General features: G+C 32.6%; 13 protein-coding genes, 1 long non-coding RNA gene and 1 other non-coding gene across 28 annotated transcripts; 8 read left to right on the top strand and 7 right to left on the bottom strand.

The window, feature by feature from the left end:
- Nucleotides 1-15,483: 15,483 nt before the first annotated feature.
- On the bottom strand, nt 15,484-19,386 carry LOC109813679 (serine/threonine-protein kinase SRK2A). The gene is made up of 9 exons (XM_020377911.3): nt 18,750-19,386; nt 18,124-18,198; nt 17,922-18,023; nt 17,777-17,830; nt 17,592-17,684; nt 17,410-17,502; nt 17,101-17,205; nt 16,915-17,013; nt 15,484-16,046 (listed from the first exon to the last, which is right to left on the bottom strand). Exons 1-9 carry the CDS (start codon nt 18,867-18,869, stop codon nt 15,732-15,734), a joined length of 1,056 nt encoding a protein of 351 aa, XP_020233500.1. The 5' UTR covers nt 18,870-19,386; the 3' UTR covers nt 15,484-15,731.
- Nucleotides 19,387-26,704: 7,318 nt separating this feature from the next.
- On the top strand, nt 26,705-30,228 carry LOC109813685 (patellin-3). The gene is made up of 4 exons (XM_020377918.3): nt 26,705-28,186; nt 28,507-28,631; nt 28,719-28,854; nt 29,712-30,228. The coding sequence occupies exons 1-4, from the start codon at nt 26,975-26,977 to the stop codon at nt 29,961-29,963; spliced, it is 1,725 nt and encodes a 574-aa protein (XP_020233507.1). The 5' UTR covers nt 26,705-26,974; the 3' UTR covers nt 29,964-30,228.
- Nucleotides 30,229-37,694: 7,466 nt separating this feature from the next.
- LOC109813694 (uncharacterized) lies at nt 37,695-39,746 on the top strand. Its single transcript, XR_014431826.1, has 2 exons — nt 37,695-39,453; nt 39,532-39,746. It is a non-coding gene; the product is annotated as an uncharacterized LOC109813694 (transcript).
- A 9,715-nt stretch (nt 39,747-49,461) lies between these two features.
- LOC109813711 (myb-related protein 308) lies at nt 49,462-51,383 on the top strand. The gene is made up of 3 exons (XM_020377954.3): nt 49,462-49,840; nt 50,274-50,403; nt 50,707-51,383. Exons 1-3 carry the CDS (start codon nt 49,708-49,710, stop codon nt 51,215-51,217), a joined length of 774 nt encoding a protein of 257 aa, XP_020233543.1. The 5' UTR covers nt 49,462-49,707; the 3' UTR covers nt 51,218-51,383.
- A 3,800-nt stretch (nt 51,384-55,183) lies between these two features.
- LOC145954583 (uncharacterized) lies at nt 55,184-59,293 on the top strand. Of its 2 annotated transcripts, none has more exons than XR_014431825.1 (4): nt 55,184-55,653; nt 55,815-56,658; nt 56,733-56,820; nt 56,916-58,111. It is a non-coding gene; the product is annotated as an uncharacterized LOC145954583 (long non-coding RNA). The 2 variants fall into 2 exon arrangements; XR_014431824.1 differs by lacking the exon at nt 56,916-58,111 and adding an exon at nt 59,164-59,293 and having other exon boundaries at nt 55,186-55,653.
- Nucleotides 58,332-71,307, bottom strand: LOC109813675 (RING/U-box superfamily protein). Of its 2 annotated transcripts, XM_020377904.3 has the most exons (16): nt 71,012-71,307; nt 70,232-70,382; nt 69,914-70,011; nt 69,184-69,245; nt 68,997-69,088; nt 68,783-68,906; nt 67,603-67,689; nt 64,083-64,238; nt 62,095-62,185; nt 61,217-61,324; nt 60,859-60,959; nt 60,549-60,614; nt 60,362-60,449; nt 59,176-59,236; nt 58,980-59,043; nt 58,332-58,590 (listed from the first exon to the last, which is right to left on the bottom strand). In XM_020377904.3, exons 1-16 carry the CDS (start codon nt 71,073-71,075, stop codon nt 58,459-58,461), a joined length of 1,545 nt encoding a protein of 514 aa, XP_020233493.1. In that variant the 5' UTR covers nt 71,076-71,307; the 3' UTR covers nt 58,332-58,458. The 2 variants fall into 2 exon arrangements, with proteins under 2 accessions (XP_020233493.1, XP_020233494.1); XM_020377905.3 differs by lacking the exon at nt 64,083-64,238 and having other exon boundaries at nt 71,012-71,305.
- A 2,841-nt stretch (nt 71,308-74,148) lies between these two features.
- On the top strand, nt 74,149-78,210 carry LOC109813690 (uncharacterized). Of its 6 annotated transcripts, none has more exons than XM_020377928.3 (8): nt 74,149-74,302; nt 75,592-75,937; nt 76,014-76,397; nt 76,485-76,542; nt 76,621-76,704; nt 77,047-77,345; nt 77,445-77,595; nt 77,688-78,210. In XM_020377928.3, the coding sequence occupies exons 2-8, from the start codon at nt 75,669-75,671 to the stop codon at nt 77,781-77,783; spliced, it is 1,341 nt and encodes a 446-aa protein (XP_020233517.2). In that variant the 5' UTR covers nt 74,149-74,302; nt 75,592-75,668; the 3' UTR covers nt 77,784-78,210. The 6 variants fall into 6 exon arrangements, with proteins under 6 accessions (XP_020233517.2, XP_020233520.2, XP_020233518.2 ...); XM_020377931.3 differs by having other exon boundaries at nt 74,168-74,302; nt 75,668-75,937; XM_020377929.3 differs by having other exon boundaries at nt 74,174-74,302; nt 75,600-75,937.
- A 2,938-nt stretch (nt 78,211-81,148) lies between these two features.
- On the top strand, nt 81,149-86,437 carry LOC109813689 (calcium-dependent protein kinase SK5). 2 transcript variants are annotated; one of them, XM_083069161.1, is made up of 7 exons: nt 81,149-81,897; nt 83,154-83,297; nt 83,407-83,559; nt 83,668-83,783; nt 84,845-85,012; nt 85,283-85,507; nt 86,135-86,437. In XM_083069161.1, exons 1-7 carry the CDS (start codon nt 81,351-81,353, stop codon nt 86,315-86,317), a joined length of 1,536 nt encoding a protein of 511 aa, XP_082925287.1. In that variant the 5' UTR covers nt 81,149-81,350; the 3' UTR covers nt 86,318-86,437. The 2 variants fall into 2 exon arrangements, with proteins under 2 accessions (XP_082925287.1, XP_020233513.1); XM_020377924.3 differs by having other exon boundaries at nt 81,183-81,897; nt 86,162-86,437.
- Nucleotides 86,438-88,338: 1,901 nt separating this feature from the next.
- LOC109813692 (VQ motif-containing protein) lies at nt 88,339-90,961 on the bottom strand. Of its 3 annotated transcripts, XM_083069162.1 has the most exons (3): nt 90,662-90,961; nt 90,039-90,145; nt 88,339-89,113 (listed from the first exon to the last, which is right to left on the bottom strand). In XM_083069162.1, exon 3 carries the CDS (start codon nt 89,103-89,105, stop codon nt 88,518-88,520), a length of 588 nt encoding a protein of 195 aa, XP_082925288.1. In that variant the 5' UTR covers nt 89,106-89,113; nt 90,039-90,145; nt 90,662-90,961; the 3' UTR covers nt 88,339-88,517. The 3 variants fall into 3 exon arrangements, with proteins under 3 accessions (XP_082925288.1, XP_029130268.1, XP_020233521.1); XM_029274435.2 differs by lacking the exons at nt 90,039-90,145; nt 90,662-90,961 and adding an exon at nt 89,409-89,972; XM_020377932.3 differs by lacking the exon at nt 90,039-90,145 and having other exon boundaries at nt 88,407-89,113; nt 90,662-90,956.
- Nucleotides 90,962-93,446: 2,485 nt separating this feature from the next.
- Nucleotides 93,447-98,271, bottom strand: LOC109813705 (protein SUPPRESSOR OF GENE SILENCING 3). The gene is made up of 6 exons (XM_020377947.3): nt 98,114-98,271; nt 96,005-97,009; nt 95,374-95,671; nt 95,021-95,265; nt 94,350-94,492; nt 93,447-94,154 (listed from the first exon to the last, which is right to left on the bottom strand). Exons 2-6 carry the CDS (start codon nt 97,004-97,006, stop codon nt 93,926-93,928), a joined length of 1,917 nt encoding a protein of 638 aa, XP_020233536.2. The 5' UTR covers nt 97,007-97,009; nt 98,114-98,271; the 3' UTR covers nt 93,447-93,925.
- A 2,738-nt stretch (nt 98,272-101,009) lies between these two features.
- On the top strand, nt 101,010-102,800 carry LOC145954580 (uncharacterized). Its single transcript, XM_083069159.1, has 2 exons — nt 101,010-101,813; nt 101,888-102,800. Exons 1-2 carry the CDS (start codon nt 101,045-101,047, stop codon nt 102,727-102,729), a joined length of 1,611 nt encoding a protein of 536 aa, XP_082925285.1. The 5' UTR covers nt 101,010-101,044; the 3' UTR covers nt 102,730-102,800.
- Nucleotides 102,801-102,907: 107 nt separating this feature from the next.
- On the bottom strand, nt 102,908-104,864 carry LOC145954581 (serine/threonine-protein phosphatase 7 long form homolog). The gene is made up of 2 exons (XM_083069160.1): nt 103,919-104,864; nt 102,908-103,832 (listed from the first exon to the last, which is right to left on the bottom strand). Exons 1-2 carry the CDS (start codon nt 104,687-104,689, stop codon nt 103,041-103,043), a joined length of 1,563 nt encoding a protein of 520 aa, XP_082925286.1. The 5' UTR covers nt 104,690-104,864; the 3' UTR covers nt 102,908-103,040.
- A 1,051-nt stretch (nt 104,865-105,915) lies between these two features.
- On the bottom strand, nt 105,916-115,058 carry LOC109813665 (forkhead-associated domain-containing protein / FHA domain-containing protein). Its single transcript, XM_020377893.3, has 12 exons — nt 113,852-115,058; nt 113,531-113,665; nt 113,251-113,395; nt 111,773-112,075; nt 111,213-111,438; nt 110,850-111,016; nt 110,671-110,781; nt 110,050-110,101; nt 109,833-109,942; nt 109,580-109,708; nt 108,742-108,831; nt 105,916-107,698 (listed from the first exon to the last, which is right to left on the bottom strand). The coding sequence occupies exons 1-12, from the start codon at nt 114,952-114,954 to the stop codon at nt 107,162-107,164; spliced, it is 3,108 nt and encodes a 1,035-aa protein (XP_020233482.2). The 5' UTR covers nt 114,955-115,058; the 3' UTR covers nt 105,916-107,161.
- A 5,538-nt stretch (nt 115,059-120,596) lies between these two features.
- On the top strand, nt 120,597-126,223 carry RBOHA (respiratory burst oxidase homolog A). Its single transcript, XM_020377898.3, has 12 exons — nt 120,597-121,160; nt 121,250-121,412; nt 121,506-121,554; nt 121,686-121,799; nt 121,906-122,328; nt 122,470-122,853; nt 122,953-123,048; nt 123,174-123,289; nt 123,436-123,538; nt 123,621-123,694; nt 124,939-125,498; nt 125,808-126,223. The coding sequence occupies exons 1-12, from the start codon at nt 120,701-120,703 to the stop codon at nt 125,915-125,917; spliced, it is 2,652 nt and encodes an 883-aa protein (XP_020233487.2). The 5' UTR covers nt 120,597-120,700; the 3' UTR covers nt 125,918-126,223.
- Nucleotides 126,224-131,735: 5,512 nt separating this feature from the next.
- LOC109813707 (uncharacterized) lies at nt 131,736-139,590 on the bottom strand. 4 transcript variants are annotated; one of them, XR_014431823.1, is made up of 12 exons: nt 139,073-139,347; nt 138,830-138,938; nt 138,614-138,747; nt 138,355-138,499; nt 137,935-138,173; nt 136,799-137,036; nt 136,357-136,455; nt 136,073-136,218; nt 135,816-135,920; nt 135,475-135,563; nt 134,559-135,117; nt 131,736-131,870 (listed from the first exon to the last, which is right to left on the bottom strand). XR_014431823.1 is itself a non-coding variant. In XM_083069158.1 (12 exons), exons 1-12 carry the CDS (start codon nt 139,426-139,428, stop codon nt 134,610-134,612), a joined length of 2,010 nt encoding a protein of 669 aa, XP_082925284.1. In that variant the 5' UTR covers nt 139,429-139,590; the 3' UTR covers nt 133,959-134,609. The 4 variants fall into 4 exon arrangements, 3 of the variants coding, with proteins under 3 accessions (XP_082925284.1, XP_082925283.1, XP_020233537.2); XM_083069158.1 differs by lacking the exon at nt 131,736-131,870 and adding an exon at nt 139,360-139,590 and having other exon boundaries at nt 133,959-135,117; nt 139,073-139,201; XM_083069157.1 differs by lacking the exon at nt 131,736-131,870 and having other exon boundaries at nt 133,959-135,117.
- Between the last annotated feature and the right edge of the window lie 3,593 nt (nt 139,591-143,183).

Below are 143,183 nucleotides of genomic sequence, written 5' to 3'. Positions count from 1 at the left end.
GGTTAAGGCGAGTGCCCATTTGCCGACTCGAGAATGTAACACAGGTTTACACAACATATATTTTATCACATTACTTCGACAAAGTATTACAACATCACGAGTCCTAATATAGTACTTCAACTTAGTACACGCAACATAAAGACTTAAACATAATTTCTCTAAAGGGGTATATCTAAGTTCTGCTCCTACTAACATTCGACTTAAATAATAAATGACTCTTTCGATGCCATTTTCATCATCTTGCGCCAGCATGCCCGCAATAGTTGAATCATTAGCTGAAATGTACAACTTCAGTTGCTTCCCTTCAGAGACTGGTGCAAGCACTGGAGGATGAGCCAAGTAAGCTTTAATTTATTCGAATGCTCTCTGGTGCTCTTCATTCCATCGAAATTCTTGCTCCTTTCTTAAACGCAACAAAGGAGAGAATGCTTTAGTTTTACCAGACAAATTCGAAATAAATCTCCTCAAAATTTACCTTACCTAAGAGAGATTGAAGCTCTTTCTTGTTCGATGGAGGTTTGGTTTCCATGATAGCCTTGGTTTTGTTCTTATCTACCTCGATCCCCTTCTGGTGTATAATAAATCCCAGAAATTCGCCTGCTATGACGCCAAAAGCACATTTCAGTGGATTCATTTTCAAACCATATTTCCTCATTCTCTCGAAGGCTAGTTTCAAATGATATAAATGGTCTTTCTTTTGTTTTGAGCCAACAATTATGTCATCAATATAAACTTGCACGAACTTACCAATCAAATCATGAAAGATTAAATTCATCGCCCTTTGATAAGTCGCACCAGCGTTTTTAAGACCAAATGGCATCATCACCCATTCGTAGACGCCTAAGGCACCTGGGCATCGAAAAGCAGTTTTCGACACGTCATTAGCTGCAATATAAATTTGATTATATCCAGAATAACCATCTAACAAACTCATAATCTCGTTACCTGCAGCGACATCTATCATATTTTCAGCAATGGGCATAGGGTACTCATCCTTGGGAGTTGCCATGTTGAGATCTCGAAAGTCAATGCAAACTCTGAGTTTCCCATTTTTCTTTATAACCGGCACTATATTCGAGATCCAGTCAGGATATCTCGAAGTTCTGATGAACTTTGCCTTCAGCAATCTCTCAATTTCTCCCTTGATTTTCTCGATCACTTCAGGAGCAAATCTTCGAGGACTTTGTTTCACGGGCTTCCTTCCTGGGATCATTGGTAGCCTATGTTCCACCAATTCTCGATCCAGACCTGGCATTTCATCATAATCCCATGCGAAGCAATCTTTGTATTCATGCAACACTTGAATTATCTCCCCTTTCAGCTCCCCTTGCAAGAACTTGCTAATGTAAGTGATCCGCTTATTTTCGATAGTTCCCAGATTAACCTCTTCGAGCGGATCTTGGGATTCTAACTTATGCTCTTCATTAGCGGCCCTCTCGAAACCCAAAGGTGAATCATCAAAAATGCAGTCCAATTTGAGTTCTAGCTCTGCTTTTTCTTTTTGCTTTTCATTTTTATCTGAGACTCCTTCGTCCCTTTGATTTTCTGTTTTTTGCTTTTCTTCCCTCTTTTTCCCGATTTCGAAATCCTTTTCTTTTTGTTGTTTTTCTTTTTTCTCTATTGATTCGAAATCCATCTCTTCTTTTTTTTTTTTTGTTTTTCTTCGGCCAACATGGCTGTGCTAACCTCATTGTCAAATTGATCTTTATCGGCCAAGTTGGCCATTTGATTGGCCACGTAGGCCGATATTCGAGCTAAGAAGCTCGAGTAAGGATCTTCGTCCTTCATGCATCCAATGGAGCCGAATTCTTTTCGGCTCGAATCACGAATCCTCTCTTTACATCCCAACAAAAGGTTTTCTTGACACCTTTCTCTTCATCCATCACCCCAGAGTTGTAAGCGTCGAAAGGTTTGGTCTTGGCAAATGCTGTCAGTTGTTGATCAGCAAAATACATGCCAACTTCATAAGTCTTCTGATCAGCTTCGAGAACCTCTAAACCTTCATCATCATTCCAGAAGAAAACCTTCTGGTGTACGGTCGAAGGAACAGCACCTACACCATGGATCCACTCCCGACCTAGCAACACGTTGAAGTTTGCCTTGGAAGGTGTCACTATAAACATGATAGTCCTCTTCACACTTCCGATCTGTACATCGAGCAGAATCATACCTTCAGGATGTGAAGACTTGCCTGCATAGTCGGAGATCATGATGTTATGGGGTTTCAGATCAGCCAAGGATTTCCCAAACCTTTTCAGCATTGTCTTAGGCAAGATATTCACAGCTGCGCCTCCATCGACCAAGACCTTGTTTACCTCTTGCCCCTCAATCATCAGTGTCAATAGGGGTTTGAGATGTCCTTTCATTTCCTATGTGGGAGAGTCGAAGACAGCAGAGTTGAACTTAGGGATAACCCTTGAGATTTGATTGACCCATATGATTTTGGACTCATAATTGGGGTCCTCGAAAACGTCTTCCCTGTGGATATCCTCTTGTTCATTCACGGATTCCATAGCACCAGCATACTCCGAAGGTAAAATGGAAACTACCCCGCAAATATCTTCCAAAGAATCCTCGAAACCGCTCTCGAAGCAGTCTGTTATCATGTCTTCATCGTCTTCGATGAACTTTCCAGAAGACTCCCCTTTTTGAGGAACTGGGATCGAAAAATGATTTCCTCCCATACCTTCAAAGGTTGCTTTGCGCATCCTTTGCTGCCTCCTCCATTGGGTTTTGGTTAAGTTGTTAAATGGCTGTCGAAAGCCACGTCCATATCCCCCAGCTGGAATTCCAACATTCCCTGTAGTCAAATTCGAAAATTTTCCTGCATTTCTCTGTACCGGGTTTCCCATGCTAGTCATTACTTGTTTACCTCAACCCATCATAGGCCTAGGTGGTGCGTTCCATCTCCCGACAGGTACATTCGCGTTCAGCACAAAAGTATTGTCGAACCTAGACGAGTTATACATCTCCATCTTCCCAACCGGGGCATTATATTGAGGCATATGAACTTGCCTCATGGTCAAACCAGCATTCGACCTAGCATTGGGCTTCATTTTTTCACGCAGCTTCTCAGCTTTGTAATTCTTCATTATTTCAGACTCCTCGAAAGCCTTAGCCGCTGCTCTGTCGAAGACAGCACTGCATCGAGGACACAACATGACCTCTTTATCAGTTTCTTTTTTCTTCGATAGAAACTCCACCAGACTATCCCCTTCCTTTGGGTATATGGGTTCTTGCTCTTTAGCAAAATCCTCCATTAACTCTTCGAGCTTCTCGTCAGAAATGGGCTCAATGCTATCATCGTCCTCAGCAGCAACTTCCACCATGTTGATGGACATCGAAACTGGTTCGACATAGCCAGTATGGGCAGCAAATGGATCAACATCTACTTTCATTTCCTTCTCTTCAAAAGCCAGGCGACCATCAGTAATCGCCTTCTCGATGAAATCCCTGAAACGCACACAACTGTTAGTCCAATGTCCATACATATTATGATATTTGCAGAATTTCTTTCCTTTTCTTTGCTCGAAAGGTGGAATTTTATGATTCTCTGGGAGTATAATCTGTTTATCTTTTAACAAGGTATCGAATATCTTTTCTGTCTTACTAACGTCAAAACTATATTTCTTAGTCGAATTCCCTTCTATATTACCTCCTGGTTTTAGCATTTGACATTGGTACGTAGGTCCAGGGCGTAATTCTGCCAAATTAATCTCGAAATCTTCACTTACAACTTCATAGTTAGAATCCTCATTTAACTCAGAACTTTCTAAATACGCTATCTTTTCTTTTCGAACGAACTTGTCGAATTTCATCAACTTTTCCTTTTCTAATTTAATTTGTTCAATCCTCCTCACTTTCTCAGCGAGTTGAGCCATGTCCCTCAATTGTTCGTTTACTAATTTTTTGCGTATTGAGAAGTCTAAACCTGTTGCGGCGATTCTAACCAATTCATGTTCTGGAATATTAGTATAGCATCGAGATTTTAATTGCCTAAACCTATTTAAATAGTCATCTAATGTTTCATTACTTTGCCTTTTGATATTCATTAGATCGACTATACTAACCTTTGTTTCCTCTCGAAAGAAATGCTCATGAAAGCTACCCTCTAGCTGTACCCAAGTATGTATCGAATTAGGAGGCAAGGTAGTAAACTAGGTAAAAGCATGTTTAGTCAACGAACTTGGGAAATATTTCATTTTCAAGTATTCATTATTAGCCAAATCCCCACATTCGACCCCATACCTAGCTATGTGTTCAACTGTTGACTCAGTTAATTCTCCTGCAAATTTCGAGAATTTTGGGACTTTCACTCCACGGGGTAATTCTACTTGTGTAATATAATCTGGAAAGGCTGACACAAAGTATGGGCGTTCATTTCGACCTACATCGAATCCATGTCTATTCAATATCCTTTCTACCATTTGATCTAAATTATCATTAGGGTTCCTGTTAGGTCGAACTATGTTTTGCAAATTTCCATGCCCCCCAGGGTTTTCTGTATCGTTCAAATTCACACTCATTGCTCTCGAAGGAGGCCCATTACCCAACTTATCTCCTATTTTGTTTATTAGCTCGTAAAGGGGTGTCATGATGTTGTGCATCTGAGTAGACAACAAATTGACCATGTCATGATTACTATGGTCCATTTGTTGTCGAAGGGCCATCATTGCTTGATTACTAATACCCGTGGGCATGTAACTACCTTGTCGAATTAATGAACCCTCCTGACTTGTTCCTACATGTTGATACGGGTCTTGCATAACAAAACCCAGTCCACTTGGCCCAGGATTATATCCCTGTGGGGATATATTCATTTGTGAATTTGGCCCTATAAAAGGCATTGACATTTCGACATACGCAGGCTGGGTATTTCGCCAATTAGGTGGCATACCCCAAGGGTACTCTCTAGTAACATTTACTAACTCTTGAGTGGTATTATTATGCCTAGCATGGTTTTCAAGCAACACAGGAGGAGATCTTGCCCCCCTGGTCACATTGGTGGCATTATCAAGATTGGAGTTAGGTTGTTCTACATCTACATTATTATGGTTTACGTTCATGTTATCAGACGTAGACATAGTTCTTCCACTCCTTAATCTCATGCAATTCACACACCTAAAACTAGTCCAATTATGTTCTAAATTAAACGGGTCCCACCGGGCGTGCCAATTTGTTTATGGTGGAATTAACCATCAAATCCTGAGTTCTTTTTATTTAGACTAGCATACAAACGTATTTCAATTTAGGTGCTTTACTGTGTTATCGTGTTACCGCGAATGGAGAGTAGGATGAAAAAGTCTTAGCAACTACTTGTTTCAAAATGTTCTTCGATTAAAACAAACAAGCAATGTTCCCGCATGCAAATAACAATATGAATAGAATGAACAATGTATACATTCGCAATACAAATCATGTTCAAATTACATAATGTTCAAGCATTACAAGATTAAAGTCTATAACTACGTAATTAAAAGGAGAGAAGAGAAAAGAAAGACTACACTAATCCTACTCCTAAAAAGAGAAAAGACAAGTGGCCGAGAAGTAATCATACCCAAAGATGATTCCTCGCATGGAAGCCATATGTGCAGGCAGAGAATGCTTCAGAATTTGGTTAGAGTATGAGTTTTCCGACCTCCGTAAAGGTCCGTACTCCTTGTATTTATAGAGCAATCAATGGCGGTTAATTCTGTACATGTACGCTTTTGACTCATAACCGCTATCCACTATATTTGCTACGTGGTCTTGACTCACAACTTCCTTTAACCGCTCTTCCCACGTTCCTTGTTTCCTCGATTGATTTTTTAGTAACCGTTTTGGCTTAACCTCCATGTTCTGAGAGTCTCAACTTTTCAACTATTCTCGAGCAACACTTGTTTTTTCGAGTCCCATAATTTCGAGTGCTCTCACGCCCCACATGAGATTAGTCACAAGTATTCAGCATGTGTTGATTTTACTTCTCGGGCAGCGCTATCAATCTTTTCGAGTCACATGATTTTCGAGTATGCCTAACACATGTATAATGAAAAAATAGTTTATGTATTTACTGTGTAAATAATTTTTATACTTATGTTTATTATATATTATTTTGTATTTTTAATCATACGCTCACGATATTTCATCAGTTTTTATTAATAATTAATTTTTTTAAAAAAAACTTGACTTAGTGATGTCTCTCTTATCAAATATATATTTTCGTCATTTACAATATTTGAACTTACTTTATTTAAAAAGATTTAGTTCAATATTATTTAAAATTCAATAACTTACTCACATATATTATCTTGTATGATGAGTATTAGAGTAATGTTGCCGATATTCTTTCAATAACAATTCTATCCAATGATCATTTTATAACATTATCTTATTTTATATTTGATCTTTTAAGTAATGTAATCATGCGTTTTTTGTTTTTAAAGTTTTAATTTATCAATTTTAGTCCATTAAATATTATAATTATATGATTTTAATTTTTTTTATTAATAATTTTAGAATTATATAATATGTGTATATATATATATAATGCTTTAAAAATATATAATTACTGAACTATTTAAATTACATATATTATAGTTTTCATTTATGTCTCAGATAATATATATTTATTATTATTAAATAAATAAAATTTATACATATTATTAGCTTATTTATAGATATATTAATAATTTTATAAATATAAATTATTATATATTAATGTATTTTTATAAAAAAAATATAAATATATTAAATAAGATAAATATATTAAAAGAAAGTTATTTAGAAATATCAATGCATCATGTCATTTATTAATACTGCCTCAAAAAAATATTAGATTCTTAAGAATAAACATCAATCTCACAATTATGATACTTAAAAAATTAAAATTATTTAATTAAAAATTAAGAGATTAAAGATACATACTTGAGAAATGAAATTAAATTAAAATTTAATAAACTAAAATTATACAACTATGATATTTAATAATTTAAAAAAATATTTAAATCTATAATATTATTTAGAAGAGAGCATTAAAAATAATATTATTAACATTCCTATAACTTTCTTTATAATTATTTTTCACTGGCATACTTACAATAATATTTTAATAAATTAACGATGTAAAAGTTACTTATAAGCATATAAATCAAATAATATTTCTACCAAAAAAATATAAATCAAATATTTAATATATTTATATTACAATTCATTCTTCCCTATTTTAATTATATATGATGGTACATTTTACACATTAAATTTGTAATTAACAGACAGAGTTTTTTTTTTCAATTATCTCAAACTACTTTATTTTAATTTTATCTTTGATATATAAGTTAAGATTTATTGACATCAAGTATCAAAGTTATAAAAATCATATCTTCAACAATTTTATATAATGATTAACTTGACTAAGTTTAAATTGTTATAATTTTGTCATCGTTTTTATTTTGGCAACTATTATAACCTAATTTAGAAAGTTTTTCGAGGACTACTTCTTTAGTAACTTCACTTGCTCAAAGTGAGAAGATAATAATTGATTTATTTTTAAGGAATCATGGATTGGAAATCAGTCAATATTATTGTGTAATAAATGTATTTGTGATTTTATGTATATTTTTTCTCCTAATGTTGTGTAGTAAATGTAATAGTTAGGTCTTTAAATGGAGAATTCAAATTCTCCTAATTTGTGTATGAACAATTATTATTTTTTCTATAAAATATGAATTTTACCATATATTTAATTCTATGTATATTCTTTTCCTAATGTTTATAGTCAGGACTTTAAAAGGAGAATTGAAATTCCTTTAAACTGTATGTAGATTTTTTTTTTGTGGAATTTGAGTATATATATATATATATATATATATATATATATATATAGTTATATATAGTTATATCGTTTCTTATATTAGGTTAAAATAGGTCGTAGAATTTTTTAAAAAAATAATAACAAAATAGTGTTGGCCAAATCAAAAATCGATGCTACCAAAATATATATATATAAAATAATGAAACGAATAGGTAGTGTCGGACTAGATAACAACAAACTTAATTATAAAAGATTAAAATTATTTTACACAAGATTAGTGTCAGCCTAGTTGACAATAAACTAGATATTAAAAAACAATAAACAAAGAGTCGGCCAAAATAAAAAATAAAAAATATATATTTCATGTAAAGTTAGTATTGGCCTAGATGCCAATAAACTAAAATTTAAAAATTTAAAAATATTTCAAAGTTAGTATTGACTTAGCCGATAGTAAAATCAAAATAACAAATAAATAAATAAAAATTAAAAGATATCTTAGAGAAAGTTAAAGTCGACTTTAATGATAAGAAAACAAAATTTTAAAAAGATGATGGCAAATTTATTCAACTTTAATAAATTCAGATAAGTTATTTTTATGCAAATAAAAGAGTTTACTAAAATGACAATAAAAATATTAAAACATTGAAAAATATTAATTTAGCATCACAAAAAACTGACATTAACAACAATAAAATGATTTGTAAAATTTTTCTAAAACATGAGGTGGGTCAAATTAGAAGTAATCTACAGTATAAGCTAACTTTATTGAGTGTTACCTAAAAAATGGAACTAGTATCAAAATAATTAGTAACGATTTTTAAATCGACAAATAACTAATAATATCTAAATTTAAAAGTAGACTTTTTTTTTCTTTTTGGGTCGGCTTGGAGCTTTCTTGTACGCCTCGTTTAGAACAACAGAAACATAAAAATAAATAAAAATAAAATGGTGTAGAGTGGTGAGAAATTGATAAAATAAAAAAATAAAAATTGCAAGTCATTAGCACAAATGAAATTTGTCAGAAAAAAAAATTAAAAAAAATGTGATACAAATCTGCGTGAAAATAAATAATACATGTTTAAAATCTCTTCTTATTCGAATAAAATATTTCTCACACTCAAATAACATTTAAATCTTATTTGTATTTGGAGAAACGGTAACTCACATTCGAATAACTAATTACTAATACTCACGTAAAAATTTAGTTAATCGAATATATAAATACTTTTTTTTGGTAAAGGTATAAATATTTTTATACCGTATGGGACCGAAGCCAACCCGACCGATCCCACCGAACACCCGAACCCAATGTCACTACCCGAACACACCGACCGCTTACCAAGCAAAAGGGGTCGGTCTAGTCGGCCGATCCCCAGGACTCCACCAGTATAATTACGAAAGGATTAATTAAAGGAATAAGCCGGATTAGCCCCCTAATTTTCCGGGGCTCAGCTCCTAATCACGGCCCAATAAGAAACACTATAAATAGACCACCTTCGAGGTACGTAACCAACTTTCAACTACCGCATTTATTACGCCGAGCACTTACTTGAGCGTTGGAGTGTCTTTGCAGGCACACCCCCCTCACATCGGACTACCCGGATAGGAACGAGAAGACCGAGACCCAAGATCTGACCCGCTACAACAGATAATTGAAGTGTGTTTCCTAACACAGGAACAATTTTATTTGAAGCTAGAATACCTATCAGGCGAACCTATTCCTAGGACATGGAATTCGACGCACTTAAAGATGTATTACAGTTGATGTAATGGTGCACTCTTTTCCTTGACCGACTCTTTTTTCCCTAAGGAGGGTTTTTGGGTCGGCAAGATTTTTAACGAGGCACTTCATTAATAAAAAGTTCAAAATTTCATCATAGCGTTTACGTTTTTATTCTATGTTTAGGCCGAGAACTATACCCAAGTACGACGGAGCCGAGCAACACTCGGCCGACAACGACAAAGTGAACTCGTGCCCAACAGGTTTCCCTCCCGAGTACCCTCCTCGGTTAAGGATGTACCTAGGCCGAGCACTATCCCCAACCATGACGAGGCTGAGCAATACTCGGCCGACAACGGCGAAGTGAACTCGTGCCCAACAGGTTTCCCTCCCGACTACCCTCCTCGGCTAAGGATGTACCTAGGCCGAGCACTATCCCAACCACGACGAGGCCGAGCAATACTCGGCCGACAACGACAAAGTGAACTCGTGCCCAACAGGTTTCCCTCCCGAGTACCCTCCTCGGCTAAGGATGTACCTAGGCCGAGCAGTATCCCAACCACGACGAGGCCGAGCAATACTCGGCCGACAGCGACAAAGTGAACTCGTGCCCAACAGGTTTCCCTCCCGAGTACCCTCCTCGGCTAAAGATGTACCTTGGTCGAGCACTATCCCAACCACGACGAGGCCGAGCAATACTCGGCCGACAGCGACAAAGTGAACTCGTGCCCAACAGGTTTCCCCCCTCGAGCACCTGCTAACCTATAACGCCCGCTCCTGTACCATGATTTCAAGGCCGAACGGGTTCAAACCGAACACTTGCTAACCGAAAACTCACACCTAACTCGTTCAATGCAGAATTAAGGCACTTTTAAACCAAGCAAAATCTAACCAAGAACTCAAACGTCATACAATTTCGCGGCCGATCACTTTCAAACCAAAGCCCTTTATAATCAAAGCATATTTCATTAAGTTTGGCCGATTAAAACGGCTACTTACAAAAAAAATCCTAACACTACCAGTTAAATCCTAGCAATATATACCGGCACCAATGGCCAAAGTTGCAAAAGGCGCTAACGGCCCGGTTACAAAAAATTGACTACCATGGCCGATCCCTATACGGCTGCCGAATCAGTAGGGTTCCCGTCGCCAACAACATCAATAATCGGATCCTCCTCCTCGGTTGTCTGGATGGGGGCTTGGGTTGCGCTCCCCTGACAAGGGGCCTCGACGTCGGGCTGAGCCCCTTGGGGAACTCAGCGTAGCTCATAAACCGGGCTCCCAGGAAGTCACGGCTCACATCGAATTGAAAGCCAACAGGGACATCACAAAACTGATAAGCCTGCCTGACGGCCTGCTGGAAACCGGCATCGTGTTGCGATAGAATTTACTCGGTTGCGTCGGCCTCAAACTTGGCAGCAGCTTCTTTCAATCGAGCAATCTCATTGGCGGAGGCGGCGGCGTCGGCCTTCATTCTTTGCATGGCCAACTTCAGATCGTCAGCCTCCCTTCGATGAGCATCGGCAACCTTCTTCAGTTCGTCGACCGATTCAGTTAACTTGGCGTTCGCAGCCAACGCCTCCTTCACCGTACCCTCGGCTTCCCTGAGCCGACCGTAGATCCTCTCTTCCGAAACAGCATGTCGGTTCATGACATGCTTCGCAACAAGAGAAGTCCGAGTGTCGAGCTCACAGAAGAGCTTATACGCGGCCTCGGCAGACATGCCCTCCAAGTACTGCAGCCCGCCCCCGGTAACAAGATCCAGCACGACCAAGTTCTCGGTTTGGACATTAGGAGTAAGGAAGTTCGATCCGGCAACGACGGCGGGGATGGCGAAGGTGCCGTAGCCCGATTGCTCCAGGGATAATTGCTTAGGGCGCTTACTGGAAGAGCTCGGTTCAATGTTTTGCTCGGCAGCCCTAACCCGAGAGGTACTTCCCTTCTTCCTGGCATCGGCCACAGGAATGATCACGTTGGTCGGCTTTTCTCTCGGATTCTTCAAAGCCGCCCTAGCCGGCGGGACCTTCCCGCTAGCTTTTGCTTCCTTTGCCCTCTGAGCGAGAATGGCACTGACATCTAGCTTCCCTCCGGCCATTAAACCTGCAACAAAACAAATTTTAACATCAATTTAAAACTGATTAAACAACCGAGCCCTAACACACATACCTAGCAAGGCCGTTTCAAAGTGAGACGTTTCGAAAAGGTCCAACAACCCTCGGACAGGCAGACCCTTCGGTAATTTATCGAGCAATTCCACAATCTCTAAGTCCTCGGCAAGGAGCTTCGATGCTGGAATCGCTTCGAAACGCATCGGGCGCCTCGTCCAATAAAAAGGGAACAAGGGGAAGCCTTCTCGGTCGTAGAAGCAATCCTTCAGTTTCGACCCCTAGCGAACCTTGAAAAATCCGTCCTTAAACCCCTTGTAAGAAGAAGTGAAAGCCCAAAGTAACCCGCGCTTCGGCACACGAGCCAACGAAACCCACCTCACTGGCTTGCTTGGGCGGCAAGTGTAATAGAATAGAAAAGCGAGTGGTCGGGGCGTTAGGCCGAGACTTAGGCACAAATTTCGAAATGCTTGCATGGCCGCCCAAGCGTTAGGATGCAGTTGGGTCGGCGCTACGTTCAAGGCTTGGAGGACTCCCATCTGAAAATCGTCAAAAGGCAGCTGCATACCGAGATCCTCGAACCAGCACATGTAGGCGTAGAAATAATCGTCTTCTTCGGGGCCCGGGTCCAAAAACAAGAAATCAGTGTTCGGCCCGTTGTCTTCGCACGCCTCGGCCAGTAGCGGAAACTCGTCATCCCCACTCCCAAAACACTTCTCCAGAGACACGAAAGTGTCCAACAGTCCCTAGTCGGATAACTTAGAAAAATATATCCCGACTTCGCCATCCACCCACTCATACCCGGACACCTCCACCGTGCCGTAGTCAATCCTGGCTTTACCCCGAACACTCGGACCGGCCACGCCTTTACCCCAGTTGTCACCAACCACTTCCAGCTCATCCCCACTAGATTCAGCGTGATGGGTTTCGGCATGTGGCCTCGGCTGGTCATCCCGGCCGATACCTCTATCGTCGACTTCGGTGGCCCGCGCCAAGGTCGTAGCCAAGGTCATCGGGGGTGACACCTCTACCACCTCATCCCCGCTGTCCTCTTGCTCGGGATAATCAGAAGGGAACACCACCTCACATTGCAGAGGTGGCAACCTTGAGATCTCGCTCGAACCCGACCCCTCTCTATCCGACGCTGCGCCCAACGCCTCCGACGACGTCCAACTCCTAGCCGAGGAATAGCCCCTATCCATTTATTATCACAAAAAAAAAAAATACAAAATTGTACCTTGATCGGTGTGTTCGGACAAATTCCTAAACTTAGAGACCTCGGAGGATTTACAGCAAGTAAATTCTCCAAATGCCCCCCCTATTTATAGGCAGGGTGAAAGTGGGAGGTGAAAAGACGCCCCTCAAGCTCGACCGTTCGATCTGGACCATCCAACGGTCTAGATTTAGTAATTCGTTGGACCCGTAACCGCTATGGCCAACGTGGCAGGCCACGCCCATGAAGCTCTCGGCACTAGCTCTCGACAACTGAGGACTCGGCTAAGACCCGCCCCGATTTTGCCCATGGCTCTTAGCTTCCAAGGTCTCGGCGAAGACCTCTACAATCTCGAGTCCTCGGCGCCAGCTCTCAGCTTTCAAGGCCCCGGCATAGAACTACCTCGACTTTGCCCAACCATCAGCTTTCAAGATCTCGGTATAGACCTCTACAATCCCGAGCCCTTGGCGCCGGATCTCAGCTTTCAATATCCCGGCGTAGACCCCCACAGTCACGAGTTCTCGGCGATGGCTCAACATTCAAGATTTCGGCAACCCCGACAATCACCAAGTCCCCATCACTTAAGGCCTCGGCATGGACCCTCTAAACGCCCCAGCTTGAAAATCGGCCTAGTAGCCAGACGAACCTGATCCTCCGAGGTCTCGGCAAAGACCTCACCAGGCGGGTACCTCGATATACTAGTCGTCATCCACCCTTCTGAACCGACGTAAAAAACCTAATACTTTTAGACCGTCTTCGTCCCTCTTATCCTCAACGCTGCGGGGGTTGTATACCGTATGGGACCGAAGCCAACCCGACCGATCCCACCGAACACCCGAACCCAATGCCACTACCCGAACACACCGACCGCTTACCAAGCAAAAGGGGTCGGTCTAGTCGGCTGATCCCCAGGACTCCACCAGTATAATTACGAAAGGATTAATTAAAGGAATAAGTCGGATTAGCCCCCTAATTTTCCAGGGCCCAGCTCTTAATCAGGCCCAATAAGAAACACTATAAATAGACCACCTTCGAGGTACGTAACCAACTTTCAACTACCGCATTTATTACGCCGAGCACTTACTTGAGCATTGGAGTGTCTTTGCAGGCACACCCCCCTCACATCGGACTACCCGGATAGGAACGAGAAGACCGAGACCCAAGATCCGACCCGCTACAACAGATAATTGAAGTGTGTTTCCTAACACAGGAACAATTTTATTTGAATACGGTTTAAAACAAAGTGTAAAAGTTTATTTAATAGAATAAATGTTCTTTATTCGAATACGTTTTCAAAAGAAAACGTAAAGTTTCATTCGAATAAGATTTTGTTTATTCGAATGAAAATTTAGAAGTTTATTTATTTATTTTATATTTATTAATTTAATTTTAATTAATTTTTTTTATATCTTAAAGGTATTATTTTAAAAATATTTATTACTTTTAATTAATTAATTATTTATTTTAAAATATTATTTTTTTAGTTATGTAATGTTTAATATAAAAATTAATTAAAAAATAATAATTTTTTTATTTTATTACTTATTTGTTTATTTCTCTTTTCTCTTTTTTATATATTTTATTTTTCACTTTTTTCTATCTTACTAAACATAGATAATATTATTTCTCACATATTTATTTTCAACCAAACAATTAAATTTTTATTCACCTATTTCTTTTCGTTCTATTTTTCACTTATTTCTTCCCTTTCTAACAAACACACAGGTAGTGATTAGTTGCTACCATTTCTTTTGAAAACTGCATTATATCAACAATAAAAACATGTGGGAACAAAAAATGAGCGAGAAATTCTACATGGATGTGGAATGGTCATGATTTGTGCTATTGCTGCTAAAAGGTGAGTCAGATGGAGATACTTTAAGACACAAATTCCTAAGCTACCATGTAATGTATATAGGACTACAGGTACACCATTGTCTGTCCTTTATTTTTTATGATCGCAAGGTGCACAATAATATGTTGATTGATGACCGAATACAACACAATATGAATTCCATTTTTCCTTTTCTGTCCCACGTGCCTCGCGCCAATATCCACTACCAGCTTGGATGTAATGAACATAGAATTCAGATTCACAATAGAAAACTCCTTTTACTAAAGGCTTCTCGATAGTAATTATTTCGACTCAACACACATTAAGTCCAACTCAGCATGAACCCCAGAAATGATCCAAGTTGACAATTATTGTTCATGGGGATGAGGACTCATGTAGTCACATGACATTCTCGATATCGGACACAAAGTTATATCACTAAAAAATGCTAGCGACTCTCTAAAATCTTACTAATATTTTTTTTTGATCGAGTTAAAATTGTCATTTAAAAAAGACATGATCTCTTATAAAGTCAAAAAAAAACATCAACTTTAGCAAAAATTTATGATAGAATTTGCATATTGTCTACCAACAAAAACAAAATTGAAAATCAAACCTAAATCACAATGTGTGAGCAAAAGACTCGACCAGATATGTTAATCGCTATCAGGGATCATCTGCTATGATTATATGGTCATACAGTTAACATTAATTTCTCACTTGAGCAAGTTCATCCGATTCCTATGATAATATAGGACTCTCAAAGTAAGGCAGTAAGCCAGAACCAAGTACAAATTTAGGCGCAATACATGGTTGAGGACATTTTAAGCTTAACTAAACTGATTATATAACATGCATGGATAATTTAAAAGTTATCACAACACTACTGTTCTCATACACGGCCTCCATGGTGATACAGGTACTACTAATACATTACATAGACAGTGCCATAAGTTAGACTGCCTCAATGGTTTATAATAGTAGTTAATATAAATTATAGTACACATAAATAGGTGACTCCTAGCATTAAAAAAATAATACTTTAACCAAGTACACAAGAATTATATTGCTTAATTTATTTGAAACTCTCCACTTGCATGAACCTCTTTGACCCTCTTGTCATACTCGTCTTCTTCGTCCTCCTCTTCCTCCACCTCCTCTTCCCCTTCATCTTCTTCACCTTCCCAGCCGAAACCTTTGACAGGCCGAGATACTGGAGGAGGGTCCCTTGCCTCGCCCACAATTTTCATTATCTCCTCCACACTTTGAATAGAGAAGCTTGGATTGCCTCTTTGGTAATAGGCAGCTTGAGCTGATTCAGTTAGCTCTCTTGGGAGATTCTTTAAAAACCATGGATGGTTCTTAATTTCCTTAAGACTGATTCTCTGTAAACAATAAGGACAACCAGTTCTGGCAGTTAGCTTGATGTAAGCAAGATCTTGATTCCTAATATCAAATGTAGTCAAGTGTTTTTCAAAAGCACCATGTTTAAATATAAAGTTTTGTCTATTGCTTAGAGTATGCATGATGCATCAAAGAAACTGGAGAATGAATTGATGGCAACATTAGCTACATTAAAATAGGGAGCCATGTATAGATGTCAAAAGTAAAAACCATAAAAATATTTTGATTAATAACGATTGAAAGGAATATAAGTAAAAATCTAAAAATTCTGTCAAGTTTTTATATAAAAAATATACAACCAATAACCAGCCAAGTCATTCTTCAGAGTCAGTACATGGCATCAAAATTTCAAAAGACAACCACCATAAGTTCTAAATAAAATATGGTAAGATTTCTCTTCAAATTTTATATGCCTCAATTTCTCAATGTCCTGGCTCTCCTACATAAATCTAAGAAAGGTAATATAGAAAACAGTGCAAAAGAGAGGGGAAAAAAAACCAAATTCAAGTTCTGGTTTAAACTCACAAGAGGTGTAAACGGAAACATCAAACCCTTACCAACCAACTAAACTGGAGGGTACCGGATTACAAATTTAGAATAGGAGCTGGGCATAGAATTTCTCACTAGGGATAGCTTTCAGTCAATAGGGTTTATTTCACCAGCAAAATTTCATTTGATTGGTTTTCATTGACATAATGATCTACAAGGGTTTTCAAGTGAACACAATAACAAGAGTGGGCTTCTGGAATATAAGACAGACAATACATACATGATTTAAACATACATAACAGTCTACCCAAATTGTAATAATAGCAGGGGGAGAAAAGTTACTTAAACACTGTAACATACCCTTAATGGATTTGCTACAAATATACGAGAAAGGAGGTGTTTGCAATCTTGAGATATATGAACATAATCAGGGATCTTGTATTGAACAGCCATTATACGCTGCAGAAAGACAGGAAATGGAGCTAAGATGATGCAATTATAACATGAAACAAAATGAAAATCAGTATTAAAAGGATGATATTATACCTGAATTGTTTTCCTAAAATTCCTAGGGTCATCCTGATCCTCAAAGGGATATGCTCCAACCAGCATGACATAAAGAGTCACTCCACATGACCATACATCAGCCAACTAAAACAATTTTCACAATGGAACATTAACAGAATCATTGATATATTGGCTACAATAGATGCATATAAAAGACTTTTCCAGGTAGCATGATCAAAGGAACAAAGCTACAAGCAGCAGGCAGAAAGATGAGGTTGACGTCCAACACACACACACACAATATGAAGTAGGGAAGTATAAAGAACCGATTCTATTTAGAGTACAAACCTTGCCATCATACTCCCTCCTGGAAAGAACCTCTGGTGCTATATAAGCTGGAGTTCCAACAGTTGATTTGGGTCGAGAATGAAGCAAAGATGACTAAACCAAAAATAAGAAACATTCAGAAATACAAATGATAAAGTACATATCATTAGAACTTTAAAACAAGATGGTATTCATTCCAGTACCTTGGAATAACCAAAGTCACAAATTTTCAAGCGGGGTGCAGGGCTTCCATCTAAAAGAGTATTTTCTAGCTTCAAATCTCTGTGGCATATTTGCTGCAAAAAGAATAAAAGAATAGGCTCTTCCTCTGTATATTTCTGAGTACAGGGAGTCCAATAATTTTTCAAGAACTTAAGCATGATTATACCATAGCGTGACAGTAGTGGACACCAGAAATCAGCTGCTGAAAGAAATATCTAGCCTGAACAATAAAAGAGGAAAATAAATGAGATATGGCTACAATAGTAATGACACTAAAAGCAAGATTGTGAAGAAAATCCTAAATTATCAACCTCATCTTCACTGAACCTGCCAGCATTGCATATTCTCTCAAAGAGTTCTCCTCCAGCTGCATACTCCATCACTATGGCTAAATGAGTGGGGGTCAAAACCACCTGAAAAATCAAAGCCCCATTGAAATAAAAGAACATAATTAATTAAAAATAGAGTACTCAATACCAATTGATCCAACAGGTTAACAAATAAAGTCCTTGCCTCCTTAAAGCGAATTATATTGGGGTGCCGAAGGGATCTGTGGTTGATAATCTCTCTTGCCACATTCTCATCAATCTGGAATTTGAGGAAGCAAAAACATTTATAATCACAGAAGCCACAACAATAGCTTTTCAATTTAATATATAAAAATATAAACAAGAAACAAATAGGAAGATCCCGCCTTTCCATCTAGCTTCCTTGGCCTTAAAGAAGAATACAAGCAACACGGAGGAAATGAACCAGTCGTAAATTAAATGATTGGATTCGCTAACTCAAATATTAAGTGATAAAATTTTAAGTTCTTAATTCTAACCAGTAATCACATCAACTATCTCAGGAAAAGAGCTGATCCACGTCTGAAAACTAAATAGTATATATAATTGTATTTTCCATCCCCTCCTACATTTCTTCTAATCACGTGTGACGAAATTGTGACAAATGAACATGTTAACAACTTTCCTAGAATTTTCACTTTTCACAAATCAGAGCTCCAACCTCACAAACCCTCCGTCGATCATGTCAAAAGGAAAACAGGAGAGTAATGATAACAAATCTGAAGATTGAATAAAGGAAACCAAACAGGTAAAAAAAAATATTCTTTTAAAAGAAAAAAGAAAGAAAGAAACCTTGTGGCCACGCTCGATGTATTTCATGGCAACAAGCTCCTTGGTCTCCTTGTTCCTCATGAGCCTAGCCACCCCAAAATTCCCAGCCCCCAAATCCTTAACAGCCTCGTACTTTTCCATAATCAAATCCTCAACGATGCCACCAGTTACGGTTACGGATGGAAGAAAGGGCTTAAACTTAAAACTCAAAGGGGCATGCAAGACCCTTGTAGAATCACAACACCATTTTACACTATGATCAAAGGGGCAATATAAAGGTGGTCGCTTTCACTTAAAAAACGGTTCTTTTTTCCACACACAGGCATATAATAATGAATTGAGAGAGAGATGAAGAATTATTTAGAGCGGGGAAGAGGAAAGAGCACGTGGGTGAGTGAGAGAGAAAGCATTAGAAAATTGGGAAGGGATGGGATCCAATCAATGAACATGAAGAAGAGGAAGATAAGCAACTTGAATCACTGTGTTTTGTGTTTTGATTCGAGTTTTGAAAATCAGAGTTTTAGAATTGAGATTGGAATTGGAATTGGTATTAGGAATGGGATCTCTTGCAACGCCGATGCTGTAGGGGACAGGACAGGACACCTTTCTCTTCATTCCTCAATCTTCTTTGTCGTTTTCATAAGCTACCTTCTCTTCTTTTTTGTTTTATTTTTTTCTCTCTTTAATTTTAATTTAACAGCATCTTTCTTTTTCACTAACCCAAGAACCACTCCACCGTTTAATTTGTTTATTAATCCTAATAGGTAGTGTAACCCCACGTAATTAACTTAGGTTATATGAAATTTTTTGTCCACCTTTCTTTTTATTATTTTTTTTTTTTGCAAGGTTGTGTTTGTAAAAAAAAAAAAAGTACTTATTTAGTTTTTATTAAGAGAAAAATAGGTACGATACTTTCAGATTTGTTAGGATACGTAAAATCCTAAATTCTAATTTTATTGTTTCCATTTAATTGTGTAAAAAAAGAAAAGGATTTTTCCCCTATACAAAGGTAAAGCTATCTCAGATACTTTTCTCATCTTTGTTTTTTTCCCATTGATTTGGAAGAAATTTTTCATTCTTGTTTATTTAGAATTTTAAATATTTAAAATAGTATTAATTTTTATTTATTAGTTATATATAATATCAAATTTAAAATTTTAGGTTGTCTTTATTTTAAAATATCAAAAATTATCTGTGAGAATATTATATTCAAGTGTATTAATATATCCAAAAATAAAACCGATTCCTTTTACTCACTTTCAAGATATCATACTCAAATATAAATCAATTTTTCAAAATTGACATCATTGATAGACAATGAGAGAGATAAAAGTTTTTAATAAATAAAATAGTTAAGGAACCAATTTTTTATATATTTTTAATAAAATAATTTTTTATTAATTTTAGTTAATTACTTTAATGAATATTTAAGTATATTACTAAAATAATTAATTTATTATTAATATTTTTATTACTTAAAATAGATACTAAATGAAAATATAAAAGTTATGAATAAAGTGAGAGAGAAAAAATAAGAAATAAAATAAAAATATGAAAAATTTTAGTATTTTTTTATTTCTAAACTAATATTTTTAAATGCCAATTAACTACCAATATTTGTATTAGACAAAAATGATAACAACTTATATCTCTTAATCAAGTTGTCTAGAGTTTAAACTATTTCTTAAAATGGTATAGACTATATTAATACACGAATTTGTATTTTTAATTCTTCTAAAAAAAATTTGAAATTTGATATTAATTATTCAAAAATATTTTATACTATTTTAACTTTTTTAATTTAAAAATGCATCATCTTTTATTTTCAAAATGGTTAAAGTAATATTTGAAAATAAGTGTTATTTAATTAATTTAAAAATAAAAATGATACATTTTCATATTAAAGAAACTAAAATTGTACAACAAAATCAAAAGACTAAATTTATACTTAAGATTTTTCAGGGGAGCCATTTTTTTTTTATCACAAACATCCTCCTTCAAATTCGAAACACAATTGAGCTAATATTTCCTAAACTTTTACTACGTAGTTATTATTATTTTTTTACTTATACTTCCTCCATTCTCAAATAGTAAAAAAATAAATTGATTAAAAAATAAAAAAATAAAAAAAAAATAGTGTGAATTAAATGAAAAGGCGTTGACCAGATTTTGATCCCGTGGGGCATAGCCGACAATCGACATGGAGCACCACCGTCGCTCGATAGTGATTGGCTTTCCTTTTTTTCTTCAATCAGTTACTACTCAGTACTCACCAATCCCATAAATAACTTTGGATTTTTGTCTCCATTAACTTACTACTAGTACTACTATCATTTTCCCATATCAAAAACTACATTTTTCAATCACACTCCCAACAAAATAAACATTTTAATTATATATTATTTTTTTTATCCAAAGAATTCGTTTAAATATTTTTTTAAGATTAAAATATATTTTTTATTTTTTTAATTTTACTTATTTTATCTTTTAATCTTTATAATTTAAAAATATGCATTTTAATTTCTATATTCATTTTTATTAATTATTTTTAGTCTTTATTAATTTTTTTAAGGTTTTATTTTTTATGTTGATGTAGTAAATGTCTTTAATTTTGTTAAAATAAAAAAGTATAAGTATCTCAACAATAAATATCATATATGAGATAAAAAAAATAAATATGAAATATGAAAAATACAAATTTGAGATATCAAAATAAAAGACACATAAAAAATTAATAATAAAATTATAAAGATTAAAAATTATAACTATAAGAATTAAAAAATTTATTTTAAACTATAAAAATTAAAAATAATTAAAAAAATAATCTAAAAATTTAAAAAATATTTTAAATTATAAAAACTAAAAAATAGAATAAGTTAAAGTATATATATATAGTGTTTTTTTTTAATAATGCAGTACCTTAGACAATTAAGTTCAAAATTTATGGCAACATCGTCACACGTTTTCACCACATGCGATTGTCAGTTATCATGTGTCATCTCCCAAATTTTCATGTTCTTCCTACTCATTATACAATCATTTGCTTCCATTTATTATCTCTGCCATATTGTTCTTTTTTCTTTTCTCTCTCTCTCTCTTACTTCATTCTTCTCTTTTTGGTCTCTTCTCTTCAAAATTTCATGTGGAAAAGTTTAATGATATTATCAACCAATAAACAAAATTGAATGAAACTTTGGGCTATATCAGAAACCTACAATTATTAAATACGGCGAGACCAATATTTGCTAGAGCATTTGTAATTTGATTAACTTCTTTAAGGATATAATTATATTTTTTTTAGAAATCAAAGACGTGTTAAACTCTTAAGAATATATTGATGATAACGGAAATTACTAAAAAAACTATGAATCAATTAATATTGAGTTACACGTGTAGTTACAATAAAATATATACAAATTTGCATCCTAATTTTGAATTTAAAACGCTTGTTGACTCATTATTACACCTCCTCATGAAGAAGTTATCCAATATATTTAACTTTCAACGCGAATCTAATTTCTTTAAATCTAGTAGTTATAAGGGGTTTGATAATTATGTATGCTTGTAATTTGATCCATTTGGTACATGAGAAACCAGTAATTTTTTTCGTGTGAACTTGTTCTTTTACAAAATAAGAAACTTAGAAACCAAAGAAATATGTTTCAGGAGTTATAAAGTTTCTTATTTCGTATACGTATAGTTAGAATAAGTTTAACACCCAGAAAATAATGTGGTCTTCCCATATTCTAGAGAGAGAAATCTTGAAATGGGATCAATATATTGTAGTCAAGGAAAAACTTACCATATAAAGGTTTGTGAAAAATAAGTTTTCGTTGATTTTCATTAAAGATACAACATGGACATATATAGAAAGATTTGTTCCTACTGTTATGAGATTGATATAGAGAAACAAAGAATGATTACAAAGATGTGATACAAAGCTACATTTCAATTTCGAATTTCAATCGACTTCGTCGACTAGCCTTAAGCCTATAAGAGTTCATTATATTTCCAAACGTTATTATCGAATTAAAAAAATCTTCATAAAAAAAGTACAAAGGATAATAAATTAAAAATACTTTTTAAAATTTGAATTTTATTATGTTTGAGTGTTGGAAAAAATTTATTCTTAAAACTAATGAATAATTGTCATTTAAGGTAAATAAATAGTTTTCTTCAAAAAAGAAAGGGTAAAAAAAATAGTTGGAATTTCTTTTCTATAATTTAATTAATTTCAATTTAAGAGAAAGGATTTTTTAAAAAAGGTAAAATTTAAAAATACTTAATCAGGTTTAAGATACTTATTTTAAAAAGTTATAATTTAATTAAAGTTTAGAGTTTTTTTTTATAAATAAAAATTTAATGATCTATTAAAACGAAACTGAGTTTAAAACATTAGAAGTTTAAGAGAACTGAATATGTATTTCTTAAACAAGCATATTATTTAGTTTAAAAGTTTTTACACAGATAATTAATGAAAATAATTATTAATTAGACTTGAAAGTAATTATATAAAATTAATAAATTTATTGTATATAATGATTTGTAATTGCAAGATGGTATAAAATAATTTTACACATATGTATATTTATTTTTATTTTCTATATAATAATTATCTTTTTTTCATTATTTTTTCAATTTCTATGTTAACTTTTTAAGAATTTTATTGTAATATATTATGTTGTTTTCCAACAAATTAATTTGTCCCGTACATTACACAACTTTTAAAGAATTTTATTGTAATATATTGAATGTCAACTTTTATGCTTTGGGAAGAAGAAAGAAGAGAATTGAAGGAATAGAAAGAGATAGGTGATAATTGATTTGATATAAAATAAATAAAATTATAGAGAAATTTGTAGTTATTTAATATAATAAAATTATTTAAGAAATAAAAGAAAGTTGATATTTTAAAATTATATTTTATATAACTAAAATTTTATGTAAAAATATATTATTTAGACAATTATATTTTTATCCTCTATTAACTTTTTTAAAATATTCATTTAAACAACAATATAGAGTATATTTTTTTTTGAAAAATTTCATATTAATTTACCCATAAAAGAACAAAGTTAAATTCACATTGTTTTCATTATAATATCATTATAATATCTTTTCAAATCCACTTAAATCTTCATTTTTAAACACATTTTTAATAAAAAAAATTCCTAATAATCATTCATTTTCTTTTTTATTCTCTACTAAATTACCTCCCGAAACGCAATGTTAAATAAATCTTTCTTGATAATATATATTTTTCCTTATACGACACTTGAACTGAGTATCTTTTAACTTATTTCTATCCGCACTATATATGATGTGACCATATGAGTATATTTTTGTTGTTCTTCATAACTTTTATTAACTCGTCCGGTTTTTATTCATTCATGGATGAAGGAAAAAAAGAAGAAGAAGATAATGTTTCTGAACATTACATGATTGTTTTCGAGGTAAAAGAAAAAGAAAAAGGATGATTAGTTGATTAGTTTAACTGCATGACAGACAGGGAACAGAGAAGAATTGAACAATGTTTACACATACGTAGCCCACACTACATAAATAATTGTCATCACATTCATTATATTTTCTACAACGAAAACATTACATGCCAACCAACCATTGGCTATCGCGTTAAAACTACCTTATCTAATTAAGTTGTCAAAATTAAAAGAAAACAAGTATCCATCGTTCTCCACTGCTACTGCCACTATGCCAAATTAATGTTGTTTTTGACACTAGCGTACCCAATCCTTGTCTCTTTTACCCAGTATTCCTTCTTTTGCTTTATATCATTGGCCCACGACTAAAGTTCAGTGAAATGAAGTTCAATTACGCATATAATATTAAGTTTTATTTTAAATTATATTAACATATTTTTAGTTATTTAAATATAATAAAAAAATTATCCCTTAAATTTAAAATTATTTGTTTGGTCTTGTAATTTAACAAATAATTATTTCAATTTTTATACTAAAGTGTTATTAATAAATTTGTTAAACAAAACTCATTTGTTACCCGATCTCTCTCACAAGACTCAAATATCAAATAATGATATTATTATGCGAGGAATTTGATTTCGATTATACTCGAACACACATCAAGATATATTAGTATCAAGAAGCAACTACGATAACGACTTAATGAAGAACAGAAGAAAGTGCTTGAATTCTATTTGAGCAAGGAACGGTTAAAATGGATAATCTCAGAGAGACGGGTCGAAAGTGAAATTAAACAATAATTCGAAAGGAACGGTTACAAGAGGTTATTAGCGGTTGAGAGAAGTTAATCCATGATGTCTAATGTGTAAAGCAGTTATACATCACGTCAAGATCATGTGAAGTAACCACCATTTCCCGTGTTTCTATAAATAAACAAATCCTGTTCATGCAGGAGGTCATAAATTCAATACTCACGCGCTCCTATACATTTCTTGCCTATTATGATGGTTCTTGTGCACGAGATTGTTGAGTATGGTTTATTTGTCACCCTTTTTTTTTTTTTCTTAGAATAGTTCTATCTTAGTGAGTATAGTGTAGTATTGTAGTTTTGTTACTTCTCATAATTCCTGTGCATTGCAATTTAGAACTTATTGGAAGCAAATAATTATGATTTTTGTCATTAATATATACGTTGTTCATTGGATTCATTTAAATGTTTATCTGCATGAATCTCGTTTCATGATAATCATCGAAGAACATATAGAGATCATTGCATTCTAAATCTGATAAAATTGGAACTTAACTAGTCTAACTTGCTTAGTTATTCATAATTGATATGTAGAAGGTTCATTTTGAAAAATTTATCATACGTAAATAACAGACAGAAGAGACGTAAGGAAAATTGCATGATATACATATCTAAATTGAAAATTGTGCTAGTTCAAATAAAAAGAATCCATAGACGAATTTCACCGCAAACAGATACACAATAGATTCATGATATCAAATAAAAATCGATGAGATTCAAAGTGAGGTATTAACAATAAAAATTACACTTAAGTTCTTTAAGTTAGTTTTTTCAACAAAAAAAAAAACTTATTTTTTTCATCATTTTTTCGCAAATTATGAACTACTTTTTTTTTTTTTTTAAAGTATACAAATATATTTGATCCAAATTTTATTCATAAATAAAAATTAAACTATAAATAAGTTGAGGCAAATGCATAGTCCATCCAACCATTATTGACGGACTGAGCGAGTTAACCAAAACACCAAACCCGTTTTGTTATAACTTGTCGAGACTCAAGGTGATAAGGAGTAAAGTACTCCAAAGTCCAAAGTTAATCTTTTATTCCTTGAAAGTTGGGCCCCAAAGAAAGTACGCAATTTCATGTTTGGGCTCGGTTCTCATAATGCTTCGGCAATCATCATCTGGGCTGACTTTTGTTAAGATTGGGCCAGCAGATTGTGCTCCTTAGTTGAGCCCACTAGACAATCTTAAGAAGAATCCATAATTGATGTTAACATTTTTTCCCCAAAAATTTAAAAAGGGGCCAAGTTTTAGTAGTAAACAAGAGGGCAATTGTTAATGAAACCAAAAAAAAGAAAACAGGGGTCAACATGTCAGGTTTTCTGTGGTTTGGGCATATATTGATTTTATATATCTTTTATGATCTGGGCATTGATTCGTGATTTAGTCTTCTTTCACATTTGTCCATAAAAAAAGAAAAGAGCATTTAATTAGAACATGAATTATTTTTTCTTTATTGGCAAAAGAAATCCAATGTGGGCCTAGCTAGAACGCTTTAATGGCCTGGACGGAATCATAGGTACAGCTAGACAATAACAAATGACAACAAAAGAGAAGCATGCAAAGTGCAACGCATCCTTTGCTTTTAGGTAACAGCAATACTACTACCGTATAAGTTACCATCTCTTGTGGCTTTGTTGTATTTATCTGGTTAATCACAGCACCATGTTTTCGAAACAAAAGCATGAACATGAAGAATGAATTTGGGTTGGAAAGTGGGGGTGAGTAGGACCATGATCCGTTGGATAATTGAGGCGGCAAAACCGCCGATGATTTGCCTAATTACAACGTTACATTACAAACTGCCAACAAAACTGGTCCCACTTTCCAAGCTGGCACAACACGATCTTCTCTTACACCCTCTCCACTACACCCACGACTCATCACTCATCACTCATCACTCTTTATAACTCCCAAACACAACACCCCCTAACTCCTCAGACACTACCACTATACCTCTTTTCTCTTCACTTCATTACTATTCACCGTCAAACATGGCCGAGGAGGCTTCCAACCAAACCAACACGCCACCTCCCCCAACAGCACAAGAGTCAGTGGTGCAAGTGGAAGAAGTTGTGCTAACTGATGTTCCAAAAACCACTGTTCCAGTGGAAAGAGATTCACAGCCGCAACCTGAACCCGAGCCAGAGAAGAAGCCCGTTGAAGAAAACGTCACTCTCGAGACTCACCTCTCCAAACCCAACACCGATGACAGCACCGATGATAAGATCCCTGAGTTCAAGGAAGAAAGCACCAAACTTTCTGAACTGCCGGAGAACGAGAACAAGGCCCTTCAAGAGCTTAAGAAGCTCGTTCAAGAGGCACTCAACAACCACGAGTTTTTTTCCAAGGAAGAAAAGAAACCACCACCGCCACCAACAACAACAACAACATCAACTTCTGAGAAGGAAGAACCACAGCCACAACAACAAGAAGAAGAAGTTGTAACTGAAGCTGATACTACCCCAGAAAAAACCGAGGAGAACCAAGTTGAAACAAAGAAAGAGGAACAAGGAGAGGAAGAAGAAAAGAAGGAGGAAGTGAAAGAAACAAAGGAAGAAGCTGCTGTGGATGACGATGGAGCAAAAACTGTGGAGGCCATTGAAGAGACCGTTGTTGCTGTCTCTTCTTCTGTTCAGCCTGAAGAGGAAGCTTCTAAACCAGAAGCCAAGGAAGAACCTTCATCACCACTTCCACCCGAAGAAGTTTCCATTTGGGGAATACCACTTCTTGCTGATGAGAGGAGCGATGTGATTCTGCTCAAGTTTCTGCGCGCGAGGGAGTTCAAGGTGAAGGAGGCGTTGGTGATGCTGAAGAACACGATCCGGTGGAGGAAAGAGTTTAAGATGGAGGAGCTGATGGAGGAGAAGCTGGGGGATGAGTTGGAGAAGGTGGTGTTCATGCATGGCTCTGACAAGGAGGGTCACCCTGTGTGTTACAACATCTATGGGGAGTTCCAGAACAAGGAGTTGTACAAGAAGACTTTTTCTGATGAGGAGAAGAGGGAGAAGTTCCTGAGGTGGAGAATTCAGTTCTTGGAGAAGAGTATAAGGAAGTTGGACTTCAACCCTGGTGGCATTTGCACCATTTTTCAGGTCAATGACCTCAAGAACTCTCCTGGACCTGCCAAGTGGGAACTTAGACAAGCCACCAAAAATGCACTTCAATTGCTTCAGGACAATTACCCTGAATTTGTTGCCAAACAGGTACTCTCTTCCACTTTTTTTCGTTCATTGTTTCTAATGATAAATTATTGGAAATTTAAAGTGAGTAGTTTCTCTTAGTAGTCTTGATTATTCTAATTTTGGGGTAACATGCACATGCACAAGGTACTAAGTTCAAACCTTGTTGTAATAATTGTAATTCTTAGTGGTGAAACAAGTAGTACTTATTGTTAGTCTGATAATTCTTTTGGGGTACTCCTTAACATTCTTAAGGATTTGAATGATAAAGTGCAAAGATTGAGATGCAACAACACATTGAATACATATACCAGTCAAATTTTTAACTTTGTTTGTTGGTTCAGGTGTTCATTAATGTGCCATGGTGGTACCTGGCAGTGAATAGGATGATAAGCCCTTTTCTCACTCAGAGGACCAAAAGCAAGTTTGTCTTTGCTGGGCCTTCCAAATCAACGGAAACCCTTTTGAGGTGAAGACATAAAGTTCCAAAATTTGTTTTTCTCTTTGTTGTTTGGTTAGTGGGTGGTTTTTGATTTTTGTCCCCTTGCACTTTCAGATACATAGCTCCGGAGCAGATTCCGGTGAAGTATGGAGGACTAAGCAAAGATGGGGAGTTCGGAAATAACGATGCTGTTACAGAAATCACAGTGAGGCCGGCAGCAAAACATACTGTGGAATTTCCAGTTACTGAGGTGGGTTTTCCTTTGGTTTTTTGTCGAAATTGTTTGGTTTAGGGAATCCAAAGAATGCAGCATCGGAATGCGGAATCTTTCATAGGATTCCTCTTTTCCCATTACTAGTATTACTCATTGTTTGCATTTTTCTCATATTTTATGCCACAAATTGTGCTGGCCTGAAGAAAATTTCAGGAACACAATATATTAGCAAATTGAGAATAAATTAAATCAACATAGAAAGAGTTTAGTCCAATTCGGTTAAAAGGAAAACAAACATAGAAAACAGTTTCTTTCTGTTGCTGTTGCTGGCACTGGGATGTCGGATTAGCCAATTTTTTTTTCATATAATTCTCATTTCTCAATATTGCTAAGAGCCAATAAAATGTGTGGACCACTTTGATGTTTGATTAGCTAGGTTGTACAAACGATAAAGCAACCTTGAATATTAAATTTGACAGATATTTTAATTTTACCTCATAATGATTGATGAGAGAAATTCATGTTCAATCAAGTGAATAAACTTTAGAGGAAAAAAGAGGCAGTGGGTTCAAGAGGACAAAATAAAATTCAACAGCCTATAAACCCTTTAAAGTCTAGATAACTTACCTAATGATGTTGATTATGACATTAATGTCGATTCATGTATAGGGTTGCATATTTATGCTCTACATCTTCAAGTTATTACTATTAGAAGCAGTTATAGGACTTAACTCTGCAAATTAAAACCACGTGTGCAGCAATTAAATCCTACACTAGTACCTTCTTATTGCAATTGATGAATAGATTGAGACTTGTTGTGAACATTTATCTTTATGGTATAACGGTTTTATTTATTAGTGCTATAATTATTTTGTGTGTTTGGTAACATGCAGAACTGCTTACTCTCTTGGGAGCTTAGAGTAATAGGGTGGGAAGTAAGCTATGGTGCAGAATTTGTGCCAAGTTCAGAAGGAAGCTATACAGTGATTGTTCAGAAGGCTAGAAAGGTTGCTTCATCAGAAGACCCAGTGCTTTGCAGCAGTTTCAAAGTTGGTGAACCAGGGAAAGTTGTTCTCACCATTGACAACACAAGTTCTAAGAAGAAGAAGCTCTTGTATCGCTTGAAGACCAAGTCCTCCGACTAAAATTTATCATTGTTATGAGTATGTGCAAGTGGGAAGGGATAGAACATTCCTGCATCAACTTTTACCAAGAGACCAGAGCTTCAAAGATTAAATTTTCCTGCTGTTCATATTGAATATAAAGTTTTTGTTTTATGATTATTATGTGTTCAACCATATTATATGATTATTATATATACCTCTTTCTGTGTTTTTGTTGGTATAATTATTTATTGGTGTTGTTATCATTGAAGATAAATATGAAGGTCCTATTCTGAATTTGGGGGTATCTTTTGAGTTGTTATTCATATTAATTAGGAGGGACTTGTTGCTCCATTTGTATGTTATAAATATCATGTAAATTTTGGTGGGACCTCTCTCTATCTCTGTCGCTCTGTCCGTACCTGAGCATGAAGTGTGTTTGAGAGCTGTCATGATCCGTGTTCCCACCAGGGAAAAAACAGTGATGTGAATGTCTATCATGGCTCTAGATTTCTGCAATATGTCACATTGTTACATTGTGGTTAAGACTTATATTATATCAGCTTTGTTTTTTTCCCTCAGCCAGAAAGGATAAACGAAGTTTTGGTTGTATGTCTAAAAATAACTTCAATCAGATGTGGCTAAAATAGTATTTTGAATCCTGTTAACAACTTTTTAATCAAGTTCTTTTTAATTATAAATTGCATACTAAATAAATTAGTTTATTGTACACCCAACTTAATTGTTAAATTTAAGTTTTATTTGACTGTCTTTTTTTTTTTTTTTTTTTTTTTTTTTTTTTTTTTTTCCTTTTGGTACAGAAAGCATGTATGTGTTTTAAAGAAAGAAAAAAAAAAAAACAAAAAAAAATAGTTAAATTTTTTTTTTGGGGAGTCGACCTAAACTAAACAGTTGAGCCAAACTGTCATCTCTTATCTGTCGAAAGAGTTAGAGTTGGAATATTTAAAGTTGGAGTTGGAATCATATCTAAAAATTGGATCTGAACATGTCCATTAGGTGCATATATTAAAATTGGAAATTTAAATGTAATTTCAATTCAACTAAATTAAAAATTAATTAATTCATAATATATTTAATTCTTAATTCTTAGTTAAAATCTTAAGAATTATAATTCTTAGTTCAGTCAGATCTTAAAGAATTATAATTCTTAGACATAAAAGTTTAAAATTGATGGTTTGGAATATTGTTTTTTTGTTTATTTTGTACCAGTGTGATGGATTGAAATATAATTCTTAACAAAGAAACAAAAGTTTAAATTTTTTATATGTTTTCGGATCTTTATTACGAGATAATTATAATAGAACTGCACGTGTTAATATAAATAGTTGTTTTTCTAATAATTTTTAAAATATAATATGATATATTTCTTACTTTTGTTATTTATTATTAGTGGGATCAAAGTATATCATGTCTCCAAATTTGTTTAGAGATATTTAACGATTATTAATGTTTGTTAAATTAACGATGTTATGTTTAGTCTTTGAATTTGAAGATTTTGAATTTATAAGAATAATTAATTATTAATATTATTTTATTATTTAAAAATTTAAGCGTAAAATAGTTTAAAAATTATGTACATGAAAATAGAAAATCATTTTCATATATTGGTATAGATTAAATTCTCATAAAAGAGATAAAATATTACTTATGTACCAATAATAATTTATAGATATTTTTTCGTTATTTAATAATAAACATAAATACTCATAATCTTTAATAAAATGTTTTATAAAGAGAACTACCCTTTTTTTTCTCTCTTCATAATGATAAATAACTATTCTTTTAAATTATGTCTTTAACGATATAGATAAAGATGTATTGTCTTCATCTCTCTACTTATAAGATCATTTTAACTAAATTATATTATTTAAGAAAGTTAATTAACAATATTAAATTTGTTAATAATTTAAACTACGTTTTTCGAAATTAACACTCTTTCTTTTTATAATTCTCACATAATTAACTGATGTTTAGAATGAGAATGAAGTCAACTTAGATGGAGTGTCTATTTATCTTCTTCGATATCAATAAAAGAGAATGTTTATTTGATTAATTTTAAACTTTTTTTTTTCTAAAAATTGTTAATTAAATAAAGGTATTTTACAAAAAATTAATTAATGCAACCAATAAGTAGAAGAGCTTTATAATAAGAATAAAATTAAAAAGATCTTCCATAAAAAAAAACACCATGTAGTAATTTTAAATAAGATAAAAATTAAAATTTAAGATAAGATATGAATTTATTGAAATTTATAAGTATAAAATATACTTAACATGAATATTTTTTTTAAAAAAAAATAATAAAAACTAGATCATACGATTCAATTAGTGACCCACCAATTCGACATTTGACTCACTAACCTAATATCTTAACTAATTTGATGACCAATCTGATTTTTAAAATTATATAATTAACATCAAATATAAGCTTAATATTATTTATAATACATATTTTTATTTTTAAAAAATTCTCAAATATGTATGGATACTTATAAATAGCAGCAAATATTCATAAAATTTGTAGATATTTAGTGATACGGATACCTAACAAATATAAGATGGATTTTTATTTAACAAAACGACTACATGTCCCACGATTTGTTCCTTAAATATTCTATTTTAGAAAGTATTATTACCATTGACAACTATTTTTGCTGGCAGTGGCACCAACCACATTGTCGCTGATGACTCTTGACTACCAAAACTACATGCAACCTCCAACCAACCATTAATATCGTTGACATTTTAATTAATCATTGCCTTTTAACCCATCTCCAGCATTCAAATTCTCATTCTATCTCCTCAATTCTTTCATTCTCGAAATACTAAATCATTTTTAACCAATTTTGATTCTATGATTAAAATAGACACTTCTTAATAAGAGTTATGCCCATAAGCCACTGCCAACCGCGTGAAACATCTTATACAAAGTTATTTTTATCTTAATAAATAGTTTTGAGTTCCAACCAATATCACAATGCAAGTACCATCAGCAAGACAGCCACATATTTTTAGCAATTGTACAACTATACACATGCTGTATTATTTTTCTTTTCTCCCTTTTTTCAGCCACCATATACTAATACTTTATATAATTGTACGGGTTAAACTTTAACAATAGTATCAACCCTTGAATCTTCGAGTTGCATTTACATGCCAGCCATGAAGAACAAGTGGCATGTGTCAATTGACAAATAAGAAGGCATCGAAAGGGCCCAAAGATATTCAATGTTGATGAGTACAGTGGCTACTTTATCTTTTGTGCACCGAATTTCATCATAAAGCCCACTGATTACTCTAAGCTAGCTAGCTTTTAACCTGTTTAAATATTCTTTAGGGTCCTGTTTGCCTTCTTTTTTTTCAAACAGCTTTTGATCCTTTTAAGGCATGAAGTGCAAGACGAGCATGATTTAGACCAGCCAGGCAGCAAAGTTATGGAAATGTTTTTGTTTCTTTAGTTAGGTAAAGGCATAAAACATCTTGGTACTTTTTCCTCCATGATCATGCCTGTCAGATCAACAATTCGTTACTTGTTTAAGTGGATACACTGCTCATTATGCCTTTCTTTGTTTAAGGAAAAGTGAGAGTAAAAAAGCAATGGATTAGTTTAGATAAATACTATCATGCGAAGAGATTTGATCATGAAAGCTTGTTTGTTATCATATAAATGTTCATTCATGCAAACTTATTTAAAATGTCAAATTCTTCATGCAGTAGATATATTAAAAATCAAATTCTTGATGCACTAAATATATTAATTTTTTTTTAATAATTAGTGATATGAATAAATTAAAAATATAAATTAAATTAATGACAAATTCTTAAAAGTCTTTTTTGTATTGGTGGAGGTTTGAATTTTCTCTAATAATACAAAATTATCATAATTATTATAACTTTATAAAAATATCAAGGATCACAATCAACTTATCCCCTTTAACTATATATATACTATAGATTTGTGTAAAGTATGAACAAGGAAAATATTGGTGTATCCTTGGGTGAAGTCAAGCAGGACTTTTTATGGGGGAAAACGAGATTAAAGGAAACGTAGAAAGAAATTAGAAAAGAGTAATGGGATGAGGAGGAATCCAATTCCGATGGAAATTAAAAGTTTAGGATGAGGAATATTTGAAGTGGAAAATGATATTTTTGAAATGATGGAATCTCTAAACGTTGGGAGTTGTCGATTTTGGCTGTTGAGAAGTGACAAAAAGTGATAATATGATAAGGGAAAAGCATGCATGGGTTCCAAAGATGTTATGACAAATAAGGAGGTTTGGGAGTTACAAGGTGAGCACTCAAACAAAACAAAGTATGAGACTATTGGTGCCACTTTCGTTGACTAATTGCCTTTGCTTGTGCTCTCATCGTATTTCTGTTTTCTGCTGTAATTCTCCACCACCTACGTTGTAAGCTGTGCCTGTAACGCTTCTCTTGTCCTCTCTGTAAACATTTTCAAATACAACATCAAATTTCAAGTTGCCTAATAAAAGGGAAATTATTATCGATAGTTTCTTCACTGGGTTCATGAGTTTTTCATGAATCTAATACAAAAGAATATAATTATAAAAAATTAGATAAAGATATATTGAAATCTTACTAGAAACAAAATTTCGGTACAAAACTAAAAAATTAAAAGAATAAAACTTTTGAGAGTAAATTACACTCTTTTCCTTTGAGAGAAATGAATATTATACCGTCATTTTCTCTTATGTTAAAAATTACGGTTATTCCTCTTGAGAGATTTTAATGTATGACATTTTACTCATTTTTTAAATTTTTTATTAAAGTTTCATTAACTTAATTACAACAATAAATTATAACTAAAACACCCTTTACACTAACATCTCTTTAAAGATGTAAATATTGCATCACTCTCTCTTCTTATATTAAAATAAAAAAATTTCTCCCTTAAAAAAATCCAAACATGTCATATTTTAACGATTTATCTCTTAATTTACATATTTAATTATTATTTTTAAATTTATTATGAATTTTGTTAAAATTAACTATATATCTTAAAAAAAATATTTTCATTATTATTTTTACAAAATATCTTTAAATTTATATATCAAAATAAAATTTATATATATATATATCAGTTTAATAAAAGGTAATTTATTATAGTTTTGAAATGGAAGAAGTAGTAAATAAAAGGTAAGAATATCCCTAATCACATAGCCCAATTTGAATTTTAACCCTTTTTTAGGGGACCAATGTCATGTAGATGTTAAGAACTTACACTAATTTTTTTCCTCTCTAACAATAGAATCCATTTTGGATTTTAAATTCAAAATTATCATCTAACAATATAAATTGAATCTTCAATGTGGTTTTCATGTTAATTGTCATTGAGAGGATTTTCGGTGTAAGTTCTTAAGGGAATTCTTAAAATTAAGAAAAGGTTCTTGCCGAGTATTTTTTCTTTCATTAGAGAGGATTGAACTATTCTATAGGTCGGATAATCGGTTCTTATAAAATAAAAATAAAAAGCTCTTAAAATCTTTAAGATAAAAAAAAGTCATCCGTTAAAGTAAAATATAGTAAGAGTTCTTAATCTTGATGTGAAAATAATTAATGGGTCCACTAAAAATAAAATAAAATAAAACTCTAAACTCTAAACCCTAAACCCTAAACCCTAAACATTGTAACGTTGTGAAATTATATTGGTGTTCATTGATTTTATCAATTTAAATAATTTTATATTTTATTATTTAATTATTGTAAAATTTTAAGTATTAAAGAACTCTTAAAAGTTTAGTTAATTAGTAATTATGTTGAGTTGAGGTTAAAATTGATTAAATATAAAATTATATATATATATATATATATATATATATATATATATATATATATAAAAGAATTTCTTAAAATTTGAATTTTATAAGTTTATTTGCTTTTGGTGTATGATAGACCAATGAGTATATTTGACTTATTTTTTCATGTATCCAAGTAATTTAATCAATGAACTAAACTACCTTTCTTTTTTCAAATATAAAGAGAGATATTTTGACTTTTGATTTTTTATATTTATAATTTTTAAAATAATGACATTTTAGTGTCAAGAAATAATCTATTTTTTAAAATATAAATGTGAGTTTATTGGGATGGAATATTAGTCGTTAATTAATATAAATCAGAGTTGAAACAGATTTTTTGCTTTTGTTGTTGACTCAAAAGAGCAAAAACGCATCGGCTCGTATATTTTGTATTGTGAGGTTGGAAATATTAAATGGGCCCATCTAAATAAACCCTGCAATGTCTATGGGCTGCTAGGTTTTAAACACTCGTTATGGGCTCACCCCTAACCAAATTGGGTACCACAAAGGTGAGATTCCCTACCATTAACTTTGGGTCGCGAAGGAAGACGCCAGAGCATATTTATTGAAAGACTCATCAATGAGTTTTTAATTTAACTATACTTATATTAATTTATACTAATTTATAAAAAAAATACTTTTTTCTCTAATTATTTTTCATCTTCACAATTTTTAAATAATTATACTCTCAATTATTGAGAAAAAATAATTTTAATAATCATTATTGACTAATTCTAATTAACCACTCACATTACTATATTTTTTTATTTTACTTTTAAAAAATATTTAGAGTTACAAAATGTATATTTTCTCCTAATATTGCATAATTGCATCACTTATTGTTTATTATACACAAATAAAATTTACAACAAATTATATATTTATATATATAAATTATGTTATGTTTAAAATTTGTATAAATACATATTTTAAATATATAAATTACAATTTAGATATATGATAAAAAAATTATTTTATGACATAAAATTGTTTTAATTATTGATAATTTTTAAAATGTTAAAAATTAAGTTAAAAATAAATAGGATAGGTACAAATTAAAATAGATAATAGTTTAATTTTTTTTATTTAAAAATACCGTTAAAAAGAAGTCCCTGAAATTATTCTCATTAAAAAAAATTTACTAAAAATGCTCACATTGAGATAATTATTTTCATTTGTATATATAGAATGATTTTAAATAACGGCCAAAAAGAAAACTATTATTAGATCATCTATCTGTTTATTTATGTAAAATCTAATTCAAACAATTTGACTGCTTTTAAAAAAAATACACTTGAATTGTATGAACCATCTCTAAGAATATATTACTCTCCCTAAATCATAACTTCAGTTGATGTTTAAGAATTTTGCATATTACTTAAGAAATATTTAATAGTAGTATGATAAATTTAAAATATCTTCTTTTAATATATTTAATACAAAAATAATTATATAATAAGAATAACGATGAATAAGTAAGAATACATGTGAAAGAAATTAATTAATATTATTGAAATTCATTTGTAAAACATTAAAAGTTTTGAAACAAAAGAAAAAGGTAAAACATAAAAATAAAATAAATAAATTATGGACCGATGGAGTTTTTGAAATACTTTTTTTTTATAACATATATAATATTAATTGTAGTTAAGTAAACTTAATCATGGGTTAATGATTAATCCAAGTTTATATTATATTATTTTTAAAAATAAAAAAGGTTAAAAAGGTTTATATGAGAGATGAATGATTAAATAATTTTGAGTTACTTAATTATATATTGAGAAAGTTTTTTTAAGTTGTTGAAAATAAGAAAATCATTCAACATTTTAATGAATATATATAGTAGCAATATATACACTCATCTTAATACATTTTTTCTTGATTAGAATTTAATAAAAATTACAAAATTATAAGAAAATTAAATTCGTTAAATAAAATATAAAAACTACCAAATCTTATATTTTTCTTTAGTAAATTTCAATCAACAAGAAAAAGTATTTTTAAAAGTGCGTTAAAGAATGTGTTTTTATCATTTATCATTTTAAAAATATAAATCTCATAAAAAAAATTGTGATATATATTTACATATAAAAAAAAAGGTGAAGTCATATGTTTAATGTTATAAATTTATTTTTATTTATTTATTTTTATTTATTTATTTTTGGGAAATCTTATTTTTATTTATGACTTGCACTTTTTGTGCACAGTCTTCTTATAATTAATAAATTTTTAGCTTTACAAAAAAAATTATTATAAATTTATGTATGAATGTTATTCTTACTAATTAAATTTTTTAAATTTGTTTTGACCTATTATAGTTCTTTTTAAAAGCCTAGATTTAGCCTAAGTTTGAACTAGCTTATGAGTATGCTTAAAAGTTTGCTCCCTCTATTATTATCTATTATAAACAATAAAAATACATTTTTTTTCATAAATATAAAAAATTACTTTGTCTCATTTAGTGATACTATTCTTATAATATCTTTCATTTAATATACATAATATTATAGTTGTATTATCTTTTATAGAAATTTATAATAAAGATAATTTAGAAAAAATATTATAAAAATAATAAAATTTAATGTAATTAACTAATTTTTTTAATTTATATAAAATCATTTTTTTTACTTATAATAAAGAATTGAGAGAGTATTTTATAATAATTTAACACATCAATATAGAAGTAAAAGTATGTTACATAATTTTAATACTTTATAACAAATTTGATAATAATAATAAATAAATAAATAAGTTTTTATTTTATTTAAATAGGTTTACTTGATCGATAGTCCTAATAAAAAAAATTTAAATTGTGCAAAGCCTAACTTTTTTTATTTTTAGCTAAATTGACTTTACTAAAACTCTTGATATATAACCTATTTTCTAAAAAAAATTAGCCTAATTTTAACCTAACGTAAGCCAGGTCATAGACTGTGTCAAGACAATTTGACGCATTTTCATTTCTAAATTCAATTACAAAACAATAATGTTATGCATTCAATTCTCTTACTGTTGCTGCTAATTATTACTTAAAAATTATAAAATATTAAATAAAAAATGATGTGTTTAATGTCTTAAAAATATAAACACATTCAATATATATAATATATATATACTTACCTTATAAAATAATAGAAAGATTAATAGGAGAATATTGCGAGAAGATTTAGAATTATTCAAAAGGTTAGTTACCATAATGTGACCAGATCATCCATAGCTTCATTTCAACACATAATTATAAGGATTCGAATATTGTTAAAGAAGAAGATTATCCATTTTTCAAGCAGCATACTAGTAGCCTCAACAAAAGACTTAACCATTGGTTTCTAAATTCTAATATGCAATCTGAATGGTAAAAATAAAAAGAGAGAGAATCTTAAAAAGATAGGAAGAAAGCATACATAGGTTATGATGGCACCGATAGAAAAAATTAATGCACGTCAGCACTTGATGTCCAGCAAGCTTATCGTGGCAGCTTGCATGCCTTGTGGACGCACACGTGCAGTTGTGCATGCGAAAGCGGTGCTCCACCTCCAAGGCAAGGTCTGACACATTGCAAGCAGCAAGTGATTATATAAGAAGATCCATGGAGGCTCATTTGTTCAGGGTGTAGCAGAAGTTGATCATGATCATGGTGATGGAGAGGAAAACATTTGGGCTTTTGTTCTTGGTCCTCCTCGTCTTAGCTGCTGGTAAGATATATATATACATATGTCATATATAATTGATTTGATTGAAATGCATAATGTAATGAAATGGTGTTTGATTAGATGTGGCAGTGGAGAGAGGAGAGGCTGCAGTGTGCTTCGCAAGAAGGCATGGATTCCAGGGACGATGCTTAGTCGACGCGCAGTGTGCACACGTGTGCAGGTCCGATGGTTTCATTGGTGGCGAGTGCCGAGGACCCTTTCGCAAGTGCTTTTGCAGCAGGACTTGTTGAAGATCAACCCCTTTTCATATATATAAATAAATAAATAGCACCTAACACTACACATATAGTGTACTCGGATATGGTGCTACATGTCAATAATGTCGCTGGCTGCCGATCACATATATATAATATGTGCTCTCTGTCTTTGGTTACCATAATATACATATGTATGGTAGAGCAAGGATATATGGTGCTGTCATCAGTTATGATCTCTACTTGCTCTTTTCTCCGTGTAATCAATTTAAGTGATCTTATAATAAATAATGATATTGCCAATAAATTCTGGACTTAATAATGCCTTTTTCTCTCCCATCATCATTCATCATTCATCATTCATGTTTAATCACGAATATCTCACTCTACGTGTTTCTTACTGTTGCGCGTTTTGTATGAATGGAATTTACATGTATTACAAATATTTTAATTAAAATGGTTATATTTTAATAGTAACTTATATTAAAATAATATTATATATAGAGAGGCTACAGATTGGAGACATATTTTGTTCACTTCAACCTAAAGATTCAACACAATTCAGTTTCCGTGATTATATGGCTTCTGATGGAAAGGAAAATAATATTAATATAGGGTTTTTGTTCTTGTTGGTCCTCATCTTATCTGCTGGTAAGATAAATATTTACACATAACATATAATTTCATGCACATGTTAATTAATTTGATCATCAGTTGGAACGCATATATATATATATATATATATATATATAATGACTGACTAATTGACATAGTGAAGTTTAATGGTTTGATTTGTTGCAATGATATGAAATTAGACGTGGCAGTGGAGACAGCAGAGGGGAGAAATTGCTTGTCAAAAAACCACAAGTTCAAGGGTGTATGCTTAAGTGATACCAACTGCGGACGACATATATGCAGAACCCAAGGTTTCAGCAGTGGCAAGTGCAGAGGCTTTTGCACCAAGATTTGTTGAAACCCCTTTTCATAAATCACAGTGTAAGTGGGTGCTATCATATACATATAGTATGTAGTTATGGCCTATGTCTTTAGTTATGGCAGTGTGGTGGAGCAAGTGTGATATCATCATCTAGTTACAATCTTCATGTTCTGTTCACTGTGTAATCAATTTAACTGAGATTATATATAACAATTAATATTAATAGCAATATACTTTGATATTAAACCAGACAAAAAAAAATTGTAATTAATCTATCATCTCTTAAATCTTTTACAAAACAGACAAATAAATGAAACATTTCTGTTTAATTCTAATCATATAATCTAAAATTAAAAAAAAAAAATTATTGTTCATCGTTAGTAGTTAGCGCAAACTATTTTAAAGAAAAATTCAAACAAAAACAGCCCACTGTTCATCCGTGCATTGCGCGATCAAAATCTATTAATTAATAGTGACATAGTTAAATTAGGGTATTTGTTTAGCCATAGTTAAATTATCATTCCTATCTCTTTTGCAGAAATCGAAGTTAGATTTTTTTTTATAAATGTAATTTTAAAACATCAAAATTTAGGAAAAGAAAAATAACCACATGGAAAGATAGCATGGATACTTAAATTATGGGGGAAAGTTTAAAATGAGCCGTGACTGACATTAATATTGGCATTGAATAAATAGATAAAGAGATTTAAAAGTGAGGTCCGTGAGGATATATTATATGCATGAAAAGTAAAAATCATATTCGTCTATATATATTATTTGTATTTATAAACTTATTTCTATATATTCGTTTATATTATTAGTATTATATGTAACAGAAAAAACACTATCAATACTATTGCAAAACATAACTGCTTTAATCAAAGCAATGAGATTCTGGCGCTCTGGAATTTGATCAAATAATTTAATAAAGGCATACTATATTTTGAGTTGTTGACTAATAAAAAATATAAGCAATGCTAGTTAAGCCTTGTTGAACGTTTTTAATTGATTTTTTTCTTCATCTCTTTTAATTTAATTTTTATTTTTAGTTTTATATTGAATTTTAATATTTTTTTTAAAAGTTATCAATAATTAATTGACATAACTTTATATTATGATATAAATTTAAAATATAATTTATATGTTCAAAATATTTATTTATTTTAAATTTTAATTATAGTATAATTTGTATATTTTAATATATTTGTTAACTATATAATTGTATAAAAGTAAACATTTATCTTGTATACACTTGTATGTAAACTTCATAATGATTCAATATATATAAAGACTTGAGTTTCAGTTGCATTGGAGGAATTGAGATTTTCAAAATTTGATTTCTCGATATTGTTTACTAGATTTATATACAATGGGATCGTACTAAACATTGGCATCCAACAGCACTTATATAGGTTCATCCAAACTCCTAAGGCCATTGAGAAGAAGGCTAAGTGCATAGACTTGAACACTCTCAAGTACTGGATTTTGTTTTTGGCACTTTCACTGTGAAACAAAAACTCCACTATAAGCAACAATATGTTGGCAAAATCATGTGACCATAATTGATGAATGCCAAAAACATATAGGGAACAAATAATAGAACCAAAAAACGATATTAAATAGGTAATAAGATAGAATACCAAGAACATACGCACAAGCAATGGTGGACTTACAGTATTTATCGCATTTGAAAATAGTTACATTAATTTTTAATATTTTACACCTCTATTGTTATACTTTTTAACTCCCTGAATTCATTTTACACTGCTATCAAGCTAAAACCTCAATGTACCCACAATAAACGAACCTAAACGGATTCAAGCTAAAACCTAAACTAACAAGAATTTTAACCCTATTATAGCTTATATTTCAACTCTTATTTTATTTTAATTATTTCAAAATTTTAAAAGTATTCCTAAAAATGCTAAAATCAAACAAAACATGTTTTATATGTTTTCATTAATAACATTTTAGGTTTAATGTTCCTAGAGGTAATTCTTAAAAATGCAAAATATCAAACGTACACCTATAACGGTGGGTGCATATATATTTAAATGATTAAATATGTTTTTAATTTTAAATTTTTAGTCCTTAAATAAATTTTATGTAATTTTAGTCATTGAAATTCTTTTATAAACAAAAAAAAAATTGATGTCAGGTACTTAAATCTTAATGAGAGAAAAAAATTAAAGATTAAAAGTGAAAATTGACAAAATTTTATAGATTAAAATTAATAAAAGAATTCAGATAATAAAAAGAAAAATTGACAAAAATTTAGGTACTACAAAAATATATAATCCTTGTTTTAAGAACTATATATTTAAGAGAGTTATACGCACGTACCTAGAGACAAATCTAAAAGGAATAGGTAAATAGAGATGGTAATTGGAGCTAGTAAATACAAGTTTCAATATCTTTCATTCCCTTCTCATATTTGTTAAGTATAAAATTTGCATTTCTATCTCCATCTCTATCGAATTTCAGGTATATTCATATTCACTCAAAAATTAATTTTTTTTGCAAAAAAAATATAATTTTTTAACATTGAGTAATTAACAATTATAATATTATATTAATTAATTTTTATTTAAGATAAATTTAAAATAGATTAAAAATTATATAAATGTCAAATAAATTTTTAAAGAAATAAATTATGTTTCTAGAAATTTAAAATGGGTACAAATACGAATTATGTTTGTATATATTCACCCCTATCCTGTACTTGATCAATAAATTTAATATTACTATACTTATATCCATACTCGATCAAATTAAGTATTCTTTGTCAAAATTGAGACGAATTTAGATATTACTGATGAATATGAATTTACTTGTGATCCCTACAAGTAAGGATTTTTGCCCTCATACCTTTTAAACCTTTAGAATTTTTTATAATAATAAATATTATATTTAATATATGATAGTATTGAAAGATTAATTAAAAAATAATACACTATTGATGATTGTAGGATTTAAAAGAATAATATTTATAATTTAAATAGATAACATAATGTATTTAATAATAATTATTTAAACGTATTATTAAAAAAAATCCAAACCCATACTGTCCTAGTAAATGTTGTGTTAACAATGAATGTGGTGCCTTATAATTTTGAAACATCATATCATTTGGAGGTGACTTTACTTATAATATGGGTCCACTACACTAAAATTAGTTTTTCGTGGCAATTAATTTATTATTTAGCGGCCATATAAATGGTCATTATTTTTTTACCAGCATTTAAATAATGGCTGGTATATCTAGTGTTGTTAATACTATTACCGACATTTATATAAAATACCGGTAAATATCTACTAAATTGTCGGAAAAACTTTTTTTTTAGTGGCAATTCTAGTAGCCATTTTAAAGGCAAGTTATTTTTTTCAATTGTCTCATTTACTTTAAATAATTTATTCCTACAATTTCTTTTTCTAAATTCATAACTTATATTTTTTTATCTCTACTCGATGAGAGATTTGTAAGATGAGAGTTATCTTTTATTTATATATTTTTTAATTATCTTATCTCTTAAGAGATGTGAGATTTATAAGGTGAAAGTTGCTCTCTAATTGTTTTATAGCACTATTGAACTTGGTAACAATGGATGATTTGATACCAATTTAGAATAGTGAATTATGAGTCAAACCTATAAAATGAACCTATAAGGTGATAATTATTACTCACATATATACTGTTTAATTATCTTATCTCTAGTCGATGTGAGACTTAAATTTTTTCTAATTGTCGCTAATAATAAACTTTAATGTAATATAAATACATTTTTAGTGACTATAATATATTAGCCATTAATATTTTTATATATGACAATAATTAAATTATTATCATTAAATAATTGTCATTAATAACAAATTTTGTTGTAATATCATGGTCACTGTACTAAACGTACCCGCCACCGGTTCCAAGTTCCAACTCCCAAATATGAAAAAGTTTATCTAAAAGGGCCGAAATAAATGAGACGCTTCTTTGAACACATACTAGCTACTATCATTTGGAGCTAATAATTTTTACTATATATGGATAGGATAGAATTCTCTGTATAGCATTTTATGATTTTTTTTTTCTTGGTTCCCGCACACCATACACACAAAGTTCATTTAATTGAATTATTTAATTCTAACAAGATATCATGAAATCCGATTCTGCCTATCTACTTTGTTTGGTAGAAGATTTTGCAAACTGACGGATATTATAAAGTGAAATGGAAGGTTCCAATTAGGCACTTGATTCACAAATGGAATTCGACAACCCATATAGGATGTTTCTATAATCAGTTTAGAATTATGGAATACATGCCACGTGGCGTTGAAAGCAGCAAATTATACTGGTCTCTCACTTTTTTGAGTGTTCATAACCTAAGCCTTATATAGTTATTATTTTATTTTTGTTGAAGAGTATTGTTTTTTAATCAAAGAACGTGGAAAGAAACATGTGATTAGAAATTTGCAATTTAAAAATAAGGTGAAAAAGTTGAAAAGCATGAGAATAGAGAGTGTAAGTGAGCACACAAATGAGTGGGCCACTCACTCCAATGGACAAGGTTGGAAAACCATGGAACTAAAGGTGGTTCACCAACCTCGCTTAATTAATATGCATTTCTTTTTTCTTTAAGTGCTTCTAAAAGCTAGCAAAATTCACATTGTCGGATCAAAATGACATGACTGTGTTGGATGCCATAGGATGTGTTGGTTGAAGTTTGAAAATGACATTTTTGTGTGAAGATACTCATTAGTCATGAGTCATCAGTGGCAATATTATGTAATAAAGAGATAAAGGGATGCATGTGATGTGTTTTTGCATGAACTCACGTACTATTACTTCCATATCGCATTACAAACAATTTCGTTTTCTAGATAGGGACATTAATATCATAAAGAAACAACACACTCGTCGCATGAATGAATTTGGTAATGGAACCACCCAAAAGGGAAAAATATTAAAATACACGTCGCACGATTCAACTGGGAAATCTCATCTATTCAAATTAATTACATTCAAATGTAATAAAATAAAAACTATGGATTGTAAATAGAAACTTGAAAGAAAAGGTATGACATGTAGTTTTGTTCCCGACTTAATTAATTAATAAGCCAATTTGTAGTCTTCAAGGCAAGTTCAATATCAATTTTATGCTTATGTTTTATTTTTTTAGTGAGTTCGTGAAATAGTTGGTTAAAAGAAAAGGACATTGACACGAAATGTTATTCTCAATAATGGATTGATGGTAGGGGATGGTTACTCATATCGAACCTGAATAGACAATATATGAGTGAGCTTGGTGCAAAGTTAAAGTCAAAGATTGCTTCTAGAATTCTTTTCTATGAACAATCTATAAAGTAATAAGAAAACAAATAGTTAGAAAGAAAGTGAAAAAGGTTGAAGACCGCACATAAAGGGAAAACAATTAAGTATCAAATACGAGTTTCGGAAATCCACTAGGTCAATGTGGTAGCGGAGAAGTTAGATATAATTTATAAAAACTAAAAAAAATATATTATTTTCTAAGCAAGTGTATTGAAAGAAAAAAAAAAAAAAAAAAGGGTGTCTTATATCGATTAAAAATAAAGTTAATAAAAAAATGTATAATTGGGAGATAATAACTTACACAGACAACGTTATAAAACTAAACCTGAGGACCCCTTTAACAAATTAATTTACAATAATCAAACCGCAGTATTGTGAAATTGTGATGCACTTTTTTTTTTTAATTTATTTTATCATACTGCCATTGTTTTTAATAGTTAGTTCATACTTCAATTAACTTTAACTGATTGAGATGTTCATTTAAGAAAATAAATTCCTTTTAAATTTTAATACTTATTTTTTTATCAACAAAGTTTGAATTTAAAACTCTCCTCAGCATAAATTAAATTTCTTTTCATTTAAATTAACACTTATTGGTTATAATAATAACACAATATTCGGCTCAACACATAAAGATTCTGAAATAAAAAGGAAAATTATAACTTTAATTTAAAATGGATCTTGTTAGTGTACCAGTCTATTTTGTTTGAGAATTTGAATTCCTGTAATATTTGGTTTGTACGATAATGAGCGTTTTACATTTTGAGTTTTCAAAATCATTTTAGTATCGATTTTAAAATAAGTAAAAAATGTTTAGCGTTTTTGATAAATGTAATTGATGTTTGGTATGGGACCTACAGTTAAATATTTAAAACGTTTTCACATTCATACAAAAATAATTTATACTTAATTATTTAAATTAAAATATTTTTAATACTAATTATTTTCAAAATTAATATTATTAAACTCTAAGCCAAATGGACCTCTGCTACATGGTTTTAAGAACACTGATTAAATAGTAATTAATAATATTCACCAAAAAAATAGTACTAATTATTAATATAAATATTTTAAATCAATTAAAATTATTAAATATGTTTTACTTTCCAATGTAATAAATATTTTAGTTATTTACGCTAATTAGTGCCTCACTCATAAACAAAGCACATTTAAAATATATCTGGATATTCTTAAAAAAAATAGTGTGTTTTCAGATTCAGATTATAATGTATAAAAGAATATTAAGTACGAAACATTTTAACCAATTCATTATGAATTGACATGTTTGCACTTTATCAAACAAATATTACGTTTAAAATAAAACAAAATTTTTGATAGAAATCAAGCACCATTGACTAAATTGTTTATGTATATAGATTTCTTAATCTCATGTAGTAACAAGCTTTTTTCAAAGAATAATAATTGTATAATTGGTTTGTTTCATCTTTTTGTTTTTAAAATAATAAGATGTAATTATATATATTAAAGAAACACCAAAGCCTCGGTGGGAGTAGTAAATATCTCTATATGAATAGTATCCTAAAATAATTAAGAAACGAAATTTGTATAAAATATATAGAAAATGTTAACAAATAACAATATACTTCTTTATCTCATTTTATGTGTCCTTTATTGCATATTTAATATTTCTTTATCATAAATGTTTTTTTAAAAAACATTTATTACTACTTTATTCCTTTTTAATACTAGTTTAAGATTATTATACATAAATTAAGAAATGTAATAAATTTTATGGTCTTTCATGATTTTTATCTCTTTATGAGATTCCTTTATTTTTTCTTTGTAATAAATGTATCTTTACTTTCAATGTATACATTAAAGTAAAATTTAAGTGAAATATAAGAGTATAATTAATAAAAAGTAATTAATATTTTCTTAAACTTTGAAAATGACATTTTTAATAATGTATACTTTGTCTATTCTTTATTATAAGTAAAAATAAATAAATATTTTTTAATTTTTAAATATAAATAAATTTTAACTACTTTTATCTTATTTATTGATATTTTTTTTAAGAAAATATCTCTTCTTTAATACATGACTATTCAGTTATACTACTTTTAATATTTATAATAATAAAAAAAGATAATTTTAAGAAAATATTATAAAATTAATAAACTTAATACAAATAACTAGTTTTTTTTAATATCATAAAATTAATTTACAATTTAAAAAAAAAACAGATGGAGTAAAAATTAAATACCATTTAAAAGAATTTAATGTAAAAAATAAATACCAATATTGTAGAGATGATTATACAAACAACTCTTGCATATCAAATAATGAAAGTCACGTACATATAGATGAATAAATAAAAAAAATAGTAAACAACTCTTCTCTAATTGTAATGATAAAGATGCTCTAATCTCATTATATCATTGTAAATTTTATGAGAGTGGACCATTTGATATCTTCCCTTGAATGGCAAATACATTATACAAAATATATTAAGTCAATGCATATTTTATATGAGAGTGGACCATTAAATCTTATTTAAAAAGTGAGGGGCCTTTTTTAATTTATTTTGAATTGCCAATAAAAAAACACATTAAGTCATGTAAATTTTTTTAAAATTAAGTAAGCACATGACATTAAATATTAGTTATTCATGTATATTTTTGGTGAATTTTGCATATATATATATATATATATATATATATATATATATATAAATTCAAAGTAATAAAAATACATAAAACTCTTTTTCTAATTGTAATGATGAAGATGCTAAGTTCATCAATGTTAATAGTTAATTAGAGCAAATAAATTAAAGCAGGCGTATTTATTATTTATTTATTTTTGGGTGAAAATATGTTTATTGGTAGATAAATATCTCCATCATATCTTTGTTGGCATTGAAACCAAATTGACTAATTTAGTTGCGATGACAGCACAGCAGAGCGTAGCAGCTGTGCTTGTGTGCGGAAATCTAAAAAAACGGGAAAAAAATCCTAAAATAAAATGTAAATATGTTTATTCATTTAATACAGATGAAAATAACCGTTGATAATGTGTCTTTATGAAAAGTAATAAGTTTTTTTTACGCCATGAAAAGTAATAATTATTAAAATTAAATTGACCCTTGACAACTGGTGTGTTTCTACACAAAATAAAAAATAAAAAAATTAATATTGAGTTAAAAAAAATAAAAGTAATTTTAAATTCTAATTTTTCTACCAACATTAATTAACACAAATAATAGCGATTGACATATATAATAGTAATTTATATCTCTTAATCAAATTATTCAGTATTTAAATTCTGACATTTAATATAAAATTAATAAATTATATTGAAAGAATATTTATTTTTGTATGTGTTCATAATATCATAATTTTAACAGAGATTAGTTATTTTAAGTTATTAATATTTTGTACCAATATAATAATTATAAAAATATAATTTTAATCCTTTTCCAAAAAAAAAGTAGCTTTAAACCGATTAAAAAAAAGTGTGAATAAAAGAGATAGGGCTAGAAAAGCAAATTGTGGAGGATATATAGCAAAATCCAAAGAGGTTGAAAGACATAAAAAGTGGAGCTACCTACCCATTGGAGCACAAAATTGTAACCTATCATCTTTTCTCACCAACTCAGTCAAATAATTTCCTTCTTTGTTATTTTGAGAAAATGAATATGCCTAAGTGAGTCAATTGTCCCCCACCACCCACCACCCTTTATATTCCCTCTATCTTCTTTCTCCAATCTCCTCTCTCACTCTTTCTATTACTCTCTCTCCTCTCACACAAATCTCACTCACTTAATGGGTAGAACTCCTTGTTGTGACAGAGAACACACAAATAGAGGAGCTTGGTCCAAAGAGGAAGACGAACGCCTCATTAACTATATCAAGCTTCATGGGACAACCAATTGGAGATCCCTTCCCCAATCAGCAGGTTTTTTGCCAGATCTGTTGTCAGAATTGAAATTTCATTTATATAAAATTGCATGCAACTATTTTTTATTTTTATTTTTTATTTTTCTTACTTTTGATAGAATTTAGATACAATTCTTCAAATATTTTTTGTGCTGATCTTTTATCAAATTTGAAATTTCATTTTAAAACAATTTTATGCAATTTCTTTTAATACTTTTGTGTTATTTTTCTGGATCAAAATTGAAGTTTTATTTTGATAACAATAGATCCTTATTTTGATAACAACACAGTAAAAGTTTATATTAAAGATCAACATAGATCCTGATATAAAACTTCAATTTTGATAAAGAAAACATAAAAGGATGTTCATCTAAATTTTGTCTTTTATGAATTCGTCATCCTTCAAAATATATATGTATATATATAGTTTTATTGATCGTGGGAACACACAGGCTTGCTTCGATGCGGCAAAAGTTGCAGACTCAGATGGTTGAATTACCTAAGACCCAATATCAAGAGAGGGAACTTCACTGTAGAAGAGGCCAACCACATCATTCACCTCCATGGCTTACTAGGAAACAAGTATGAGCACAAACCATTCTTTTTTTAATTTTTTATATTATTCATGTAACCGTCACATCATATAAACTTGAGTGTCTTCTTCACAAAAATAATTGTTTAATTATATCAATTCTATGACAAAGTTGACAACAAAACTCGTGCGGATGAAGTTTTTTAAAAGCTTTTGGTTTATGCATGAATTAATTTGGTGTTTATTAAATGACTTGTCGAATGAACTACATAAAATGAACACTCACCATTAAATGACTTTACATGATTGTTGTGATTAAGGGTTGATGATATTTTGTGTTATTGATTTCTTAGATGGTCTCAAATAGCTGCAACTTTACCTGGTCGAACTGACAATGAAATAAAAAACTATTGGAACACATGCCTAAAGCGTCACCTCATATCCCTTGGCATCGACCCTGTAACCCATAATCCATTGGAAAAGATCACAACAACTCCAGAAGCTAACTCTCAAGCGTCCGGGTCCGGGGTCACCACCACAAGCGACATCCACTATTTTGATGTTTTTCTCAATTCAAAGGTGGAGATTAGCACTGATTATGCAGCTGGTGAAGAAGACTCAAGTAGCAACAATGTTGTTACTACCAGCATAGAGGAAGTTCATCCTCCACTTATCAACTTGGATCTTTCCTTAGCTCCACCCTCCCAACCCCAAGAGCAACAAGAACAAGTTTTGTCCCAACGTATGTGCTTGAGGTGCGGTCTAGGGTTGCAAAGTAACCCATCTTGTAGTTGTCAAGCCATGGTTTCTGTTGTTACTGCACCTGTTAGTAACAATGTTGAGTATCAGTTTTTTGGGATTTGAGGTTTACAAGTGAGGCTTAATAAGTTGTCCTTAATGACATTTGACAATGGCCAAGGATAGTAGTGGTAGAAAGAACTCTTTCAGAATTTTTCGAATGACTTTGCTTTCAATGAATTGTTTAAATTAAAACTTTGGGTTTATTTCATATATATGTCAATTTATTTCATATATATGTCAATGTCAATTATAAGTGCTTATAATATGTGCTTTCGTTTTGATACACTGTTGCGCATGCTTGTACAAGGGTTTCTACTTTGCCCCGACGCGTTAATTTCTTTAGTTGTTAATGGTGGAGATATAAAACTAATGTAGAATCTTAACCTTAAATAGTTTTAATCAACTTTTCTCTTTGTCTTGGACCTCATGGCCTTGGACGTGCGCGTATGTTTATATATATTCTTTAATGATACAAGTAAATATGTTCTTTTTATTTGACATGTTCAATAGAGAAAGTGTTGTTAGTACAGATCTACGATAAATCTCTCACCCCTTCAAATTTTAGTAATTTTTATGAATTATTTTGTATAATAAATAAATATAGTTAATGTTAGGAATTTACAAAAAAAAAATTATAATACGAACTTGAGTTTTTAAAACAAAATTCAAATTCCATTACGCTAATTAATTACATATAAAAGTCTAAACTTACGTTAATTATACATGTAAAAATCTAAATTGTGTCCAGAAAAGTTGAGGCTTAAGGTGACTTTTTTAAGATACACTTATTGATTATTAAATTTTTATATTAATTTTATAATATTTAAGCTATGAAATTAGTTATTAATATTTTATAATTAAGTAATTATAACATTTCATTTTCAATAGATAACACTGTTAGTCTTAGATAGGATTTAATTAATTTTAATTTTAAAAAACATTTTTTAATTGTAACATTTGTTACAAGTATTTTTTAATAATATTCTATAAAACAATATATACATTTGGAAAAGAATATAATTTTTTTTATATAGCATAATTCTTATATTGGAGTGATAATTTCTTCTTTAAACACTTCTTTCAATACTTTTAATTATGATAAATCAAGACCGTCAATATTAAAATATTCATCAAATCTTTAAAAAGTAATAACTAATGATTTACAATAATATCTATATGTATGTTTTTAGACCGTAAAACTTTACTAATATAACTATCAATAAATAAAATATTATACCAAATATTCATTCTTAATAAAATTTCAAAATTTTTAATTTTATAGATTATTAAATATAGGATCTTCGTATCTTGATAATTGAATTAAAGCATCTTTTATTTTTTATATTTGAAACTGTATCGCTTCAACACTTTCAATCATACTTTTTCATTGAGTTTGGGACAAAGATTTTATACAAAAATTGATTTTCTTACAAAAATTTCCATCATTTGGTAGATGAAGCAAATAAAAAAAATGAGTATGTTGTAAAACTAAAAGAAAATTAGTTCTATTAGATAATTAATTAATTACATCACATAATGCTAAATTCAAATTATATGGCATCCTCATGATTTATAAAATGCTCCTATAGATTTATATCTAACATTCTTTTTTGCACTTCTTGATTTTTACCCTTCGTGTTAGATTCGTTGTTATATCCTTGTCCCCTCATATTGTTGATATTAAACTCATATTTTTTTTTATAAAAAAATATTAATAAGTTCATTAAAAAGACTTTTTACTAATGTATCATTAACTTTTAAAAATTCTAAAAAGTATTCCTCTATTTTTACTAGAGAATCCATAATAATATCAACACATCTTAAATAAAATAAAAGTTATTTGTTCCTAATGACTTGGAATAGGAATACAATCAAGAATAACAGAAAAATATATATTGTAGCTTTATTTTTTTATCATTAATTTTTTATTTAAAAGACTAACAATTTTATAAATTTGTTTTGTATAGTATTACTTAAGTAATGAGTCTGAATTTCACCATTTTTAAGCGCTTGCTTAACATGATATTGTATAATCGGATCAAATTCTTCAAGTATTTCAAACAAACTCAAAAAACTACCATTACTTTATATATATTTTCTCATTTATCCTACGAAAAAAATATTGTTTTTAGAAAGATGTTTGACTAAAACAATAATTCTAAGTGAAACTTTTTCACAATGTTCCTTTTCTTTATTAAGTTTTTACGTAATTTTTATCAATTGTATTTTTTTTTCAATATTTTTTTCTAATTCAATCCATTTGATGATATTAGTGATATGTTCATGACTTTTCTCATAACTTTTGAGTTTGGAGTCAAGATTTTTTCAATATCTAGTTCCTTGATTTACTAGTTGACTAACACCACTCAAACAAAATAACTTACATTTTTACAACAAAAACAATACACTCGTAAATCTCTAGAATAAACTAGTCATTTCCTATTATATTTTTCTCCATTTGAAAATATTCTTTGACAAAAAAGATGAATAAAAATGTCTAACATTTTTATCATTTGGAAATTGAAAATTATCACTAATTGTTCCATTTTCTATTATTAAATCTCTAAATTTTTCATCAATATTTTTCCATTGTCCTTGTTAATTTTTTTAGGAAATTTATTTAATGTGTTATGCCCAACATTTACTTCTAATAAATTATCTTCATTTAAATTTTTAATTACCTGTACTTGATTAAAATTAGGACTATCAATATTTTTAAAGAACTTCTTATTGTAATCCTTCTCAGTTGTATGTAATACCAAATTTACAAAGAGCACATTGTTGAGCTTTAATTAACTCTTTTATTTTTCTATTTTTCTCTAATTTTTTCAAACTAGATTCATACTTTCTACTTGATATGTTATACTACCACAATTCAATGAAATAAAAAAAAAAGTAACAACAAAAAATATAATTAAAAGATTGCAAAATAAATTAGGGAAATTGATGAATTGATATAACTTGAAAATGATAATAATTATGTGTTGATATTATCCACAACAAAAGGATATTAAAATAATTAAAAAGAGAGAAAAGAATGACATGAATAAAACAACTTGAAATAAAAAAAAAATAGACTTACAAATGAAAGTACTCACTTGAAAGGAATGACATTTAATTAAGTGTGCAAAAGTCTTAATTAATCACAAAATTATTAAATAAAATATCAAATACATGAAAATATATGTGATCCTAATTCCTAATACATTGCCCTTTCGAGTTAAACTAGATAGACCATAAGTGCGATCATAGTTGAGCATATAAAAAAATTAAATATGTTTATAGCTTAAATTTTTTTGTCAATTTTTACTTTTAGTTTCCAAATAATTATTTTATTAGTTTTATTATTGATTTTTTTTTTATTTTTACTTTTAATTCTTAAAAGTTTTCTCCTGGAAACATTTTTAGTTCTTAATATTAAATTTTTTTGTTCATGAAAAAAAATTAAGAACAACAACCAGTAAAAATTTATTTAAGAAAAATAAAAACTGACAAAAATTTGATAATTAAAAACATTTAGTCCAAAATAAAAATATTTCTATGTTTTGGGCATTCCATAACCTAATAGTAGAAAATTCTCCAATTTTTTTATTTTATCAAACTTAGGATGGACTTAGTTCTACTAAATTTCTTTAAGATCAGTAGTGCACTCTACTTCTCTAGCTAACATATAAGCCAGAGTTGGCTTGTCTATATGTGAAACTGACATCTCAGTTCGTAAAACTACCTAAAAGTTCTTTGCAATTATTGATTATGTCTCCAAATTCTGTTTGCTTGAGTTGCTGATTAGTCATACAAGAAAAAAAACACAATGATAGTCGACTTTAAACTTTAAATGTGACACTTCCCACATCAATATCCTTTGCTCAAAGAAGAGCTTCTAGAAGGTTGATTGATCTGGCCTTCACGAAGGTTCCTCTATGATCTCTGAGGCATAAGCCTATGCGAAGGTGGGTTCTGAAAGGTGGCTACATCTATGTTGCACTTGAGGGAGCCTACGTGAAGGTACTTCCAAAAAAACTTATTGGCATCTCTTACATGTTTCTTACTATGTCCTTTGTGCATGGTCCTGTTCCAATTTGCAAGGTTGACTTTGGCTTTTGTGAATAGTGTCATTTGTGCTCAATTCCATTCCTTTCCAGATCTTAGCATTCCTTCTCTCCCACATACACCACAAGGTCATAACAAACTCAACTGCTTCTTCGGATTTCCCTTTTCGCAACACCTCGAAAATCGCATTTTGCCAGCTGTTTGCATGATCCAACATTCCTCGCACCTCAGTAAAATTACTGGTCGACCAAAATTGTTGGGCTTTAGAGCATCCTACAAAAACATACCAAGAGTTTTCAATGAGATTATCTCAAAGAACACAACTAATAGGGTACACCTCGTGATTGCAAGTTTGATTTAGTAGGAAGACAATCTTTGCGAGCTCTCCAGCGGAGGAAGGTTTTAACTTTCACAGGGACATTCAGCTTCCATTCTCCTTGAATTCCAAGGTGATCAACTTTCATCACATTTTCCATGTAGCCTTTATATGCTGATCATAGTATATTCCCCATCATGAGACCAATTCCATATCCTTCTATCATCCCTCTTAGTGGAGATAAGAGGAATATAATAGATAGCCTTCTCAAGTTATGACTTTCGTTTGATCTAGGAATGGAAGTGCATCTACTATTTGGGTTATTCTTTAGCCAAGGCTCATCCCAAACGGGAATGGAAAGACCATTGCCGATCTTCCAACGATAGCCAGCTTTAATAAGATGTTGAACAGACCAAATGCTTCTCCAAGAGTAGCTCGGGTTGTGTCCAAGAGTTGCAGAAAGAAAGTCACCATTAGGATAGTATTTGGCTTTAAGGATACGACTGATGAGAGATTCTGGATAGGAAATAAGATGCCTGGCTTGCTTACCAAGGAGAGCAAGGTTGACGATATGCATACTTTTGAACCTCATGCCCCCCAAATCTTTTGCCATGGTAAGCTTTTCCGACGAAGCCAGTTTATACCCTTCCTTTGACCATGCCTAGTACCCCACCAATACCAATTTAACATCCTTTCCAGCTCATCCCGCACAGAAGGAGGAATAAGAACATATGTTGGGATTGCTTGGAGCACAACTTTGATCATAAATTCCTTCCTAGCTTTAGCAAGAGTTATATTATTCCATGATTGAATCTTTTGCCAACTTCTATCTTTGATGACGTCTCTTTCTTATTGCGACCAACAAGAGAGGGCAAACCTAAGTATGTCCCAATATTATCTGTACTGGTAAGGGCAGGTAGTGGCGTTCGGCCACCGCCCTGTCGGCCGCCGAATGGCAGAACCAGGTGGCCAAACGCCAGTCGGCCACCAGGATCGGCCCATCATTACTCATTGCCCTTAATCCATGATTAGGGGTTAATTAGCTGATTAAGGTGTATTACCTAATACGGTAAATACGTTGCAGGGCTCATGGGGTCCAGGGTCCATAAATGTCAGTATAAATAGCTCAGGTCAAAAGGTAACGTCACTGTTCATTAATTATCCTAGATATTCGTGCTTGTCCTGACTTGAGCGTTGGAGTGCCTTTTGCAGGTATTAACCCTTTCACCAGCTTATCAGATCGGAGCTCTCGTTCGGCCCTCAAATTACGAGAAGATCACTGGTGTACCCCTTTAGACAGGTACATTATCACATGCCTTAACACCCAAAATTCTAGTCGTGGCATCCTAACTTCCCTATTAGCATTTCTACTATAGAAATTATATATTTTTCAAGGTTGATAGCTTGTTCCGAAGCAGCTTCATATATTTTCAATAAATTGGCAATAGTTTCCTCTTTTTTGGCTGTGGCGTGAAAGAACACGAAACAGTCATCTGCGAACATCAAGTGGCTGACATGGGACGCATTCCTACAAATTTGGACACCATGAATGTCACCGTTGGTTTTCGTTTTTTTAAGTAGGCCCGAGAGTCCCTCCATGCTAAGTATGAAAAGGTAAAGCAATAGAGGGTCACCTTGCCCGAGACCTCTACCCGGATAATGGAAGCAACAGCCTCCTAGTTCTTAATCACATCATACTGAACGGATTCAAAACACATAGCCATCCATTGAATCCACCTACAAAATTTAAATATATTTTTAATCTCTCTAATATATTATTTCTTTTTAATATAGTTCTCATAAAATTAATTTTTAAAAATAATCCTAAAAATATTTATTTTTTCATTTTAGTCTTTGTTATTTATTTTATTTCTTATGATATATTTACTTTTTGTTTTCATTTTAATCTCTAATATTTCATTCATTTTGAATAAGTCTCTTTTAGAAAAAATAATAGTACATATTAAAATATTACAAGAATAAAAAATAATATTATTATAGAACAATTCTAACATAAAAGGATCCTTTAGGTAAGGATTTTAATAAAACAATAACTATTATGAATATCAAATTATTTATAATTATTGAAGATTTCATATTGATTAATGATATGATTAATATAATATATAAGTAAAACAATCCTTACCTAAAAAGTTAATTTGTAAGGTTTAATTAGATCCAATTTCACATTCTAAGATGATATCAAAATCTATACCACCAATTATTGATTATTATTAAACTTATTATATCATTCATTATCAGACCACTTATCGATGTTTAGTCCTTTAAACTTTATATTTGATATGTCCAATCATCAACATAAAAAAGTGTTAAAAATCTCACACAAATTAGTGGTATAACCAACATAGTGTATATAAGTGAAAAACATTCCAAACTTAAAAATTAATTTTATAAGATTAAATTAAGACCAATCTAACATTTTTTTTTTGTTCGTTCCTAGAATATCCACCGCCAATAGCAGTGACTAATCTCATCGCTATATTAGAAGCACCTCAAAGGGTAGGATAGCTAGTCCCAACATTTAACGCGACTGCATACACAAGACAAGATTCAAATCCCTGACCTTGTTTAAGCGTGGATCAACCCCTACCGCTGAATCACACACTTGAGATTAAACCAATCTAACATTTAAAGAATTATCAACAATAAAAAAAATGTCGCATTATAAAAAGCTTTATCTATAGATAGTATGCACAACATAGAGCACATTTGGTGAATCAATTTTTCTGTAGAATTTTTTGTTAAATAACTAAATTATTAATTAGGTAATCAGCTTTTCTGATTTAGAACTGCTTTGAATCCAAGCATTCATTGCAACCAATAAGAGGAAAATTGCAATTGACACAACACTTTGTTTTTGTCAAAAGGAGAAGATAAAGTACACTAGTCGAACATGAAAGAAAAACGTTTACATTAGTCACATGTTTGAGCCTCTGGTGGGACGGCACACATGATTCCTTTTCCGAGAATGCTCTTGACTACGGTGCTGTGTCCGACATGCATATCCATACCAGCAATCTTCTCTTGCTGATGCATCTGGTGGAAGAAGCTTTTCGTAGCATACAAAAAAATAAATAAAATAAAAAAGGGTTGGTCAACTTTGCAGACTAAGTTGAAAAGAAAGAATAATGTATCACAAAAAAATAATCAGTGGTTATCTTCTATCCATTCAGATTTTAAAAAATGCAATCGGTTTCTCACATATAGTGAGGACTAAATTCTCCAATACTGTCTTCGTTATTGGCTGAAATTCCCGTAAAATTCACTAGACAAAAAATGTATGACCTACTACATAGAGAGTAAAATTCTCATAAATTTCGAACTACCAACAAAGAGGAGTTCTTAAGAAAGTGTGTTGATAGCATAAACAAACTGATAAATAGTTCCAGTAGAGCTAGAATCTGTTGATTAGCATAATGCAGAGTTGAAGGTACTTACATGTTTGGGTATAGAGACGCGAAACCAGTACAGGAGAAATGACACCAACTTGTGATAACAATCACTGCATGATTACAAGAATGCATTATGAATATGGAAAGATTGAAATGACACTCAGACTAGACTCCACAGTATACTATAGTCAGTTTTTGTTTTCCATCATTATAGATAATTCCACTTTCAGGACAAAGCTTACCGGCATACAAAAGTTCGAGCAGTAATCATCTCAGCGTTATTCAGCATCATTCCTGTTCTATCTGCAAAGAGAAAAAGGAGACCAATGTGTAAGTCAAGATTTGTTGACACTCAGTGTACATCAGATCAATTTACAGCAATGTGCAGGGAATGTAAAACAGAAACCTTAGGGTGTGTTTGGTTTGTTTTTCCATTTTAGTTGATATATGTTCAATACAATTATTTCATTATAATTTCATTTCACTGTAATTTCATTAGTGTTATATTCCTAACATAATTCTGTTACTGATTAGTTAGTTGCTGACTCAGCAGTGAGTTATATTGAACGACCATATATAGCCGGTTCCTCTGTACATCAAATTAATGAAAGTTTCACAGTTCAGTTTTCTCTCTATCTATTTCTCTGAATTCTATTATAGTATCATGAGCTTGTAATTGATCCAAGCCATGGCTTCTCCCATAATTCTGGCTTAGCCAAGAAAATAATATAGCCAACACCTTTTCTCATCAAATCTCAATCATTCAAAAAAAATTGTCATTGAAAAGTCGAAGAGATTATTTGTGGTCTGTGGTCACAAACTTCATCTTTTCTTGGTTAACCCTACTGTTCCTCCTTGGTATCTTACAGCAATTAATCCAACATCTTTGGATCGGGAACAGCAAGATTCATTGCTGCCTACATGGCTCTATCAACACTGTCAGAGATGGTTCTTCCTAGGGTTGTTCATTGCATCAACTCATAGCAAGTTTGGGAAGAAATCCACAAATTCTTTCACTCTTGGATTGAACATTCGATCTCGTCAACTTCATTCCAAGTTAAAATTCATTACGAAGGGAGATTGCACAGTTGCAGAATATCTAGCAAGGATTCAAGCTATTGTTGACATCCTTTTACCCCTAGGAGATCCTTTTTCTCATTGTGGTCACATCAATGTTATTCTTGAAGATCTCCCTGAGGAACAGTCCTATTGCAGCAATTATTCAGCATCACACTGAACCTTGCGACATTTTGTAAATACTAGTAAAATATATCAACTGCAAATGCTTATGAAGACTGAGAGATTAACCATTAACCATTACAATTTACAAGGAAGGCAAAACTCTATTAACCATTACAAGGGACTTTTAAAAATTTAGAGGAATGCTTCTCATTAACCATTACAGGGAAGGCAAAATTATCACTTAACCAATTTCTCTGTTGTCCAGCTTTGCTATCCACTCTGATATCACATCCGGCAATGTCCTCCCCATTTGTCTAATGCAACTATCAGTGATCTAGAAAACCACAAACCGTAAATGATAGTCATAGTAACCAATGTAATAAGCTACAACAGACCAAAAACAATAAAATTACAGGGATCAGAAAGCCCATACATTCTGTTCATGTAGATTCTTTTCATGTGCTAACAATGGGATTCTCGAAATAGAGTGTTCTGAGATCTGGAAAAAAAAAAAGTACAAAGATCGTGACTGAGTGACATTTTGTACCAAATCCATAGCCTTTAATTCACTGGGCAGAAAAGAACCAAGCAAGGAAACATTGTGCTGCACAGTTAACTGGATGATGGAAATTGATAAAAAAAACATCCACCCTGTAATGGCACAATAATAATTACACAAAAAAGAGCTTTCTAGAAAGAAACATTCATTAAAATTAACAATTGTGATGAACAATAATCCCTACAGTTTTTAAAGTATCCTGGGAGCAAACAGGGTGAGAGCCATTCCCAGTTACCCCTAGAGCATGCCAATAAGCTCCACAGAAAGGTCTATCACATCCAGAACCTATGATAAAAGAAAAACATGAATTATCTGACATTATCAGTCAATGTGAATATTGAACCCCAACATAAATAAAATGGAAAAGAAATAAAATACTCCAGTTCATTGACATGAATTTGAATAACCTACAAGTACCACCATGCTAGCACAAGATATGGTTAAGGTTTTCGGGTTTCTTGACCCAAATCAAAAGCCATTCATAAAAAACCAGAAACATAAATTTGACAGTGTCATTGACTAAATCAAAGTTGACAACTTACAATACTGAGGAATGCCAAAACCAGTACGGGAAGGCATCATTCCTCCACATGCTTGACATTGGAGATGAACAGTATCATGTACGCAACGAAACCCATCAACTTCAGTAACTAAAAATTTTAAGTGAAGTAATGAACTCAATGAGTACGACAGGAAAACAAAATAAAGAAAGAAATCACAATTTTTTCTCTTGTTCATCTATGACAAGTCACATGTAATGCATATTGTCATGAAATTCAAAGAGCATAATCACAATAGGCAATGGAGACTATCCAAAAAAAAAAACCAAAAAAACCCCAAATCCATTTCAGGACTAGGGACAAGACGCATAAAGTAAGACAGAAAAAGTAACTAAATCTAAATAACATGTCATCTCAATAATCCATTTCAAAGAGAGAAGCTTCTGTATCATCAGTCAAAGCACCATTTTGTTCAAAAAAAAAAAAATGCCTTCCACATTCTAGTGCATGATATTCCTATGTAGTATGTATTTTGAATTATTTATAAGATTCAACGGAAAAAAAAAAAAAATGCCTTCCTTGTTCTAGAGCATCCTATTCCTATGTATTTTGAATTATTTCTAAGATTCAACAAATTCTAAGTAGTAAATACACAATGGCATCGCTAGAGCATTTAATAACTAAACTTAAGGAAGAATTATAGGTCCATGCAAAGCACAAAAGAAAAGAATAAAGATCCCTCTTATGCAGGTCAGCACAGACTACAAACATGATATTCTTAAGGACAGCATAACTGATAATTAAAAACCATGAATAATTAGCACAGCAAACTTAGGGGATTGATGAGGGAAAATGTTGTGCGACATAGATTATATTGTCCAAGGGACATTATTCCAGATCTGATGATGTATTGCTATTACCACACTGTGGGCACTGATGGTCTGTGCCATCGCTTTGATCATCCAGTGATGCATAGGCCCTCTTTCGACTCTTCTTTCCAGATCCAATGACCTAAAAGTAAAAACACACATGAACAACTAAAAGAATATAAACACACAATATATAACAACAGAAACATGATGCAAGATCATAAAATCCACAAGAAAAAGGTAAAACAGCTGGTCTATGGTTAGATAAAAGAGTCTGGCAGATGGAATTAATCATAATCTAACTCACTTTCAATAAAATTGCATGACAAAGGACAAAATATTAAATTAGAACTAGACATCCAAATACAGAAACACACATATGGGATAGAATCAATTAAACTTTGTAAAAGTACACCATTAATCACTTTTGTAAAAAAGCAAATTTTATCAATCCAACTGTTATCAGCAAAATTTCATACTATTTAAAAACTAATTGATATTTCATCAAACTGTTTTGTTTTATAGTAGAACTCTGCCTACAGTATCATAGCCAGTCCAAAGACTAGGTAAAGTAGGAGGGTTGTGTTAGACTCTTGTCACCCAATGAAAAACTTCTCAAATGAGCAAGGGTCCTCACATTTTCCTAGACAGATGTCGGTAAAGAAACTAGTTCAAAAGTGCATGATTAGATTTGTTACTTATAATATTGGTACTCTGATTTGTAAGTCTATGGCGGTGGTGGATACAAGATACCATGATTTGGAGGGTTATGGGTTAACATTGTGTGCCTTCAAGAAACCAAATGGGTTGAAAAAGTAGTTAAGGAGCTAAACACTAGGATTGCTTATTTGCTTTCAATATTGTTGGAATTCAGACAAACGATGATATGAAAGAAAGTTATAAATAGGATGAGGATTACAAGTAGAACGACTATCTTTACGAAGAGTAATGGGCAAGTCAACTGAGGTAGGTGGGGCCGGAGTAAGAGAGGAGACAGAAGCAGGAGTAGAATCACATGGCTCAATTGTAGAATCATTGGGAGTAACAACAGTATATGATCGACGCTCATAGGTTATCCCAAATCGGTGTAGAGGATGGTCAGACCCTGGTAGTGTGGGAGGATCTGGTGCCTCTAAAGTAGCAGGTGTGGTAGGAGGCACACTATGATCAAAATGAGGAACAGGCAATACCTGAGAGGGGAGATCTGAGTCAACCGGAGAGACATCTGTGGCAATAAAATATGGTTTATCTTCAAAGAAAGTAACATCTGCACTGGTGTAAAATCGATGCGTAGCAGGAGAGTAATAATGGTACCCCTTTTGGACATGGGAGTATCCTAAGAACACAATTTGATGGCCCGAGCAGACAACTTATCACATCCTGAAAAAAGATCATAGACAAAACAAGTACAACCAAAGACACGAGGAAGAACAGAGTAAAGGAGATCTAATGGATTTAATAGGGAATGAGGTACTTGATCATTCAAGACAGACGATGGCATTCGATTTATTAGATACCCTGTAGTGAGGACAGCATCACCCCACAACTTTGGGGGTGCATCGGCATTCAATAAAAGAGTACGAGCAGTGTCCACAATATGTCTATGTTTTCGCTCAGCTACACCATTTTGTTGAGGTGTATGAGAGCAACTAGATTGATGTAGAATGCCATGAGAAGCCATAAATGATTTGAAGCAATTTGCAAAATATTCTTTAGCATTATCGCTTCGTAAAATCCAAATTACTTTGCTAAATTGAGTTTTGATCTCCGAATAGAAACTTAGGAAAATATTGAATAACTCAGAAAGATTTTTCATTAAAAATATCCAAGTACATCTAGAAAAATCATCAATAAAGGTAACGTTAATACCTATGCCTCAAAAGAGAAGGAACACGACTAGAACCCCAAACATCAGAATGAATAACATCAAAAGGAGACATAGCTCGACTATTAACACTATTAGGAAAAGAAGCTCTAACATGTTTTCTTAATTGACACGACTCACACTCTAAAGACTTTAACCGTGAGAGATGAGGTACCATTTTCTTTAATTTATTCAAGCTTGGATGACCCAGGCGAAGGTGGATTAAACCAAGAGACTCAATAGATGCACATATGGTAGAGGTAGAAGGCTGAAGGTAGTAGAGACCATGTGATTCAGATCCGGCTCTAATCGTCTGTCCCGTACTCCGGTCCTGTATCAAGAAAGAATCAGAAGTGAAGGTTATGACACAGTTTAGTGACCGAGTCAACTTACTTATAGAAATCAAATTAAAGGGACATCCAGGAACTAGTAAAACAGATTTTAATGGTAGTGATGGAAGAGGTGATATTTGACCAATACCAGTGGCTTGAACTTTTGACCCATCTGCAAGAGTGATATGATGTGGAGTTTTAGGTGATGATAGGTTACGAAAAAGGGAGACATTACCAGTTAGGTGATCAGAAGCACCGAAGTCCAAAATCCAAGGTCCAATAGACGTAGAATGAGAGAGACAGACTGTAGAATTACCAGTATGAGCAACAGTGATGGAGGAAGGGGCCTGTTTAGTCGCCTTTAGTTGAAGATACTCTTTGTAATCATCGGCAGATAATGTGATTGGATGATTGCTCTCAGGTTCAATCTTGACTTCTAGAGCCAAAGTCGGAGATTGAGCCACTTTAGCTGTCTTGCTCGGAAAGCCATGCAAGGAATAACACTTGTCTCATGTATGTCCATCTCTTTGGCAGTAGGTACAATGGAGGTTTCCTCTACCCCCTTTACCACAACCACGACCTCGACCACGCCCTCGACTTCCACAGTCAGTTGAACTAGAGATAAAAGCAGAAGGTGTGTCATTCTTGGAAATCTCTGCCATGAAGAGAAAAAGGAGAAGAACAGCAAAAACACCTCCAAACAATCTCGAAAGACCTCCGAGACAACAACCAAATAGTCTCGAAATTCCGTGGCAGCAACCAAACAACCACGGAATTCCAAGCAACAACCAAACGACCACCTACAGTGTGACCCACAACCTAAAAAGGGTCAAAACAAGAAGAGGGAGGGCCGGTGAGTCCAACGGTGCAAACAACATCGCAAACAGAGGCCTGGAGGGCAGCGCGTGAACCCCACGTGTCGGTGAGCTATTCTGACAAAAAACCACGCGTGAGAGTGCATGAGACACCGGTCTGGAGGCGGCTCGCGACGGAAAGGCCGATCGACGACCTCTGAACACTTAGGCGGCGTCAACTTCGACGACTACTGACAAAATTCGAAAAACCCTAGATGCCTTGGTGGCGGCTGGGTTAGGGTTTCCAAACCAGGACCAGAATGCTCTGGTACCAACTTGAATATGAATGATTTTTCATGTTATTGAATTGATGGGTACAATAAAATAAATAGACATAAAACATAATCAATCCCTAAAGTTTAGGGATTTAGATAAAACTGACTAAGGAAACTAAACTAGAAATTAGGAGAGGATAAACTAGTATATCTAAACTATATCTTATAGAATTATCTTAACAAATATGTTGAGGGCTAACATTATGTCTCTAAAACCACCTAAACACCTAGGAAACACATTATTCCCCTACCATCCATCTCATAAATGGAGAATAGATGTGGCATCCTACTGGATTAACTACAATCCTGCCTCCACATCTACACCACACAAATTAAAGAGGACAAACACTCCAGTCACTTGCAGCAAGTGTAGCATGCCTGGCCACAACAAGAAGGCTTGCCAAAATGTTACATTTCCACCTCTACCCCTGGCTGCAACAAAGGGGGCAAAAGTACAAATAACTACTAAGAACAAAAGTAAAGGCAAAAGGGCAGCATCTTTTTTTCTAGCCAAACCAAGGGTCTTTCACCATCTCAACTAACCAAGGATATATTTTTTCTCACAAACCAAGGGTGCACCTCCAAGATTGAGTGGATCTGCTGCAACTGTGACTACATGCATACCATCTTTTCAACCAATTGTAGCTCAAATTATTACATCTACAAGACTAAACTGATCTGCTGCAGCTATGGTCACTTACAAGCTTCAGCATTAGCAACAAAATTACCAATCCTGGGCCTAAATTACAGATCCAGAAGGAAACAATAGATTGGAAAAGAAATCCTATTATCACGTCACTGCAGTTGCAAAAAGCTGTGAAAAAGGCTAGCAAAACCCATAGCCAAGTCAAGGGTCTACCACCAAAGTCATGAAGAAAAGTAATGGATCTGGAGTATCTAGACCACACCCAAGAATTAGGATTTCTATTTTGAGTTTCAGGACTGGTTTTGGAAAGCATTTTTTTTGTCTCAATTGTGGAGCACTTTTGGTATATTTTATTCACTTTGCTATGTTTTTATACAGTACTGTTGTCATTATCTAATGCTTCTTTTATTCATAAATGAATGAGCGGATCAAGCTTTTTAAATATTGGCTATTTAACTCTCTTGTTTATTGTTGGTCATTAAGTTATTCACATACTTATCATTGAGTCTTTTGAATTCTTTAACAATCAGGGATAGTTATAGAGCAATAAATCTGAACCACCCATCCACCAAATTAGCAATGTCATTACACTTCAAATCAATCCTTTCATCATAACATCAACTTACAGAAAACTAAATAATCTCATATTAAATTTTCAAATCCACTTCACAACTCTCTTCCTCTGCAAATTAACCTATCTTACTCTGTTAAGCAAATTTTACAAAGAATGCAGCAACCACCACAACAATAACTATCAAACCCCATGAACACCACGATAGTAGCTTGTAAAACCAATTTCTTTCCCTCAGATCTGCCACCAGCCTTTGCTGCCCTTCTATGACCTCCTCCACACCTTCGGAGGTTGGCTCGTCCATCCAATGAAAAAAACCACAACTCCATGCTTCCTGTATCAACACACTAAAACTTGAATCAGTAGCCACGAAAACCAAAACCCAAATCACCTTTGGAATGCACATTCCTTGTCATAATATCACATACCCTATAGTTTGGACACCTCAAGAACCGACGACCAGGATTTCGATAAGTCCTTGATGTATACACCTTCACCCTACCTCCACATTCACAGCATGCATGCCTCCAGCTCCTTCGGTTTCTACTTATGTCTCTTGTTTCCATGTCAAACCAATAGCTACCATTCCAGCTCATCTTCATCATTGTCCAAATTTGCACCGTAACAGTAAAATGATGGGTGGTGGGCAACAAGACAACACATAGGGTTTCAATGGGTTGAGGAATGGTAGGGATTCCATTATTAGACACATTAACTTTCACAGTCATATCAAGAACAAATGATAAGGACCAAAGTGTAAAGTTCAATATGTATAGAGACCAGAAGTTAGGGTTTTGGAACATAGGGACTAAATAATTATTTTGACCTATCTACAATTAGATTACATATTTATGAATGCCTTAAATCATTTCAAGTTTGATACACATGATCATTATGATAACATCGTGTTCGTGTGTGTTTGTGCCTCTCTGTGTGAAATTTCAAGGCTGGGACAAGAATTGCATAACATGGCAAAGGGAAGTAAATTTTGACCACTAAAAAAATAATTTTACTCACAAGGTTTGATCGTACTAAAGCATAAGTATCTAAAAGTGCAACTTCATCATGCGAGCGTCCTAGTGAAGAATCAGCCCTTAGCATATCCTATAAAAAAATATGTGTACATTAGAAAAAAGAATACTACTGAGTAAAAACAACAAAACCTTATTACACTAGGTGGATCAGCTGCATGGATAATCCACATCATCGGGCAATAGCAAGAGAACATACTTTTAATAAACAAATTAAGACAAACTAAAAAGTAAAAAGAGAGAAGAAAACCAATAGAGCAACCAAACTTAAAAAGAACCATTGTAACTATGAACTACTAGTTCATCAAAATTATGGGCAAAAATTCTCATCTTCCATGAATGCAGTCAAATATTAATTATCATGCCCAGATGCTATCCCTGATGTCAGTAATAGATGATGCCAACATTCCTACAAGTAGACTAGATTGAATTTATTCAAGAACTCATCATTAGTCATACGTTCATACAAATATATAAAAATGGGTGTAAAGTCTATATCTATGATAAAGACAAGTCAATAGATGAAGCTTAAGCTTTTAGAAAACAAAGTATCTCACATCAGACCTGATAAGCATATTTTAATCAGAACTTCATTCATCTTGGACCCACACATTAACAGCAGGGAAGTTATTGCACATAAGCTCTGAAGTTTCTATTGTGTCAAGGCTAAAGAAATAAAACAAGACAATACAACAAATGAAGGTTATGGAGATCAAAATATCTCGTATCAAACCTGATTGACATACTTTAATCAGAACAAGTGCCTCCCCCTCCATGGTCATGGATGTACACACATTAAGAGCCGAGGGGCTATTGAATCCCCAGAGCTCTGGACTTGTTATTAAGTAAAATTTGAAGAACTTGGCAGAGAAAAAATCAATGACATTCACATTGATGTTCCATTGCTCCCCCCACCCCAAAAAAAAGAAACTGCAAGGTCAGTATTTTGTAATCTTAGGAATTATGGATAAAAATAAGGCTGGAACTTTGTTTGGTGTATCAATTATCAAAGAATTCTCTAATCCATGCCAAACATTATCCCTTTCCTCCACATTTGCAGCTACCGATAGCCAGAGAAACACACTAATTAAATAACAAACACGCTTGATTATATATCATCTACAATTTGGCTAAATCTCTACAAAATGCTTCAGTATTAAATTCACCTCAGCAATGGTACGCAGAAAGTGGTTTCTTCCAACAAACTGAACAAGTGCTCTGCATTGAGGACAAAGTACAGCTGAATGTCTTTCTTTTGATCTCCTTAACCACTCTGAGAAGCAACCATTGCTGTAATGCCATATAGCAATTCAAGCAAAAGTCAATGAACTGAAAGAGACCTATAATACTAAGAAAAGGGGGGGAAAAGTCTATCCATACCAAAAATTGTGAAGGCATGGAGCAACAGTAACAACATCATGCCATATGTTTAAGCAAATGCTACACTTTGCATGATCAACATCTACACATATCTGGAAAAGAAACACAGTCAAGTCATCAATATTGCTAAATATAAAACAGTATTGAACAAGACTTAAGAAGGTTGAACAAATTAGACATCATCAACCTTTAGCTGCCTCTGGCAGATATTTGGGCTAGACATTATATGAAATTTGTAGCTGACGAATCCTAGTGCCATGAAGAGAGAGAAAAATATAATTAAAGCAATTAATAACCAGCTTAGAAATATTAAAAAAAATTGTATCAAAAACCAAATAATTAGCATAAAGATTTTGTTTTGTCCCACAATACAATGTAGATTTTACTAATTATTCAAAAGACCCGATAATCAGTTAATCAACCACAAATTGAAACTTGATACTGCCAAATGCCAATTATACTTTAACTATCTAAAAGCATAATACTATTGACTCATGTAATTCTCACTTGCTAGGAACATAATTTGGGTAAGGATTAAAACAGGCACTGTGCTATAGTTTATGCCCACATTACTGTCCAAGTCAATATGATGATCAATCAAACCCTATTTTTCATCCTTAGGCCTTCTATTAACTTAGTAATTTAACATGCTGAACAATTAATAGTAATACTACCACTATTGTTAAACCAAATTCGAATCTTATTAAAGAAAACAAACAATATAACAAAAGAAAACTTGGAATACAACTTTGCTTGAAACAAAACAATTGATTGACAGTAGCCCAATGGCAATACTACTTTATGGAACTGTAACAACTGAATGATATACATACAACACAATTTTACAATAATTTATTCCATATATGTTGTTAGTGATAGGAATTGTTACACTGCCATAAATATTAAAAAACTCTGACCTTCTCTATCAGGACGTGGGATAATTTGACTTCCATCCTTAATGACAATGGTATCATCACTGTGTAACTCAGCTCCATCAACAAGTATTGTATTTTGACTATAGCATGAATGCATGGTACACCCAAAAACAAAAGAATTAAAATAGAAGGGAGTAAAATACACAAAGGCCACAGAGATTGCATTTTCTAGTTTTAAAAGTAGCAGTTCTTTGTTCTTAAACTATAAATTTCTAATAAATCACAAATATTTATCTTGGCTACTAGGAAGCATAATTTACTCAGTTTCTTAAAAATTATTAAGTAGTCATGAGCCTTTACCTTTTGTTTTCCATTGTGGCTGAACATAGATCAGGATTCCTTACTATTTTGCACCAGCTATGTTTGTCATTAGAAGTAGTTGATATCTCCGAAGTTATTACTTTTTCATCTGACCTTATCTCCACATCTGAATATCTCTCATCAGACGGAACTGCAATAAAGAAATAATTTGACCAAAATAAGAACCTTAAGCAAGTTTCAAACTTCACACTAAACCCAACCCTTGAATTTTTTATATCTAGGAGTCAACTTGTCATCCCTTTTGTTAGCAATAGCAACTGGATTCTAAAAGAAGAATAAGAAACACTCAACATACAAATAAAGATTTAACGAGGTTTGACAATGTGCCTTAGTTCTTGAGAACTAAGTGGCTGTGTTTCTTTTATTAATTATTAGAAATAAGGTTCCATCAAGTATATATAAAATATGAGGACATAACTCTACACCCCAATCCAATTAATTTGTAACCCAACAAATAGGCTGCCAAGCCTAATCTACTCTACTCCAACATCCGCTGCCCATTATGAATATGAGTCATGCAATGAGGCTTTTATCATTCCACAAAATGAGAACTTGGCCATTAAACTTAAAAATAAAAAAAATAATTTGTACCCCACCTTCTGATTCCGTTTAAAATTTGAAGAATTAAAGTGAAATCCGATGAAGGGGAGGGGGGAACATGGAAAGCACCAAGTTTGAAACTTTATTTGGTATCCGTAAAATCTGAGTCTGATTATGGATACCCAGAGAAAAAAATTGAAGATGGAAAATGACTATTACCAAGCTTGGCCCATATTTCATCAGATGGGTTGGCTGAAGAAGATGATTCTCCTCTTTCCTCCATTGATCAGAAGAAAGGGTTTTCTTTTCTGTGAGATGGAAGGGTTAAATTTGAAGAGTTTATCGTTATTTATAGTGTCAAAAAGCGTGCATGGGACGGATCAGTATGTGTCGTCAGCGTCAGCCTCTGTCCGGTGTCCAGTGGGTGTGGTTATGTTACATACACGGGTTACCACTCTCAAGTGTTAGGAGTGAACATGGCTCGGATAGGAAGCTGTTCCAGTCCATCGAATCAATCAATTTTAGGAAAAATTCACATTAAAAAACACTTCTGTGTCAATTATTTTTAAAAAATAATAAATAATAAAAACTATATAATAGTAAGTGATTATCAAAAATACAACTTATAAAGTAAGATTTACAGAAATAAAAAAAATAAATTTTAATTTATGAGAGAGTAAATATACATGTTGGATTTGACAAAAATTGTATATTCTAAAAATTTTAATCATCTTTATTATAGTTATAAATGATACACGTAAAATAAAAGTTAAATTAGTGTTTTAGTTTATATCCTTGTCAGTTAAATGTTTAATAAATACAACTAAGACTTAAAATAAATTATGTACATAAATAAATATTATGTTTTTTTTTTGGTGTTGTAGATAAATATTATGTTTGAATATATAAATTATATTTTAAAAATATTATGAATAATGTATATTGTAAAATATTATTATTTTATTTATTAATAAATTTTTTTAAAATTATTAAAATTTAATTTATAAATAATTGTAATAATTAAAATAATCTATAAAAAAAATCTTTCATTGAACAAAAATTTATAAAAATATTCTCTAGCAAAAAGTCTTTCGTGTTTTATATATAAGAAGTTGATAAGGCTAAAGGTAGTTTATAAACACTCTTCTTCTTTAACTCACTGAGACCTTTTTTAAATGACAAAATCATGACGGCCCAACGAGTGTTAAAGCAGACAATACCTCAGATGACAACGGACTTATGATAGGAATAGATTGTATTATTAATCATAATTCAACATTAAATAGATGACGTGACAATCAAAATTTAATAATATTCATATTTAATTTCACTTTTAGTTCTCATTTTTATTTCATAAAAGTTATAAAATAAGTGAAAATAGTATAAAAATAAGAGCTTAAAGTAAAATTTAAGTCAAATATTATTAAATTTTGATTGTCATGTCATCTACTTAGTATCATATCACAACTAACATTACATTTATATATTTTAAATAATAATGATGATGATAATGAAGATGATTATGTTTATATCATAATATATATAAACATTGACCCATTCTATGTTGTATGGCTCCACCCTTGTTCAGTGAAGATGTTAGCTCCTTCGTGCAAATGATATTGGCCCCCTAGCACTCACAACATAAAGGTCAACAATTTAATCAATTGTAACCGCCAAAGTGAAAACATGTCATTACAAACCTCTTCAATACCAAATACTTTAAAACTATCCTAAACATATCCATCACGACTTAGACGTTGAAGATAAACATATTTGAAACTTTAGCAAAAAATGGCCTAACTTTGTAAAATCCGCTTACTTTCACATCACAAAATGTATGGCCAATACAAACCATCTCCACAAATCATACCCATGGAACGATGGAACTTTAAAATTTCACTTTAGGTAAAAAATAAAAAATAAAAAAGTTTTATGTAGCGTGTGTACATGAATTGTCTTTCTACCCGTACTAGGTTTCAAACAAGAGGTGTAAACTGTTGCGCAAATTATCTCCTTTATAACTCTAACCTTGAGAAAAACTAACACTTTTTCTTTGATTGCAACACCACAAGTGAAACATTGCTTTATTCAACTCTCCACCTGACACTTCAATTCATCATCCCAAAGTTGGCTCATTCAATGATGTTATCTCCAACTTCTGCAACCTAGGTATCAATACTTAAGTCAGCGAAATCGTTGTGATTCTTTGGAATATCTATAATGTCATAAATACTTACTTTTGGAGGAAGAACCTCATAGAACATGACTGACCAAATCTTTGAAATTCTTTATGAATGACACAAAGACATCACAACCATCACAAATAAACTACACTAGTTTTCTCAAATGTAGTATGAAGCAATAGAGGTCACAATGTCAAAACTAACTCAAACCACAAGCTTTACTTGTCAAATGTAAATGAAGGGAAAGACATTTCACTACTTGTTGTTATCAAATGGATTAGATGTGAAGGCTTTGACCACGTCTATTCCAAAAGTGATTGAAAATATGTTATGTGTTGGGATACAAACAAAGGTTTTGTATTAATAAAATAAGAGAAAAAAAACCACTTATAAAGTACACGCATACTTCAATGGTTAAAAGACCTTTTGAGTGATAATCAAAAACAAAATTACGAGAGCTTTTATCTAAAACAGATAATATATTACCATTATGGAGTTGTGTGTGAAACTTTTATGAATATAAATATATATTGTTAAAAAAAACCTTAATAGTGGTATAAAAACAAAGGTTTCACATCGATAAAATAAGAGAAGAAATAACCACGTATAAAGCGCACATACACACATACTCCAATTATTGAGAAACCTTATAGATATAATGGTCCCACATTGATAAAACAAAAAAATAAATAATAACTTATAAAATGCACACACACGTACTTATAAAGTGTATACACATACTTTAATAATTAAGAGACCTTTTAAGTAATAATCAAAAGTAAAAAAAAAAAAAACCAACATAATTTAATTTAATTTAATTATTTATTATAATTATTTATAAATTAAATTTAATACTTTTAAGATATATTATCAATAAAAAAATTTATATTATAATATTAATTATTTATCATAAATCTAAAATATAATATATATTTTAAAATATCTATTTATTTAAATTTAAAATATAATATTTATTTATAAAAATATTTTATTATAAATTATAGTTATAAATAAATACAATAAACATTTAATCCAAACTAAAATACTATATCTTAAAAACCTGAATGGAAAAATAGAGAGTGACTTGGAAAAAAACGCATGTCTCGGACTTGGGTACGTAATTTTTAAGTTTGATTAGAAAAATATTATTGTTGTTAATGATTCGAGGGTTTTGTGGTTTTGGCGGTTAGGGTTTAGTTTTTTAGTATTTAAAAAAGTGAGAAAAGAATGACATGCGTTTGGTAATTTGTTGGAAGCTTCACAAGTCGCTGCTCGCGGGCTTTGCTTTCGTTACCTCGTAGTCATTTTCTCTCTTCATTTCGCCGCTGTAAAACCCTTCTTCCCTTTCTCTCTTCTCTTCGTTTCCACTGTATTCGCGCAATTTACCTTTTGTTTCTTATGTTTCGCGTTGGTTTCGGTCTTAATCGTCGATTGAGTTGTCGATTTGTTTTTTTCCTTAACCTACGGAATTTATTGACGTTCTTGTTATTTGCTCTGTGTTTTGCTGTTTGATTTGGTTGCTGGAAATATTCACTGTCGTAGAAGTGAAAAGGCATTATGGATATAGTTTGAATTTGTATTAGTTTTTTGGTCTTTTTTAAACAATGAATATCTCCAGGAGAAACTCGTTGTGACCTTGATATGAAATAAGATAAAATTGAGATGAAGTTGCAATTGTGTTTTTGGCTTAGTTAAAGCAGTCGATTTGCTTAAATAACCTTGGGAAAATATTGCGAGGAATGTGTGGAAAAAACAAGCTGCTGACTAGGTTTAGTATTATTGTGATCAAATTTTGAAGCCATCTGGACATATTATGATTGAGGTATCAAAGAACTAATGTGGGATGACAATTCTGACACTGAGTTGTTGAATTGGATTACTTGACTGAAGTACAAACGATTGATAATTGTCTATTTCAATCCTCCCCCTCCGCCCAACTTTTGCCACTACTAGGCAGACCCAAATAGTTGATTTGGTTTTACATTTTTTATGATGTCAATGTGCTTTTGTTCAGTTAAACCATTTTTTAATGGTATGATCAGTAACTTTTGTCCTATTTTTTAGTGTTTAATTTGATTGCTGGAGATACTTAACATTTGATCATCATAGGGGTTGTTTGCCTATTTTCCTTTTTAAATATGTTACGCAAATATTGAAGTGACACAGTTTGGACACTCCTTTGAGTCATTCCTTTTCTTTCTCTTCCTCGTTATTATGGCCATAGGTTTATAAACATGACTTATTATGAAAGTCCCAAAAGTCATTATAGGTATGGTTCACATTCCAGTTAATTTTAGTGACCATCTTATAAAAGATGAAGAGATAGTTCAGACAAAGTTGCTGTAGTTTGAGATATTGAGCTGATGTCATTGTTTTATTTTTATACGAAACAATCAGTAAAATTGTAAAACATGCTAATGACTACTTGCAGTATTATTGTGTTCCGATGACTTTGAACCCAAATGCATGCTATGATTGAGCTATTGAAGAATTTATGCAGGACAACTATTCAGATACCAAACAGTCAATTTGGATAAATGATAATGCCGTGATGCAAATGTTAGATTCATATCTTTTGGAATATTTAATTAAAAAAATTGTTATTTCAATGCTTAGAAATGCAGATCACTGAGAGTACAGAAGTCGTGAGAGACTGACAGAGCACTTACGAGAATTTAACTTGGAGCTGCAGGATGGGTCATTGGGGTGTTTGTCATCAAGTCATGTTCATTGGTCAGCAAGAGGAATGTGAACTCACTTCCACCATTCCTAAGGTTGAGGAATCAGAAGATGAAGAAAAAGTCATTGACGTTGAGCCTATCTTCATGCCAAAATTTAAGAAAAGAAAACGCCTAAGCCTTAATCGTCTTAGAGAGATTAAAGCAGATATGTGCGATGGGCAAAGTAGTGACATGGCTAAAACAAAGAAGTGTGCAAGCAGAGACAGATGGTCAGCTAAGAGGTAAATAATATATGATATTCTTTCTGCTGTTACTATCTTCTAACATATATTAAGTCGAGACAGTAATGTAATGTAGGTATAAGTTGGCTGAGCAAAGCATGTGGGAGGTCTTAAAAGGTGAAGGTGCAACTTTTGAAAATCCAATTACCCGAAATGCACTAAGATTGGCTGCCCGTAAGCACATTGGTGATACTGGACTATTAGACCACTTACTAAAGCACATTGATGGTAAAGTGGCACCTGGAGGAACTGAGCGGTTCCGACGGTGGTTCAACACCAATGGAATCATGGAGTATTGGTTGGAGAGTGCTAGTTTGGATAAGATCCGCCAGGAGGCCGGGATGCAAGACCCTTACTGGATACCACCGTCTTCTTTAAGGGCATGCAGTGTTCCTACTCTGAATACTGATTCCATTGGTGAACTGAAAATGCTTAAAATAGAAATGGCCCAGATGAAAAAGTATTGAACTCGGAAACTCGAATTTCATAATAATTTTGTATGCTTACTATTATATGTTCAATTTTAATAAATTAATTTGCATAGCAGAGATATGCAAGAGCTCATTGCCAAGAAGCAAGAAAAAAACGAAATGTGTTTGATGAAGGTGAATAATTTAAAAATTCAATGGTTGTTGTCTTGAATAGAACTTTATGAACTTCTATATTGATATTTATCTTGACAGGAGACACAGAAAAATTATGTGAATTGGAAAGCTATGACTGAGCAGCGTGTAACTGATATTATAAATTCTTTGAAGGGTGTGCAGGTATCTAAGCAGTTTTCCGCACTTTCACTCTTTAAGAATACAGGCCTTATTTACTATTTTTTTTAAAGAAAAAAGAAGTTTCTTGATTAGGAGAATAATAATGTGAAATTTTCCTGGGGGGTGGGGGTGGAGGACTGTTTTAGTGCTTTTCTTAGAAGCTAAAAATAGTAGCTTCTTAAAATGATATCTAAGAAAATGCTATATCATATAGTCACTATTTATTCAAGCTTAAACAAAGTAGGCCTTAATGGGATACATATTATGTTGAATGTGATTTCTTTTACATTGTTAGTTTGTCCATGAATGTGTTATCTGGCTTAATGTAGCTTTACATATTGACAGGGCATGCATGAAGACATGTTGATTTGGAAAACTAAAGTTGAGCAACAGCTTATGCAAATAACCAACAAATTGAGTGGTGTGCAGACATTGAGAGAACACACCACTTCAAGTTATTCTCCTGTAAGATGGGAGGATTGGCTGGAAAGCACCAACCTAGACAATATTCAGGGAAATGAACTTGGACCTTGGTTTGGGAATCCTGAGCTACTTAATGTTCTTCCACAAGAGGTTGTACTTCAAGATCCAAACTTAACCCTACCAACTCAGCTGCACGGGGTAGAACTGACTAACATGAGGAGGTAATGCAAATAAAATTATATTCTTTAAAACCTTTCCATTCCATGCTCTTTTTGAGGGCAAAAAAGATAACAAATGAGGAAAAATGTTACTTATTTCAGTAGCCCCCTCATTCTTTCTCCTCGTGATTATAGCAATTTGCTGGAGTTGGTGCCAGAGAAGCTAAAGGAAGATCAAACTAATGTGACACCTGATTCTTCTACGACGGTTAACTCAAAATCAGAAACTGGCAATTCATTGATATTGTTTCAGGTGATGTATTATATTATATGCCTTGTATATAATATTTTCTAAATTTTTATATTTTTCAATTTAGTATTTATTGCATAATATTTTTCTCACAGGAAATGTTCATGGAGTTATTTACATCGAGGGATAAAATGGAGCAGCAGTTATTGGATATATCAAATACTGTATATCGTATGCTGGCAATGAAATAGACTCTACATCGAAGTATCCTAGTATCAAGCCTAATTTTTGGACGCTAATTTTTAACCATTTTCTCTTGTTGCTTTCAGAGTGTAGGGCTTAGATATTGTACAGGTTAACAATATAACGAAGTGAAATCCTTCTCCAACCACAACATAGAAGCCGCATCTGAATCTCACCCACACTGAGCTGCAAATTGTCGATATTTTTCCCTGGCCTTTTATAGTACAGTTGGTTTCTGCTTTAAGGTAGGTCACTAGGTCATCGTTAGGGATATTATTTTAAGTGACAGTTTTCTAGTTTTGTTCAGTAAAAGTTAAGCTCCTGTTAGGCTTTTATTTAACTTATTAGCTCGAGTGACTCTTGAAAATATGTACTTGAACCTTATTTGGGGGATAAGTTGCTATATGTAGAATTTGTGCGGTATAGTTCATCATATCTCGGATTACCCAAAAAAAACCATTCCTGATTCACAATTCAGCTGCTAGTAAATTTTTCTTTATTTTGACACGATGTAGCTGCTGGTGCTTAATCCTTCACAATCTCATTTTTGTTTAATGTTTTTATAATTAAAATTCAATAAATATGTCGGTGTAAAGTTTTACGATGATGTTCAATTACAAATTTTATATGATAAATGACGCATGTATAACAAATTGTATCGCAATTTATACAACAAAAAGTGAGAAAGAGAGATTTTTTTATTTTTATTTTTTATATTTAATGAAACAAGGTATTTTTTTCTATCGAAGAAATGAGTTTCAAGGAGTGCAGTGAGTTTAGGAATTGAATTACTTTGGTTGAAAGCTCATGGTTTAAGTCTGCTGAGTGCCGAACGTCGTTAATACCCTGCTATAAGAATTGTTGGTGGCATTTAATCTATACACTAACACACCATTACGGGTGAATACGATCTGCAAACACTTCAAGCTCTCTTTTGTAGAAGAGTAGTTATATGTGGACATTTTAATAGTGGAAACTGGAAACACCTATTTGACATTTATCACATTTCTATCTTTTTTTTTAAAAAAAAAATTATCTCTTTCTAAATGTCTTAACGATGTAAGTGATTATAAATCATTTTTCTTTGTAGATTTTCATTTTCTCCCTGAGAAGTTGGTTAACCAAATCAATATCCACAAATTACTGTCAAACTAATTTTGAATTTCTTTATTGATATTGAACCTCTCTATTTTTGGATTTTACGTGGCCGGAATTTGTTGATTTTTTTTAATAATACTAAAAAGCTAATATTTATCAATATAACACTCCTTTCACCTTTTCGAATTTATTTATCCAAATATGACTCTTTTTTTTTTAGTCTAAACTCTGTTATTGTTATTAAAGATAAAAAAAGCCACTCTTTATTTCTTTGAAAATTTCTCCATAAGGTTTCAACTCCCTTCACTTTTTTATATATTATTTTTCTGACATGTTAAGAAGAAGGGTTTGGGGACACGACTTCTTAACAGGTTATTTTTATTTTATTTTGTTTTCTAATTTTTGGGTTTAAAAGTAAAAATAATTTATAATTAACCTTAATTATTTTATGGGTTATTAGTGAAAAATAATAATACAAAGCAATAGAAATAAAATAAAGTGTATCAATTGTTATAATAAATAAATTCTAAAAATTAAAAATAAAACTCAATATGCATAAAATATTAACCTTAAAATAAATTATTAATAATAATGATAATAATTAATAAATCATTTGGCTCAGCCTACTATGGGCCAATGAAAATTTAGTTTGGGCTAGACCAAGGGTCTGAGTTTTGACAGTGCAACCCAACCTATTTGTCTAATTGTGTTAGTTAGGTCTAATTTCATGTATCCATAAACAATTAAATCAGTGTTAATAGTTTTATTCAATATTAATTACGTATACTTTATTAGTAAGCTATTAATTAGTGAATTGTCTATGAGTATTGTTAAATAAAAAAAATATTTAGTAAGATTTATGTACAATTCATTCAATAATAGTAGATGTATTTAAAAGTATTGGAAAAATTACATTGTTATGGCTTGTGTTTATTTTTAGCTTCTTCCTTTGGTTAGCTGGAGAAGGCCAAAAAGACAGAATTTACCATAGAATTATTGCATTTGAAGATTTGATGCGTTTGATTTAAAGTTTAATAAAATTAATTCTGAACTATTAACGTAATTGAAATATATATTTAAATTATACATTTTATAGTAAAAAAAAAATGTGTCATGATAAAACAGACTATTTACGAGTGTTTGTCAAACAAAGATGAAAACTTTTAGGATAAGGGGCACAATGAAGTGGATTCTCTTGATGATTATGTCTTATAAAGTTTCGGAATAAAAATATTGAAAAACCTTACTAAAATCTTGGCAAAATTATGAAACTTTATTTTATTTTACTATCATGTAAAAAGAACATATAAAGATATTCTTTCCGAGGGGAACAAGGTAGTACTTCTACTGACAGGGTTCACTGGTAAATAATTATTTTAAAATAAAATTATTCTCAAATCTCGTTTTTTAAGGATAGATCATAGATAAATTATTATTTATTACACTTGAATTATCCTTATGGCGGCAGGTACAGTCACGTGCCTAGGAAAATAACATTCCACTAAAGTAAGGGTAAAAACAAAAATGCCATCATGGCATTATGCATGTTGAAATTTTAAATAAGCCAAGTTGGAGAAAATAAGTATTTCTTTCAAGATTTGAGGATATGAATAGCATAGTGAGAATGGCACGTGACTGATTGAACAAATCAACAAAGATGGCCTCTGAAAAAAAACAGCCTCCATTGAATACGTTATGAGACTTTGTCCCAACTCAAACATTTGTAATCGTATTATATTCCTTCACTCAGTCACACATGTGCTCCATTGCATTGTACAGTGTGTCCCATTTCCTTTTCAATATCTATTTTCATTTCATGTCATCATCTGCTTCTGATTTTACATGCATTCGCCTATACAAAAAATAATTGCGACTCCTATTAACTTTAGGCTCTGAACACTTTTCTTTTTTCTGTGAGTGGAAGGATAGGACCAATGGACCTATACCCTATTCTAACTAAGAATAAAGATTGATCTAATTGGTGATGATAACATTCATTACCTAAATATTTTCATACCAAAAGAAGCTAAGTTGTTTTCGCATTGCCTAACAGCTAGGAGTATATAATGGAATTAAGATAAGTAAGTCTACATCAAGAAATTGTATAAGAATAGAATAATTTCACTTCACTGTTACTTTTGATGAGTCAATCCATCTATAAAAAAAGTTTGAAACGTTTGTATCCAGCATGGAGAGCGTTTAAAATTGTGATGGCTGTTTCGATTCAATGGGTTTAAAATTGTTAGCTACGCTGAATGAATAAAATGTGGGGTGGGGTCCATCATAAAAAGATAAGGTTTAAACATCTCTTCATACATTTTCTATCACAATCAGTATCAGCACTGTGTGAGTGTGTAGTTTCAAACTGTGATTTAAGTAAAAACAATAATTTTATAATATAAGTAGTTATTTATAATAATATGTGGTGATTGGTGATTGAAATTGAATTGAATTGAAAGGGAAGAGGAGAGTTGGAAATGAAATTGAGAGAGAAAGAGAATGAAAGATCGTCAATGGGGTGGGTGCTTCCGCAGAGGACGCAGAACATAAGAGAGGCGTACGAGGTGGGAAGGAAGCTGGGGCAGGGGCAGTTCGGGACGACGTTCCTGTGCACGTGCCGCACGAGCGGGAGGAAGATGGCGTGCAAGTCCATCCCGAAGCGGAAGCTGGCGTGCAAGGAGGACTACGAGGACGTGTGGAGGGAGATTCAGATAATGCACCACTTGTCGGAGCACAACCACGTCGTCCGCATCGAGGGTGCGTACGAGGATTCCTCTGCTGTGCATCTGGTCATGGAGCTCTGCGAGGGTGGAGAGCTTTTTGATAGGATTGTGCAAAAGGGTCATTACAGCGAGCGACAGGCTGCTCGCTTGATTAAGACCATTCTTGAGGTTGTCGAGTGCTGCCACTCGCTTGGAGTCATGCATAGGGACCTCAAGCCTGAGAATTTTCTCTTTGATACTGTTCATGAGGATGCTAAGCTTAAGGCTACTGATTTTGGTTTGTCTGTTTTTTACAAGCCAGGTCTCAACTACTGTTTCTCACCCTCACCTCCACCCTTTTGCTTTTCACTGAATCGGATTAGTCTATGTTTGGTTAAGTTAAATGCATAACTTACAAATAAGTTCGTGGAGAAGCTGTTAAGAGATTCTTTTTGGAAATTAGTTTATGTACTTACCAAAAAAAAAAGTTTTTTTTTCTCTTCCTATGTTCTTTTTCATAAGTGTTTACATTTACCAAAATAGATTCTTTGTTTCTGATTCTCTGCCGAGGGATATTCTGGGTTCATCTAAAAGAAAATATTCTATTTCAACTTTTTTTTTCCCCTTGAAATTGGGTGAATAGTTTTTTTTTTTTTTTTGGTTTGTTAAATTTGCTGGGAGAAGGGTCTGATTATATTGCTGGGTATGATTGGTTGCTGACTGGATGGGATTAAAGAAGCCAAGGGATGGGTGTGGGGATTAGTTGTGGTTGTTTGTGTTGTTTATTTGTTTTTGAAATGTGACCAATTTGAGAAGGGAATATTGCTTCCCTTTTCTACGGGGTTGACACACTAAAGTGGAACCTCAAAGAAGATAGATAGTCCACTGGTGCCGTGTTTGACGTATGAATTACTACATTTTTCTGTTCTCCTTTTTCATGCTGTCCATGAAATTGAGTAATAGAGCTTGGTGTTGTGTGAGAAATCCCTGTAGGCACTGAAGAATGAGCTCGATTAGTTGATCTGAGGCAGATTAAAATGGGTAAAAAAAGGAAAAGGAGTTGAAATGGGATAAGGGAAGTCAGTATACTATTACTACTTTTTATGTTCCATGGTTTTGGTGTCTTAAAACATTAACTTTTGGCAATTCTAACTGCCATGATTTTGGACTCTGGAACCTGTATTTCTATATTAAAGTAATTTTTTAGGGCTATGCTATATTTAGTGTGCTTTGCGTGCAAAACTTGTGAAAAGTTGAAATCATTACTATCTTCTTAAATGGAGTCTTATAGCTGCATCCTTGTGGTTGTCAGTTGACTCGAATTCCTTTTGTTACAACAGTCCTCTTAAGTGCTGAGAAAAGGTGCACTTGTTTTATCTTGGTGCAAATTCTGAATGAAGAAAAGTATTTTCTTGGCAAAACATACTTAGCTATTTAATATTTAAGTAGAACTTATGCAGTCTTGTCTTTTAGTTACAAGTCGTATTTTATACCTTTCTTAATTTCAGTCATTGTTAGATCAACTGGAAATGCTTTCATGCTGTGTTCCTATGCCTAACACAGTGAGATGCTTTTCAGGTGAATCCTTTTGTGACGTTGTTGGGAGTCCATACTATGTCGCACCAGAGGTCTTGCGCAAGAACTATGGACCAGAATCAGATGTGTGGAGTGCAGGGGTTATTCTGTACATCTTATTAAGTGGGGTGCCACCATTTTGGGCCGGTAGTTATTTGTTATTCATATGCTAAATTATCAGTTGGGGATTTTAGCAAATTACTTCATGTCTTTCTTTCTTCATTGATAATACTAATCTGCAAATTGTTACCTCCAGAAACCGAACAAGGGATCTTCAGACAGATTTTACAAGGAAAACTTGATTTTCAATCTGAGCCTTGGCCTAGCATTTCAGACAGCGCAAAGGATCTAATTCGGAAAATGCTTGATCAAAATCCAAAAACTAGGCTTACAGCATATGAAGTACTCCGTGAGTCTCTTAAACTTCTTATTGAGCATTTAACATGATCAAGTTTGAATGTTACCACAAACAATTCTTAGAATTTCTTAACATCTATACTCTGTCTTTCTGTTTCAGGCCACCCATGGATCGTTGATGACAATATTGCACCTGATAAACCTCTTGATTCTGCAGTTTTATCACGTCTGAAACAATTCTCTGCAATGAATAAATTGAAAAAGATGGCATTGCGTGTAAGGCTTCTTTACACCTTTTTGCTAAGGCTAGATAATTTCTCCGTGCTTGTTGAAATTTCAGATTTTAGATATTGAGGGAAGAGGAGAGATAAAACAGAATGAGTAACTAATTAGAGATACAAATCATGATTAGCTATGGAATTACTGTAACTAATCCTTAGAGCTAATGCGGAAACAGGAAAACTAATTGTAGAAGATAATATAAGATATGATGATATATTTTTGGATATTTTCATATATCCCAACAATGCTTATATGCTGAGCATGGATGAACAAGTTTGCTTTTGTGAGTACTCAGTTGGGTGTCTTCCCTCCCATTACAATGAAATAGTGATCATATGCATTTATTGTTAGAATTTTGGCTAAGCCATTTTCTTAGTTTATCAATTTATTATGCATTCATTTTAATTGGAATGCATTGATATGTAAAGATTTTTTACACTGTCAACTACTAATGGACCATGAGGCAGTCTCATCGTTATTGTTACATGACTTTTATATATGAGCCTTAAAATTGGAAGACAAGACTTGCAGTTGCAGAGGTTCAATTTTGAAAGAACTTGAACCATTGCTTTCATGGAAGTTTTGGTTGCTTTAAGGAATGCCATTACCAAGGTTGGCAAGCTAAGATGAATAGAATTTGAAACTTGTTGGAGATTTTACATTGACTAGTAATATAACAATAATATTGTATGTAAGTGAGGAGCAATTTTACCCTTATAAGTTGGTTCAGTTGAGTTATGCCCATAACCCTTTTTCTAAGAAAACTAGTTTATTCATATTTCTTGTTCAAATTGTGATTGCTTGTTTTTTTTTTTTTGGTTCATTGTTGCTATGTTAATTAAGTTTTCAATTAAATTAACCACAAATCAGCAAAAATGGAATACTTAGCAACGTTAGCCTGCACTTCAAGCATCCTTATGTTATCTGTAGCTCCTAAAACATTACAGGTACATAGTCTTCCTGGAAACAGGAGGCTGAAAGTGATTCATTTTTTAGTCTTGTGAATTTCATCCTAATATCACAACATTTTATAGGTTTTGCTTGCTTAATCCTAGGTTATTGCTGAGAGGCTATCTGAAGAAGAAATTGGTGGTCTGAAAGAGTTATTTAAGATGATTGACACAGACAACAGTGGAACTATAACGTTTGAAGAGTTAAAAGATGGCTTGAAGCGAGTGGGATCTGAACTAATGGAGTCTGAAATCAAGGATCTTATGGATGCTGTAAGATTCTCTGAAATGCTAGTAACAGTGTAACACTTCTGAACACATCCTTTGGTGAAATCTATGTAGGTTCCACTAAATTTGGATGGGGACTAACTAAATTGGGAGTGGGACCACATAAATTTCATCCAACAAATAAAGTGTATTTTGAAAAGTGTGTTATTAGCATTTTCTTTTCCTTTGGTTCAATTATGTTTTCAGTTTAGTTCATTGTGGTTTGCCTTTAATTTTTGAACCTGACATAAGATCTTATTGTTTGGCATGTGACAGGCGGATATCGATAAAAGTGGGACAATTGATTATGGTGAATTCATCGCTGCCACTGTTCATTTGAACAAGCTGGAGAGAGAGGAAAACCTGGTGTCAGCCTTCTCCTATTTTGACAAAGATGGTAGTGGTTACATAACCATTGATGAGATACAACAAGCTTGTAAGGACTTTGGTTTAGATGATGTCCACATTGATGAAATGGTCAAGGAAATTGATCAAGATAACGTAAGTTTTCTTTTAATGAGCATAAAATTTCTAAAATTCATCTTTCTAGATTATATGCCAGTGGAGTTACTACCTTTACCCCCAAAATGATTGTAGTTTAAGGTTTTTATACACAGATTAAGAACAACAATGTATTTTAATACAATTTTAATACTTCTTTCATCTCATAATAAATGTTGCATTAGAAGAAAAATATAAGTCTTAAAATAAGTGTTATGTTAGCTTTTCAATGTAATATTAATTACATTTTTTCTATCTGCCTCTAATAATATTATGTAAAAAGAGATTTTTGTATTGCATTATTTTAAGTAAAGAAGATTCATTATAAGGTTAATTTTGTAAAATTATTATTCTCTTTCATTTATTTACTAGCTTTTCTTAAATTGTGTAAAATAATTTAAGACATTTATTTTGAGATGAAAGGAGTAATATAACATCATTTTCTTAATAAATGTATTACTTTTAACCATTGTTGAATAATTTATGAAAGAAAAAATTAGAAAAAATATAATTAATATTACATTAAAAAATCAATACAGTTATTTTGAGACATTTTTCTAATACTAAAACTACATTCAATTTGAGATGGAAGAAGAATTTGTCATGTCGTGCCAACTTGTTTGTTAGGTATTAGTGGGAATGTTTGTGCTGCAGGATGGGCAAATAGATTATGGAGAATTTGCTGCCATGATGAGAAAGGGCAATGGAGGAATTGGAAGGCGAACTATGAGAAACACACTAAATTTAAGAAATGCTCTGGGATTAGCAGACAATGGGTCCAATCAAGTTATTGATGACTACTTTAAGTAGTTATTTGGAGACAAAATTGACAAAACATAATATAGTAAGATTCAGCGTTATCTGTAGTTGCTTGACCAAATATTGCATATCTATTAATAGACCATCTTTGCTAGAAAGTTTTCATCTTCATCTTGATGAGGTCCATGGAAATGTGTCCAACAACGAATTGCAGCTCCTTAAATTTAACCATACCCCACTTAAACACTTACTCACGCTCGTTGTAGTTACTTAATTATGGTCCATTTAACTGTAATCGCAAGGTAATAATAAGACATATTTGCCTGGAGAGTGGAGAGGATCCAAATTCATTCAATGTCCTTTGAATATATTACCAAACAGTGATAACTCTAATCTGTCTGCAGTCCTGTCCTCATTGCATTATTCTGTCATTAGCATTGTAAAACCTTTTTTAAGAATATTTTTTCCATCGCTAATCAAGTTGATTCATGGACAGGTGATTGATTAGACTGTGATAGTTAAGAATTGATTACTAAGCTAATAAACCCACACAACAGTTATTGTGTACCCGTTCAGAAAGTATCACCTAGTTTTTTCTCTACAAGGTATCATGCCATTACCTTATTTTAGGATGAGTTAAAATTTAATGCGCGGTTATTGTGAAGATTTTATATCATGATCTAGGAATATATTGATATGAACTCTTTTACATGGGTATTAAAACTAAAGTTCTTTTAGGATTACTGAAAAAAAATGTTTGTATCTAGAAAATTAAGAATCTATCATTTTTTGGCCCCTCCTTCTGTTTAAAGGTAGATGAGTTGAAAAAGTTGGTACAATCATTATCTTCTTTCACTAGCAACAGTTGGCATCATGGATGACGTATGATATGAAAGAAAAAAATGTCTCACAAATGCTGTGGGACACCCTTCTTTTTTTCTTTTCTTTTTTCACCCAAACAAACATTAGTTAGAGAAATTAAAATCTCCATGCATGTCCTGTTGCGAGAGTAAGGTTACTGAAAAGACAAGGAGAAAAATCACCTTGAATGCAAGGTGGATTCTTTATCAAGGTATTTTCTTGACAGTGATTAAGGCACTTCACCCGTTCTTAAAATAATATTTCGAAGTTTTTTCCGTATTACAAACTTAACCTAATCTATTTCTTCCATTTGGTTGACGGGAAAAATGTTGTGAATTATAAATGTGTGTAATGTTGTGAGCCTTTCTTATGGATCATCTTAAATTTGTAAAATTGATTTTAGTTGAATATGACATTTTTTTTAAACTAAATGAATATATTAAGACAAAACATATTCTTACATAAAGTTAGAGCTAATGACTAACTTTTTTTTTTTTAATATTTTCGGTAAAATTAATTTAAATGACTTTGAATTAAAGTGATTTATGTTTATAGTTTTCGTTAATCTTAAAAATAATTTTATTATAAGGCATAATATAAAATACCAGCCTAATAAAAAGGGTTACATATTTATTTTCCCAGTTTTACACGAACATGCTCTAGAGTAAACTTAATTTTGACTAGAAATAACTAAATTCTATTTATTTTTTTTGTGTTATTTCAAAAATATCATTCCGAGAATATAGTTATATCCTTGAAACAAACTCCCTTAATAGAGCCCATGACCCGTTGCATAAAGGGATCCTTAACCACTTAACTTGTTTGACTTAAGAAGAGCCTCTGGTTTTTTCACATTTGTTTTATAAATTGTGCACACATTACATTTTCAGATCAGATCATGATGTAACTTGAATGTTATACATTATTTTGACTCTGATTATTTTTTTTATTCTGAACTTCAACGTTATATCTTAGATTTTTTTTTTTGGTTTAGATATTTTAAATACTTTTAATACTATTGTCCAATTAAAAATAATTTTTTTACTTTGATAGTTTATATAACAAAAGTCAACATTAAATATCGTCATTAATTACCAAAAGCAAATTAAAAATAATATCAAAAGTATCTAAGTACCTGTATTTTATCCTTTAATAACACTTCTAATTATTATAAGATTAAAAAAAAAAAACTATATTTGCAATTGTTCACGGAATCTTGAAGCGAAGATTAAGTTACTCTCCTCACAATAGCATGTATTACAAATTGGTAATAAATAAATGGAAGAAAACACACCTTGATGCTTATTTCATTTCAATTACTTGCCCCCTCATAAATGTTATATGATAAGCATGCTGAAAATAACATAGTAGCATGTCACAATGGTCAAAATTAAACTTTCTCACTTGCCTTAGGAGATGCCAAGGGAAACAAAATAAGCAACTCTGGCTCAGTGTAACCTGGTTTAGACCGTGGTGATGGATGCAAATAAAATCTCCTCTCTTTGATGGCCTTTTCTTCTTCTTCAGTGTTCAGTTCTGCCATCACTGACTCTTCCTTCTTTTCATCTACCATAATACTCAACTGGGAGAAGAGTGTTGAAGGGGTGGTGGGGCTTTGAAGAAGACTAGAACAAGCTGATCCAGGGCTTGGAGGAAAGCTAGAACTTCTTGACTTTGAGGGTGACATACATGCACCTGTCTTGTAATGAAAAGTTGGTTTAAGAATCTCAAGTTTTGGCTTCATGTACTTCCTTCTCTCATGCAGTTTTGAGGTTGTCCTTTTCACAGTGGCAACCTTTGTTGCCTCTCCTTCTTTTGGTTCTGAGGGACCTGTTAAACGTTGTACCACTTCCCTGAATGCATCTGAGTTTGTCTGAACAAAGGTGGTCAGTGGTTTGCAATCTGATGTTGCAGAATGGATTGGTGGCTTCTCCATTCTCACCACTTCATTTGACATCAGATTTACACCACTCAGCATATAATCACCTGCAATATTCATGATTGGTGGTTAAATTAAGATAAACAATATATTCACTTTACAGTATCATCTAATCCCAACTTGTCATGTATAATAAATTTATTGATTTTTAAAATAACTACCTTAAAAATCATAACAAAGATGATTTCTAATTAGTTGACAGTATAAAAATGTGTACATTGAAAAAACTTTTATATTGACAGTTCTTAAACTAAACTCAAACTATAAGCAAACTTGCACTCAACAGAAGGTGGAAATCAGATACAAAACGATCCATGGCATAACACAAGAAACGATAAATACCATTCATATGATAAAACATTTGCAAACTCAGACAAAAAAGAAAGAAAAACCATTTCAGGAAAGAGTTTCATTTTAAAAGAAAAGAAGCTTGATGAAATTATATAGTACTATATGATTGGAAATCCATGTTAGACCTATTTAGCTGAGGGCTGTAAACAAATGAAGACTGAAATAATTTGATGACCCACATCAAATGTTTTCTGTCCTGTCCAAAGCATGTCATATCAAATAATTCTGTGAATGGGGTATGGCTAACATTGGTTTAAGAGGATTTCTTAGGAACTGTGTCCATAAACACGGGACATGTATGTGAAACTCCACAACATACAAATTCCCCTCAATAATGTTCAAGGTGGAGGGTAAGGGTTGGCATTTATTGACCCGACCATGGTGAATTGTGTTTTTCTTTTAATAGGATGTGGATGAGATTTTGCAGCTCAAAACATCATGCCTAACTGTCTATTACCTGGTTTACCTGTTTCTCATTGACTCTTAAGGTTTTGGAGTTGGACTTGACTGTCTTTTTTTTTTTTTTTTTTTTTTTTCTCCTCTCTCTCTGTTCTCTCATTGATTGATACAGTAACTCACAAATTTAGCCAGGGAGCACAGACCAACTTCTAACTTTCTTACCTCTAAATAATGTTATTTTTATGTTTTAAAAAAAATAGATGTGCAATGATTTAATTTCTATATGGCTCCAGCTTGAAAAAATTGCATCCCATGAAATTTCTGACACCCTGTAAAGTTGCAAAATATTACTAGAGTTTAAGTGAAATTGGGCGCAGATATGTTAAGCAGACTATTAGATTCAAACATTATAAATGAAAAAAGAAAATAGTTGGGCCAGATTTTTCGACAAAAAAATAATATAAATAAAATCAATAAATACTTTACACTGTTATAGTAAAAAAGAGAGAGATTATAGTGTCCTATTTAGCTTAAGAGCTTAAGTTTTAACAAACACTATCATGGATTGGACACAGAACTCGACATGATAAAAAATTGGTCCTGCATTTTCTCTTTTGATACAAATTTCATGTAAAATTGAACCATTAAATTACAAAAGAAGTAGAAACCAACCCAAACTAGCATTGGACATCAATATCGAGTCACACATTGTTTCTATTTTGCGTGGTATTCAAGGGAAAGGTGACATGAATCAAAGCCATACGATACAACAACATGTCTAATTTCCATAAAACCATAATCAAGAAACTCGGAAACAAAAATGATAAGAACCGGTTGTAGCCTACCTAAGGTGGTTTGATGGTAGTAAAACAATGCTGCAGCTGCTGCGATCTTAGTATCCAAAGAAGAGAAGAATTTGAGAAAGAAAGGAAGAGGAAGAGGGAGAATAAAAAGTGTGAAAGAGAGGGAGAGGGGTATTGGAAGTGAGTATAGTTAACGATTTCTGGTACGAAGGTTGGGACAGAGAATCTGTGACCTCAGACATTAGCTTAGCCACATCAACTACATGTTGTAAAGGGTAATGTACCATACCACTTTTCTTCTAGTTACTGCCAAAAATGGATTGCCTTAACTCACATTCAAAGAAAAATCAATGATTCCAAAGATAGAGACAACTTGAGGATTTTTACCTTTTTTAAGATAACGGCCCTCTGGAAACCAATAACTACCCTCTGTCTACAGCCATTTATTTTGGAATGTTATCTGCCTAATTCACCTCTAAAAGGTTACAACCACAAATATGGTAAAAGGAAAAGCAAAAAATGGAATAATTTACTTTAGAAAAGAAAAAAAAAATATGTATAATTCCACTTGATTTATAACTTTTGTCTCAAAAAAATTTTCACACACTCACTTAATAAATCCTTCTCATAATAGGATGCTTAACTACTCAATTAACTTATCAAATTTTTTCATAAAATAGTTTTAAAATGCGATTAGCATTACATTTTATTTTATTTGAGTACTTATACACTACTATTATTTTTTATAAGATTCGTTGTCAAATGTATTATTTATTTATAAGAATATTCTTAAATAAAAATAAACCAAAATACACATATCTTAAATTCCGACCTTAATGTCGATTTTATAAATATGATGGATAAAAAAAGTTAAAAGGGATTAAAAAAAATCAATAATGTTAAATTAGCCCTAAAAAGTTATGCAAATTGGTTGTAAATTTAATTCCTCTAATTAAATTCTTAATCTTTACGAATTGGTTAAAAAGGTCTCATACATAATACCAGAATTGTTAACTTCTGTCTGGTTGCATGACCATATGTTGCTTCATTCACGAGCAACTTATTTCTCAAGGGGAAAAATTGCAGGTTACGTAAAGACAACTAACCTGAAATTACTTGAATTTTTCTTATCAATAAAAAGTATAATGGCGATACGATTGAACATTGTACAAGTCACATAAAGATGATACTGCTAACTACACATTCACATTCAAGGAGTGTTGGGATTCAAACAAGTCCCACATCGATAAAATATGACAAATAATAACAACTTATATAATACAAACATACTTCGATGATTGAGAGACTTTTTGGGTGATGACCAAAAGCAAAACCGTGAGGGCTAAGGCTCAAAGCGAACAATATCTCATCATTGTGGAGTATGTTTGTTTAATAACCTAATAAAAACAACCCTCATAAAATATCCTCTCAGACAAATACCATAAAAATACCCCCATCAGTGGCGTCAGAGCCGCAGGTTGGATTCGTTGACAACCAATAACCCTATAACCCCATTCCGCTGCATGAAAGGTTAGGTCCCTTGTTTGAGAGGAGGATTGTCCCACATCGATAAAGACCAATCTCATCATTGTGGAGTATGTTTGTGTAATAACCTTATAAAAATAACTCATAAAATATCCTCTCAGACAAATACCATAAAATAACCCCATCAAGGAGTAAGAGTATTAATCATGTCACCATATTTATTATCCTAATAGGCATGTGAACACAACAAAACATAAGTTTTAACCTCCATAACAACAAATTTAATATTTATTACGATGCTAAATCAAGCCGTTTTGAAGATCCAAAAGCAGGCTTCACAAATGTAAATGGTAAAAAAATGCTAGTAATATATTTTTTAACACTAATATTGACTATTTATGAAATTACAAAGTTTTACAAATCCTACTAATTAATTGACCTTTATTCATAATTTTATAATTTTCATTAAATACTAAAGAACTACACACAATACAAATGTTTGCTTTATATTGATATAATTTATAATAAATAAATATTTTAAATATATAAATTATAATATAATTAAAATTTGTAATAAATAACTTATCTTGAATATATAAATTATATTATAATTAAATTTTGTAGTAAATAAATATCTTGAATATATAACTTATATATTAGATTTGTAATAAATAATCTATATCATAATACAAGCTTATTTTTAATTATTGAATTTTTAAAAAGAAATATTGAACTTAATATAAAACAAAAATAAAATCAACTAAAAACATTTTCATTAAAAATAGTTCCTAAGAGCGATCTGTTCAAAATAGATATTCTAACTTATTTATATATAAAAAGGAATTAAAAATATATATATAAGAATTCAATATGAAACTAAAAGTATAAAAAAGAAATTAAAAGAAATGATAGGTTGAAAAAAAAATCTAAAAACACTCTCGATTAATAAAATCAGCTAAAGAGGCTCTTTGATTCATTCTTGTTGACACTTGTTAGGATACAAACAAGTTCTACATCGATAAAATAAGACAAAAAATAACAACTTATATAATACAAACATACTTCAATGATCGAGAGACCTTTTGAGTAATGACCAAAAGCAAAATCGTGAAGGCTAAGACCCAAAACGAACAATATCTTACAATATTTCATTATTGTGAAGTATGTATAATAACCTTATAAAATAATATTCATAAAATATCCCTTCATTGCTTAAGGCAAAGCATAAAAACAACCTCATAAACTCATAGGTAATAGGGTTCTTCTAGTTCCAACCAATAACTCCATAACCCTTCATAACTCATAACATAACCAATAATCCCATAACCCCTCATAACTCATGTAATATACAAAGACAGATTCTGCTGCATGAAAGGTTAAGTCCCTTGTTTGAGAGAAAGATTGTTGGGATACAAACAAGTCCCACATTCGATAAAATAAAATAAGAAATAACAACTTATATAGCACAAACATACTTCAATGATTGAGAGGCCTTTTGGGTGATGACCAAAAGCAAAACCGTGAGGACTAAGGCTCAAAGCAGACAATATCTCATCATTGTAAAATATGTTTAACTATCATAAAATATCCTCTCAGACAAATACCATTAAAAAAAAAAAAAAAAACCCCATTAACACTCTCCTTCAAGGCCAAAGTCATATTTTACTCCATCTAAATTTGGTCACATAAAAAGTTATAGCCTTTTTGGCTATGCAATGTCTATCTCCATGGATATCCTTGTCTCTGGAATACTTCCACTACAGAACAATCACTCTAACCATTTATTTTGTGTTTATTTTGTCTGCAATGTGCAACACTGTATCATGAGATGCCATTGGACTTGGGTTCTGAGTGAGACAGGGAATACTTTTCCATGAGCTTGGCAAGCTCCTCATTGAACCTTTCCTCCAACTGCACCTTTTCCTCCCAGTGCCTCCTCGTCATTCCAGCAACATTGTCCTTATGAGCTTCACGGAGTTTCTCCTCTTCAGCAACAAAGTTTTCCATTTCTTTATCTTGAAACTCAACAAACTTTAGATATTCATTCACCCTATCATCCAAACAAATCAAAAGTTATCATTGCCCAATCAGTAATATAGCACAAGTGCACAACCAAAACAACTGGATGTCTATATTACTTTTTTTAACATCAAATTGATGTTTTGCAACATACTTGCACAAGATGTGAATACATAATTAATTGGGATTATTCCAACTGAATTCTCAAGGAATGACAAGTGCTTACTTGACTCTCCCTTCCTCTTCACTTGATTGCTTCACCTTCTCACGTTTCTCTTGCTGCATTCTCTCAAAATCTTCTTCCTTTGCAGCCCTTGAATCATGAATGATTCTGATCTGGTCCTTAAAAAATTGTTCTTGCATGTACATCTTTCATCGACAAAGTATCCGATGGTCAGAAAAAAATAACAAGAAGAAATACTTCATAACCTAAATCATCTGAGTGAAATGAATAAATTATATTTACTTTTTGATAGCTAGAAAAATGCAAACCAACTACGAATGGCATGAAAAATGATTTATTATGCGAGAGAAAAGGCACATAGAACAATAGCCAAATAAGATCACTTCTTCCTTCTCTAATTTGATAGGATAGACTCAAGTTATTTTGGTACAAAGTCCATCATAATATTCAAAACCATCCGAGTCAGGAAGAGAAGGAAAACGTGCAGGAGTTTAGCTTATGCATGCTGATGAAACTTCAGCATTTGTACTATAAAAATTCAAATTACAGCTAACACCATTCAGTGAAACAAATAATTCTGAAACACACACAAACCTCGACTATAAACAGCTAACAGCACATGCCACAAGCAAAACAAAAAAATGCATCTACCAACAGTTTTTCCATTAATCTAAATCACCAAAAAGCTTGTCAATATCAACCAGTAGTATTACCTCTTCCTTGTTCTCTTCATGCTGCATTTTAGTCCTTAACCTGACAATGCGATTTTCCTCCATTGTCCTTCGCAGCTTCTCAGTCACTATACCCAAAGATTCTTCAAGAGCTTTTGTTTGTTTTTGTTTTTTGGCATCCCTGTCCTTAAAATAATTAAGTAGCTGGTTGTCCTCATTCATTTGTCGAAGTTGGTTTACAACCATCTCCTGGTATGACCTCATGTTATATTTGAGTCTAGATTTACCTATACAATTTCAGATATCCAAACAAAAATCAATATGCTGTCTCCATAGAAATTGAAGACATCAAACATGCAGCACAATAGAGGAAGGAAAAGAAGTGAAAAAGGAACCTTGGCAATGTCTGTTAAAAAAGTCCAGGTCTTCTTTTACTGCCATGTATCCATAGAGCTGTCTCCTGCCACCAGGGAGAAATAATCTACGGTTGTTACTAAACCAGGAATCTCGATCAGTTCTTTGTTCTACAAAATGCTTGTGTAAACGCTCGGCCTCAAGATAACCTATAGCTGAGGCTTCAAATATCAAAACACTCATCCCCCTATGACCCTGTGGCCCATAAGAGTGTCGAGCCTTAGCAGCAGCATATGCACTGAAGTAGTTAAGAAGCTCCTGGTTTCCCATACCTAGCCACTACATACAAAGATGAATATATGGATCAGAAATATTTTAGGAGAATTAAGAATGTTTTGCTACATGAACACAAGAGGTTAAAACAAAAAACAATACTACTATCACTAATTATTCATCATTTGATGCAAATAAGAGAAAAACAAGACAAAACTTAGGTGTAGTACTATAGGTGTTGTTGGTGTTCTCCAAACAGAATCGTATTTCGGTAATACATGTTAATATTTAATGAAATTATTTATTATGTATAGTACCAAGTTGAAACTCCAATTCTGATTAGATAATAACACCAACAACACCTATGCTTAAGTTTTATCCAAAAAAAGACACTTGTACCGTGTCATTTTCATCTTGTTCAAGCCTTGTATTCTGTATGACAACCATGGGAGGCCAAACGATCTCATGATCTTTTTCTTCATCTTTTAAGCCTTTCCATTTGCCGAATACTTCGCCAGATGGAATCACTGCAGAACCTCTTCTGCACAATTCCTCATCCAAAAGCTCAGCAAACTCCCTATGGATCTTGACCCTTTTTGACCCCTTTGTCTTGGCATGAGTCAACAGAGGCTGCAGCCCATTGTACCAATCAATAGCACCAGGACCACCCTTACAAGCAGGACAGTGCCACTGCCTTTCTTGTTCATTGATCTTTTCAATAGACAGGCCATCCAAATTCTCAAAGAAATCCTTAAACCACTTGCTCTTCTTACGAGTCTCGAGGCTCTTTTGACTAGTGTCAGAATCATAATCATCGCTCGCCAAATCATCATCCGTGTCTTCCATACCATCAAACCCGTCCTCCCCTTCATCATCAACACTATCATTCTTCACAGGAGACTCTTCTGTTACCAAGCTATCATCAACACTCTTGGTCTGCTTGGAACCAGTTCTAGATTGCCAATTCCACCCATGCTCCAGGGGAGGTCGAATTAACGGGTTAGAAGACACATTGTAGCTTTCAGATTCACTTGCAGTTATCTGGGGCCTCCCATTTCCTCTGCCAGCAGGTTTCTTCAAGTTAGCATTTTGGGAATGCCAAGGATTTCCACTCCCAGAAGCTCTTCCAAATCCTCCATCATTCTGAGTAACTGGATTTCGAACTCTAGAATTATGAACCGGAGGACTCCACGGTTTTGCAGCACTGCTTCTGGCTTTGTTCTTGGATTTCTTTGCATATACCACCCATTCACCATCATCTTGTCCTGACTCAAGGTTAACATCAGCCACACTTTTAGCTACTTGCTCAACTTTTGGAAGAGATTCCGATACTCTGGAAGAAGAATCATCATCATTGGTTGACGTAGTGAAAGGTCTACCACCGCCTCTTCTTGAACTCATTTTCTGGATCAACCACAAAAAACATAGAATTCATAATGTAAATAACTGAGGTGGCATAAAAAACTTCATACTTACAGTGAATCAAAATCAAATTCGTTCTATTATTTTACATAGCATATAAAACACATGATGCCCAAACAAACTATTCATTTCTCTTCAACGTAATATTCCATATTACCACACACTGTTGCAGATCAGTTGTAGCAGTATAGTTTTAGTCGGCATGATTAGTTAGATGAGTCACTTTCAAGTTAGCATACGAGCTAATCACCTCAATGTTTCACATTCAATAAATTACCAAGTTAGGATTAATTATTTTCTTAATCAATGTAGTTTCATAAATTTTATCTTTTTTTAGTTTATATAGTTAAAAATGTTTTACTTTAGTCTATATACATATTATTTGTATTTCTTTTTTGTTCAAACTAAAAGATAAATTTTATGAAATTATAAAAATTAAAAAAAACAAAAAACTATATACTAAAATATATATATATACTATAATTATTTTTAAATTATAGGAACTATAAAGTAAAATTCATAAAAATATAAATACTATATAACTAATTAAATCTTTTAGTTATCAGTTGTCCTGAAAAAAAAAATTATCCCCGTTCAACTTCGGAGTTCGAAGCAAATTGTAATTTTGGTCTCAATAAGAAAAAATAATTTAATTTTCATTCTTTCAAAATCTAAAATTACTATTTTTCGTCAAAAACATTTACTTTAAGTTAAATAAATAATATTTATTTCATGATCTAAAAATAATTTTAGAAGTATTACATAATACCAGTCATTAGTGAGAGTCAAATGAGATAGTCAAAATCAACTATATATTATAAACACATAGCCAAACACACACTAAATACACAACCTTAACAAGTATGGATTATAGCGACCAGAAACAATTGTTTGAAAAATTTTAGGGATAAAAACCCAAAAAAAGAAAAGGTTCATAACTATAAGAATTAAAGCCACAATTTATTAATTTAAAATGAAAAAAAAAAAATCCATCTAAAAAAATTCCCTCTATCTATTACGTTTGTGAAAAGAAAAGAAAAAAGAAGGAGCAGAAGGCATGGATGGTAGAAGAGAAAAGGTGAGTACCGTGGAAGATGGGAGATCCGAAGGTGTTGGGCGGAGGTTCCCAAGTAAGGAAGGAGGAAAGATGTTGAAGTTGACTAAGCTTCGTCTTTCATATATTATTATTATATGTATATTGTGTCTTGTCGTCTATTACTATTTTTGGACTTTAAAATTTTATCAAATTTCATTTTGAGTAAATTTTACACGTGCTACTTTTTAACACTGTTCCTGACAACGGATCTACTTCCCAGATTCTTCCTTTCATTCAATATTTACCCTCTCTCTCTCTCTCTCTTTAGAAAATTAATCAATACTATTGAATTTATCTTCAGTACTAACAAGACGTAATTTTAATTTTAAAAATAATATATTTTTTTATTGCCTTTACTTATTTCAATTTCTCTTATCAGGTTTATTGTTTAATTTTATTAATATTTTAACTTATGCAAAATATATAGATTAAATATTTATTATATATAACTAAAATAATAACTTAGATTATATTATTCTGATTTTTAATTATAATAGATATATGTAATGTTTAAATATATAATTATATTTAAAATCTATAATTATATATTTTGATTTTTAATTAAACTATTGATCCGAATCGGGTATTAATCGAATCAATAATCTCTTTATTTGCTATCCAACAGATTTCTCATCTACAACTGTTCTAAAGATAATCTATATTGAAATTTTGTTTTCTGCACCCATCTTTTTAAATGTTACACTCATTATGTGTTTTTCAATAGTTTATATATATGTGTGTGTGATTAAATACAATAGAATGATGATAAAAATACAATTTAATCTAATATTATTAATTATTATGTCACTTTATGTTAGAACATGATTAGTATTTTTATTTTAATAGTTAAGTAATGAACATTTAATAATTGGATCAAAATTATAAATTTTACAAAATTAAAAATTAGAATATAAAAACCACAAATTAAATATATAGAAAGATCAAAAATAAAATTTAAAATAAAATTAAAAAAAATATCACTTCATCTCTCTAAACCAAACACTTTTGCCTTTTTAACGGCATTGCATTTATCTAATACATTTTAAACATAAATTAATTATTGATTGTTCAACTTTAATTTTAAGAATCAAATCTAAAAAAAAAAGTATTTATTTAATTTAAGTACATTTATACTATATCTATTTTAATATCATTTAATCATAGATTATATGTACTAATATTATTACAAAAATTAATAATTACTATAAAAATCAGAATTTTTTACGTAAATATTATTTTTTTTAAAAAAAAATACCCAAATAACCACTGTGCAGGTTTATTTACACAGATAGAACCATTCACTGTTCAAGCTCAGAATTCGGTTCCCGGGGAACCGAATTCTGAGTTGCTTTTATATATATATTTTTTTTTTCGTGTTTGCAGGGGAGATGTGGGCTGACGTTGGAAGCGGAACGGCCCGTTCCGAAATTAGAACGGGCCGTTCTGCTTAAAGAAACAGAGTGGCATTTGTTAACGTGAAACGGGACAAGAACGGGCCGTTCCGACGTTAAGAATTAACGTTGAAATAGATGTTGGAAGCGGCCCGTTTTAAACAACTTGTTGTGGTAATTTTTTTAACGTGGAACGGGCCGTTTTTGTTTTAGAACAGCCCGTTCCAAGATAGATATTTACACATTTTTTTTACTCCTGGAACGGCTTCGGAACGGCCCGTTCCAGGAGCTGTTTTTACAAAGTTTTTTTGATTTGGAACGGGCCGTTCTGGTTTTGGAACGGCCCGTTCTAGGTAAACAGTAAAAACTTGCGTTTTTCTATAAATAGACCCTCTCCCCTTCATTTTTTTCACACGATTTCAGATTAGCTTATCTCCTTTATTCCTTCCGTGTACCCCTTTTGAATCAGTTTCTTAGAATCACGTTAATTTCCTTTAAACCTTTCATAAAATGGCTTCTTCAATCTACGTTATTGTTCATTCTGATGGTTCCATTAACCAATGTCCGAATGAAGGAATCACTTTCTCTTCTCCATCTGCAAAATTAGTTCGTATCAACAGAGGAATTACTCTAGAAAGGCTTCAAAGAGTCATCCACAGAAAGCTACATCGACAAGATTCTGAGAGGGTGGCTAGCATACATTTTCGGTACCCTATTAGACTTGGCCCAGGGGTTAGTAACTATACCTGTGTTGAGTTGACGGATGATGAAGACGTTGAGGCAGTTTTCAATGTTCACGATTCTAATCAACTTCAATCAGGTATTGAATTATATGCTACATTTATTACAGCTGAATCACATGCACCACAAGTTTCACCTTCACGTTCACCTTACGAAGTTTATCAAAGTTACCAGTACACTAACCCATCTGGCCCTTCTTATGATATCCCCTCCAACTACAACATTGAGTCATACACACAGCTTTTAAGTGGTCCAATCATGGACCTTAATCAAATACCTTCTCAGCCATTTGAGCAAGCTAGACCTTCTGCTTCTCAACCCAATGTTGAAACCAACATTGAAGATGATGTTGTTGTTGGTCTCCCAACAGAAAATGTCTTTGATCATTTTAGCGAGGACGAAGACGAAATTCTCTCTGCACATGAACATGATGATGAAGAAACCCTCCCAATTCCAAATAATCCACCACTACAACCACAACCAGTAGCCATATACAACCCACCTCCACACTTTTTAGAGTTTCCCAATGAAATCCAACAAGACAGTGAGTATAGCCATTTGTTGGAGCGTGATATGGTTGTGTATCCACCTGGAACACTATTTGTTGGCCAACGCTTCCAAACAAAAGAACAAATGCAGGATGCCATAAATAAATTTCACATTGTCAACCATTGTAGTTACAAGGTTAAAAATTCAAGCAGTAGTAGGCTTGTTATGGAATGCGTTCACCACGACTGTGCCTGGAGGTGTCGTGGTATATTGCGAACCAGGGAACAACATTGGGAAATCATGATCCTTGAGGGCCCCCACACATGTGTTTCCCCACTTATCTCCCAAGATCATAATAAATTGGGATCACAAATGATTGCTCAAAGCATTGGTGAAATTATTGAGGTTGATCCATCGGCATCCATTTCAACCATCATAGCCCACATCAAGTCCACCATGGGTTATACAATTAGTTACAGAAAGGGATGGTTAGCCAAGCAACATGCCATTGAGAATATCTTTGGAAACTGGGAGGAGTCGTACAACAAATTACCAGGTATGTTGCAAGCAATGCAAATGTATGTTCCAGGTTTTATTTGGAAATTAAATACGCAACCGGCTTACCAAGGTGAATTATTGGACGAGGGGAGTGTTATCTTCAAAAGGTTATTTTGGACCTTTAAACCATGCATTGATGGTTTTGTCTTCTGCAAACCAATTGTACAAGTGGATGGTACATTTTTATATGGGAGATATAAAGGTACACTATTGGTCGCAGTTGCGCAAAATGGTCGCAACAACATAATTCCTATTGCATTTGCTGTTGTTGAAGGTGAAACTAGTGATGCATGGTTTTTTTTTCTGAAGAACTTGAGGCGGTATGTAACACCGCAAGATGGGTTGTGCCTTATTTCTGATCGTCATGAAGCTATTCGAAGTGCATACTCAAGAAATGGAAGTGGCTGGACGGAAAACAATTCTGTTCATGTCTATTGTATTCGACATATTGCACAAAATTTCATGCGACGGTTCAAAAATGCAGCACTAAAGAAGGATGTCGTCAATATGGGTAAGTTTATCATTACTTTTTTTAAAGCATTTGATTATTACTTTTAATTATTTAATAATTTTATTATTTTGCAGCCTACGGGATGACTGAACCTAGATTCTTTTACTATTACAACATAGTAAGAGATACTAATGTTGAAGCAGCTCAATGGTTAGACAACATTCCTAGGGAAAAATGGACACTAGCATGGGACAATGGACGACGTTGGGGACACATGACAACAAACCTAGCTGAGTCAATTAATTCCGTATTGAAGAAAACACGAAATTTGCCAATTTGTTCCATGGTAATGGCCACATACACTCGTTGCAACAAGTTTTTCGTTCAAAGAGGTACGGAAGTGGGCGCAATGATTAATGCAGGACATGTCTACTCGGAAATTGCAAATAAAACAATTCAAGATGCACAGTCTAAGGAAAATACTCATAGAGTTATCAGTTTTGACAGATCAAGCAGTAGATTTCTAGTGGAAGAAACGCAACATTTAAGAGAAGTTCGACCAGCTGGGAGATTTGCGGTAAGGCTTGATGAATTGTGGTGTGATTGTGGCAAGTTCCAAAAAGTTCATATCCCTTGCTCACATGTGCTTGCTTCATGCTTACATGCACATCATGACTATGAAAGGTACATATCTCCCATATATACCTTACAACAAGTTGCAAAGGTATACGAAGGACAGTTTGGAGAGCTTCGACATGAAGATTATTGGCCTACTTACACTGGTCCAACTTTGTGGCCAAATCCAGAACTGAAGAGAACTTCGAAGGGTCGACCAAAGTCCACCAGGATTAGAACAGAGATGGATATTAGAGAACAACATACTCATGTCAAAAATTGTTCTTATTGTCACACTCCTGGTCACACTAGGAAGACATGTCCGAATATTAGTCATGGATGTAGTTCCCGCCACCAATGATCATTATTGTTGTAATCAGTTGTAATAAATTTATTTAGTTATGTAATATTAAAGTTAATTACTTTGTGTTAGTATCGGATAGTACGTTGTGTTTGTGTTAAAATCGTATATTGTGTTGAAATCGTATATTGTGTTGAAATCGTATATTATGTTCGCAACAATACTTATAATTATAATAGTTTATAACCTTCTTAGTCTAGATCGCATGTAAAAATGCATAATATTAAAATTCATATTACATTGATAAAGACACATAGTACATTAGAATAAAAAAACAATAACATTAACATAGAGTGATTTATATACATTTTTCAATCTCCGTAATGGTGTCCAGTTCCACAACGAGGGCGACGTCTATTACGGCCTGGATTACGCCGTGGAGGTTGTTGCTCAGAAGGATTTGCTTCATCATCAACCACCGGATGTTGAAATGGTGCTGAAGAACTTCCAGGTTCATTACCGAATTGTGGACGGTAAAGAGATTGCATGTATGATTGTGCTGAAGATGGAGTTCTAAAATCTACTCCAAATAAATTTGTAAAAAAATCCTCTGAAGTTGTTGCAAATGAATGTCGTCTGTCAATTATGTTTTGTTCAGGAGTGACGTACTGAGGATTTGATACATGTTGACCAGTCTCTTCATGCGATCGCATGGAAGTTCGACCAGTCTCAAATGTTGTGAAAGTCCTTCGTTGTTGATGGGTCCTTGGATCTTGTAGTAGTCGTGGCACAGATAAAAAATAGATGGAATTGGCCATGTACCATTCCATGTATTCTCGTGTGTGAAACAGTGGGCCTTGCATTGGATGACCCATCAATGTGTGCTCACGTCTATTGTTCCATATGTCGATCCACTGAGCATGTCTTGTAACCCAATTTTCATCTTGTCTTCCCCTCATGTCAATGTTGTGCAGGTTATCCAAATTATTCGGTGGAGAAGGGACATCCTGGAAGAGACGAAATTGCAATTTCACTCTATCAGATTGGTGCCATTCAACAATTGCAAAACAAATAATGGAGGTGCATGATGTCCATAGCAGAGCATCTCTATATGCTTGCATCGGTATTGCTGTTTGCAATACTCCATATGGCGCCCATAAAAACTACAAAAAAAAATTAAACTTCTTTAGTTAACATATTATGCTAAACAAAAGAAAAAAAAAATAAAACTTTGATTTTAAAGAGTTACCTGATCATTCTGAATGTGATCAAACCTTGATCTATATCCAACAACATCATTATGAGGTACATTTTGAAAGTTTAAAACTCTGCCCCCGCTCCATTTACAGACTAGAGGGAATGATGCTGGTAACCTGGAAATAGGCGCAATATATGGCATGCGATGCCATGCCCAAGATTGTAACAGAGATGCACAACCACCCATTGTTTTGCTAGTAACATTTGTAGCTCTACACATTTCCCTATATAACATAGCTAAACAAGCCGACCCCCAACTATATCGTCTTGTTCTTCTAAGATTTATTAATAAAGATAAATACATAAGATGTACCTTATTGCCTGTTTTGTCAGGCATCAAAACACCTCCTATTAACCCTAATATATATGATCTACAATGTGCATCAAGTTGTTCTTGAGATGGCTCCTCTGGTAATTCTAACATATTATCTCTTAACCACTTTAACTTAATCATAGAGCCAATTAGTGACTCACCTTTAACTGGCATGATTCCGAGATAGGTGGAGCACATTTCCTCCCAGTCATATAATGTTGGGCCAATGACTGGTAAACCATCAACTCTTAAGCCAAGTTGAAGTGCAACATCCTCCAGTGTTATGGTGCACTCTCCAGTTGGAAAATGGAATGTATGAGTTTCAGGTCTCCATCTTTCAACCAAAGCTGTGATTAATGCGTAATCCACTTTTAGATGTCTGAGCTTTGTAACCCCAGAAAAACCCACTTCCTCTAGTATAGGAACAATTAGAGGGTGAGGTTCTGGCATTGAATGACAGTAAGAACAAATAATATTCTCAGTCTCCTGCAATAATAATTACCAAAATTAGTACTAATTTATTACAAGTTAATTGAAATTTAAAGTATATAACGAAAGTGCTGAACTTACAGTTCTACCAATGAAAGCAGACCTATGCTCATTTTGCTTCCACAACAACATTTTTGATATAGTTAATAAAAATTGAAGAAAAAAAATTTTCTTACTATCAAGGTGAATCAGAAGCAGTACAAATCGCATCAAAAAATGAAGGGGAGGGGGACTATTTATAGAAAAAACGCAACTTTTACTGTTTACCCAGAACGGGTCGTTCCAAAACCAGAACGGCCCGTTCTAAATCAAAAAAACTTTGTAAAAACAGCTCCTGGAACGGGCCGTTCCGAAGCCGTTCCAGGAGTAAAAAAAATGTGTAAATATCTATCTTGGAACGGGCTGTTCTAAAACAAAAACGGCCCGTTCCACGTGAAAAAAATTGCCACAACAATTTGTTTAAAACGGGCCGCTTCCAACATCTATTTCAACGTTAATTCTTAACGTCGGAACGGCTCGTTCTTGTCCCGTTTCACGTTAACAAATGTCACTCTGTTTCTTTAAGCAGAACGGCCCGTTCTGATTTCGGAACGGGCCGTTCCGCTTCCAACGTCAGCCCACGTCTCCCCTGCAAACACGAAAAAATATATATATATATAAAAGCAACTCAGAATTCGGTTCCTCGGGAACCGAATTCTGAGTTGAAAAAACAAAAAAAAATACATTTTGGTGCTCAGAATTCGGTTCCCCGGGAACCGAATTCTGAACTTGAACAGTGAATGGTTCTATCTGTGTAAATAAACCTGCACAGTGGTTATTTGGGTATTTTTTTTTAAAAAAAATAATATTTACGTAAAAAATTCTAAAAATCATCAAGCAAACCCTAATTATATTTAACTCAAGTTACCCTTTAGGCCTTTACCTTATTTTATGTTTTATCAGTTATAATAGTTCAAAAGAAAAATAGTACCTAATCATTTATTTTTATTTTTATCTTTCTCCTAAATTAAATATATTTCAAAATTAGTTACACAACATTGATATCGCAAACGATTGATGGCTATTGTCTATCATTATACTTCTTAATAAAAAGATAATTACTATTTTTTTCTTATTGTTATTTATTAATTTACTATTTTATCTACTATTAACTAAAAAACAAATAAAAATCAATAAATTATATAAAATTCAATCACGAAAATATATATGCCAAATTTTATAAATAAATAAATAAAAAGAAATCAGTTACATTTGACATGTACCAATACAATTTTTGAGTGATCACGTATACAATTTTCTTTTTATACAATGACAACATTGAGATTACAATTTAAGACTTCATATGAATCACCCAAACCTCCGGCACTAAATAGACTAATAGTTCAGTGATCATATGTACATTTATTCGCCCATGATGAGAGCATATCTTTATCTGGTTAACATAAATAAATGCCAAAGAATGGTTGCATAATGCAGTCTACTGTCTCCAACAATACAACACACCAATTGATCTTGCAATCAAAGAGGTGATTGCATCCTTTTGCAGTTTACCGGCAAAGGATGTCTTCGAATTCAATAAAGCCTTAATAGTGATCCAACGTAGCATGCTGCTGAAGATTTTGCAACTTCAGTTTTCCCAACCTGGTTGGACAACAGAATGGCATTCATATTGGGATTCTTAAGGCCACCCTGGAATCCATATAACAGCCGGTGAAAATGACAGCAACAGTCTCTGTTCAATTACATGCTTCCAAAGCGTCAATATCTTGGCAGAAAAGTATAATGCTACACGCTGACACACCTACAAAGCCTAACATTTACATAATTCTCATAATCTAATTATGATTGGTCCTGCCTTGTATTTTCTTGGGGTTATTGCAGTGTACAATTTTCACTGCTGGTGCTATTGCATGACGAGTAGCCACCACTTTCAAATCCTCTAATTGAATCCTTTAACTGAGATAAATGATACAGTGGGCCCTTCAATCTATCTCCCTGATATCTTTCAACAAGAACCCGCGTTGTGGTGGAATCCAAGCAACAACTAGGATAGGGGACCTGAGGCTATAAAGTGGTACCAGTAATCTACCAAGCCTAAAATGGGCTTGAACCACAAAGAGGTCTGTGAAATACCACTTTCTGCTTCAAATATAAATCAACCTAGGATTAGTGTTCCAAATCACTTTCTCAGGAATACTCAATGGCTTCGCTCTTTAATCCTGATATCTCAGGATAAGCCTTCAAGTCGTGGCAAGTTGAACATTTGCCACTGTTTCTGTTTAATTTCCGAGTCACGCTACACGAGTCCCCTGACAAAAAATATAGTCCACATGCCTTTTGTAATATATTTCTTACCTTAACAATCGTGTATCAAATACCTATTGACAACTCCATAACATTGCTTCCAGCTCCTAATGTTGCTCCTGCAGAAGTTCAACTACTCTGGGACGAATCAACCTGACTCCAGAGTATATCAGCATATTCCTTCTCCTCTTCCTTCTCCTGTTCAACATAATTGGTTGCTTCCAGTTCTTCTGGAAGCTCGACATATTCCTCTTCGTCATCAAGCTCTTCCATCATTTCTTCTTCTGTATGTTTCTCCCTCTCTCGCTCAGCAAGTTCAACCATGGCCTCCCTCATAGCCTGCTTTGTAGCTGGCTGATCACTAGTTCCATATTTAGGAGCAGGCACAACAAACGGCAGAATTATATCATCTAATTTAGTGCTTTTAACTTCAGGACAAATATTATTTTCTGTAGGAGGAAAAGTAAATATAATCCCAAGTTCATAATTGCAAATGTGAAGCCCATAATCAACAGAAGGGTCCTCTTTTTGAGGCGCATCAGCTTTTGTCCTAAATGGATTTAAAATTTGCCGCCCCCAGGCAGCAGCACTAAAATTGTGAGACCCACAGTATACCCAACCAACGGAAGGTGCATCTCTCCCAGACCAGAAGCATCTACGCACCACCTGAGCAAACCATTTTCAGTAAAATCACTTAAGACAGACATTTGTGATGTGGGGAGAAAAATCAGATAGATTTAATAATCCAGAAGCTAATCACCCCCAAGTCAAATCCCATACAACAGCATATGGGGCATAGATTACCGAATGAACTTAGTGACAGCCATATGAATGAATACAGTTCATGTTAAGGTCCATTGAAAACATGCTCACGCAAATAGAGTAAAAATGCATCAACAGTCAACAGTGAGTCATTATGAATTTATGATCGGGACTTGAGCATTATAGGGTGCCCAAGTCTCATATTGAGTAGTATGGAATAGTTTGAATATTTAACTGTTGGTTCTCCCTCATAACATTTGTAATATACACTTGTGCAATGGAAAGGATAAACAAACTGATAAAAGGTCACCCTACAGACGGATTTGGATTCTGTCCTTTTCCTTTGAATCATGAGTGTCATGTTCAGAAAGAAGAAGACACAACTGGTGCACTGGCACGATAGGACAGAAAATGGTGGGGAACCTCAAAAACATTGATAATTACTACAACAGATAACCAAAAAACTAGCATGATAAATATTGCATACCATGTAACCAAACAAAAAATAAATAAATGATTCACAAATTAAATAAATTATAGCTTCCATAGCAAGCTCATTGCTACCACTGTTATGGCATATATAGTATATAAACCAAATTTTTTTAAAGATTATAATGAAATCATCAAATTGTACCAAAAGTCTCTAAGCCAGAAATATTTTCACATGTGCCCATAAAATGGGAACCCATCCAAAGTCATCTTTTAACAGTCCTATTTCAGATTTCAGGATTATTAGTTGCCAATTTTCAAAAAAAAAAAAATAGAGATGGGAAATGGCAGGCCACAAAGGAAAGAGGCGTCTGAATCTCTCTCAAACTCAAATCAACACAAGGGACTTCATTCACATAGCATCATAACAAGAATAGATATAGCAACTATTGAGTTTCGAGTATATTTTCCATAACAAGAATACATACATGAGTAGAAATCAGTATATAGTTAGTTACCTTGACATGCATTGGATGCCCTATTCTTTCATGTGGATGTGGAATAGCATCATGAAGTATATCTAAAGTCTTCAACCTTTGCCATGTTTTCTGTTCAAAAGTAGAGAATCGGTTATGGATTGCTCACATAATTACATCTATATACAATGTCAAAGGTTCACCTACCTAAGATAATTTTGAGAGAATTTCTAAAAGAAAAATCCCATAATAACAAAAGAAAGACAAGAGCTAAATGGGATTCACATCTGTGATGCGAAAAAGATTTTAATACCATTGAACAAATTTCTTTTGTTCTTGAAATTGAAATTGGCTTGGAGGAGGGAGGGCACATTTCTGACTCAATATATTCCCTTTAAAATAACCCTTTGAAAATGTGTTTTTCACATCTTAAGAGAGACTGATTCATCCTAAATAGGGACCTACAAATTGTCCTGTGCAGTCTTTGTATGAGTACCTCTCCCTCCACATGATTCTGTCGCATAAAAAACTCACATGTGAAGACTCAAATCTGTCCTTGATAGTTCAGAATGCCTTAAAAATATATATTTCTCTGGAAACCTTTTTTTAAACTAGGGTACTGCTGGTAACACCTAAACAACGAATGGTTAATGTCTGTTCATCTGTTCATATTTGAAAATATAAATACAGCAAGTTATTTTTCAATTCATATTTCAATTAAGTGGGACATTTGACAAAATATTGACCATAAACTAGTGATCCAGCATAATCATAAAAATAAAGGGTACCCAAGAAATCTAGCTTAAAGAAAAATATTAAATATATATTCCCAAACACATTTGACCTTACTCATTCAAAGCTGATAAGAGAATCATATTACCTCAGTGAAGCAAAGAATATGTCTTGAAGGAAAAATCCCATTATAAGCATTCTTCACTCTTTCAATACTGGGGAATAAAATCCTAACAGAAGGGTTTTTCAGTTCTTCCCTAGCATTCCAACAGCCCCACTGCCATAGCATCATAAAATTATTGAATAAATGAATAAACATAATTAACAAATCATGCATCTTGAAGAAAAGATGTATAACATTTGAAGGAAATCTAATGGAAGAGCAAAGGCCTTCAAATTACTTCAGGATCAGACTCTTCTGAATCAAAATGTTGCAATGATTTCTTCCCAACAGCAGAGGAAAAAGCAGCAAGGAATTTTGAATTGATAGATGTACCAATAGAAGATGCACCTGATAGCCCAAAAGGATGAAACAACAATGACGTCTGCTCGTTGATTTTGACTTGTAATGAAGTAGGGTTGGCATCATACTCAATAATATTCAAAAAACGCACTTACTGTATATAATTTCAGACTTCGATGATTCAGGCCATCTGTATTGATTTAGAACCTTGTACAAAATGAAACAATAATTATTCATAATTGGATCTTTCAAAAGCTATTTTAGCATAAACATCTTCAATTGCAAGCAAGATCAACAGTGTCTGAGTGACAGGAAAAAAAACTTGTAACTACTTAAAGATAACCAGACTAAAATAATAAATATAAAAACAACCTTAATTTCAACACTAAACTAAGTGTGACTATTTCAATCAATTAGAAATGGGTTAAGCCTAACTTAAACAAATAAGCTAGCTCAAGGGCGAAGAATTGCACAAGCTTTATTTGGGGTACTTAGGCCATATGAGACATCTTAGCAACACCCTTCACATAAAAGACAGGACATCTGAAATTTACAAGTTTGGACATTTGCAGGTGGCCTACCATAGAGATTAGATAGGCTCCCATAACATATTAGAAATGACTCAAATGAGCTAAGCCTAACTCAATTCCAAAAGTTGGCTCAAGGGGAAGAAATGTCCAAGTCTTATAATGGGCATTTTGGCCAAATTCCAAACCAATGTGAGACATCTTAACACAGTCAATGCAAAAATATCTTCTTGGTCTGGCACCATTTACCTCTTGTAATCTCCAAAGGCCATAACATCTTTGAATTGAAGCAATGAGTGAGCAAAACGCCACAATTTGTTCCGCTTGCATCATCTTTGACATATCTTTAAAATGATGCCCCTGCAAAGTCACATGTATAAGGCAACTAACACTAACGGTTCATCCTATAGAAGACACATCCAACACACCTCTGACACATTTAGTATAAGTTGCAGTTTCTTGCAGTTTTCTCCTAAGGCAGCTGCAAGTGCCTCTTTTGGACAAACATATCCAGAAAACGTGAAGAACCCAGAATCCCAAAGAGGAGAAACCCATTTTGCAACATCTCTAGGCAGAAAACCAAGTTGAACACAATCTACAGAAAGTAGAAAGAAAAAAAAAGATATTATTACCATTATGGATGGCATGAAAAGTCTAACCATTAGTCCAAAACAACGATAAAAATAGCCCAAAAGACATTATAAAATCTCTAAAAAAGGAAATGGAAAATGAAATGAAAGGTGAATCCGATGTATGTGGTGCAAAAAGAATCCTCAAGCAACGTGATTTACCTCCATCAAACGTTCGATCTGGGTTGGGAACAAGAACACTAACTGCATTTTCATCAACAGACACAATGGGATTTCTTCTTAAAACAATCTCCAACTTCCCATAAGCACTCTTACAAGACTTTCTAAGGAAAGAAGCTAGTGCTCTTAGTCTTGCACTTTTTGAGTCTGCCACAGCACGGAAAAGATGGCTCAAACCAACCACAGATGCCACAACTGAACCAAGAACCTTCAAACCAGAAAAAAAAAAATGCAAAGCAATTGGCATCTATATAAGAGTATAAATTGCAGTCAAAAAATCCAGAGCATAACCTAAGCCACCAAATGATTATGTGCTGACATTAGTGCTGGAATTTCACACAAAAACTAAGATGTTCTATAAGCATCACCTTAACCTCAAAAAGTCGGGTTTCAGGGTATAATATTCCAACCCAAAGCAAGGCGGATACAGTTTGCAAATATTAAATTTAAAAGCCCAAAAGTATGATAGTTTAGGCAGGGCCAAGTGCACTCAAGCAGCACTTCAAGAAGCAATATCTTGCATGACATACTTGAGTACTTACCGGAGAAGCCTGAAAAGATTCTGACAGGACAGAAGTTTTATAAAAGTGAATTCCAGGTATAGAAGCAACAAGATGTCCTGTTGCACCTCCAAAGTCATATTTTGTCAGCTGAGTAATCCAGTGAGCCTGGCTGGGTACATCATTAACAAGAGATGCCATAAACCCAGCCAACTGAGCAGCAAAGTCACACTTTGAGCCTCGATGAATGTCAGCATCACCAATTTTTTGGAAAAGTGATGTAAAATCAAAAGAAATGACGTGAGGGAAATCTTGCCACCATATAGTGTTAGTCACACTGTTCCACTACATAACCATGAAAATTAATCAATAGTTTACCTTGTTAATGACATACAAACATATAATAGTTGTAAACCCACTATCAGTATGATTAAAGGTACCTATAGAAATGCTAATATACATAAATTTTACACGAGGAAACAAATGTTGCAAATTATAGGCTTCAAAGTTTATATTAGGGACACCATGGGAATTGCAGCTGATGTCTTACATATAAACATTTTACGAGCATAATGCTAAGGATTCTAATGATTTTATGCTGAAGTATCATATAAATTAACTTATTCGAGTGAAGTGGACTCCAAAACTTTTTTTTGTCTTCTTTTACTTTGTCCATTCTCTATTTTATATGAATGTTCCAAACAAATCTTGCAGTGTTTTTCGCATATAAAAATTAAGCCAAGAAAGAACACTATTACTATGTCAATGAATAATGAAAATATAGGATACTCAATACAAGATGAAATTTAATGATAACTTTTTATTCATTATATGTGTATCTGGCTATCTGTCTTCATTCTTAAGCGTGCAAGGAGAATTCATTATAATTTTGAAGTCACAACCAAATCCAGTAAACCTTGTATGATACTAACAAAAGGATTTACAGTCCTTACTCTTGATTGAAATGGATAAAAAAGACAATAAGTCTATTCGAGGAAAACAGAGGAAGGGGGTTGGGACAACAAGAGGGTGATCTGAAAGCATGAAGGGTGTAATAACAGAACTTAAGGTGACAATCTTTGGTTGGAGAGGGGAGGGGAGGGGAGGGATTCAGAAGAGAGCAAAAGAATTTTGGGGAAAGGAGGTTAGGAAGGCGTCTACCTTAGAGAAGGACTGATAGCTGCAAACCTGGGGTGTTTGCTAAGTGCTGCATATTTTACAGTGTCGCTCTATGTGCTAATACCTTCTATTGGGTTCTGATTCTAATGTTGTTTAGTTCAAATTACTGAGTTACTGAGTATTAATATAAACAGGTATTTCGGTATTATTATTCTTAGTGTTTGTTAATACTCATAAGCTAGAAACATTTCATCTATGAGGGCAATAGGCCACCAGGTATTTGATGTCTAAATAAAAAATTTAATCAATTACGTACCACAGAACCAACATTTAGCTCTTCAATTTATTAGATAAAAACCATGTATCAATATTAATAACTATAAGTTTTGTTAATAGAATACCTGCTTTTCCACCAAATTAGCAGATGTAATAACAACTCGAATACTATCTTTTCTTTGCAAAACAATCAACTTCGGGTGATGGCAAGCAATCCCCTGTCTCTTGCGGTTATTACCAAATGCTATGGTTTCAGGGAATTGAGGACACCTAATATCCAACGACAAAGTTTATTCACAAATAGGAGAAATAAAGGTGCATATAGTAAAGGCATAATTTAAGCTGCTGCATATCTCCCTCACAGCAAGAGAATATTAAAAAGAAAGAAGAAAAAAACACACTTACACCACAACAAGGTTAGGATAATTGTGGTAAGGCACAAATACTCTTTCATCGGATTTTGAACTCCAACATCTCTCAGTATTGTGGCATGCAATTGTGACTGGAAGATGAAAAGGAATCTTGCAATATGTCAAGAACCTAGAAGGACACCTCAGTTAGAAACTTAGGGTTGTAAAATATAAGCAAATTCAAGTGTAACTGTTCGCACATTATATTGAGATATTCACAATCACATAAACACAAGTCCATAGAAAATAAAAATGGCCTAAAAAGAGAGCACCATAAAAGGAAAATAGTACATTGAAAAACATTAGGTAACCACACCATTTTATGTCACTTGTAAACGTTGCAATGAACATCCTCGAAACACTCTCCACAGGATGAATAAGCTCAGGGAGAGTTATCGAGGGATGATGCGCCGAGGAGTCGCAGTTCATAAATTCAAGGCGATTCAGGTAAAAATTCTTGCCAGGCGGTGGACAAACACCGCCATTGCCACCATTGTTGCTGCCGCTACACTCTCCCTGCCAGTCACCACCAACGGAAGGAGGATTATGACTATCCTTCCCTACAGAATCCACCTCCCTCATCACATTAGGAACCTCATTAGCAACATCAAACCCCACTTTCCCTCTTCCACAAAAACCGCCACTTTTTCCCTCCAAATCCTTCACTTTGCTTTCACCAGACAATTGTAAACTTGATTGCACCTCAGCACACTTAATGTGCGTCACAGGATCACTATTAAGCAATATATCCCTACACCTTTCGAGAAGAAACCTTGCCCTCCCAACAACTCCTTCACTCCTTGAAACATTAGCCTTCACAGCGAAAACCCTCTTGTTCCTCTTCCCACTCTGCGAGTGCCCCGAGAACGTTAACCCATCAATTTCGCCACCATACCCTTCCAAATCAATTCTCTCAACAACAAACCCAATCCCACACGAACCGTTCTCGCAAACCAGCGAAACCCTATCTCCGGCACACAATTCCACCGCCCTCCCCTTTCCGAGCTGGACCCCGTTGACGAAAACGCCGTTGGAAGGTTCTCGAAGCGCGAGGCCGTCGCAGGCACCCTGCGATGACGTCATCGCCCTTCTTCTGAACTCGTGGACGAGGCGACAGGTGGCGGAGGCGGAGGGGTCGGCGTGGAGCAGAACGCCGTTGAGGATGAAGAGTTTGCGGAGGGAAGCGTCGAAGAGGAGCTGGCAGTGGCGCTTGCTGACGCGGCGGTCGCGGAACACGAAGGCGCAGTGGCGGGGACGGCGGCCGATCGTGTAGGGGTGGTCGGCGCGAAGACGCATGGAGTGGCAGTGCGAAACGGTGGCGTTTTGGGCGGATGAAAGGAGTGGGATGTTGAAGTGTTTGAGGAGGAGGGAGGCTGAAGGATGGTGCGCCAAGGGTCTCTTGCGATGGGAATCGATCATGGTGAGGACTTGGAGTGGAAGAGAACTAAGAAAAGGAAATTGAAATTGTGGGAGTGGGAATGAAAGCAAGTGTCAGAACTCAGAAAAGGTTTTATTTTTCCCTCCAAAACTCCAAATTTTAGGTCAATCACGGGATTCGCTTAAATTAGGTTATAACTTATAACTTTTACCACTACTTTTTTTTTTTTTTTTAAATTATAACTTATATAGTAGTAACTTGCAACACTGTCATAACTCTATGGTATATATATATATAAATAAAAAGGATTATGTACTTTTTTACATAGTATTTGGGACAACTTTTAAATAAAAATTATGAAAGATTACAAAAATTTTGTAGTGTATAATAATTGCTCAATATTTTATTGACATGGGTGTGCATTTTATCTTACTAATTTGTAATTAAGAAAATTTAATAAAGAGAATTTAACTAAAATTAAATCATTTTTTAATGTTTTTCTAGAAAAACAATATTTTAAATGTAATTAGAATATGTTACTGTACCGTATCGGCACACCAAAGGGGGAGTCGGAAAAGGGCCGACCTGATTTTGGCCTAGGCATGGAAACAATCAGAATCTGACCTGATCCCCTCCCACGAGGGTGATCTCGGGGGAGTTCGGTCGGAATCTGACCTGGACTCGATCTCAAGGACAGTTAAGTCCTTGCGTCTTATAGGTATACACAAACAATTTTATATTTCAAATTTACCATAAACTTTCAAATGTTTAAATAATATTTTCAAAAGTATTTAATATTAAATTAGAAAATAAAATTACTCTTTTTAAAATAAAGAAATTTAATTAACACAACTTTTTTTTAAAAGACTCAAAAGGTAACATTTCATGTTAAAGAGATTAAAGAAAATTATTATTTTTTTATTCCAATGTTGTTATTTATTCTTATAAAATATCTTGAACCTCGTTTTAAATATGGTGGAGGCTAGTGATTTGTCGAGGTTGGTAGAGAAAGACTAACGACAAACATAGAATAATATGACACCATATCATTCTTTCGTGGGCCTTTCCCAGAGAAAATGTCCAAGTTCCAAACCTTTTTTACTTCTTTCATCAAAACGTATTTTTAGGCGTTAAAAAATGTTGAATCCAACTCAATAACTTGATCCAATCTAATAAAATCTAATTGAATTGAATGGGATTTGTGAATAGATTGTGCCCCGACTGTATCCATAAAACTAAACTCAAAATGAGCAAGTAAGCTTAAAGAAGCAAAGGTTTTTGAAAGTTTTGAGTGTGAAAGTTTTGAAAGCAGGAAACAGCACTGAAGATGTGATGGGCCATTATATAGATTGAGTGTTTGGCTCATCTTCTGCTTTACGACCTTAAAGAAGAAAATTATGGAGCATTAATTAATGTGAGAACTGTGGTACCCAAATGTTTTGGGTAAGTGCTTGTGCTTGTCCCCACCAAACAATCCTTATTCATTCACTTTGCATATCTTAAATTAATTGCACTTAGCTGTCTCGCAAGGGATATACACACCACAACATCATATCACAACTCTATTTATGCTTATTTTAGTTTGAAATATATTTTATTTTTTAAGAAATGGTTCCCATTTTCAAGTTTTTAAGATTTAGGAATTATCTTTGATTTGACTTTTTATTTTATGTTTTTAAAAAATAAAAAAAAATGTTGAAATTAAATGTGTTTGATTAAATTATTTTTTAATAGAACTTTGTGAAGTGTTTTTATGTAAAATTTAGAAGTTCATGTGTTTCCATGCCTTCAATGTTTCACCTTCCTTTGCTAATTAAGTGTTTGTACTTTGTAGTGCTCCAAGTATATTGTGAATGAGAAAGTGAAAAAGAAAGTTGGGTCTAAAATTACTCTTTGAAAATGTTTTCAAAGAAAAGTGCTTTAAACAATTTAGCCAAATGTATTTTTAGCACTATTTTCTGTTTTTTTAAGGATGAAAACAGAAAAAATCAAACCAAACAACCAAATTTTGTCCATATAACTCATTTTTAACTCTATTTTATTCTTAGAATCACTCAATTGCAAATATATCACTCAGTTTATAATTGTTTAACTTTCATTATTTTATCTTTAATTTTATTTCATTATCTTTATATTTTAGTTTATAACTATAACTAAAAGGAATATGAAGTTTAACCTTTTTTTAAATTTTGTTTTACCTCTGTAAGTGTCTCCCGTTATAAATCAGTCAATATTATAATTATTTAACTTTTTTTTATTCAGAATTATTAACCTTCATTATCTTTATCTTTTATTTTTTACTTTTAAATATATATATATAGGCATATTTATTTTCCCTTGTTATTTTTAATATCTCAGGAGTATGGTTATATTTTATTAAGATTATTTTTATTTAAGTTTAAATTAATGAAACAATGTTTTATTATTTAATGCACTAGAGACTTTTCAATAGAATAAAAATTGTATAAGTATGGGTAAAATAGGGAAAATGCATTATATTAGCTGTCTTTTTCAAGTTCACTCTTGCAAAGTTTTCTTTTTCCAACTTCAAAAAGTGGTTTTTAAGTACTTTCAGAATATAATTTAATTCCTAAATATTTCATATATGCTTTTGGCAACTTCTTGTTGTATATTACAAGAAATATGTATCAACTATCAATTGCAATACGTCATTTTAATTTATAGAAACCGAAGATCCAAGGGAGTATTCAAATTTTGAAATGCCTTTGTTATTTTAAAATCCAAAGGAGATCTGAAGCAAAAGTATTATTTATTTATTTTCCTTTACTCTGATGAAGAATGTTGAGTTGAGACGAGTGGGTTGGCTTTATCTTAGACAAATTTTGAGGCATAATTCTGGTGGTTTTGCATTTTGCTGTTTTCTACTGTTAAACACACTCCTAAATTAAAACATAGATGACTCATATTAAAATATTCGCTTAACCTATATGCATATGTGTAGGTTAAGTTTTGGTTTGGTTAGTACACAATACACATGCATGATGGCATGATGCATTATGTTTCCATTATTTCATACCAAACAACTCATTATTGAGTGGTTGTGTTGACTAGTTCTGTAAAGATTCCCACATCTCTGAATGATTGCTTTTCACTCTTTCCATTTAAAAGCCAAGTCAATCGCCAATTGCAAAGGAATACTTTCAATTCATTCAATTACATTCATTTTAGATATTTTCATTAATTACCTTTTTTAAACATTAATTTTTGAAGTAATTTAGTCCTCCTCTTAAATTATATTAATTTTAAATGCTAATAGTAGCTAGAGAACTAAAATAATAAATATATAATTTTACATTCAAATCTGTAATTATATTTTTTTTACATATAAAAACTACATAAAAAAGATGTGTTGACTGTTGATAATTAGTTAACAGAAGCTAATAATTAAGTAATTAAAAGCATGAATGTGAGTGTGATAGTGACTACAGGCATGTGCAAGATTTTAATATTGGATTTCTTATTAATTTGTATCCACAGTGTTTATAATAAGTTAATAATTAAAAAATGATGCGTCATGCATGGATTGAGATTAAAATGGTGAAAAAGTGGGAGTGCATCACGTGATATATGCCTCTCATTGCGCTCTTTGCTTATCTTTTAAGATATTTTGGGTTGTGGTGTGGTGGGTACTAAAACAAGTGCTTAATTACTGGTCCAAGAGAAATCATCAAAAGAAATATTTTTTAAAATATTAACTATGTAAACAATAGTTATAAAACTCTCAGAGGTCAAGGTATATGTCTTTTTTTACCAAAGAAAAGGTTACGCTCAAGTATATTTTATTGTGAATGAAAAATATACTGCCTTAAGGGATAAGATATACACACTGAATAAATTAATCGTAAAATTAAATTAACCTAGTTTGGTGTATTGGCTTATATTTACATTCTAGAATAAGACAAAACCAACAAGTTCAAACGTTGAAAAAATTGTACATTTTATATTTAATATAATTTAAAAATCAAACATAACCGACAAGAGGTTTAAACGTTGAAAATTTACTTTAATTTTAAAAACATATAATAATGGTCTTGTTTTCACAAATTTAATATTTATCTTACATTTTTCTTAATCTTACTGATTTTTTTTTTCCATTTTAATCTCTTTTACTTAAAGGTTTAATTATATATAACCTTTTTTTATTAATAAATGTATTTAACTTAAATACCAAAGTCAACTTAGTAGTCGGTCATTATAATGTATAATAATAATTATTAAAAATAATCTTTAGGGTAAACTTAAATACCATATTATGAATATTGTTAGTAGTATTATTAAATATAATTTATATTTTTTTATTATATATTATAAAGGTAAATTTTAATTAAAGAATAAGAATAACTAATATTTTTTTTACAATGATTAACACTAACTAATATTATCTAAAATATTGTATCTGACATCTGTCAAATCCTTAATTCCTTAGCTAATGGTCATGGTTCTTTTAATAAAAGGAAGGAAAATTGTTTTTTGTTTTATTTATGAAGACATATTTAAAATTAAGTGGTGGGTGGGTTTTTGAATTTTTGTTTTGTGTAAAGTAAATAGTAGAAAGTTAGAAATATATATTTATGAATGATGAATTTGTTATGAGTGGGAGTGTTCGAAATTTGTGGCGCTGGTTTCCAATCATAGCTTGTATGTCTCCCAAGACGAACAAACGAGGAACGTGCGAAGCCTTCTTTGTTCTTTCCCTTTCACAGTGGTTGCATTTGCATGTTGCAGCTTTTCGTTTCTGTCTATAAACCCAATCATCATGGGAAACTCATTTTTTAAATGTATAAATAAAGGTTTTTTCTATTTTATATATATCAAATTATGTACGTATACATAATAAATCATATATATATATATATTAATTATTTTTTTAATTAACTATTGATATTACACATTTCGCCATTACTCGTTTAGGCGAGCCAAACCTCTATATTAATGAAAGATAGTACATTTTATGTTATTAATAGAACGAGGAAAATTTATGTTGGGAGATTTTTTTTTTGAGTGAAATAATCACACTCAACTTTAATAGGTACAGGTCAATTTTAGATTCCATCTAGTAAGAGTTAAAATAATATATATACAAGTTTTTTTTCTTCAAATTCTTATATCATTATTATAAATTTAATGAATAATTTTTTAAAAGTTATGAGTTTATAATATGTTATTTTACGATATAATAAATTATACGAATAGTGCATTAAATTAACTTTTGGAATTACGAACATTGATTAATCTTAAATTATAAAAAAAAGACTCAAATGGTTGGTAGATTATTACTACAAATTATAAAGTTAATTATATTAATATTTAATATATCGGTGTGTTCTTGAATTTTTTTTAATTAGGTTCTTAAATTATTAAATATTTTGTTGTTTTCATATATTGTTTGGTGAATAATTGAATGTTAATTTTATTACAAAATATTTTTAAATTATCATAATGAATTATTATTATTATGATCATAAGAATATGATAATGGTGAGAGCGATAGTGAGTTGCGGCAGTTACAGCGGTAGTGTTGGAGAGATGATAAGGTTAGAAGTTAGAAGTGAATGCAAGGCAGGTTAGATAAGGTAAAAGCTTGTAATAAAATAAAGAAAAGTATGGTAATAGGCTACAAAATAAGTGTTTTTTTCCTGGGTGTCATTGTTGTCCACATTACAATTACATAGTATACGTAGTACAAATACTAGAATAGGCAAGGCAAAGGCAAAACAAAGAGACCTAAGAGTGGTGTTGAGACATCAGACAAAAGAAAAAGGCAGAATGGCAGGAGCTTCTGCAGATCTTCGTGGTCAGCATGAGTCAGATATAGAGCTCATTGATGGTGAAAGGAGTGAAGATGGAGGACAGTATGTTGAGGTGACCATGGACATCCAAGCTGGCTCTGTGGCCTTACATAGCATTAATTCTGTTGACATGGAGGAGGGTGGCAAGTTGGGTTCCAAGAGCAAGAGGCTTGAGAGGAAAACATCCTTGGGGGCTTCCATGGTTCAGAATGCTGCCATTCGCATGAAGCAGCTCAAGCGTTTGGCATCGTTTTCGAAGCCAGCGCCTAAGCACTTTGAGAGGACAAAGTCTGCAGTGGGTCATGCCCTCACCGGCCTCAAGTTCATCAGCAAGACTGATGGTGTTGCAGGATGGGGTGAGGTGGAGAAGCGCTTTCATAAGCTTACTGCTACCACCGATGGCTATCTTCCTCGTGCTCTCTTTGCCCAATGCTTAGGTAGCTTTTCCAATGCCTATATTCACCCACCATCTTGCTTCAAAGCTTTCTGATTCTGAGTATATATATATCATTGGATTTGGTTGTAGGGTTGAACAAGGAGTCCGAGGCTTATGCAGAGAAGCTTTTTGATACTCTTGCTCGCCAGAGATGTATTCAGGGGGGTTCCATTAACAAGATCCAGTTGAGGGAGTTCTGGGACCATATTTCTGATGAGAGCTTTGATACTAGGCTCAAAACATTCTTTGACATGTAACTCATTGTTTTGGTTCATATAAACACTAAACCATTTCTCTGCTTTTCCTGTCATCCTTTCACTAATATTAATTTGGATTTGAAATGCAGGGTTGATAAAGATGCAGATGGCAGAATCACCGAGGAAGAAATTAAAGAGGTACCACCTCATTAGTTCACCACGAACTGTACAGACTTTACTTTCCAAGTAGTATGAATTTGTTTATCAGAAAATTTTGCTAGTCCGAACTTCCCCTCCCATCTAATAAGATTGATAAATTCTGGTCTCAGATTATATGCCTTAGTGCTACGGCCAACAAATTGTCAAACATCCAGAAACAAGCAGAGGAATATGCGGCTTTGATTATGGAAGAACTGGACCCTGATGACACAGGGTACATCATGGTAAATGAAATAACCAATCCTAAAGACTGGAAAAACTCCATTCACTGTTATAGAATTCTTCATTCAGCCTAATTTCTTTAACTGTTTATTTTATTGGGAAAAACAGATAGATAACCTGGAGATGCTCTTGCTGCATGGACCAGAGGAAACTACAAGAGGAGAAAGTAAGAACCTGAGCCAAATGCTAAGCCAAAAGCTTAAGCCTATCTATGTGGACAGTCCAATTATAAGGTGGTATAGAGATACCAAGTACTTCTTGCTGGACAATTGGCAAAGATGTTGGGTTATTGCACTGTGGATTGGTGTGATGTTAGGCCTATTTGCCTATAAATTTGTGCAGTATCGAAGAAAAGCTGCCTATGAGGTGATGGGCCACTGTGTATGCATGGCAAAAGGTGCAGCCGAGACACTTAAATTGAACATGGCTCTTATCTTGTTACCAGTTTGCCGGAACACCATCACCTGGCTTAGGAACAAGACCAAACTAGGTGTTGCAATTCCTTTGGATGATAACATCAACTTCCACAAGGTAATTTTTACTTCAGCTTGCTCCTTCAAGAGTGACAAGAAAAGAAAACATCTATTTCAATTCATATGCTTGTAGGATTATACCAGCTTTCACAGGTGAATCAGGCATGAAAAATAAGTATTTTTTATTTTATTTTTGCAGGTGATAGCTGTGGCAATAGCAATTGGTGTTGCTATACATGGTATTTATCATCTTACTTGTGATTTTCCTCGCCTTCTTCATGCAAGCGATGAAAAGTACGAGCTGATGAAACCTTTTTTCGGAGATAGACCACCAAATTATTGGTATTTTATCAAATCATGGGAAGGAGTAACAGGGATTGTTATGGTTGTGCTAATGGCAATAGCCTTTACGCTGGCCAATCCTAGGTTCCGGAGAGGCCGGGCCAAAGTACCCAAACCCTTCGACAAAGTCACAGGTTTCAATGCATTTTGGTATTCTCATCACCTCTTCATCATTGTCTATGCCATGTTGGTTGTGCACGGAATCAAACTTTACTTGTCTAAGGAGTGGTACAAGAAAACGGTTAGCACCTTCAGTTGACCTTTATGTGTATATTTATATAGTTGTTTTGATTTGAAAGATAATCGATTCACAGACACTTAATATTTATGTTTTTGGTAGACCTGGATGTATCTGGCTGTTCCCATCACCATTTATATATTGGAAAGACTGATTAGAGCACTGAGATCGAGCATTAAGTCCGTCAAAATATTGAAGGTAAGTCTCAAATAATTAAAACTCAATTATTTGAAACACATGGTTCCATCATAATTACTCATGGCTATGCTTAAGAAGTATGCACAAGTCAAGATCTAATTTCACTTTCAATGTTAAATTTGAAGGTGACTCTTTATCCTGGAAATGTGTTATCACTTCAAATGTCAAAGCCGCAGGGGTTTGATTACAGAAGTGGACAATACATGTTTGTCAATTGTGCTGCTGTGTCTCCAGTTGAATGGTATGCATTTGACAAAACGTCTTCTATATGAAATGTTGCACGTAAATACCATCTTAACACCCTGAGGTGCCTGAGCCTCCTCCGCCTCTATACTTTTTATTTCACAATATCTAATTCATGTATATTCGTTGTTTATGCATTCACAGGCATCCATTTTCCATAACTTCCGCCCCTGATGATGATTACCTTAGCGTTCACATAAAAATACTTGGTGATTGGACTCGAAGTCTCAAAACCAAGTTCTCGCAGGTGAATTAATGTTTTTTTTTATTGTTATTAAAATGTGGCTTTCTCGTAATTAACCAGTCTATATTGCTTTGCTTTCTTTCAGGCGTGCCAGCAACCTCTCAATGGACAGAGTGGACTTCTAAGAGCTGAATGCATGAAAGGAGAGAACAGTTCAACGTAAGCCCTATTTTATTTTATTTTACTTTAATTTTTTGAAGTAGGGAATTTAATGAATATGTGATGGATAGCTGAGGCAACAACTAAAGTTTGGTACTTCACATTATTGGGAATAACATTAACTTACATAGGACTGTATCAGTTCCATCAGGTACTCTAATCAAATCATATTTAAATAAAATTAACTGAATGCTAATATACTTTAATTTGTCAGAAATAATTATCAATTTAATAATGCACTATAATAGAAATTTCATAACAACTAGAATTTAACTAATTCTGTGATATTAACTATTTTTATTATGCAAATTATTCTTTAATTTATCTATTTAAGAAACTTTGTTTAAGTTCTTAAGTTTGAATCTTATTATCATCATTATAATTTTTGTTATTAATAAAAAAAAAATGCAAGAAACCCACAACGAGTTCCATGTAAAATTTGCTCGTAAAATAGAGGTTTAAATCTCACCAGAACCACCTATGTATCTACTTAGGTTAGGATGCTAGTCTGTTAAAGACACAATTAGAAATTAATTAAACACTTGGAGTCTGTTGGAAAAACCTTCACCAAATTTTGAATTGATTAGAGAAAATTTCAGATCCAATAATTGATGGCTGCTGGATAGCACATAGCAAGTTGGCTCGAAATTAATTAACAAAACTTTAGCATCATGCAGAGCATGTTTGTCGATTTTCGTTTTGGGGTCAATGACAGCTACCGAGATTTCCAAGCACCTCACATGCTTAATATTTTGGAAAATGTTGTCTCAACATTAAAACGAAATAATAAAAGGTTGTCCAACTTGATTTTGATATGTATTTTTAAAATGTGTGCACAAAAAAAATAGAGATAATTATATATAGTATCAAGTACTGCGTTAATTTTTTGATCTTCAAATAATAAGTGTGTATGATTTATGATTAAATTCTATTGTCACGCGCAGCAAAGGAGGGGTTGTTATCTGGACTAAAAAAATATTAGGGGTGATAAGGACGCCTATTGAAAATTTCTACATGCAAGTTAAGTTGTCAGTACTAGCATTTAGTGAGTCGAGTTCACAAGTATTGTAAAGGAAAATACGTAACCCTGTACCCAACAAATAAAATAAAATAAATAGAAACACATAATCCAAAAGATTGGAGCCGATGGCACTTGCATAGCAACAAAGCCTTTTAATTAAGCATTGAATGACAAAAAGGATGGATTCTTTATTATAATCATGTGTGATATTTTATAAATGCAGTCCTTTTCCTAAAGTTCTGGTGGATGGTCCGTATGGGGCGCCAGCACAAGACTACAGGGAATATGAGGTGGTTTTACTTGTGGGGCTTGGAATTGGAGCTACCCCAATGATAAGTATACTAAAGGACATGGTGAATAATTTTAAGGCCATGGACGAGGAGGAGGGGATCGCAATAGAAAACGGAATAAGTGGGTCAGGTGGTGCTAAATCACCACTAACAACCCAACAAAGAAGTGCCAGGTTGAGTGATTTCAAGACAAGGAGGGCATACTTCTACTGGGTGACCAGAGAGCAGGGTTCTTTTGACTGGTTCAAAGGGGTGATGAACGAGGTGGCTGAAGAGGACCGAAGGAAAGTGATTGAGCTCCACAGCTACTGCACCAGCGTCTATGAAGAGGGTGATGCTCGCTCTGCTCTTATTGCTATGTTGCAGTCATTAAACCATGCAAAGAATGGAGTGGACATTGTTTCTGGCACACGTGTTATGTCTCACTTTGCCAAGCCCAATTGGCGTAGTGTCTACAAGCGCATTGCGCTTAATCATCCACAGGCCCGAGTTGGTGAGTTCCCACTTCTGGAACTGACGTTGCGCTTCTTTATTTCTATCCTTCGGTCAAAGTTAAAACACTTCAATAATTGCTGATCAACTAGAATATGCTTTTTAAAAAAGACGCATGTGCTAGTCTGATCGACTATATCTTTTTCTCTTTATCTCCTTCACCAAGTCTTAAATAGCATTTTGCGTGTCTAATATTTTCCTTAAATACTTCCATCAACATCAATCTTTAAGACTTTTTAAATGTTTCATTGCCTTCAAGACTTATCATTAAATTGCAATAGATAGAGACAACATGCTTTATGTAATGCAGGGGTATTTTACTGCGGGCCAGCATCAATCACCCACGAGCTTCGTCAGCTAGCATTGGATTTCTCTCACAACACATCCACCACTTACGACTTCCATAAAGAAAATTTCTGACAAGATAGTGGATTATCGAGAACAGGATCAGAAGGAGGTGGAACGAGCTTATTGTCCACCTTGATCCCCACCACGGACCACCTATATGATTCCACTATAATCCATGTAGAGCCCTTCTGTTGATGGCCGATAAATAAGTTCCTATATATGGTTGTTATGGCTTTGTAAAAGGAGTAAGTCAGGCGAGGTTAAATGCTTAAAATAGTGAGTTGGCTACCAATTACAAAAGGGGTTAAAATGGTCAATGTATTTGCGTGTCTTCATTTCCATGTAAATTTAAGGAGAAATACAAGTTTTATTTTTTTCTTTCTTTTTTCTCATTTTTGGTTAATACAGGGAAAGGGGTCTGGGAGAACTAGAAAGTATACAGAAGGGAAAATAATTTGTCCAGCCGGAGTGCACTGTTTATAATAGTCCATTAATCCCCCGATGTCTTTCAGTTGATTAATCGCAAAATTCACGTGATCCATTTACATATAACAAGTATTTTAACATTTGTTGTATGGAATAAATATTTATTTTTATACAATGATAATTTATAATAAAAACTATTTTGAAATATATAAATATATTTTAGATTTATGATAAATAATTTAAATTGTAATATAAAGTTATTTTAAATAAAATAGACGGATAGTTAAAAAATCAACCTATAGATATAGAGATAGACAAAAGAAGTGCCAGTAGTGTAGCTTTTGCTTAGATTTCATTTTCCTCCTTTTCATTCCTAATGTACCAAAAATAAAAGATAGACAGAAGAAAGTAACTAAAAATAATTCAGAAATATATTTTTAGTTGAGCGTGAATTATAATTCCTAAGAAAAAGAGAAATAATCGTGAGAATTTTAATTAAAAAGTAAAGAAAGTGAGTGCTTCACTCTTCAAATTAGATATTCTAATTTATAGTAAAAAGATAAATTTATTTACCCGGAGTCAACCTGATCGTTTATATCTTAATCCCAGTGCTTTTTGATTTAGTCACCTGTTGGGTATCAGAAAGAATGAGCGGAATGCGGAAGCACCGGATCAAGTTAATTAGAGATAGAGAGAAGTAAGTAGAGAGACAAGAAAAATAAATACACACCAAGTTTACGTGGAAACTCCAAAGACGGAGAAAAAACCACGGGCGATCAAGAGCAAGATAATTCCACTATGTAGAAATAGGAGAGTACAAGAAGTTCTCTAATATCATGAGAACAAAGATAATCTCTCAAATATAGACTAAAAATACTCTCTTGAATCTTTCCTCTCTATGTATGATTTTTCTCAAGTGTGTAGATTGCTGAATCAATTGCAATTTGCTCCAAATGCTTGATGCCTTATATAGGCATTGAGAAGAAGCGTATGCACCCAGAATAAGGAAACCTGGAACAAAACAAGAAGCAAAAAAGAGGAAACCATGCATAGAATCATGGCCTAAAATCAAGGAAACGTGTTTTCCTTAAAACAGGAAATATGGAAGAAATTTGTGCCATAACTTTACAATCTCCACCTTGGCTCAAATTTAATAAGTTGCTCATCGCCAGATAAAGCCCCAGAGGGGCAATCATTTGTTGTAGAGACCAACCAAGCCCAAACAATGCTGAAACTTGGCATTCGGAAGTGGCTTAGTAAGCATATCTGCTGGATTCTCAGATGTATGTACCTTTTGTAGTAGAACTTCACCAATAGTAACAATATCTCGGATAAAGTGATGTTTAACATCTATGTGTTTGGTCTTGTCGTGGTAACGACTATTCTTAGTCAAATGAATGGCACTCTGACTATCACAAAATACAGTAAGAACATCTTGTGTGAGACCAAGTTCTTTGACCAAACCTCGGATCCAGAGAGCCTCTTTCACACCCTCTGTTGCTGAAACATATTCTGCTTCTGTTGTAGATAATGCTGCAATAGATTGAAGTGAAGCTTTCCAACTGATAGCAGAATTACAGAGAGTAAAAATGTAGCCAGAAAGAGATCTTCTTCTATCAAGATCACCACCATAATCCGAATCAACAAAACCTGCAACATTATTAGTTGTAGCTTTGTTTCTGTCAAACACCAAGCCAATATTACTAGTACCTTTAAGATACCGAAAAATCCATTTTACAGCACTCCAGTGATCCTTTCCAGGATTATGCATGTATCGGCTCACCATGCTAACAGCATATGCTAAATCAGGTCTAGTGCACACCATAGCATACATTAAACTGCCAACTGCACTAGCATATGGAACGTGTGACATACGCTCCATCTCTTCTTTTGTTTGTGGGCAAAGGTCTGAAGATAACTTGAAATGTGCAGCAAGTGGAGTAGAAACAGGTTTACAATTATTCATATTAAATCTGTCAAGTAATCTCTCAATATATTTTTGTTGAGATAAGAATAATTTACCAACTTGTCGATCTCTATGAATCTCCATGCCAAGAATTTTCTTAGCTGCACCTAATTCCTTCATCTCAAACTCATTATTGAGTTGAGCTTTCAATTTGCTGATCAAAGACTTGTCACGTGATGCAATCAACATATCATCAACATAAAGTAACAAGTATATGAAAGTTCCATCAGGAAATTGTTGAAAATAAATACAATCATCATATTTACTCCTGGAATAACCTTGCCCAATCATAAAGGAATCAAATTTTTTATACCATTGTCTGGGTGCTTGCTTGAGGCCATATAAAGATTTCTTTAATTTACAAACAAGATGCTCCTTACTAGGAACAACAAATCCCTCAGGCTGATCCATATAAATTTCTTCTTCCAGCTCTCCATGTAGAAAAGCTGTCTTTACATCAAGTTGCTCTAATTCTAAATCAAACAGAGCAACAAAAGCAAGCAAAATACGAATGGAAGTATGACGAACAACAGGTGAGAAAATCTCATTAAAGTCAATACCTTCCTTTTGATAAAAGCCTTTAACGACTAATCGCGCCTTGCATCTAGGATCTTCAACCCCTGGAATGCCATCTTTCTTCTTATAGATCCATTTACACCTTAGAGGTCGTTTGCCTTTGGGGAGCTTTGTCAAATTCCAAGTGTTGTTCTTGTGAAGACTTTCAATTTCTTCATTCATAGCCACTAGCCACTTAGCAGAATCAACACAAGAAACAGCTTCACTATAGCTGGCAGGTTCAACATCATCATTTACCTCTTGTGCATTTGACAATGCATAAGCAGTCAAATTGTCATCAATGTATCTAGCTGGCAATTTTATCTGTCTTCTTGTCCTATCTCGTGCAATGTTATATTCTTCCTGTTGCTGAATAGGATGATCATCACCATGATCATCAATGCTAGACTCAGTGGTAGAGGAAGATGGAACATCAACATTAGGAGCTACAGATTTTAACTCTAACTCCACCTTCTCGCTAGTACCTTGCAGATTATTAGTACTGGAAGAAGACACAGATGATTGTTTTCCAGAAGATAATAATGCATCCTCATTAAAAGTCACATCTCTACTAAGAATTAATCTTCGTGACTTAGACTCAGAACACCATAAACGATAACCTTTAGATTCAGATGCATAACCAAGAAATATGCACTTAATAACTCTAGGAGCTAATTTTCCATCATTAACATGTGCATATGCAGGACATCCAAAAATTCTTAAATTAGAATAATCAATAGGATTACCTGACCAAATTTCTTCTGGAATCTTGAAATTAAGTGAAGAGTGTGGAGATCGGTTGATCAAGTAGCAAGCTGTAGATGCTGCCTCGACCCACAACTCACGTTGATGCCATAACCCAGCATTTGAGAGCATACAACGAGCTCTCTCAAGGATAGTTCTGTTTAAACGTTCTGCAACACCATTCTGCTGGGGTTTACCTGGAATGGTTTTGTGTCTAGCAATACCATGATTTGCGCAGAACTCATTAAAGTCACCTTCACAGAACTCCAATCCATTATCCGTTCTGAGCTTCTTGACTTTCTTTCCTGTCTGAGTTTCAACAAGAGTTTTCCACTTCTTAAAAGTGGGGAATGTTTCATTTTTGTGCCTTAGAAAATAGACCCAGACTTTACGAGAAAAATCATCAATAATAGTCATCATATAACGGCATCCTCCATAAGATGGAACTTTAGAAGGACCCCAAAGATCAGAATGAATGTAATCAAGGGTACCTTTTGTGCGATGAGTTGCAGTGGAGAAGCTAACTCTTTTCTGCTTCCCAAAGACACAATGTTCACAAAACTCCAACTTACCGATGCCTTGATTACCAAGGAGACCTTGCTTGCTCAGAAGGTGCATGCCTTTTTCACTCATATGGCCCAGACGCATGTGCCATAATTTGGTGGCATCTTTATCAGACATAGAAGATGAGACAGCTGCTGATCCTGTCACTATAGATCCTTGCAAGATATACAAACTACCAATACGGTTAGCTTTTAATAAAACAATAGCACCTTTTGATACCTTTAGAACTCCACCTTCAGCTGAATACTTGCACCCAAGAGACTCTAGGGTGCCAAGAGAAATTAGATTTCGCTTCAAGTCAGGAATAAAGCGAACATTGGAAAGAGTCTTGATAGTGCCATCATGAGTCTTGATCTGAATAGTACCTATTCCTGCAATCTTGCATTGGGTGTCATTACCCATCAAGACAACACCACTATCAACAGGTTCAAGAGTGGTGAATAAGTCCTTATAAGGACACATATGAAATGTACATCCAGAATCAAGAATCCATTCAGTTTTGCTCCTCTTATCAGAAGAGACAGATATCATAACATCACCATCAGAATCAGTTTCAACATTAGCAGCTTCAGCAGGATTTTTACCTTTTTCTTGCCTTTCTTGTTTCTTTTTCAAGATAAAGCAGTCGGAGATATCATGCCCAAATTTCTTGCAATAACGACAGGTTTTGTTGGATTTACGCCCTCTGGATTTGGATCTACTTTTCTTGTTACTGGTACTCCCTTTTTCTTGAGTTCTACCCCTGACACTTAAACCCTCACCCTTGTCCTCAGAGTGGATATCAAGATCAAACTTTTCTTTGGACAACAAATTAGATTTAACATCTTCAAAGGATAAGGTATCATTGTTGCTATACAACATAATTTCTTTAAAGTGTTTATAGGTAGAAGGTAATGAGACAATCAACAAAACAGCTTTATCTTCATCATCAATTTTAATTTCAATATTTTCCAAATCCATGATAATAGAATTAAACTCATTAAGATGAGATTGAATAGGAGTACCTTCGACCATACGAATCGTATATAGTCTTTCTTTGAGACGAAGCTTGTTTGCGAGACTTTTGGTCATATAAAGAGATTCCAATTTCAGCCACAAAGCAGCAGCGGTTGTTTCATTTGCTACTTCACGAAGAACCTCCTTGGACAAGCATAGTTGGATTGCTGAAAGCGCCTTTTCATCCAACTCGTCCCATTGCTCATCAGTCATGTTGACCGGCTTTTTGGCTTTTCCATCTAAAGCTTTCTTCAATCCATTCTGTGTAAGAACGGCTTTCATTTGGACTTTCCAAATAGAAAAACAAATCTTGCCATCAAACTTCTCAATGTCAAATTTAGTGACGGTAGACATATTGAATCTCTAATTAAACAAGTAGCTCTGATACCACTTGTTGGGTATCAGAAAGAATGAGCGGAATGCGGAAGCACCGGATCAAGTTAATTAGAGATAGAGAGAAGTAAGTAGAGAGACAAGAAAAATAAATACACACCAAGTTTACGTGGAAACTCCAAAGACGGAGAAAAAACCACGGGCGATCAAGAGCAAGATAATTCCACTATGTAGAAATAGGAGAGTACAAGAAGTTCTCTAATATCATGAGAACAAAGATAATCTCTCAAATATAGACTAAAAATACTCTCTTGAATCTTTCCTCTCTATGTATGATTTTTCTCAAGTGTGTAGATTGCTGAATCAATTGCAATTTGCTCCAAATGCTTGATGCCTTATATAGGCATTGAGAAGAAGCGTATGCACCCAGAATAAGGAAACCTGGAACAAAACAAGAAGCAAAAAAGAGGAAACCATGCATAGAATCATGGCCTAAAATCAAGGAAACGTGTTTTCCTTAAAACAGGAAATATGGAAGAAATTTGTGCCATAACTTTACATCACCAAATTCAGGAATATTGATTCAGATATCAGTATGGCTGGTCGTAGTGTTTGATCTTAACAAGAGGCTTATTAATGATTTTCATATGATCATATTGTCATAATTTTGAGTTTAATGAAACAGCCTCCCCATCCCAGATCCCCTAAACTATATGCATGATTGCATGAGCAGATGAGCTTCATCAACTTTAATTGGAAATTGGAATTATATTGATTTTCTTACTCATATCAGGATGCAATAAACAAATTTGCTTTCGCTATCTCTGTGTATCTATCTGAGTTACGTACGTCAGAAGAATTCAAGGACAAATATTTCGCGTTGACAGTTGACACCACACTTCCATAGTTTTCATTCTATCTAGAATTCCAGCAATGAAAGAATCCCTAGATGGTATATGCTGTCCGAGATAAAGCCACTTTAGGTTTGGCAACAGCAAAATGTTGATGACAGAATTTATGACACGTAAAGAGGCCCAAAAATAGACACTAAGCTTACCTCTAAAACTGGGCATGTCATTTTCCGCTTAGTCCATTTTGACAACATTATTTAAAAGAGGGAAGGTAGAATATTTTTTTTCTTCTCATTAATGCCTGAAATTCATCTTAAAAAAGATGGTGTTTGATAATTGATATCACATTTCTAGCATCATAATCATAGTGTTTCTATTAGGGAAGTATATTGATTCTCCTTTCTTTTACCACACATGGTCGGGTATTTTTAATATTATATGCATAATTCTTTAAAAAAATTATTTTGTTCTTTATAGTTTATACACAGTAATCGTTCTGTTTTTTTTTTTTAAAAAGGAAAATAAAAGCTAAAAGAAAATTGTTTTCAAATGTGTCTTCTAATTATTTAACAACGACAATAATAAATGGTATATAAATAGTATTATGGTTGTTTAATGGCTTTGTTGACTCTAGCCACCAAAATTTTAGTCTTGTTTAGTTTGATTGTCTTTTTTTTGGTTGGATTTTCCACGCAGTTACAAACTTAAATAGTTTTCAACTTTTTTGGTTTTCAAAATTTTGTGTTTTTTGAAAAGAGTTTTTAAAATATAAACCATTATTTAACATGCTAGTAATACCTATTTGAGCAATGAATGTAATGACTGAGCTTTTTATATATTTATTTATTAATATCTAATTTGAAACCAAAACACTTCTCCCTCATTCATTTTTCTTCCTTTTCCTCTCTTCTCTCCTTTGTGTGTATCAATTATAATAATCATATATAGTGACAATAGTAGTAATTACTGTGACTACACTAACAATCTAACAATATATAATATGACATTTATAATAATAATGATAATTATAACTATTTACAAGACATGATAAGGATATAAAAGTAGTTGATTAAAAATTAGTGATGATGATGATAAGAGGTGGATAATTAATTGAATATATTAATGATGACAATGTATGAATTTTTAGTAAAGTTGTCAATCTGTGTCAACGCTTCTTTAATAGCGTATTTGCTTCAGCGTTCCGAACACGAATTTTCACGTTGAGTTAGAAGTAAATAATTATAACTTTCACGTGATTTTTATGATTTTGACGCGTTTCCAAACACGCATTAAGTTAAGTTGCGTTGGTTTAATTTAACAATAAATTTAAAATTTGCTAGCTTAGTTCTTGGTGGGCTGTGAGCCACACAACTTAGCTCATGGGACATTCACTTTTTAAAATATAAAAATTATAAATTATCAAAACAAATTAACTTTTTATATAACAGGTTAATATATTTTTTTAAAATCAATATAAACAAAAATAAAAATATATAAGTTGTCATTTATACTATAAAATAACAAAATATGATATGCAATAAAAAAAAGTACATCGAGACTTATAAAAAAATAAACAAATGTAAAAAATAGAAAATAAAATTCAATATCTTAAACGAATCAGAAAAAATAAAAAATGTTGATGAGGCATGAAAAATTGTTGACTGCCCTGATCTCAAATTATTTGAGAAGAGTCCCATTTTAGTAAATTACTTATAAAATGAATCCAGTTTTGTCAATCATCATATGACGAGCCTTACTCTTTTTGTATGCTAGTAAAATTATTGTTATTATTATTAACAATAAAAAAAAACACTTTACGCCTTCAACAAAAAATTAAATATTTTTTAAATAAGTTAGTAATTACTATTTTTAAAAAGTAATTATTATTTTATATATGCATTCTTTTCTTTATATATGTTAATGGAGATATTGGACATTTATGAAGAATTTTTTTAAAATAAAAATTTATTAAAAAAGCTTTTCTGACATTTACTAATTATTATTATACAGTTTTTTAAAGGTTAATATTATCAATAATAATATGCACACCAAAATAGAAATCTCTTTTATATATAGGTATAATTTATTATTATTATTCATAAACTACTAAACTTGTGTCCAAAGTAAACTCAGTATCCAAAATATACTACTAAGCTTTTTAAACACAAACGAACGTAACGGTAACATGTTTCGTGATTAGCTGACGCTTGTTTTGTATAAAAATATGGAAAAATATCACTTGCAGCACAACGGAGAAGGGGAAGGAAAAAGTACTAACCTTATCCACTTTTGAAGATATGTTTTCGTGAAACATGGAGTTGTCTTCTTTTCATCTATGTTTCCTTTTCTGCCTCTGGAAATTAGGTTTCATTAGCTGGCTGCCTACAAAGACTTGTTCTGTCCCTTGACTTGGCTGGAATGGTATAAGAGGCTTCTTTATGGGCACACTGGTATTTTTCATGCAACTTTCATTTGAAATGGGAGAGGTGATCTTTGCTTTCAATGGCCTCGGAACCTCCAATCTCTCCAAAATCCTTGAAGTTTCCCTGTCTAGCTGCCCATTACCATCTCGTGGTGATACACTCGATTGACCCGACTTGGCTTTGGACATACAAGGTGGAGAGTACAACTTGGGGTCTTCGCTTACAACCAATTGCTTCCATTCTTCTGTAATGCAGGCTATGGTTTTGTCGTCTTGGTCCGTAATATCCAATGCCAAAGTTTCCTCGTCCACTATGACCCCAGTGGCTGGTTCTGCTTTACCGATCACCTCCGACGAAGGTTGTTGTCTCGAGCTTAGTTCCGAAAAATCACCTTCTAATTTAGAAAATACTGACCTGCAGCATAATGAATAGACAACTTTGAATATTCAGCTAATCAACTGGTTTGCTATCATAGTTCATTTAGAAAAACGAGCGAAAAACAAGCCTTGAATTAAAATATACGGCCATCTTTTTTCTTCAGAAAAATTAGATGTAAGAATTCTCAGGTCGTGTAGAAAATGACTGTCCACGAAAAAACAAATAGCAAGTTTTGCTATATTTGGCAGCATTGCGCAAAAGAACTGGTCGTTAATTCATATTATTTTTAATTCTTTTCAATCTTGAAAGACGTTGTTTTGGGAGATTGTTCATGTCCAAAGGGTGTTCTTAAGTTCATGCATTTTCACACGTCAGCTGGACGCATAAACTAACCCAAATTGTAGGCTTTCTTTGACAAGCATATTTAGTTTTTGATGAAAGCCTCTCTCGTGCAGCAATGGGTCATAATCTGTTAGATCGATCTGCAAAAAAAAATTGGTTTCAACATTCCAACATACAAGGTGCTTGCTTATTCACGTTTATAAATATTTAAATGATTCAATCCAAATTTAACATCAAAATTTGATAATTAAAATCGTTCAAGATTCTGCAAAAGTTATTCTCAACAAATGATCCTGTCAATATAATGCAAACATAAAATTCCATTTATATACATGAGTCTCTCATTGGAGGGAAAAAGAAAAGGATATTTTCAGAAAATTGTTTAAACTAACCTTTAGCAAACAGGCTTGAACAGAGTTCTCAATTTCCTTGTTGAATGGTGAATTAACTAATTGATTGTCAGGAACTCGTAGGACTTCTTCTGCCCCTGCAAGGCGCTGCATGTTTTATTGATATTGATTATAAAGCTACAATTGAAAGTAATTCTGCTGCACTGGAATGTCACTGGCATGATTACCATTATTCTACTGTGTGTGAATGTGCAGAGAACAAGCGGGATAAAGAACAGCAAAAAGGGGTTAATTCTCACCCTCAAAAGCATTGGTCCAGTATCTGATGGCTGCAGAATGTAATAGCAATAATAAGGAGCCTCTGCCATTGTTTCTAAATCACAACTTGAAGAGCATATCAAACCTTGGTTCATTGAATGTAGAAAGCTGGAAAGACCTCGAAAAACTGCCAAATTATAGCCATGATGGAAGAAACAAACTTTGTGAAGAATTTTGGACCAACATACATTGAATAACAACAATTCAGGAGTAATGATGACAGAATTAAATGAATTTCAAAGGGGGAGTAGAGCTTTCTACACACGTTGAACATTCAGGTCAGACTGATCAGCGTCGTCTGAAGTTGTTTCAATCACATGATAAGATGATGGTATCACAACATATGAGGCACCCATTATAAGACCTGCATAAAAATGTAACAGAAGGAATCAATTTTTTTATTGTGGAAAGAAGGTTAAATTATACAGAGAACTCTTATCCGTCATAGAAGAGGAGTAAAACTTGTGTGAAATAAATTTCAAAATTTTGAAAGTGAAAAGATGAAAAGAAAAGAAGGAAGTGAAAGAATGTGGTTTCCTTCCTCTCCAGTGGGTTAATACTATAATGCTAGATCAATCATTTGATTGTGCAATCACTCAATTTGCCTTTTACAGATTAATTTGAAATGAAAAAAAAAAAAAAAAAAACCGTCTTGCATGATGCTATAAAATGAAGTTACAAGTGAAAGACCATAAGAAAATACTTGCCTTCATCAAGAGATGCCAAATTTATCCTCTCAATAACAGTAATGTTGATTGGTGAAGTGATTTGCAGGAGCTTCATGGAATTATAGAATGAGGGAAGAAAAAGAATAGTTTTTTGCCCAACTTGAACAGAATTTTCAACAACATCACATTTTTCCAGAATGCAGCCAGTGACTGAGCAAGAAAGTCTGCTGAAATTTTTTTCAGCATCTCCCAAAGGAATGCCATGACATCTGCATGTCTGTACATGTACAATTCCAATAATTAATGCTTCTTCCTTTAAATAAGTGGAATTCAAAGTGAAAGAAAAAGAGAACTCTTGTGGATACTAGATGGCACAAGAAATCATGATAAATGATGTAAAAGGCATTCAAATGGCATAATTATTTAATGATCAATATAAGAGGTCTACTTGATGTTATTGAAGACATAACTTGTCTCATTAAAATGCCTCGTGTAAAATTAATAATATTCTTCACAAACACCGATAGTGTACCAGTTTGCCTCTGGATTTGTGAATGGCAAAACCAAAATTCAGCAGTTCGCTCCAACAAATATATGCAATTAGTTTTAGTGTAACATGCTCATTAGAAGATTGTCATAACTCTACAAATTGTTTTACAGTAAAGGTGTTTTTCTGCTTAATTTAAAAGGTGAAGCAAAAGCTTCGGTAACAGTAATGGTCGGACGATAATAAAAGGTCATAGCAAATCCTGTTACTACTTGGACTAAAAAACAAGTGTAATTCCTCCTAAACAATAAAATATATTCGCAAGTTCACCCGATATTCAAAGTTACATAAAAGCATACCAATTATGATGTGTCCATGATATATGATTAGAACTCCAAAACACTTTTTAACAGTAGCATACATATCAAGAAAATCAACAGCCTAGAAGTAAGTTTCATCATAAGCAACCCGTGGATTTCTTATCTTTAGAAAAGGACATACATTAAAATGGCTATTCTCAAAATGGATAAACCATGGGGTGCAATCTTTTGGGCAATAATATATCACTAGCCAGTAGCCATCAACTATTCGGAGCATATTAAGTTATGGTATCATTACGTGTGATTCTAAATGTAAAGTAAACAGCGAACACAATCTTGATAGTTTTCAATTAAAATATCAAAATTACACGTGTGCCAAAACTGTGAAGTGGACTCTGGCAGTCAATGCGGATTGTAAGCACTGTTACCCGACATTGACTGAAGGTGTTGGTTATTGGATTGACTGGCGCAAACAGGTTGCAGAATATATGGTTCACAGAATCAGAAAGATCGTCCTTGAAGATGAGGCGAGCTAGCAGCGGCTCTTCCATGTCATCTTTCAAAACCTGCAGCCATCTTTTAACCAGGCTGTGGAATACTCTGAAATCTGCAATTTTTTAGACTCTTCCCATAAACTTCTCAGGTCCAAATTTAGGAAATTAACTCATTCATTGCAAGAGAGTTTTCCTTTTCTGTGTGTTTTTCGAAGCCAAAGCTCAAATTCTATGCCCAAAAGAAATTACATACGAAATTAACTATGGTCGTAACACATTGTGAGGGTACTTAACCTGGGATATAGGTCTGAACTGAGCAATTATCAAGATGAGAAATGCAACGGCGAAAACTGTTGATGTTTTCACGAGTATCAGTCAGATGGCTCGACTTCTGCTGAAGCACAGCAAAATCAACCGATACACATTTATCTGCAGCATCCTTTTGAAAAAGGAAAAAAAAGACAGTTTATGTTTTTTGATAAAAGGAAAAATGTTTATCACACGACATAAATTCATAGAATCCATTATCCATGTCATGAATACACTGACTCACCATAAGACTCTTCTGCACTATAGAGTTCACATCTTCAGGCAAGGTCGAAGTTATGAAAACCACTTTTCTCTCTATATCTTTGCCTTGCCACGAATACAACACTCGCTCACTCAAAACATTTGAAATCATTAAATCTGAAGATTAACCATCGAAGCAGTCAATACATGTGCTCTAACAGAATGAGAAAATATATATGGCTTCAGAGAGAGAGAGTACCGGAAACGTTATCAATATCAAGCAGAAAAGCATCGTAGGGCAAGTTGTTAACAGCGTGGTGGAAATCGCGTAGGTTGAAGTTTCCTATGGGATTGTACGCAATCACCAACTACAATGCCAGCAGATTCATTCTCTATCACTCACTCAATCGCATGGATCATAACACAACCATATCACGTGCATTTTGAATTTATCATCCAAATCAGGAATCAGAAAAAAAGATGTTCGGTTCGGAAACAGTACCTCGTCGGAAGAAGATAAACGATTCTTGAAGACGTAGCACAAACCGATCTTATCGCCGAGCGTGGCCGATTTGCGCGCGTGCGACGACGAACTCGAAATGGCGTAAAAATTAGCGAGTTGAAGCAGCGACTGAAAATTGAGGCACGAAGGTTCAGAAATCGACGATTTGTTAGGATCGATGCAATTGCATGGTTCAGAAAAGAAAGCAACGGCTAAAAGCATAGAGGTTGAGATTGTGATGAAGACGAAGCTTATTGTGCAGGTTCTAATAAAAGGCATAGCTGTACCTGCTTTATGTCTCTTAGCAACGGAGGTGCCAAGCTTCGCAGATCCAGAACGAAACACAGCTGAACCATTTCGCTTCTTCTACGATCTCTCTCTGGTTTGGCGCCAAATGTAACCTAAAGCTACCTTTTAGTTTTCAGGTTTAAACTTTAAATTTCACCCAACTCCCTTTGTTTAAATTAAAAATTAAAATAAAAAACTTAAATAACTGTTATTGAAAAAAGTAATTTTTAAAAAATAGATAGCAATTACTTCTCAAAAGACAACTACTTATTTTTAAAACAAAATTTAATCAAACAAAATATATATATATATATATATATATAACATTTATTTAATTTAAAAAAACGTTTATATATATAAAAAAAATCTGTAATAGTAGCTTTGCTACAGCGCTTTCCCGTGCAACCCATGGTTTTATACATTTCTGGTTTAAATAAAAATTAGATTTTTCGTGTTGAAATAATAATAAATTTAAATAAATAAATAAAAAGTAACATAGTAGTTGGGAGAAAATAAGTTGGGATAAAAACATAAGGACCTGAGTTTTACTGTTTCAACCATCTTTATAATATTTTGTATAGAAAAATAAATAAATATAATATAAATTAAAGCAAACAAAAATTTTATGTATCTATGCACTAATAAGGGTTTGCTAGCATGATTTTTTTTTTTTTTTGCAAATTTAACAAAAGTTCATATAAATTCTGCTTAAAAATATAAAGAAAACTATAATAATTTTTTTTAGAAACTAAAACTAATTTATAAAAAGTTTAATTTGTATATTAGTTTAAAAAAAAGTTTATTTTCAATATATACATAAACTAGTTTTAGTCTATGAATAATTTTTTTTAAGTACGTATGGTTTCATATTTTTAGTGAATTTAAACAAAATTTATTTTTTTTAAAAAGGAATAGATTATAAGAGTATTTTTTTAAAATGTAAACAGAATAGATAAAATAAAATAAAAGATGCATTTATTAAAGAAAGGGAAAAAGAAAATGTCATATCTAATTTTTTCACTTAAAAATATAATGACTTGTTATGATCATTACGCTTAACGGAACCAATACCTAATCATGGAAAAAACAACTAATACACTTAGGATTAAAAAATTCACACCACTTTGATATGTACACTATAACACACACACACGTGTGTTTGTATATATGCATATGTAAAGTAATTTGAATATGAAAATATAAATCTTACATTCTTGGTTAAGCAATTGATACAAATCTTACATTTGAATATGCATATTTTTAGTTAGCCTTACTCTACTCCCATGAATAATCATGATCACCATAGTATAATCACAAGGAAATATGTAAGAGTAGTTAAGATTTCAAAAGAATAAACAAATAGCCAGTATAAAAGCTAAAACAACTATACTATTCATTAACTCCACATGCAAATTAATAATAATACACCTCATGATTCACAACATAACATCACATCAAAGCACTTTAACATGTTTGAAAAAAAAAAAACAATTCAAACAGATTCAACCTGCACCACAACCATGACATTCAATCATATATAGACCCGACATATGAACAACATCAGACCACACTAGATCATATGCATATGTCTCAACTAATTTTTATGGAGATCTCCTACAACACTTGAACATTCTAAGTGACTTGACTCTATTGAATTAATTTAGTCATTTTTGCATCTTACACGCTTGTTAGATCAATAACTAAATTGGGATACCAATCTTTCTTTTATAATTTATCAGATGTCATCACTATAACTAAAAATGTTCAATATCACTATCAAGTATAGTATAGTTTAGGTATAGGCCTATCACGACCTTGACACTTAAGATTCGATCCTAACTCCCCTTACCTCCAAAATCTCCAAATCCAAGAAGAAGAGAAAGAAGGAAGAAGAAAATGGTTTTCAAGCCTTAGGGAACTCCGCATAACACCACTAATATAATTCACGATTTTATAGACCTAAATCAACTAAACACTACCAAATCAGTGATTCCGATAAAAGAATCATTATCTTAAGAAAATGGTTAGAGAATAAGAGGACATATGGCTCAAAACATTTTTATCTTTAGTTTATCTTTCTAGATTTTGAAGAATTTAACTTATGAAACTTAATCCTTAACAAAAAAAATTTATATATTCCTTTTTCTATGTCAAACTATATGTGTCTAGAGAAACTCTTTAAATCGCATAAGAACTCCTCAAAAATTTCTAAACTATCAAAGCCCCTTAACAACGCCTCAGAACATCATACACTACGTAATTATTAAAAAAAAACAATAATTAACAAATATTTATTATATTAAAAAAAATACTTACCATAAAATTTTTTAATCAACCCACTTAAAATGGTGGGTTAAAAGGGTTGACATGGATAATCTATCTCTTTCTCCACTCATAACAATGATACAAATTGTTTATGAGTTGTTCACGTTCCATCTTATTTGAACCTTCTATAAATTGAGAAAAACTCGAACTTGAATATGACATGACCGAGACCAAATCGAAATTATTTTTCTTTCTATTAAAGGTGGGTTATATAACTTATTCTTTTTATATATATTTTTAAAGTTACCCATAATACAAGTTAGATATTAACTATCAATGTTATATATATATATATATATATATATATATATTATACATTTAATATATTTTCAGTCTTTGTAAATATATGTGAATTTTGGTTTAAATCATGTAAAATTTTATCTTTATTTTTTTATTCTTTAAAATTAAAATTATTTTTTTTCATGCTATTATGTATTATTTATTGACAATTGTTGTATTGATCAAAAAACAAAATAACTATCTTAAATGACACTTATTAGTGTTTTTAGTACTACTACGATACTATATATAACAATTCTAAAATGTTTTAAAAATATCTAAAATAAATACTTATGTACATTAAAATAAACATCAAGAAAAAAAATAGTAATTTTGAAAAGATAAAAATTAAATATTAATATTTTACAAGAATTAAGACTATTTTTTTATTTTACAGGAGTAAAATAATAATTTTAATGTTTAAAAATAAAAAAATAAAGATTTTTTTATTTAAACAACAAATAATTTAAAAAAAAACTTTATAAAGAGATTATAAACATATCTAAATCCGATTATTATATGTTAAGATACAAATAAATTTTACATCGATAAAATAAGAAAATAATTAACCACTTATAAAACATACACATACTTAATAATAGAGAAGCCTTTTAAATGATAATAAAAAATAAAATCATGAAAAGTTAAATTCAAAATAAATAATATCTATTATTATGAAATTGTGTGTGAAATAACCTTATAAAAATAATTATAATAAAATATCCCATCATTATTTACAAATAGAATGCCCCACGCATAACGAGTAATATGATAGAAATATTGATAAAAAGTTAAACTAATTATTTCTTAAAAAGTTAATTAAATTAGACCCAATTGATATGATATCATGATGCGTGTTGCATCTCAAATTCTCAATCCACGGCTCCCAGCTGAATATAATATAAGTGTTAAGTTTGATGAGGTTATATCTGAAAAATGTTTTGAAATTGAAAATACAAAATTACCTCCTGCCATCGTCCGAGGGCAGAAATTAGTTGGTTTAGATTTTGACCCGGTACATTAGAATACTTCATAATATGAACATTACAGAGGGAAAAAATTATTGAGGTATTTAAATAAATATTTTTGTAAACACTTATTATACACTTATAATAGAAAAGGAAATAAAATAATTTTAGTTTTTTTTCAGATAAATTAACTTATACATTTAACTATTTTTTTTAAAATCTCTTTTCATTTTTTTCTCTAAATTTTGGGT

Source organism: Cajanus cajan, chromosome 2, assembly GCF_000230855.2.
Source record: "Cajanus cajan strain Asha chromosome 2, NIPB_CcT2T_4, whole genome shotgun sequence".
NCBI classification, from domain to species: domain Eukaryota; kingdom Viridiplantae; phylum Streptophyta; class Magnoliopsida; order Fabales; family Fabaceae; genus Cajanus; species Cajanus cajan.
This window is presented reverse-complemented; position numbering and strand designations above follow the sequence as displayed.

Coding starts and splice junctions, on each gene's coding strand:
- LOC109813679 (XM_020377911.3), bottom strand. CDS start 18,869: ATGGAAAAGTACGAGGCTGTTAAGGATTTGGGGGCTGGGAATTTTGGG. Junction 17,685..17,776: donor TCCACTACTGTCACGCTATG/GTATAATCATGC, acceptor TTCTTTTTGCAG/CAAATATGCCACAGAGATTT. Junction 16,047..16,914: donor TTGTAGCAAATCCATTAAGG/GTATGTTACAGT, acceptor TATTGTTTACAG/AGAATCAGTCTTAAGGAAAT.
- LOC109813685 (XM_020377918.3), top strand. CDS start 26,975: ATGGCCGAGGAGGCTTCCAACCAAACCAACACGCCACCTCCCCCAACA. Junction 28,187..28,506: donor CTGAATTTGTTGCCAAACAG/GTACTCTCTTCC, acceptor TTGTTGGTTCAG/GTGTTCATTAATGTGCCATG. Junction 28,632..28,718: donor TCAACGGAAACCCTTTTGAG/GTGAAGACATAA, acceptor TTGCACTTTCAG/ATACATAGCTCCGGAGCAGA.
- LOC109813711 (XM_020377954.3), top strand. CDS start 49,708: ATGGGTAGAACTCCTTGTTGTGACAGAGAACACACAAATAGAGGAGCT. Junction 49,841..50,273: donor ATCCCTTCCCCAATCAGCAG/GTTTTTTGCCAG, acceptor GGGAACACACAG/GCTTGCTTCGATGCGGCAAA. Junction 50,404..50,706: donor CATGGCTTACTAGGAAACAA/GTATGAGCACAA, acceptor TTGATTTCTTAG/ATGGTCTCAAATAGCTGCAA.
- LOC109813675 (XM_020377904.3), bottom strand. CDS start 71,075: ATGGAGGAAAGAGGAGAATCATCTTCTTCAGCCAACCCATCTGATGAA. Junction 69,089..69,183: donor TCTGCCAGAGGCAGCTAAAG/GTTGATGATGTC, acceptor TTTCTTTTCCAG/ATATGTGTAGATGTTGATCA. Junction 60,450..60,548: donor AGAATCTACATGAACAGAAT/GTATGGGCTTTC, acceptor GTGGTTTTCTAG/ATCACTGATAGTTGCATTAG.
- LOC109813690 (XM_020377925.3), top strand. CDS start 75,470: ATGCAGGACAACTATTCAGATACCAAACAGTCAATTTGGATAAATGAT. Junction 77,346..77,444: donor GAACTGACTAACATGAGGAG/GTAATGCAAATA, acceptor TACTTATTTCAG/TAGCCCCCTCATTCTTTCTC. Junction 77,596..77,687: donor ATTCATTGATATTGTTTCAG/GTGATGTATTAT, acceptor TTTTTCTCACAG/GAAATGTTCATGGAGTTATT.
- LOC109813689 (XM_083069161.1), top strand. CDS start 81,351: ATGAAATTGAGAGAGAAAGAGAATGAAAGATCGTCAATGGGGTGGGTG. Junction 81,898..83,153: donor GTCTGTTTTTTACAAGCCAG/GTCTCAACTACT, acceptor GATGCTTTTCAG/GTGAATCCTTTTGTGACGTT. Junction 83,784..84,844: donor TGAAAAAGATGGCATTGCGT/GTAAGGCTTCTT, acceptor GCTTAATCCTAG/GTTATTGCTGAGAGGCTATC.
- LOC109813705 (XM_020377947.3), bottom strand. CDS start 97,006: ATGAGTTCAAGAAGAGGCGGTGGTAGACCTTTCACTACGTCAACCAAT. Junction 95,266..95,373: donor TTTTAACAGACATTGCCAAG/GTTCCTTTTTCA, acceptor GAAATTGTATAG/GTAAATCTAGACTCAAATAT. Junction 94,155..94,349: donor GAAGAGGAAGGGAGAGTCAA/GTAAGCACTTGT, acceptor TTTGGATGATAG/GGTGAATGAATATCTAAAGT.
- LOC145954580 (XM_083069159.1), top strand. CDS start 101,045: ATGATCCTTGAGGGCCCCCACACATGTGTTTCCCCACTTATCTCCCAA. Junction 101,814..101,887: donor GAAGGATGTCGTCAATATGG/GTAAGTTTATCA, acceptor ATTATTTTGCAG/CCTACGGGATGACTGAACCT.
- LOC145954581 (XM_083069160.1), bottom strand. CDS start 104,689: ATGCCAGAACCTCACCCTCTAATTGTTCCTATACTAGAGGAAGTGGGT. Junction 103,833..103,918: donor ATCACATTCAGAATGATCAG/GTAACTCTTTAA, acceptor TTTTTTTTGTAG/TTTTTATGGGCGCCATATGG.
- LOC109813665 (XM_020377893.3), bottom strand. CDS start 114,954: ATGATCGATTCCCATCGCAAGAGACCCTTGGCGCACCATCCTTCAGCC. Junction 112,076..113,250: donor CTAATTTGGTGGAAAAGCAG/GTATTCTATTAA, acceptor ATGGTTATGTAG/TGGAACAGTGTGACTAACAC. Junction 108,832..109,579: donor ATATTCTTTGCTTCACTGAG/GTAATATGATTC, acceptor ACTTTTGAACAG/AAAACATGGCAAAGGTTGAA.
- RBOHA (XM_020377898.3), top strand. CDS start 120,701: ATGGCAGGAGCTTCTGCAGATCTTCGTGGTCAGCATGAGTCAGATATA. Junction 121,161..121,249: donor TCTCTTTGCCCAATGCTTAG/GTAGCTTTTCCA, acceptor ATTTGGTTGTAG/GGTTGAACAAGGAGTCCGAG. Junction 121,413..121,505: donor CTCAAAACATTCTTTGACAT/GTAACTCATTGT, acceptor TTTGAAATGCAG/GGTTGATAAAGATGCAGATG.
- LOC109813707 (XM_083069157.1), bottom strand. CDS start 139,294: ATGCTTTTAGCCGTTGCTTTCTTTTCTGAACCATGCAATTGCATCGAT. Junction 136,456..136,798: donor TTTGGCATCTCTTGATGAAG/GCAAGTATTTTC, acceptor ATTTTTATGCAG/GTCTTATAATGGGTGCCTCA. Junction 135,564..135,815: donor TTCAAGCCTGTTTGCTAAAG/GTTAGTTTAAAC, acceptor TTTTTTTTGCAG/ATCGATCTAACAGATTATGA.